This window comes from Felis catus, chromosome C1, assembly GCF_018350175.1.
Source record: "Felis catus isolate Fca126 chromosome C1, F.catus_Fca126_mat1.0, whole genome shotgun sequence".
Taxonomy (NCBI): domain Eukaryota; kingdom Metazoa; phylum Chordata; class Mammalia; order Carnivora; family Felidae; genus Felis; species Felis catus.
The window spans coordinates 30800617-30942298 of record NC_058375.1 but is presented as its reverse complement, the minus strand read 5'-3'; the positions used below and the strand labels follow the sequence as shown (position 1 = coordinate 30942298).

At 46.2% G+C, this 141682-nt stretch overlaps 3 protein-coding genes and 3 long non-coding RNA genes across 18 annotated transcripts in view; 3 read left to right on the top strand and 3 right to left on the bottom strand.

The window, feature by feature from the left end:
- MFSD2A (major facilitator superfamily domain containing 2A) overlaps window positions 1-10920 on the bottom strand; it is a 12346-nt gene extending 1426 nt beyond the window's left edge. The window contains exons 1-13 of one of the 2 annotated variants that reach the window (XM_023258518.2): window positions 10665-10920; window positions 8971-9102; window positions 7389-7513; window positions 3226-3349; window positions 3013-3091; window positions 2499-2656; window positions 2013-2103; window positions 1772-1893; window positions 1454-1537; window positions 943-1026; window positions 732-844; window positions 181-324; window positions 1-89 (exon numbers count right to left, since the gene is read on the bottom strand). The exon at window positions 1-89 is cut by the window's left edge and continues 88 nt beyond it. In XM_023258518.2, the coding sequence (XP_023114286.1) occupies window positions 1-89; window positions 181-324; window positions 732-844; window positions 943-1026; window positions 1454-1537; window positions 1772-1893; window positions 2013-2103; window positions 2499-2656; window positions 3013-3091; window positions 3226-3349; window positions 7389-7513; window positions 8971-9102; window positions 10665-10757 (1438 nt within the window). In that variant the 5' untranslated portion in view covers window positions 10758-10920. The remainder of the gene's footprint in view (window positions 90-180; window positions 325-731; window positions 845-942; window positions 1027-1453; window positions 1538-1771; window positions 1894-2012; window positions 2104-2498; window positions 2657-3012; window positions 3092-3225; window positions 3350-7388; window positions 7514-8970; window positions 9103-10664) is intronic. The other variant, XM_023258519.2, reaches the window with a different exon arrangement.
- The window catches only part of MYCL (MYCL proto-oncogene, bHLH transcription factor), a 102334-nt gene extending 50788 nt beyond the window's left edge, over window positions 1-51546 (top strand). The window contains exons 2-5 of one of the 2 annotated variants that reach the window (XM_023258521.2): window positions 33814-33957; window positions 44305-44485; window positions 45476-45980; window positions 48922-51546. In XM_023258521.2, the coding sequence (XP_023114289.2) occupies window positions 45485-45980; window positions 48922-49520 (1095 nt within the window). In that variant the 5' untranslated portion in view covers window positions 33814-33957; window positions 44305-44485; window positions 45476-45484 and the 3' untranslated portion in view covers window positions 49521-51546. Of the gene's footprint in view, window positions 1-33813; window positions 33958-44304; window positions 44486-44914; window positions 45139-45475; window positions 45981-48921 lie in introns of those variants that run through there. The other variant, XM_023258520.2, reaches the window with a different exon arrangement.
- On the bottom strand, window positions 21062-24650 carry LOC123379576. The gene is made up of 2 exons (XR_006584203.1): window positions 24153-24650; window positions 21062-21715 (listed from the first exon to the last, which is right to left on the bottom strand). It is a non-coding gene; the product is annotated as an uncharacterized LOC123379576 (long non-coding RNA).
- A 10020-nt stretch (window positions 51547-61566) lies between the features above and the next one.
- On the bottom strand, window positions 61567-62501 carry LOC123379573. The gene is made up of 2 exons (XR_006584200.1): window positions 62426-62501; window positions 61567-62324 (listed from the first exon to the last, which is right to left on the bottom strand). It is a non-coding gene; the product is annotated as an uncharacterized LOC123379573 (long non-coding RNA).
- On the top strand, window positions 61787-120199 carry TRIT1 (tRNA isopentenyltransferase 1). 11 transcript variants are annotated; one of them, XR_002160750.3, is made up of 14 exons: window positions 61788-61984; window positions 86758-86898; window positions 90823-90921; window positions 91639-91784; window positions 94434-94576; window positions 95161-95295; window positions 96312-96423; window positions 96794-96906; window positions 97154-97231; window positions 100027-100136; window positions 100473-100590; window positions 103066-103262; window positions 119012-119098; window positions 119945-120199. XR_002160750.3 is itself a non-coding variant. In XM_019836731.3 (13 exons), exons 1-12 carry the CDS (start codon window positions 61811-61813, stop codon window positions 103233-103235), a joined length of 1539 nt encoding a protein of 512 aa, XP_019692290.1. In that variant the 5' UTR covers window positions 61788-61810; the 3' UTR covers window positions 103236-103262; window positions 103423-103480. The 11 variants fall into 11 exon arrangements, 9 of the variants coding, with proteins under 9 accessions (XP_019692292.1, XP_019692290.1, XP_006934659.1 ...); XM_019836731.3 differs by lacking the exons at window positions 119012-119098; window positions 119945-120199 and adding an exon at window positions 103423-103480; XM_006934595.5 differs by lacking the exons at window positions 119012-119098; window positions 119945-120199 and adding an exon at window positions 103868-104156 and having other exon boundaries at window positions 61789-61984.
- Window positions 120200-120582: 383 nt separating this feature from the next.
- On the top strand, window positions 120583-123584 carry LOC123379574. Its single transcript, XR_006584201.1, has 3 exons — window positions 120583-120923; window positions 121215-121376; window positions 123229-123584. It is a non-coding gene; the product is annotated as an uncharacterized LOC123379574 (long non-coding RNA).
- Window positions 123585-141682: the final 18098 nt, after the last annotated feature.

Sequence of the window (141682 nt, the reverse complement as noted above, 5' to 3'; positions counted from 1 at the left end):
GGACTATGGGGGCTATGGTCACCAGCATCTTCAGTGTGAACTTGACACGTGCCGGCTGCGAGCAGCCACGGGTCTGGTACCCGGCAAAGCTGTGGGACCCAGTGGTCAGGGGAGTGGTGAGGGCAGGGCACCTGGGGCCCAGCCCTGCCCAGCACTGCTCCAAGACCCCACCCCACTCACTCAAGACTGAGGGTGGAGATGCCCAATGAGACTCCAGAGGCGAACTTGGTGAAGAAGACATAGAAGGAGAAGAAGATGGGCTCGGTTCCATGAGACTGGGGCTGCTTCAAGTGGAAGTCGTCAATGACATCAGGCAGCATGGACCTGCGGAGTGGTGGCAGCCATGAGGACCCACCCACCCAGCACTCCAGGGCCCCCGCTAGCCCATGTGGCGCCTCTGTGTCAGTAAGAAGAGGTGGCCCTCTGAGACTTTGTAAGCCCAGGGCACACAGCTCCGTGAAGTTCACAACTTCGTGGATGCTGCCCCGGTCTAGGCGTGCAGCTTGGTAAGTAGAGTGCAAACCAGATTTAAGCCCCCATGTCCCATCCTGATTAGGTGTTTTTGCACAGTTCACAACCAGTGCAACTGTACAGGGAAGACTTGTTCTACCCCCAACCTGGACCCACAGAATGGTCTGCAGGAGAAGTTCCTGCGGAATTGTCCCCAAGGAGTTTCAGAATAGGGGCTAGGGGGCTGGGAAACATAGCCAGGTGGGCCTATATACACTCACCAGGGTAGTAAGAAGGCCGCTGCTACACTGATGCCGGCTGCCACGGCTACCACGTATGTGATAATCAGATTACTCTTCATGAAGGCCACCAAGATGAGAAATGGCACTGCTGACTAGGAGAAGGGGTGAGTACAGGAAGATGGGTCAGCCTGGAGACTCCCACCAGCAATCCCCAACCCAGTCCGGCCCCTACCCCTTCAGCCCCACTCACTGAAATCCCAATGTATACTGCTGTCTTCTTGCCAAATCGGGTTAGGAACCACTGCCAGATGGGAATGGTGAATGTGGCCGAGAGCTGGGGATGCACAGTGGGGGGTGAGGGAAGTGGGTTAGTCATGAACCCCTGTTGCCCTTCCCAGGACCTCAAAGAAACTCCTAGCAGCCAGATGACACCATCTGGGCAGTAAGAAAGCTGACAGGCACCATTGACGGCTCTCCAGGGGAGCCAAGAGCTAGTCCCAATCTTATCTCCTGCCTTCTCTGAGCTCAGCTGAGCATAGCTTCTCAAAGTTCTTGGTTTCTGCTATGTTCTCTACCGGAATATCTTGCCCCACATCTTTCACAGTCCTATCTAAGCAACTGTAGGTCAGATCCAACTGACGATTCTGAGATTCCTCCCTCAGCCCTCCTAACCTTAGTCGGTCCGAGAAATATCCTCTGACTATCCAAAGAACCATCTAGAAGTCCAGGCTGCCTACCCACCCTCGGGGCCCCACACACACCATGATGGCCAGGAGCAGATTCTGGAATTCATTTCGGAAGCCCAAGGTGTAGGTGCAAAACAAGGCGAAGTTCCCCTCCACCAGCTGGGGGATGGGCAGAGTATAGGAAAGGAAATGTAAGGAAAGACGTGAGGTCAAGGCCAAGGCTTCCCCATGTTCCAGAGACCTCTGCTCACCCCACCCCCAATCCATCTGTCCCTCAGGCTTCGTCACTGAGTCCTTGTTTTACCCCACCCCTATTGCACTCCCCTCAACCCCCACTCATCCACTCCCCACCACTGCCTGCTCTCAGGCTGAGCATGTCAGGCCCCCACTCACCATGAAAGCCAGGGAGGTGAAGAGGAAGCCAGCAATAAGTTTGACATATGGGCCATGGCTCATGACCAGTCGGAGGCCCCGAAAAAAGGACATCGGCTCAGCCTGCTGAGTCTCATAGGGTTCTGGGGGCCAGAGGGGACAGTGAGGAAGGAGCAGAGACACCTCCCAAAGCCTGAGGCCCAGGCAGAGGGACAAAGCCCTGCAGCGCCGGGGCCTGCACCGCTCCCCAGGGATCCCTCACCTCTCTGCTCCCGCACGCCCAGGGTAAGGATGACAGCACAGATGACATAAATGGAGGCAATAACTCCTGCCGCCAGCAGGTATGCATTTTGCTGCAAAGGGGATAAAGGCAACATAGAGACCATCAGTCTGATCTCATCCCAACTCTCAGCAGCTCCACTCCGTGGGCCAGTCCCTTCTCTGGGGCCTGTCTCCACTGGTGAAGTGGGAGAACTATCCTGGGCTGGCTGCTGCTTCCCATGGCTAGGCAAAGTCCAGAGGAACAGAATGTTAAGAAGCCAGGCTATGGAGTGTGAGAGCTCCCCCAGATCTAGTTTCTGTAAATCACTAGTTCTATGACCCTGGCCAAATTATTTAGAATTATCAGAAAAGTGGGCATATTAACAGTTTGTAGAGCAAATGCCCAATATTCACTGTGCTGAGGATGACTGCAAACCACCCCATTGTGCCTCATCTCCCCAGATCCCTGTGCCGCCAAGGGCCTCACCGTTTCTTTGAGTGAGGTGGCGCTCTGTGTGTGATTGGTACCTTCCGAAGCCAGTGCAGAACCATTGGGGTCCTGGAGGCAAGGCGTATCCGCTTGGCCCACGATTTGCCCCTGGATCGCTGTGCCCAGCACGGTGCCCAGTACCTCCACGGTCATTCCTGAATGGTAAAAGGGTCCTTTGGAGGGGCCTTGTGGCTTGTAGGCCCCCAGGGAAGAAGGTCAGGTGGACAGATGCCCAGTTCTAGCCCCAGGTGATGGTAGCAGCTCCAGGAGGGTAGATACAGGGTGGTGAGGCAGATGACGCCTTGGCCTAACCTTATGGCCTTGCTTTGTATGACCTCTGGCTGGCTAGTCCCTGCACCTCTCTGTTCTCACCAAAGCAATAAAAGGATTAAGTTATTTTTGAGATGGTTTTACACCCACTCCCAGCAAGGGAAGAAATGTGGCGGGAGGGTCAGGAACAATAGACCCACGGTCCCCGGTGGATGGATCAGTGGGCTGGAGAGAGACTTACGATACGCAGTGGCAGAATCCCGCTCACTCTGCTCTGTGCTGATGAACATCGTGAGAGCTGAGTAGGGAACGTGGAAACACTGGCATGGAAGAGAGGCCCTTGACCAGTCAGATGATGGACAGGCAGATGTGGCTTTGGGCACCAACCCTGGAGGCCCCAGGGACTGCCCTCATTCCTCCCCACCAGACACCCAGGGGAGGTGCCCACACTCACCGTGACCAGCGTCTCAAACAGGCAATAGAAAAGCAGGTACCACAGGGCCTGGCCCTGTGGGAAGTCAGGCACGAACCAGATGAGGAAGTAAGCAATGATGGCCAGGGGTGTGGAGAAGATGATCCTGAGGAAGGGGAAGGTCTGAGTGGGGGCTGGATGCCAAAACTCCAGGATCCGGGCCCCAGCCTGGACTGCTCTGTAGTCCCACAGGGTGCCTGCCGGGAAGGAAATTCCTCCCCCTGAATCTACCCACCCCAGGGTCTCTGGGAAGAGGCTAATGGCCAAGCCCGGAAGGGCTGACTTCAACAGTGCCCCTGGACTGAAATCCTGAGCACGGAGCAGGAGGCCAGACCCTGAATCTTGCCTACATCTCCCCAGTGGAGAGGGCTCCCGAGGCAGGGGCTTCCTATGGGCTGGGGGAACTCAGAATGGCAGCTAACCCTCGGGTAGTAGGGTGGCAGGGAGCAACCCCAATACCAGTGTTCTTACGCGCGCACACATACAGTCAGCACACATACACACACACTGTGGGCACACACACAGCGGTAGGGGAGGCTGACTCCAGGCGGAAGGACTGGGCTTAGTGAGATAACTATAACGGGGCGTAAACGTGTGCCTTCCCACTTGTGCATTCTACACCGTCGCAAAAGCGGTTAGACCTCAGGAGGGACCGACTGCATGTCATTAGTACACACACACAGGCAGCAAAGAGCAGCGGCTAAAAGAAACCCCTCTGGAACCATACTTCAGGAACCCAATTCTGGCTCTACCAGTGACTATAAATACCTTACAAGTTATTTAACTTCTCTGAGGCTCATTTTCTCATCTGTAAAATGACACTAGTAACAGCACCTACCTTACATTCCACATTTACTCAAAAGGTATTCAAGTGCCAGCAACGTGCTAAGCACTATTCTTATTACTTAGGATGTTACCAGTGAAGGAAACAGACGAAAGCTATGGCCCTGGTGGATCTTACATTCTAGTTGGCACACGAAGAATAAGCATCATTTAAAAGTTATATATATTATTCAGCCTTAAAAAGACATGAAAGTCTGACACAGGCTACAACCCAGATGGACCCTGAGGACATTGTGGCAAATGAAACGGGCCAGACACAAAAGGATAAATATTGCATGATCCTGTTCTCAAGACACCTAGAGTAGGTGTTCAGGGACAGGGAGTACAGTGGTGGTTGCCAGGTGCTGTGGGGAAGGAGGTACGGGAATTATCTTTTTCATGGGGACAGAGCTTCAGTTTGGGAAGATGCAAAAGTTCTGGAGATGGATGGTGGTGATGGTTGCACAGCAATGAGAATGTACTTGATGATACTGAAGTGTACATTTAAAAATGGTTACAATGGCGGGGGGGGGGGTGGTGGTGCCTGGGTGGCTCGGTTGGTTGAGCGTCCGACCTCGGCTCAGGTCATGATCTCGCGGTTTGTGAGTTCGAGCCCCGCGTCGGGCTCCGTGCTGACAGCTCAGAGCCTGGAGCCTGCTTCGGATTCTGTGTCTCCCTCTCTCTCTAACCCCCCCCCCCCCACTTGTGCTCTGTCTCTCTCTCTCTCTCTATCAAAAATAAATAAAATGCAAAAAAAAAATTTTTTTTAATGGTTAAAATGGCAAAAGTTTATGTTATGTGTACATTTTACCACAGTTTTCAAAAGGTTATGTATTAGAAGGTGATTAAGTGCCATGGAGAAAAGAAAGCAGTCTAAAGGGGATTAGGAGTTTGGGGGTAGAGGTGACAAGAGCAGACAGGGTGGCCCTCACGGAGGTGCTGATATCTGTGCCAAGACTCGGCTGAGAGGAGGGAGTTGGCCTTGAACAGTTGTCTGAGGCAAATGTGTGTCTGGCAGGAACAGTCAGTGCAGAGGTGCTCCAGCAAGTTTGAGGAGAAGCAAGGAGGCTACTGGGGCTGGAGTGGAGTGAGCACAGGAGGTGGGATTAGGAGATGGGGTTGGAGGACATGGAGTATCAGGTCATGTCCTTACAGGCCACCATAAGGACTTTGGTTCTATCTCACAGAGCTGAAGTAGTTTTGAGACTTTAATAAGTTGATACTAAAATGTAGAACAGTGCTTGGGACGTAGTAAGTGCTCGCTGTGACTACCACACCAGAAAGCCCAGCGGGAGAGTACAGGTCCACGGCCAGGGAATCAGACCTCAGGCCCAGCCCTGCTGCATCCCAGCCTGCCCTTGTGACCCTGTGGATACTCTGCCTCTCACCACGTGCGTGGCCTTGGGAACTCCAGGGAGAGCGTCTGTCAAAGTCTTCCTGGCCGGAGGGGTGGATGTAAGTGCCGGCTAAGGGCAGGGGCTGCTCTGAGGCCTGAGAAGATAGTGGGCCACAGGGCTGATGAACCCGGAAAGGCGCGGCCTCTACCCGCACCACAAAAAGGGGCTGGGTCCCGGGCCTGAGGGACCTAGGTCCTGGCTGTGGTATGGACCAGGAGGAGGTCCCGTAGCCTACACAAAAGCCCCTCAGCCCCCCACTGATCCAACGTGCGCTCAGACACAGGGGTGGAGGTACCATTCAAGAAGTATCACCCAGAATTACCACCCGAACAGGTGAGGACATGTACGCAGACACCGTGCTAAGTCAGAAACCTGCCTGAAGGCCCCTCAGCAACTTCACCAGGCTGGCTGCCACACCTGCCCAGCTCCAGGCCCTCAGATCCTGCTTCCCACAGGGAGGGCCTCCTCTTTTCTCCCTCTCTGCCCTCCCCCCTCCTTCCCGAATCCACGCGTCTCCTCGGAGAACAAGGGCTCCTTCCGTCAGCCTTCGTCAAACACTCCTTCCTCTCCTTTCGCTGAGAAGCTGAGAAACCGAATGTGACTGGAAGTAACCCAGCTGCTGCCGCCGGCCACCGCAAGGGGCTGTCCAGGGTAGCTCTCTCCCATTGGCTGTGCCTCATGAGGAGATGTGGCAGCAGAGCCCCACCTCCCACAGGCTGCCAGGGACTCTCGGGTCTGGGGCCCAGCCTTGTAGGCTGGCTCCTACCTGGGCGGCCTGTCCAGGTGAGGCGGATGGTCCTGCCTTGCAGCCACCCCCATCCCATCGCCATCTCCCTCCCCCTCCCCCTCCCCACAAATCCACCCCCCCCACCCCCCCACCCCCGCAGCCCTGCAGCCTGGATCAAAGGCCCCAATCTGGGCCTTAGCCAGGGGCTGGTGCGATTGTGGTGGGAGGGGGGCCTCGTGGGAAAGGAAGTTGTGGGGGTGGAGTGGGAGCTGTGGGAAGAGCTTTGAAGGCCGGAGACCAGGTATGGGCACCCCTGGGGCAGGAAGGCGCCCATTTGAGCCTGGATGGGCTGGAGATGAAAGGGGTATGTCCACCCCCCTCCCCCCACCAAGCAGGATGTCCTGGAGAGAACCAGAGCTCCAGACTGTCAGCTGGTCCCGTGTGTCTCCCTTGGCTGTGTGATCTGTGGTACTACCTCCCCCCACTTTGCCCTATAGCCTGAGGCTGAGTAGTGTAGGCTTTGTATCAAGGGAAAAGGTAGTTTACATCATCCAAGGGGCCAGAGGTTATGGTTCTGCAAATCCCATTCTTGGTATTACCCTCCACCCTTGACCACCAGGAGCTACTCTGAAGGGGTGCCAAATTATACATTACTTAGTATGTGCCAAGCACCGTTCTAAGTACTTTACATATAAAAAAAATTTAATCCTCACCATAAACGCACAAGATAGGCATAAGTATTATCTCCATTTTGCAGATGAAAAACTTGAGGCTCAGAGATGTTAAGTGATTTGCCCAAGGTTGCATAGCTGTGAGTGGTGAAACACAGGCAGGCTGGCTTCCGAGTATAACCTCTCAACCACTATGCAGCACTATCTCTGCCGCTATAATGACTGAGGGGGAGGAGTTAGAATTCCAGCTTCGCAGGAGGGAATGGACCTTGGGGAGCAATGGGGCCTGGTGTAGGGGAAGCTGCTCAGTCTGGCAATTTAGCCAGCCTGGGAAATGAATTGGCAGAGCATCCATCCCAGTGCCCATGCCTGGGGCAGCTGAGGCCTCAGCTGGGTTTCAACACTCGGTTTTCTGCGTCATTTCTTCTCACCCCCCAGCCTGTGACAAGTCAGATGGAAGGATCAAGAGTTAGTGGGCATGCCTGAAGCCCTGCCTTCTGCCACCTCAGAGGAGCCTCTTTTACTCACCAGGGCATGAGGCGGCCCAGGCGGGTCCAGGAAGATTTGCTAATGCAGAAGCCCACGAGGGGGTCTGTGAAGGCATCCCAAGCTCGGCCCACAAATAGGATGATGGAGGCAGAGAAAGGGTCCACCTGGAATGGGGAACAGGTAAAAGGTGACCCCTTCATCCTTCTACTCATCTCAACCCTCGATGGTAGGCAAAAGCAGGGCCTCCCTCCCCATCTCAGCCAGGCCCTTGGGACTCTGGGCTGCTCTCACTCAGGCCTTCATCATCTTCTCTTGCCTTGTTCATAATGATAACAGCTCCCTGATAGCAGCCACTGCAGAGTGCCTTAGAAGTTTTCCCAGATCTGCTCCCTTATGTACTCCCTTCCACTGCCCTTGAAAACACTCCCCATCGACTAGAATGAATCCAGAATCACTTCCTTGCTTCCCTCTCACAGCCCTGAGCGCCAAGCACCAGGTATCAAAATGAGCATTTGCTCATTTGACTACAGTGGGCCTCAACTTCCCCATCTGTATAATGGGAGTTATGATCCCTATCTTATAGGACTGGAGTTAAGATCCCTGTCTTACAGGTCAAGCTCTATCTTGGATGTGGAAAGGAATCTTTAGATGCTTTTAAAAAGTGACCTGCGACTATCCACTGAAGCCATCCCCCTCCCTGCAAACCTTTTAGGCCTAAATAGTTTCTCTGGACTCTTCCTTACATCCATCAAGGCTCTACTATATTCCTTTTGCTCCAGGAAATAGGGAAACTGGTGGCCTCTCTCACACTGTAGTTTCCCCAAACTGACTCTCCCTAACCTCACACTCATGAAGACAATTCTATACTTTGATTGCAGGTTCCTCATATTTGTACCCCACTCAGGACCCAGCCCATGGGAAAACTAGCAGCTTGAAAGAAGTTATTTGTCCTTTCTGGGGCTCAGTGTTCCCCACCTAGAAATGGATACAATGAAGATGCTTTGCCTGCAGTGGCTGTTGAGCCTCCCACTCTCCCATCCAGACAAGGTGAATTCTCAGGATGCCAGGCTGCTGGCCAAAGCTTCTCAGAACAGAGAAGAACCCTGCTTTACCCTAAGTACCTCTCTCAGTCAAAGACCCTGTGCACTGGGCACCTTAACCTAGCTCAGCACTTGGGGGCCTCTCTGCCCACTGACATGCCTCGGCCTCTCAGGTGAAGGTGGGAAACAGCGTATGTACAAGCCTGGCAACATCTACCAGCCCCTGAGCTGGGCCAGCTGACTGTTGTCCAGCTGGGGACATGGTGTGCCAGTCTCTTCTAAGAACAGGGTCACCAACAGGCTCCATTCTTTCTCACACCACCGTCTGCCCCTCCAGGCTCTGTTGCTCTTGCCAGGCAAGGAGAAGTTGCCTGACCTTGCCAACTAAGACTCCTGGGGCAGATAGACTCCCCTGCTGAATACTTTCCAAAGCAAGCCTTCTTATTTCTTATCTACGGCTGACTCTGAGAGGCAGCAAAGTAGGGATTCCCAGTCCCATTTCACAGATGGGGAAAACTGAACGTATCTACCCTCCCACCTCAGGATGCTGGAGGAGCCCTGGTGGGCTCAGCCCCACTTACCTGAGCCACATCCAACAGGTAGATCTGCAGGAAGAACCCCAGGGCACAGCCCGTCACCTGGTAGGGGGCCCCCCCAACTGCATAGCAAAGCTTGTTGCAAATGGACAACTGTTGTTTCTTCTTTGGTTCCTTCTGGGAAGAAGAGGAAAGGATGAAAAGAGACCCAGGATCCTGGCCTCCATCCTAGAAGGTTCCAGAGGCAGGACCATTCTTCTGATCCACTCTGCCAGGAGGAACAAGTCTACCTTGCCCTGTTCCCACCCAGGGTGATCTCACTTCCTACAAGAAAAGAAAGGTATTCTCTATCTTAGGAAGCTGGAAAAGGGGATTCCATACCAAGGAAGTGGCCCCTAAGCCACCCTACCCCCAGATTCTGAGTTAATTTAGCAGTCCACCGTCCCTAAAAACAAAACAAACAACAACAACAACTTCCCGTAGGTTTCCAACCATGCTCTGTTCTAGTTGGAGGGGGAGCATGCTCCAGCAGCAGACCTGTGGACCTGTCCCCACCAGGCACCACCAACCGTCACAACCTGAAAATCCTCCGGCTGCCAAGAGCCGCCTAAACCCAGCCCCTGCTCCCGCCCTAGTTCAGAGGCCAGGACCCACCTGCCTACTGGGTGAGGGGCCCAGCCCAGCTGGCTGGGGGCACAGCTGTTCCTTCCATCTGTCCCAGAGCGACCCTGGCCCCTGTAGTCAGCCAGAGCTTGAGGCAAACCCGGGAGCTGTCCTACCCTCCCTCTTGCTATTCCCCATCCCCAGTTCCTAGGGAACCTTGGAGAGGGGAGGAAAGGCCTCTAGGTACAGGGCTGGGCCCTATCTGGGTGGGGCACTAGAGAGATTGAGTTTGCCCAGGAAAGTGAAGATTACTCATATTAGAGCATAATTGCTCCCCCCCACCCCCACCCCCCACACACACTCCGCTCCTTGCAAGGATCACTTAATAAAACTAAAAGGAAACGGCAGTCACCTCCCAGGCAGGTACCTATTGCCTGGGATCTCCCCCTGGAGTCGCCTGATTCAAATGGGTCCTTCCTTCACTAGGTCCAGAGAGCTGGGGATGGGGTCGAAGGTCAGGACACGCAAAGCAAGGCGCGCTCATCAACACCCACACTCACACAAGGGCCTCTCTCTCTCTCTCTCTCTCTCTCCCTCTCTCTCTCTCTCTCTCTCTCTCTCTCTCTCTCTCTCTCTCGGAAGTGCTGCTCTTTTAAGAGCAGAGAGCCCTTGTTCTTATGAATGAACTTGAGCGGCCCTCACCGCAGAGTTGAGGTGCCAGCGCGGGCATGTGGGGGTGGGGAGTAGGGGCTGAGAGATGGGGAATTGAGGGGAGTTTCCCGGATTTCTGGGGTCTCTGGCTTCCAGGGCGGCAATCCTAAACCGCTCGTCACAGAAGAACGGAAACCGGCTGAACACAGCCAGGCACCACGTGAAGCTGCCGGCGCGGCCGCTCGGCGGAGAGGCGGGGTGGGGATGAGCAAAAGGGGGCGTCTACAAATCCTCTCCATCACCCCCTGTCCCCAAGGCCGGTACCCCCCGGCCCTCCCCTGCCACTGGGCTAGCCTGTCCCCGGCTAGCCCGAGGCGTCCGGAACCAAACCTCTTCCTCGACGTCCCCATCTCAGCTTGCTCTCACCCCTAGCCCTCCGCCCGGGGTGGGGGGGGGGGGGTGCGGTGAGGGGGGGGGGTCCTCACCTTCACCTGGGCCGGCCGTTCAGCGGCTTGGAGGATGCCGGTGGGCAGCAGCCCCGCCGCGGAGCCGCTCTCGGAGCCCTCTCCCTTGGCCATGACCCGCGGGCCACGCCGCCTGGGACCGGAAAGCCGGGATGCGCCTCTGCTCCGCGGGACTCCGCTCTGCTGGGACTCCCGTCGTGGCCGCCGCCGCCACCGCCGCCGCCACGGCCGCCTCTCGCTAGTAAACCCGGCGGGCGGGCGAGGCGCACACTCCCCTGCACGCCCCCTCACGCCTCTTAAAGGCCCGGCCCTGCCCACTCTGATCCAATCGCGGAGCCGGCTGCCCTGCCTGCAGCCAATCTCCTCGCCCGCCTGGCGGCTCTCCCGCCTGCCTAAGCCTCCCAGCCTCTCTGCCACTGAGCCACGTTCTCAAAAGCCGGCATCCGGCTGCGCGTGCTCCTCGCAAACCCCGGAGAAGACCGGGAGACCCACCTGACACGCACGAGGAAACTGAGGCCTAAGGCTGGAAGGGACCTGCCCGAGGTGCCCCAGAGTGAGTTCTCCCTGAGTCGGGCCCACGGCCGGTGACTTCTGACCTCCACGGCTAGGAAAGGTAGGGGCTGGGAAGCCCACTGCCCCCCCCCCCCAAAATCAGGCGTCAGGTCGTGCCTCCCTCTCCTCCAAACCTGGATGGAGGATGTAGCGCTGGCACTTCCAGTATCGATGTCCCTCTTGCATCTCCCAAGACTGACCATTCCCTCTTCCCAACACTGGCTTCTCTGGGGCCCAGGGCAATGGGGGACAACGATGACGTATCGCAGTCACTGCCCCTGCTGGCAGGGAGCTCCCAAGGTGTGCAGAGGAGACAGGACCAGCCCCCCAGTACCCCATGATAGTAACAGTGGCCTTTCATGGAGAGTTTCCTCCGTGCTTAAAATGATGTCATCCAGTCCTCACGGCAACGACGTGAGCACGGTATTATCATCCCCATTTTATAGCTGAGGAAATGGAAACTCAGAGAAGTGAAACAGCTGTTGTGTGGCAAAGCCAGGCCTGGCAGGTTTGTCCCTTTCCAGAGCCTTCTCTCTTAACGGCCCTGCTCTCTCTCAGCAAAAATTACCAGGACGCTAAATGGGGTATATGTGTTTCTCCAACAAAAAGCCCTAGGAGATGTTACAAAACTGCAGTGGCACTCTGGGTTGAAACAATCAAGGAAGGATTTGAAAAAGAGAGGACTGAGTAATCTGGTCCTTGAAAGAAGATATCTAGAAGGACATTAGTCTGGAACAGACGCCAAACACAGATCCAGAAAACATGCTTATTCTACCACCTCTGGGTCATCACCCCCAGGCTTCCCAGACACTCAAGAGGCTGGGGAGGGGGCGTGGGGGCCGGTTGCTCTAATTAGTGAAGGGGATGCTGGGATCTCAAAGGCCACTTTCTCCCGTTCCTGTGATTGCTGAGCTGCCACTCCTGTTTTCTTTCTTAGGCTCTCTGATTGATTGCAGGGAGGAGAGATGAGGTCTGGCTACCCCAGGATGGCCACACCAAGCTTCCTCATATGCCCCAGCAGCTCCCACCTTGGCACACAGCTCCTGGTCACTGCTGAGCAGACAGAGCCAAAGTGAGACAGTTGGATGCTGTGAAAAGGGCACGGGCTGACCTCCCATGGCTCCACCAGGAGCTGTGTGACACTGTTCTTTCTGTCTCTTCCCTTCCCCAGGCTTGAGTTGGCTGTGGTGGATTCTGATCCCTCCCAGCCCTAAAATCTTCACTCCTGTAGCATCACGCCATATCACAAGTGATTTAGACCCCCCACCCCCAGACCATGAGCTCCAGGAAGACCGGAACCACATCTTTTTCCACTGCTGTGTCCCCACAAACTAGCTGGGATCTGACTCATAGAAGGAAACTAATAAATATGTGTTCAGTGATGCATGCTCAGTCTTCCTCCGGTACAAGCACAGGAAGAGCCCATCTGGGAAAGCCTCAGGCTCCTCCGTTTACTAGCTGCATGGCTGGTCCTGAGCAACTCAGTTACCCTCCCTGTATGTAAAGTGGAGATAGTAATAGTGACTCCCTGGTAGGGTAGCTTTGGGTATGAAACAAGAAAATGCCCAGGAAGTGCTTAGCACAAGTACCTGGGAGCTGAAGCCGGACTGGTCCCCCTCCTGGCCTGATTCCAGCCTGTCAGTGTAGCAGTGCAAGATTCCAGATATGGCCTGACCATGCCAGCAACAATAGACCTATTATTTCCCCCAGTCTGGACGCGACACACTGTTAATGCAGCCTAAGACTGCTGGGCTCCAGAGCCTTTCTCTCCCATGATTAGTTCCCATCAGGTTGTGATCAACTAAATCATTCAGATCCTTTTCAGCAGAGCTGGGGTCAAGTCAGGTCTCTCCCCCACCCTCTGCTTTGTGTGAATGTCTTCGAGCTCACAGAAGGACAATGTCATCTTGCTTATTCCAGCCTGTGGAAATTGTTTTGAATGCCGGTTCTGTTGCCCACTGTTTTCTCTCCCTAAGTTTAGATCCAGGCTGCTCCTTGCAGCTTCACTCCACCCACCATCCATAGTGTTGCTGAGGACAGAGCCCCCGTAACATACCTCCAGGGACACTCATTGACCAGCAATGGAAACAGAGCACAGCTAATACAGAAGCTCCCAGTTATTGAGCACTCTCTGTATGCCAGGCAAGCACTGTGCTAAGTGCTTTGTGTATATCATCTCATTTACTCCTCACAACACCCCTGGAGAGGGTAGTTTTTATTACTCCATTTAATAGATGATGAACCTGAGGCTAATAGAGGAGAAGCAGGGACTAGTTTTATAAACCCAGGGTCAGGCCCCTTTTTCTGGTGATGGTTTGGTTGTAGACTTGTCACTTAGAGATGCCTTCCAGTCCTGACCACATGTCTCCGCTGGCCTTCTTGCCAACTGTCCTTCCTACTCCCCCTTTACCCCCACACCACCAGGCCTGGAGTCCAAGGGGCTGTCCTGAGCTTCCAGTCCACAGTAGGCAGAGGGCTCTATTAGCTTCCGGAGCCTGGAGCAGGGGCCTGGGCCCATTTTTCATAGTAACATTCTTTTCATCTAGGGCAGCAGTGAGGACAAGGGTTTCTCCTTGACGGGCAGACAGACAGCTCCCCACTCTGTGCTTGGACCACCCTCCTAGCCATCCTTGACCTTTTCTGGGTCTAGGCCGACCTCACGACCTAGGGCAAATGAGCTTCAGAGCCCTCTCCCTGCCCCCTTGTTGCTCTCCACCTGTCTATGCCCTCATGAAGCACCATGCCTAGCCTGGTGGGCTTCTTCTTATGCCCTAGCATAGTCCCCTGAGAGCCCTTGGGGGAGGCCAACAGGTCCCCAGAGCTTCTTGGGAGGCAGAGCAGCAGAGTTAAGTGCAAAGATCTCAGAGACAGGTTACCTGGCTGCATAGCCTATCTCTACCATTACAGTTTACTCTTGGGCAAATTGCCAAATCTCTTTGAGCCTCACTTTCCCCACTTGTCGAATGGGGATAATAATTGTACCTGTCTTTGGGGTTGGCATGAGGATTAAGTGGGGTGCTTAAAACAGTGCTTGGCACAGAGTGAGCACTTTAAAAGGATTATTAGGAGCACCTGGGTGGCTCAGTTGGTTAAGCATCTGACTCTTGATCTCACCGTTCATGAGATCAAGCCCCTTGTTGGGCTCTGCGTTGGCAGCATGGATCTGCTTGGGATTCTCTCTCTCTCTCTGTCTCTCTCTCTCTCTCTCTGTTTCAGTCTCTCCCCATCCCTCCCCTGCTCTCTCTCTCTCAGAATAAACATTAAAAAATAAAAGGATTATTATTATTATTATTACTATTATCTTTATTAGCACCCTGGGCAAAACCTCTCCAAGTAAGGCCGCTTAAGTCAGAGGGGAGGAAATTTGATGTAAATAGCTAGAGGCTAGATTTATGTCTGGTTCCACAATGTGGTATTTCAAGCACAATTGGATGCTGTTGGGTCGGGGCACGATTATCAGGTGGAGCTGTTGAGGTTTCAGCTAAGTGAAAGAGTTGCCGGGGCGCCTGGGTGGCGCAGTCGGTTAAGCGTCCGACTTCAGCCAGGTCACGATCTCGCGGTCCGGGAGTTCGAGCCCCGCGTCAGGCTCTGGGCTGATGGCTCAGAGCCTGGAGCCTGTTTCCGATTCTGTGTCTCCCTCTCTCTCTGCCCCTCCCCCGTTCATGCTCTGTATCTCTCTGTCCCAAAAATAAATAAACGTTGAAAAAAAAAAAAAAAAAGAGTTGCCAAGTGTGATAGCTTATAGTTTGTTATCCAGTGGAAGATTTCTTCAGTGCCTAACTGGCAGACTCACCACCCTGACTTCTGAAAAAAAGGAACCAGCCCATTCCTTAAAGTATACTTAGCTCAAGAGTCACTAGTAAGTTTACATTCTGGGTGGTGGTGCTCTGAGGCCAGGGAATGGCCAGAGTTAAGGCCTGGGCAGGCCCTGGAGCAAGGGTTTCCTGGAATGGCTGCTACGATAGGGATGCCCCAGCCTACTCTCCCTGGAGCCCCTATTATTTGTCCTGTAGGCAGGAGGCAGGGCAGAAAGTAGGAAGAAGGGACTCTTGAGGGTCCCAAAGAGAGGCTCTTTGGGGAGGAAGTATCTGAGGGCCCTTGAAGTCACCAGGAGGCTGCTAGTTCCTGCCTGTATGTCGGCTGGGCAATTGTAGGATAGGAGAGTCTCCGAGGCTGATCCATCTGACCACGAGAGGCTGTAGACCACTTCGGAGGGAGGCCCCCTATTATGGGCTTCAGGACTAGGCTAGGTGATAGGTCTGACTTCTGAGCCTCAGGTGTCAGGGGACTGAGGGGCATGGAGAGTGCCCAGAGATTCCCTGGGATACCTGGTGCCTCCCCCAGCCAACCAGCCAGTATCCCTGTATCTTCTCATCCTGGGTTCCCCCAAGTTCAAGTTTCTTCCCAGAAAAGAGAGACTTCCCTACCCCCCCAGGAAGACTCTGCAGAGGAGTTGTAAGAATGATGGAGGAGAAGGAGCTGAGTAGACCAGCCTTGGCTCAGAGAACCACACCATCTGAGACAGCCCCAGGGATTGGGCCAACCTGCCAGGTAGCCTCAGGATCCAGGAGATCAGGTGAGGCTTTCTGGGCAGGAGCTTAGAGCCTGGCCTCAGAAGAAGGGGGAGGGGGGCCTGGGTGGCTCAATGGGGCGCCTCAGTGGCTCAGTCGGTTAAGCATCTGACTCTTGGTTTCAGCTCAGATCATGATCTCACAGGTCGTGAGTTCCAGCCCCAAATCGGGCTCTCTGCTGATGGTGCGGAGCCTGCTTGGGATTCTCTCTCCCTCTCTCTCTGCCCCTCCTGCATCTCTCTTTCTCTCTCTCTCTCTCTCAAAATAAATAGTAAACTTTAAAAAAAAGAAGAAGAAGGGGTGGGGTGGAGGCTGAAACCTGAGCAATACTCCTCCCTTCCTGGCCAGCCAGGACTCTGCCCTCGCTCTCCTTATGCTCACACCACGTTCCTGCCTGGAGGCCCTGCCTTGGCTTGCTGGCCTTGACCCTCTCAGAGTAAGATCTTCAGCATAAGTGACTTGCTGGACTAAGGCCAGCGTGGCAGAAGCGGAGCCTGCCTTGGGAAGCCCAAAGTTCCACCCCACTTCTGGGCCTCCTTTTACCCATCTGCTCAGAAAAGCAGGTCGGACAGCCTAGCACCAAGTAACGGCTGCTTCCACTTTCACTACTGCACGTGGAGACCTGGCCTTTGGTGGCCTTCAGGCTTGTGGTAACCCTGTGGTCTCATGCTGATAAGGAATAAGAGAACAGCATAGTTGGGGCCCTTAAAGAGTGTGGCCTGGAGTCAATCTTGTCAGGTTTTGAATATAGTTCTGTTTCTAGCTAGGTCTGTGACTTTAGGCAGGTCATTTACTTCTCTGAACTTCGTTTATTTGGTCAATAATAACAGCTCATAGTGTTATCCTGAGGATCAGCTGAGACAAAATATGTATGTGCAAAACAAAACTTATAGTTGGCTGTTAACATATGTTAATTTATGCCCTTTGTCCATTTCTTCTGACTGGCCGGATGTCTTTGATGAAGAGGCAGTGGGGAGGGGGGGCACCTGGGTGGCTCAGTTGGTTAAGGGTCTGACTCTCGATCTGGCTTAGGGCACGATCTCATAGTCAGGCTCTGTGCCAACAGTGTCTAGTCTACCTGGGATTCTCTCTCTCTCAAAATAAGTAAACTTAAAAAAAAAAAAAAAAGGCATTGGAAAAACATTTCTGTTCTGGGTTTAAAAACAAAATAGGAGGTAAAAAAATTTTTTAGACATTAATTATACTGGAATTAAAAATATTTTATTTACAATAAATTTTTTATTTTTATTTATTTATTTTTTTAACATTTATTTATTTTTGAGACAGAGAGAGAGAGAGCATGAACAGGGGAGGGTCAGAGAAAGAGGGAGACACAGAATCCGAAACAGGCTCCAGGCTCTGAGCTGTCAGCCCAGAGCCCGACGCGGGGCTCGAATCCACGGACTGTGAGATCATGACCTGAGCTGAAGTTGGACGCTTAACCGACTGAGCCACCCAGGTGCCCCTAAAATAAATTTAAAAAAAAAAAAACCTTAAAGGGGAACCTGGCTGGCTCAGTTGGAGTGTGCAACTCTTGGTCTCGGAGTTATGAGTTTGAGCCCCACATTGGGCATAGAGGTTGCTTAAAAATAAAATCTTTAAAATTAAAAAAAATAATAAAATGAATAGAATAAACTTAAAACATGGGGGCCTTAAATTTTTTTTTAAATTTAGGGATACCTGGCTAGCTCAGTTGGTAAAGCATGCAAATCTTGATCTCAGGGTTGTGAGTTCAAGCCCCATATGTGTCATTGAGTTTACTTAAAAAAAATTTTTTTTTTGTTCTTTTAATAAAATGTACTTGGAAGAGGTAGAAAGGTGGCCTTGTCCGTGGTTTACTGAGCTACTCTGGACCCACCCAGCAACACAAAGGTGAAGAAGGTATGGATGATCCTGTCCTTTGAGGGAGTCACATTTTTTAAAAAGTTTTATTTAATTATTTTGAGAGTGTGAATGTGTGTGTGCACACTCACCTGAGAGAAAAAAGAGAGACAGAGAGAGGAGGAGGGGGAGGAGGAGAGGGAGGGGCAGAGAGAGAGGAAAGAGAGAATCTCAAGCAGGCTCTGCAATGTCGGCCTGGAGCCCGAAGCAGGGCTTGAGATCATGACCTGTGCCAAAATCAAGAGTCGGATGCTTAATTGACTGAGCCACCCAGGCACCTCTGAGGGAGTCACATCTAATCACGGAGACAAACATAAGCAGACTAAGCTACAAAATGTAGCGAAGTCCTAATGGAGATCTGTCTGAGTGCACAGACTTGAGAACACTAGATTCTGTTTGAGAGATAGAGGTCTGGGAAGGCTTCACAGAGGAGGTGATGATGGAGCCAAACCCTGAGTAAGAGTTCCTGAGATAGGGAAGGGCATGTGAAGCGAAAGGAACACCACAGATGGAAGAGTAATGGAACATGGTGGGTATAGAAACAATGAGTATCTTGGTGGGGACTGGGCATTTGCTAGATGGGAAATTGATAAGCCCTGAGGCTGAGAAGATGGGAAGAGGCCTTGCATCCTCACCCTGAAGATAGTGGAGAGCCATTATAAGGATTCTAAGCAGAAGAGTAAAATGACCATATCTGTACTTTATTTTTTTTATTAGTATTCTTTTAAATCATTACCTCCCACTCTTTTTTTTTTTTTTTTGGTTTATTTTTAGAGAGAAAGAATGAGTGAGAGAGAGGCACAGAGGGGGGGGGGGGACAGAAGATCCAAAGTGGGCTCTGTGCCGACAGCAGAGAGCCCAGTGTGGGGCTCGAACGCACAGACCATGAGATCCTGACCTGAGCCGAAGTCGGACACTTAACGGACTGCGCAACCTGAGCGCCATGACCACGTCTGTACTTTATAAATATGACATGACACTTGCAATCCTTAGACTCTCGTTCTATCTCTCCTGAACAATGCCCTAATGGGCCTCCTCTAATCCAATCTTCAACAACAGATGAATTAAAAAAAAAAAATCTGGCCATTTCATCGTCCTGTTTAAAGTCTACCTATAGTATGTGTTCAACAAATATTTGATGAATGAAAGATTAAATGAATGAAGGGGCTATCTGTAATAGGCCCTTCTGTGTTTCTGGGTCTATGAGTCTAAATAAAACACTTTCTGATTTCCTTTTTGGGAAAAGTAAGACCAGAGAAGGGAAGGGACTTTCTCAAAGTCACACAGCAAGTCAGCAGCATTGGGATTGCTTCCCATCCCATTGAGATTCCAAGGGGTAGTCCTTGCAGAGAAAGCCCCAGGCCATGTTTTGCCTGATGTCTGAGTCTCCAGTATGGACCCTCCAGACCAGGGCTAGGAGAACCACAGAACACTCCCCTAGCCACCACACAAACACCAGCTCCTTGTCCCCCTCCTGCCAGAAGTAGGGTTGAAATCTGGAATTCCTCCTCCTCATCTTGCAGCCTTGGTCTATCCCTAACTGCTGCTAGGAGGAACATCCGGGGTCTGCTAGCCTGTGGGCTGGGTGTGGAGTTCTATGCACCCCCATAACTATTAGGCTGGAACTATTAGGCTGTCCTGGAACTAAGATGGGTCTGTGTTGTATTCTAGGCTTTTGAGTAGCTTCTGGGTTGCTTTGGGCTCTGGACTTTGGGCTTAGCTTTAGTCTGAATTCTGGCTCTGAGCTTCTGGCCCTCTGGCTCTGGGTTCTAAGCTGTGAACTGGATTATATGCCCAGGACTCGGTTCTAAGTCCTGAGCTCTGGTCTTTGGGTCTGGTGAGGGGGGCAGAGGGAGAGAGAAAGAGAATCCTAAGCAGGCTCCCTGCTCAGCACAGAGCCCGATGCAGAGCTCGATACCACAACCCTGGGATCATGACCTGAGCCCACATCAAGAGTCAGACATTCAACCAACTGAGCCACCCAGGCACCCCTGGGTTCTGGGGCTTTAGTGCTAGCTTCTGAGCTGGACTTTTGACCCATCTGGGCTTGTTTGGGCTCTGCGTTCCAAGCTTTGGGCTGGACTTTGGGGCTGGGCTGGGCTGGATTCTAAACCTTAGGTGGTAAATTATGATCTCTCCTCTGAATTCCAGACTCTGGGCTTATGTTGGGTGGGAACAGGAGGCCAAAGAAGGGAAAATAGCAAATTCTTGAGCCTCTCCCCTCACCCCACTTCTTTTTGGAGACTTTTGGCTTTGCTTACTCCTTCTGAGTGACAGGGCTAAAGTGAAGGTAGTAGCAGCCTTCCTTGAGCTGCCCAAAGACTTCCTGGCCATCAGGAAAAAACGAAAGGTGAAGGGTAGGGCCGGTGGCACGTGGAAGTGTCCTCCGGTGGCCACGATCCATTCTGCTTGCTATCAGGACCTTCCCACAGAGCAAAGGGCAGTGAGGACACACAGGCACAGGCCACGACCTGGCTCCCTGTGGGAAGGCAAGCCACAACCAGGGGCTGGGACTGAGACTGAGAGGTTCTCAGCCCCCCCTTTCCCACCTCATTCCTGAAACTTCACCCCACCCTCTGTTCCAGCCAGGAGTTGGACTTGAAGCTCTCAGTCCCCAGAAAAGGTAGTTCCCATGGCTCACCCTAAGCTTTACTTGCACCCTTACCCTTAACCTGACTGTCTTGTCCCTTAAAATGGACTGCTCCGCATTTTATTCCTCTTCAGGTAAGGTTGTCTTCCTCCCATGCCTGCTCAGGAGCCTTGCACCCAGAAGGACTCCTCCCCAGCCCCAGTGCTGCATATGCTCACTCCATGAGCTACCACGAAGGCAAGGCCCACATGCCTGTGACAGACTTCACTGAAGGGGCAGAAATTCCTGTAGGGAAATACAACTAGAAGAAATCATTTTAAATTGTGCATGTCATGTGACTGCCCAAGGGAAAAACAACCAAAACCTGTTAACAGGATGTCTCCTTGTGAGTACACTCAGTTCCTAACTTTATTCTCCCATCTCAGATCTTCCTTCCCTTACACCCACTGAAAGAGACCACCTTTTCAGTTCTCCCCTGGGCAAAATCTACATCAGGCTCTGTTCAGGAAGCCTCACCCCCTAAGCCACATGGGATAGGATCAACAGGATAAGAAACACTTAGCAGAACACTTCCCAAAGTCTGAGTTATTCAGTCTAAAAGACTATCCTAGCAGGAGCATGGAGGGGTACAGGCAAATAGCCTTCACCAAACAGCCCAGGATGGGCTTGGAAATTTTGGCTCTCAGTGTCCTGTCTCTTTAAAGTCTTTCCACCAATGAGAAATGACGAGCTATGCCTCCTCCTCATTGTTCAGATTTGGCCTTTTGGGGTGAGTGGGAATGGCAGGAGAGTGGTTAAATGCAGATCAAATACACATACACACATGCACACAAAACACAACTATTTTTTCTCAGCAACAATATAGTCTAAATCCATGTTGAGGAGGAGAAACACTTTCCTAAGAGCTCCATAATCTGGTCCTAAGCCCGGGGGTAACTCGAATTAAGTTTTAGAGCAATGTCAGATCCTCTGGGTACCTCCTCTTGCTTCAGGCTGTGGCCCAGCGTAACAATTGGCCTGGCAAAGACCTCAATCTATGCTGGTTCCTCTTGGATATACATTGTCCTTGTAAGAGCTTTGAAAAGATGATGTTCTTATTTTTGGACCAAATGAAAGTCAGGGGCGGTGGAAGGTGAGAATTCTTCCCACATCTGAGAAGAACAATCCAGAAGTGTGGGGCATTGGGTTTTCTAGTACGTACTCATTCTTTACATCTCCGCTCCAGTTCCCCGCTCTGACCACCGCATCCTCTCTTAGAGCTCTCTTTGTCCATCGTGGGAACGCCTCTGTCTGGAACACACAGGGCTGTGAACCTCCTGGTCATACTCAGTTCTTGATATGTTTTGTTTGTTCATTCTGTCTCCCCAGCCAGACTGGGAACCCCAGGATGCAGGGATGAGGCTAGGATCCCTTCATTCAGATGAACATTCTCTGAGCCCTGCCTCAGTGTCAGGCAGAGTCCTTAAGGAGTTCAGAGTCTAGAGAGAGAGATCAACAGGTAAATAAATCATTACAGTAAAAGGCTGATAAAAATTACGATAAAGGTAAACAGAGGAGTGATACAGGCAAGATTGCCACGTTGCACAGCCAAAAGGGTCTATATGACTGGTCCCCCACTGGAGTTGTGCAATGAGACGGCCATGGTCATGTGCAAGCCCAGAGGCTTCCAACCTAGCCTAGGAGGTCTCAGCAAGTCCTTAAGGATATGAGATATTAGCTGAGGCTCAAAGGGCAAGTGTGCCAGGCAGATGAGGAGAGTGAAGGGCACGCCAGGCGGAGCAAACAGCATGTGCAAAGCCAAAGGGGGTGAGGGAGAATGGTAAGTGTTAGGAAATCTCAGGAAATACATTTTGGCTGAAGCACTGGGCACATGTGGAAGAATGCCTAGAGCTTGTTTGTTAAGTGAGTTAATGAATGCAAGAAAGACCATAGTAACAAGAATCATAATGGCCAACATTTGTTAACCACTCACTCTATGCCAAGCACCGTGCTATGTGATTTACGTGAATTCTCTAATTTTAACTTCACAACAACCCCATGAGGTAAGTTCTTTATTATTCTCTCCTCTGCAGATAAAGAGACTGAGGCTGAGTAGTTAACCTGCTCAAGGTCAGAGAGCTAGTGAGTGGCAGAGCCAGGATGGAAACCCAGATGTCCTGGACTCTAGAACCCTGAACCCTTGACCACTGCTTCCCTCAACGCTAGTCCCTTAACTTTGGGCAGAGGTGGCCTCAGCACAGACCCAGGAGGGCTTTTCCTCCTCAACCTTAGATGTCAGAGCTCTGAGGACCTCTTCCTTCAACCCTCTTTCCTCTTTACCCCGTCCTCTCCCACCCCGTCAGTGACCATATTACACCAATAACTCCCTGAACTACGGCTTCACCCCACCTGGATGCCTGAATGTGTATTTCACACAGTTGTTAATACAACTAACGTTTTTGGGTCTGTTAGGCACCGTGCTTGGTAGATGACACAGACCCCGGCCTTGTGAGATCACAGCCGGATGGACAAATAGAACCAGGCAATTGGAATGGAGTGTGTCGTCAGAGAGAGCTGAGGGACAAGAGAAGAGACGGCTGGTACCAGGGAAATGTATCAGCTAGGCTTGAGTTTGGCTGTAGGCGACAAAATTCCCCAATCACAGCCACGTCACAAGCTAGTATGGCGGCTCCATGATCATCACAGCTCAGTGCTTTCTGTTCTATTGCCCCATCATCCTCTGACATCCTTAACACAATGTTTCTATCTCACTGGCCAACGTGGCTTCCATGTGAGTTGGAAGGAGGAAGATGTGAAAAACAGCACACACTCCCTTTAGAAAACAGTTCCTGGGGTGCCTGGGTGGCTCAGTGGGTGAAGCCTCTGACTCTTGATTTCAGCTCAGGTCATGATCTCGTGGTTTGTGAGTTTGAGCCCCGCATCGGGCTCCGCGCTGACGGCCCAGAGCCTGCTTGGGATTCTGTCTCCCGCTCTCTCTGTCCCTCCCCTGTTTGCTCTCTATCTGTCTCAAAAAATAAGTGAAAACAAAACTTAAAAAAAACTTTTTTTTAAATAAAAAATAAGATAAAAAACAGTTCCTGAAAGTTGCACAGAATAGTCGCGCCCACAAGCTGTTGACCCACATTCAGTCCCAGAATCACACCTAGCTGCAAGGAATTCTAGGAAATAGGGTTTTTACTCCAGGCCAGCCAGGTGCCCCGCTAAAAATCAGAGTTTTATGACTAAGGGCAAGCAGAATAATTGGGTATTAGGGGACAGCTAGCAGTTTCAGCCTCAGAAATTTCCCTGAGGACCTGACACTTAGCTGAATTTTGAGGGATGAATCAGAGTCAGCCAGGCGGAGTAACCCATTTTAGGCAGTCATTCTTGGAAATGCAAGTGGTTCAAGGCGTCTCCAGCATGGAGTGCATCTTAGGGAGCAATGGAAAATACAGACAAGATCACATTATCTGAGGAGTCATTTCGAGAGGGGGAGTCCTGGTGCATTCTGAGGAAAGAGACACACCAAGGGGTGGGGCAGGGAGGAGCCAACCTGTGTTAAAATTAGGTTTCTCTAGAGATCAACAGCCTAGGTGATGCGGCTTTAGAAGTCCCTTAGGGGCGCCTGGGTGGCTCAGTCAGTTAAGCGTTTGACTTCGGCCCAGGTCAGGATCTCACAGTTTGTGAGTTTGAGCCCCACGTCAGGCTCTGTGCTGACATCTCGGAGCCTGGAGCCTGCTTCGGATTCTGTGTCTCCCTCTCTCTCTGCCCCTCCCCAGCTCGTGCTCGAACTCTGTCTCTGTCAAAAATAAACAAACTTAAAAAAAAAAAAAAGTCCCTTAACTTTCCTTCTGGGGCCTGGGTCCCAAGAGATGCCAATTTGCAATTGAGACACGACCATGCCACAAATAAATCCACACCTACGCATTCACTCACCTATGTGTCACCCCCAGACCCTCCCATTGATGTTGGTTCCTGTGTTTGGGGGCCAGGGTTCCCCAGTTCTCTTAACCGTAGGAACCTGTGCGTTATGAGCTTTGATGAACAGAGATTCAGCAGGAATACTGTGGAAATTCCGGAATGGGGCTGCAGTACTTAGGTAATCATCTAGGAGCAGTTAATGGCAGCAAGGCCATTGGCCTCACAAGCCTTAGCGGCCGGTCAAAGGCAGGGCATTGCCCACATGAGCTACCTGCTGTAGCAGCCTCCCCAGACACATCACCAGGACTTCCAAAGGTTGTGTTTATTTCCCTGGTGTTTTTTTTTTTTTTTTCCCCAGACATCAGGGCAAGATAGTCAGCTGAGTGTGAAGCATCTGGCTCTTTGGAGAATAGACCCAACCCCCTTGACTCTGCCCCTACTGCCCTTCTTTGCTCTTGCAGCAAGTAGACCATGACCTTGGCCGGGCCACCTCAGAGAGTTCAGCAGGGAATCCTAAATACACCAACACTTGCCCACTGCCTAAAAGAACTCTCCAGTTCATGCTCTCCCCCTGATCTAGCTCACACAAGACACACACATCATATACAGACACACCAACGCACATTGCTTAGACCACGTACCCAGATCTACATCTGTCGCCCCACGTACAGGTATTCACACGCAAAAGTCACCTACACACACTACATATGTGCTACATGTAGACATGGCCCTCCAACTACCCACATCACTTCGAGACGCGTGTACATTGCACACAGACATATACGTGTTACATGTGATATTCTAACATGCCTGTATTTACCATACACCATGGACAAATACATCCATACCTCCATATTCACTTACCTATGTACACATCACACCCAGTCCCCCATTGATGTTGGGTCCTGTGTTTAAGGTACAGGGGCCCCCAAGTTCCCTTATGCATAGGAACCCTTGCCTTCCGAGCTTTGATGGACAGAACTCAGGAGGTAGTCAGAGGGGAGAAGGAAGCACCCCTACCTCCGCAACCCAAATACATACACTCAGCCCACAGCAAAGAAGGAAGACCAGCCTTTTCCCCAGTACCCTGTGGAGCCATGTTTGCCCCTGACGTCAGGGACATGGAGTTCTAGGCAGGGGCTCCAGTGTGGTGCCTTGGCTCTGACCCCACTGCCCAAGATGCCCTAGGGACAACAGTCCCAGCCAGAAGCCTGGAAGCAAGGCTGTGCCAGGGCCACTAATGTCATAGTGGCAGGACAACCCTTATGCAATGAGCACTGTGGAATGTGCAGGGCACCTACAGGAGCTGACCCGGTGGATCTGGAAAAACAGTGAGGGGGAAAGGCCCTGGCGGTTATTGACATCTACTGTGTGCCAGGCGCCATGTCCAGACCGCCACAGCATTGTCTCCTATCATTCTCATGTCATCTGTTTTCCTGTTTTATAGACAAGAGAATCGGGGCCCAAGGAGGTGCTCAAAGCCTCACAGCCAGTAAGTGGTAGGGTCTTGCTTTGAACCTGGGACTAGTTGTCCCTACAGCACCAGGGCCCTGAGGTTGGGCTGGGATGCTGCATGCAGCAAGGCAGCTCCAGGGCAGGCGTAATCCCAGAAGCAGACCGGCCACATGGGGCCCTGTTTTGGTCTTTTCCCAGTCTCTCTCCTTCCTTCTAACTGGAGAGTACAGACACCACATGCTTTTCAAACGTTTGCATGAAACGCCACTTTGCTTTTACAAAAGACCTACATCAGTACCTGTTTTTTTTTTTTTTTACTAACCAAAGAAATTCAAGGGGGATTTTCACTTTTATAAAAGATGAAAAAACAAACAAAAAACCCCCAAAACAAAAAACGGGACACCTGGGTGGCTCAGTCAGTTGAGCCTCTGACTCTTGATATCAGCTCAGGTCATGGGGCCAAAGGTCCTGGGATGGAGTCCCACGCTGGGCTCCATGCTGAGCGTGGAGCCTGCTTGAGATCCTCTCTCTCCCTCTGCCCCTCTCCCCCATTTGCACGCTCTCTCACTCTAAAAGAAAAGAACAAAAACGGTAAATAGCCAAAATAGTGCTCAGTGTTTGGCATCAAGCTGTCACAGAAGCAGCGTGAACCCCTGACAGCCAGAGTGGCCCCACCTAGCTCCTTCCCCAGGAAGTACACTCAGCATCTCAGCATCCAGCCACCAGAGATCTGAACTGTGTCTATAAGCATCTATGCTTTAATCTCGGATTTATTTTGCACATACACTAGCAAGATGTGTCCTAAAGTATCAGAAAAGCCTAACAGAAGCTTTTGGGTGTGGGAATGCTAAAGAATTTTTCCATATAAGTTCATGGCCATTGCTTCTTTACGCCATTTTAGCTTACAAAAGGCTTCATAGGAATGCAGGGGAAACGAGGAACTGAGGTGGGAAACTTCAGCCCAGGAAAGTGGAGCTGGGGATTGGGAGGGGGTAGGAAACACAGGGCGCCTGGCTGGCTCGCTCGTTAGAGCATGCAATTCTTGATCTCGAGGTAGCGAGCTTAAGCTCCATGTTGAGAGTAGAGTTTACTTTAAAAAAAAAAAAAAAAAAAAGAAGAAGAAGAAGAAGAAGAAGAAAAATAAAAAGGAGGGTAGGAAACAGATGAATGGGTTGTGAGTTTGGACCCAATGCCATGGACTAAGCCCATATTAGTCCTGGATATTAAGCCAAAGCTGGTGCTAGGCCTGGAGCTGGATCTCCAGCTTGAAGCAGGTCAGAGCTGGAATCAGAGATGGGTCTGAGCCAGGAGCTAGACCTGCAGCTGCTGCTGGCTCTGAAGTGACTCCAGGCCATGCCAGAGCCGGAACAGACGGAAGGGAGATCGAGACTAAGTTGCTCCCATCCCACGTTTTCAGATCCTCCCCACAATGTCACGTAACATGCTGGGCACCAAGGGAGGGATGCACAGAAGCTCACGCCACTCCATAGGAAAGAGAGACAGGGACACAAAGAACTTTAATCCAAGGCACATTAGGCTCCAGCAAAAGGACCCTCTGTACAGCAAGGCTTTCAAGGGTAGCCAGAACTTCAGTCACCAGAGATGGACAAGGGAGATTACGGTAAGCCAGGTTGGCACTGGGAACAGAGGCCCCGAGGCCAGGAAGCCTAGCCCAGGGTCTGTTCAGAGGAGGGGGAGTTAACATCCCATTTGGCTGGAACAGTCCAGGGATCAGTGAGCACGAGGCTGGCAAGGCTGGTGACCAGAGTCCACAGGGCCTGATGACCCACTTGGGAATTTGGGCTTTATTCAGAGGGCAACAGGACATCATGGACAGGTGTTAAGGACAATGACTGGGTCAGACTTGTGTTTGAGAAGAGCCCTCTGGCTGCTGGTGTGGATGAGGGCCTGGGGGAGGGAAAGGGAGAGCTGGAAGGCAGGGGGACCGAGGAGGAGGCTGATAGCCAGGGCAGGAGATCATGAGGCCCAAGCTGGGGCAGTCACTCTGGGACTGGAGGGAAGGGCACAGATGCAAGGTCTGCAGAGGGGGTATGATTGACAGGATTTGGTGATCACTTTTTGATTATGAGGGAGAAGGTGAGCCTAGGAGGACCCTCAGGGCAGAGCTCAAATGTCGGGGAGGCTGGGAGGACTATTGCAGAAGTGGGGTCACCCCAGGAGAAACTGCAGGGACAGAGCCCAAGCTCCAGCCTTGTCCTCCCAACTAGGCCTCTCACCAGCTGCATGTCCTTGCATGTTATTTATGCCTTATGAGCCTCAGTTTTTTCTTCTGTAGAACGGGGAAATTTTTATTTCCTTCGTAGAGTTTTTATAAACATGTATGATGATATTTGGCACATGGTAAGGGCCAATTAATTTTTCAAAGCTCAGCCATGCCCCAGCCCAGATCTCTGGCTCCCAAGAAAGATCACTGGCCTCTATCAGTGACAATCTCAATACTTCCTGGCCATAAGGGGTGACCTAGCCTGACCTGCCAAGTATCCTATCATGTGATAGGTAGCTCCAGGTACCTCCAGCCTTCCAATTTCCCTGCAGCTGAGAAAAATGTCCTGGATGCCCTCTTTGCTTATTCTCCAGCCAGTGGGCCCAGATGGGCTTCTCCTCTGAACTCCCCTTCCCGGTAGTGTCCCAGAGGCCCACCAAGTGACCCTGGAGGAAGGAAGGAACTTCTGAAGGATGCTTAGATGTCCTGAACCAGCCTGGGGTCTTGTCCCACCTCACCCTTTATCGGGCTACAGGAGGCTCCAGTCAGAAACCCTCCTCTCCACCTATCCCTCAGTCTATCTGTGCAGGGAGGTCTTGAGGAGGGGTCCAGTCCTACAGGATGGAGGCAAAGGCCACCTAGGGAGGCACCTGGACCCCGCAGAGCTTGTAGACTCCTCTCCTTCCCCTTGTAATCCCTTAAATGTCCTTAATTCCTTAATGTTAACAGGTCCTCGGGGTCCATCCTGGGCCTCCTGCTCTCCTCCACATGCCCACAGGACTTCCTTGTCACCAACAATACATCCTAAGGCCAGCTCTTTCTCCTGAGCACCAGACCCCCTCTATCCCACTGGTCTCATAACTAGCCCGGACTTTTAGACCCCGCGTGGCTAAATGAACTCAGTCGCCTCCTCTGGACCCTTGGGTCAGTGAATGGTCTTCCTTCCCCCCCCCCCCCCCCCCCGTGCTCCCAGGCTTTGTCTCCTCTCTCTCCTCTGCACACCGCACCTTATCAGTTCTGCTTTCTAAATGCCTACAGCCTCTGTCTGTTCCTTCTCTCCATCTCTGCTCCACTTTCTGCTAATGTCTCCACATCTTCCACCCTGTCACTTCTGACCTCCAGCCCAGCTGGGAAAGCTCAAAGGCCTGCAGATCCTTTCCTTGATTCGGGGGACTCGAATGGCATAAACTGCCTCATTCTGAAATGTTTGAGACATCTTTTAGAAGAAGAACGTGTTCCAGAAGGCAACATTTTAAAATCTGACAATCAATAATCACAACTTAAATACAGTATCTGCCTTTCAAAATAAACTTGTCTTGCAGACCTTTGCAATAGGGGAGTTGCCTAAGAGGTTTTTGATTTTGGTTTTGGTTTTTTGTTTTTTTCTGGTCCGAAAGTTAACACCACGTTGCAAGAGACATACAAAAATACACTCTGGGGGCGCCTGGGTGGCTCAGTTGGTTAAGCATCCTACTTCAGCTCAGGTCATGATCTCACAGTCTGTGAGTTCCAGCCCCATGTCAGGCTCAGTGCCGATAGCTCAGAGCCTGGAGCCTGCTTCAGATTCTGTGTCTCCCTCTCTCTCTGCCCCTCCCCCACTCACACTCTCTCTGTCTCTCTTAAAAATAAATATTTAAAAACTTTTAAATAAATAAATAAACACTATATGTAAAAAAAAAACCTACTTCTAGCAAAATACAATAATACAATAACAGCTTAGGAAATACAAGCTTCCCAGACCTTTAGCCTTTTTAAAAGAAGCCAAAATCTGAGTTTTAGGTAAGATCTCACAATTTTAAATGTTAGCAATTAGTTTTTAAAAATCTTTGAGGGGTACTTGTGTGGCTCAGTCGGTTAAACGTCCGACATCGGCTCAGGTCATGATCTCACAGTTTGTGAGTTCGAGCCCTGCGTCGGGCTCTGTGCTGACAGCTCAGAGCCTGGAGCCTGCTTCGGATTCCATGTCTCCTTCTCTCTCCGCCCCTCCCCCACTTACGCTCTGTCTCTGTCTCTCAAAAAATGAATAAACGTTAAAAAAGTTTTTTTTTAGTCTTCAAAACCAGTGTTCAGCCCCCAGTATGCAACTTTGGGGCCCTCTAAGTGCGCCCTCCATTCTGCTCTCGAAATGGTCTTTTGCAATAATAAAAATTATTAAAAAAAAAAAAATCCTACATCTGGCTACAGATGGCTACATCTGCCCTACATCTGGGGCATCTGGCTGGATCAGTCGGAAGAGCGTCGGACTCTTGATCTCCCCGTTATGAGTTCAAGTCCCACGTTGGGTGTGGAGATTACTTAAAAATAAAATCTAAAAAATAAATAAATAAATAAATAAAATTTTAAAAAATCCTACACTTAATGAATGCTTACCAGTTCCAGACTGGTTCCAAATGCTTCACATGCAATTCATTTAATCCAACACTCCACCTGATGAGGCCCAGAGGGACCAAGTAATTTGCCCAAGTTACACAGCTAGTGAGGGAAAGGAGCAAGGATTCCAACCCAGCCATCTGGCCACAGAGCCACGAAGTGGGAGCGTCCTTGGGTCATGGACTGGTTTTGCCCTCCTACTCCTGCCATAGCTCAAAAATTGATGAATGCACCAATAAACGAATGAAAGTGCAGCTCTAGCCTTCTCTGCCCAGTTATTACTACCTGCCTGACTGCCGCCGTCCTGCCCCAGCAGCGGATGCCAGGAACGCGTCCTGGGGAGTCCCTGGCGGCCCAGCAGGGAGCGGGGCTCGCACAATGCAGGTGCCGGCCGCTCCCACCCTTCCGCCGCTTTGAGGCTCCAGGACAGGCCTGCCGCCGCTTCCTGCGCCCAGCCCCGGCCTTTGGACGTCCGGCTGCCGGCCCTCCCGCCCCCAAGTCCCAGCCCTGGAGGCGGGGGAGGGGTAAGGGGGTACGGAGGCGGCGCCCTTGCCGGTTGCCCAGTGTTTGGCCGAGTCCTGGCCTGAGGGCCGGTTTCCAGTTCGAGTCCACTTCCTGGCTGTGGGCTTGGGGCAAGAAGGCCAGCGGTACCACCACGGATTTGTTGCCTCCTGGCCCTGCCCCTCCTGCCCTCCCTCCTGAACCACAGAGCGTCAAGGTGGTCCGGCACTTGGAGCCAACTTAAATTCACACCCTCCTCCCCACCCCACACCCTGCCTTTAAGTATGACAATAGCTTCTACATCATGGAACACCTTCTAGGTGACTGAATCACCGGCTGAGAGCTTTGCATGGATAATCGCGTTTAATGGACACCACGGTCATGCAAGGCAAGATGATCATTCTTCTCCTTATTTCACAAGTTAGGAGACCAGAGACCAGACTGGTTAAGTGCCTCTCTCAGGTCATGTGGCAATGGGGTGACCCAGCCCAGATCTGCAGGACTCCCGTATCTTGCCTGGTGCTGCAGTGTTCTGTGTAGCTGCTCCAACACTTCTGGAGCAGGGATTTGCAGCAGGCCTGGGACCCTGGTGGGAGTTTCCCTGGCCCTCAAGAAACCCCCCTTCTGACGGGGAACACTTTCTAGGGTTGGATGATCTAGAAACTCACTTCGTTGCTATGCAGACAGAAAGGCATGCCTGAACACTTAAGCATAAACAGGTTTCAGGTGGAAGGAAGAGCTTGCACAAAGCCCGAGCCTGGGTGAGGACCCCTGGGCCAACTGCCTGCAACAACACAACAGTGCTCTCCACTGCTGTACCCCTCAACAGCCTCTGCCTGCTTCAATTGGGTGCTTCCTTCCATGGGGACATCTGAGTGTGTCTGTGTTGGCAAGACCACTGGAAAAGCTCATCTCCCCCCCGCGACACCTGATGTGGGAGAGGCCGAGGCAGTGATGTCCTGGCAAATATTTAACAACTGGCACGGGATTGGGGGGGGGGGGTGGAGCCCCAATTTGTAGCATTTGCGGGTTTCCATGGAGCAGATATTCCACCATGGCCACTTGCAAGCTACCACAGTTGAAATTGGACAGAGCACACCATTATACAGTACTGCTGACGTAACAGATTCAATAGAGAGCTAACAGTAAAATAAGTAGGGAATGGTGAGTTTGGGGTCTTGACTACCTTTGTTTTTAACATTTAACTTAAGTGTCCATTCACAGAATTTAATTTTTAATGACCGGGCTTAACAACCAGCTCTCACGATTCCTGGAAATGCAAAACTCGGCGCTCACCCAGCTGACACACGCTAACTCCCGTCAACATTGAGCCAGGGTCACTCGGGTCCCCTGGCTGGCAGCTCCCTCCGTGCCTTCTTCCAGCCTCAGGGCTCCTACACACAGGACTCCCCATCTCTAGCCTGGGATTCCCTCTAGTGGACAGAAGAGTCATTCCAGGTGATTCTCTCGCTCCACCTGTGTCCGTGGTTCAACCCAGAGGGCGTGGATGAGGTTGGTCATCCTTCATGAGAAAATGTTCTTAATGAGGGTCCGTATGGTTTCAAAATTGTCCTCAGGCACTTGGCATTCCTTCTCTCTGGAGGGCAGCGCCAGGGGGGCCCTGTGGGCTTCGGCCGTTATCACACTCTCTAGAGCTTCTCAAAAGTCCCATCCCATCCCCCAGGTGGCAGCTCAGGCTGGCTACACCAGCCCTTCATGTTTGGGGAACATCCACGGTCAGGTCTGTCTCTAAGAAGACAAGCTGCTTTCCTGTTTGCCTTAGGGATTAAGCTTTCACACAACTCACAGCCCACTAGGGAAACACTGTTGGAGACCTTTCATATGTGTTGGGCCCATTAGAAAATGGAGTCACTTAGATGTAGAGCTGGGGCTCAGGACTCCCTCTCTTGCATTATGCTTGGACTCTCTTCTTCTGGAAGGGATATTTCCAAAGCATAGATAGATTTGTCACTCTTCCACTCACAAATCTCCTATAATTCCTCATTGCTTACAGCTTCAGTCCAAGCTCCTTAGATAGGCACTCAAGACCTTGGTTGAGATTCCATCCATGTTGTTTACCTTAAATTGCCAAAGAAGGAAACAGAAGAAAACTGACATTTAAAAAATTCTCCTCTGAGGGGCGCCTGGGTGGCTCATTCGGTTAAGCCTCCGACTTCAGCTCAGGTCATAATCTCCTGGTTGGTGAGTTCGAGCCCTGCATCAGGCTCTGTGCTGACAGCTCAGAGCCTGGAGCCTGCTTCAGATTCTGTGTCTCCCTCTCTCTCTGCCCCTGCCTCACTCAGGCTCTGTTTCTCTCTGTCTCTCAAAAAGGAATAAACGTTAAGAAAATTAATTAAAAATAAAAAAATTCTCCTCTGGGCCTCGCACTCTGCTAAACACTGCAAATACAGGTGTTCCCCTGCCCCCCGCCCCCCGCCATCTGAAAGTAGAGGGTTCCTATGCAATCTTTCATAAGTCCAACTGGCCATTTCACTTTTATGAAAGACTTATTATTAGTAGAGGCGTTTTTTTTTTTTTTTTTTGGAAAAAAAAAAAGAAATCCTCTTCTTATTTCTTTCAGTTAGCAAAAACAGATACTAACGTACTTTCAGAAAGTGAGGGATGCCTTGTATCTTAATTCTCCAATAACGCTGCTAGATAGAACATTTTACAGATGAGAAAACTGAGTCAGCACCAGCTGACTTGGTGTGGCACAACTTGCAAATAGATAAATTTTATATCCAGCATACACCTCTTTGTTCTTGAAAGCTGCTCTTGTCTCTTCAGGCCGGGCACCTTCCCAGGTTAGTTGCAGAGGGAGGTCCAAAATTCCCAGAACCTTTTTCTCACTGCGTTCAAGGCCAGGTCACATTCCTTAGGGTTCTAAGAAAAGGGCTGCTTTTCAGTGAAACTCAAGCAGAGGTAATAGATCTACAGGCAAGGGATAAGACACCAGATTTTTATCTAATTAAATTCTTCTAGTGCTAGCACCAGAGTCCTTCCTCTCGCTTCCTTCCCCTTCCTTCTCCCCAACTCTCCCTTCTCATTCTTTCTCTCCTTTATCTCCTTAACTTCCACTGGAATTGTAGACATCTTTAAGGCTCAGATCAAATTTCCTTTCTCCAGAAAGCCCTCTCAGAGCGCCTGGCCCCGGAATCTGCCTAATGAAAGTGAGAGTTGTCGCACTTTGAAACGAAGAAGAGATTTCTGGCTAAATGAGGATGGATCACATGTGTTTATCTCTACTTCTGCAACTTCACTAAAATGGCAGTAAGTGGATTGGGGGCGGGGGGAAGGTATAAACTCACAAAGGAAAGGAATGAATGACGGTTTAGTGGTCACAGAGTTTCCTTTGGGGATGATGAAAATGTTCTAGCATTAGTAGTGATGGTTGCACATACAAAAAAAAGAAAGAAAGAAACGGGAGAACCTGGACCCCTGCCTCACACCATATACAAAAATTAACTCACAGGCACCTGGTTGGCTTAGTCAGTAGAACATGTGACTCTTGATCTTAGTCAGGGTTGTGAGTTTAAGCCCCACATTGGGCATGGAGGCAACTTAACAACAACAACAACAACAACAACAAAAAATTAGGGGCACCTGGGTGGCTCAGTCAGTTAAGCAACCAACTTCAGCTCAGGTCATGATCTCTCTGCCCCTCCTCCACTCACACTCTCTCTCTTTCAAAATAAGTAAATAAACTTTAAAAATATTTTTTAAACATTAAATGGATCAAAGACCTAAATGTAAGAGCTAAAACTATAAAACTCTTGGAAGAAAGCATAGGAGTAAGTCTGTATGACCTTGGATTTAGCAATGGGTTCTCAGATATGAGACCAAAAAAGCACAGCAACCAAAGAGAAAATAGATTAATTTCATCAAATTAAAAACTTTTATGTATTAAAGGACACTATGAAGAAAGTGAAAAGACAATTCACAAAATGGGAGAAAATATTTGCAAATCATGTGTCTGATAAGGGTCTAGAATCTGAGACTATACAAAGACCTCTTACAACACAAACAATCTGATTAAAGACAAACAATCTGATTAAAAAATGGGTACAAGATTTGAATAGACATTCTGGAAAGAAGATATATTAATGGCCAATAAACACACAAAAAGATGCTCAATATCATTAGTTGTTAGAGAAAATGCAAATCAAAACCACAATGAAATACCATTTCACACCCACTTCACATGCAGTAATAATAATAATAACTGAAAATAACAAGTGTCGGTATGGATGTGGAAAAATTGTCACCCTTATACATTATGGGTGGGAATGTAAAATGGGGCAGCCACTGTGGAAAACAGTTTGGCAGTTCCTCAAAAAGTTAAATGCAAAGTTGCCAGATGACCCAGCAATTCCACTACTCAGAATATACCCAGGAGAACGGAAGACATATATTCAAACAAAAACTTATACTCGAATGTTGATAGCAACATTGACCGTAATAGCCAAAAAGGGGAAACAACCAAAATGTCCATCAACTAACGAATGGATACACAAAATGTGGCCTAGCCATACAATGAAGTCTTACTCAGCTATAGAAAGGAATGAAGCAAAGGGGCACCCGGGTGGCTCAGTTGGTTAAATGTCCAATTTTGGCTCAGGTCATGATCTCACGGTCTGTGAGTTCAAGCCCCACATTGGGCTCTCTGTGCTGACAGCTCAGAGCCTGGAGCCTGTTTCCGATTCTGTGTCTCCCTTTCTCTCTGCCCCTCCCCTGCTCATGCTCTGTCTCTGTCTCTGTCTCTGTCTCTCTCTCTCTCTCAAAAACAAAAATCAACATTAAAAATAAATAAATAAATGCATGTTACAACACGGGTGAACCTTGAAAACACTATACATGGGGAAAGAAGCCAGACGCAAAAAGCCCCCTATTGTATAATCCCATTTATCTGAAATATTCAGAATAGGCAAATCCATATTTGGAGTGACTACTTAACGCATATGGGGTTTCTTTTGGGGGGTGATGAAAATGCTCTGGAAATAGATGGTGGTGACGGCCTATTGGCACATCAGAACCCAAGAACAGGTCAGGAGACACGGGATGCCTCTGAGAGCAGGTTGTAGGATGGGGCTGAAAAGAGGAGGTTTGGGTGAAAGTAGAAGGAGTTAGACTCCTGTCTCCTCCCTAAACCTCTATAGCCAGGTGATTGCCCTTTTCCAACTTGGCAGGAGGTTGAACTGTGAGGCTCTAGATTTGGGAGCACCGGCACAGCTGAGACGAGGGGTTGCCAGACTGTACTGTAATCAGGGGGGATTTGTTAAACTGTAAGACCCTCTCATCCCCTTTTCCCTGTTCGTTCCCAGAACGCTGGCAACCAGGCTTCTAACTTTGTCCCTGGAAGAAGATTGGAAAACTTCTCTGTATGAAAATTAAAAGACCCACGGGTACTGACAGTGGAGGAGTCCCCAGCAAAACAGCCACGTACCTGTCTCATAACGCTTCAGCGAAGCTTAGTAGTCAACACACACACATACAGAGATTTCAACTCTTGTTTTTATTCATTCTTAAGATTTTATTTTTAAGTAATCTCTATACCCAATGCGGGACTCAAACTCACGACCCTGAGATCAAGCGTTGCATGTTTTACAGACTGAGCCAGCCAGGTGCCCCCAATCAGCTATTAAACCTCACTCTTTAATATTTAAAAAAAAAAAAAAAAAACAACTTACAGCAAGGATCACCAGATACTTGCTTTCATCGAAACAACAACAACAAAACCCACAAAGCAAAGCAAACTGAGGGATGGAGGGGGTTTCAGAGGAAACAGGGGAAACAGGGAGCAGAAGAAATTTCCCAAATTTATAATTAGTACAAAAACTATTATTTAAAAAAAAAATTTTTTTTTCAACATTTATTTATTTATTTGGGACAGAGAGAGACAGAGCATGAACGGGGGAGGGGCAGAGAGAGAGAGAGGGACGCAGAATCGGAAACAGGCTCCAGGCTCCGAGCCATCAGCCCAGAGCCTGACGCGGGGCTCGAACTCACGGACCGCGAGATCGTGACCTGGCTAAAGTCGGACGCTTAACCGACTGCGCCACCCAGGCGCCCCTAAAAACTATTATTAATAACCTCAGAGGAAAAAAGAGGGAAACAATTGTGTCCGTGGAAAAAGAACAGGAAAGTACAGAAAAATGAACATTTATGAAACAACAGAAAAAAAAAGTGCTCTTAGAAATTAAAAAATATGCAATAGTCAAAAACATTTTTGTAATCAATAGAAGAATTAGAAGTTGAGGAAATCTGGGGCACCTGGGTGGCTCAGTTGGTTAAGCAACCGACTTTGGCTCAGGTTATGATCTCGCACTTTGGGAGTTCGAGCCCAGCATCAGGCTCTGTGCTGACAGCTCAGAACCTGGAGCCTGCTTTGGATTCTGTGTCTCCCTCTCTTTCTGCTCCTCCCCCACTCATACTCTGTCTCTCTTTCTCAAAAATAAACATTAAAAAAACAATAAAAAAAAAGCACTTGGGGGGCACCTTCAAGTGGCTCAGTTGGTTAAGTGTCTGACTTCAGCTCAGATCTCATGGTTTGTGGGTTCAAGCCCCACATCAGGCTCTGTGCTGACAGCTCAGAGCCTGGAGCCTGCTTCTGATTCTGTGTCTCCCTCTCTCTCTGCCCCTCCCCCTCTTGCACTCTGCCTCTTGCCCTCTCAAAAATAAACATTAAAAAAAATTTTTTTTAATTAAAAAAGTAAAAATAAAAAGAAGTTGAGGAAATCTTCCAAAAAGTCAAATGAAACACACAGAGACAGAAATGAAAGAAGAGATAAGAAAAGGCTAACAGGAGTCTTAGAAAGAGAGAAGAAAAAAAACAGAGGGGGGAAATTTTTCAAAAATATAATTATAAAAAAATATATATATATATGCATATATATATATATATATATATATATATATATATATAATTATAGGGGCACCTAGGTAGCTCAGTCAGTTGGGTGTCTGACTTCGGCTCAGGTCATGATCTCCCAGTTTGTGGGTTCGAGCCCCACGTCGGGCTCTGTGCTGACAGCTCGGAGCCTGGAGCCTGCTTCAGATTCTGTGTCTCCTTCTCTCTCTGCCCCTCCCCCGCTTGTGCTCTGTCTCTCTGTCTACCAAAAATAAATAAATGTAAAATATATATATATATATATATATTTTTTTTTTTTTAATATAATTACAGAGTGAATGGGTTTCCAGATTTAAAAACTTAGGGCAAAGAATGCAAAAAGATGCATTTCTGACACTAACTGTTTAGAGTTACTTCAAACTGCACAGGTTAAGGGCACAGTCCTCCATAAGACTATCTTAACTTCAGACACCAGCTGCAATCTCAGGGCTTCCCAGGCCACCAACGCTAGTGACCAACTGCTACAAGTTCAGGAGTTCTCACCACCCCTTCAGGTTTGATAATTCACTAGAACAACTCACAGATCTCAAGAAAATGCTACACTAATGGTTACAGATTTATTATGGCAAAAAGGATACAAATCGGGATCAGCAAAAAGAAGAGACACATAAGCAAGGTCTTGGAGGGTCCCAAACATGAAACTTCCAATGTCTTCTTCCTGTGGAGTCAGAATGCATCATCCTGTCAATACACGTATGTGTAATAACATACACATAGCATTGCTCACCAGGAAAGCTCACCTGAACTTCAGTGTCTAGTTTCTTTCTTTCTTTCTTTCTTTCTTTCTTTCTTTCTTTCTTTCTTTCTTTCTTTCTTTCTTTCTTTCTTTTTAACACTTATTTATTTTTTGAGAGACAGAGACAGAGTGTGAGCAGGGGAGGAGCAGAGAGAGAGGGAGTCACAGATTCTGAAACAGGCTCCAGGCCCTGAGCTGTCAGTAAAGAATGCTATGTGGGGCTTGAACTCACAAACCATGAGATCATGACCGGAACCGAAGTCAGTTGTTCAACCAACTGAGCCACCCAGGTGCCCTTCTTTTTTTTCTAATTAAAAATTTTTTAAGTTTATTTAATTACTTAGAGAGAGAGAGAGAGAGAGAGAGAGAGAGAGAGAGAGAGAACATGAACCGAGGAGGAGCAGAGAGAGAGAGAGAGGGAGAGAGAGAGAATCCCAAGCAGGCTCCAGAGAGCACAGAGCCTGATGCAAGGGTTGATCTAAGGAACCATAAGATCATGACCTAAGCCAAAACTGAGAGTTGGACACTTAATCAGCTGAGCCACCTAGGAGCCCCTAAAATTTATTTATTTATTTTTATTTTTATTTTTATTTTAGAGAGACAGAGATCATGGGTACAGGAGAGGTGCAGTGGGAGAGAGAGAATCTTAAGCAGGCTCCATGCTCAGTGTAGAGCCTGACTTGGGGCTTAATCCCACGACCCCGGGTCATGACCTGAGGTGAAATCAAGTTGGATGCTCAACTGACTGAGCCATCCAGGCGCCCCTTCGGGGTCCAGTCTCTACTGGGCTTTCATTAGGTGGGCAGGACTAATTGAATCATTGTTCATGTGACTGAACTCAATCTCCAGCCCCCTTTTCCTTTGCCAGAGGTCCCACTGATATCACATGACCCAAATCCCCAACCCTCTAATCACATGGTTGGCCTTTCTTACTTGGTCAACCTCTGTCTTAACTATCTGGCTATCCAACTTATCTTAACATATCTTAAACTATCTAGAGGGCCACCATGAGTTATCCATTAGCATAAACTATCAGGGCCCATTATGAATAACAAAGAAAGTCCTATTGCTTGGGAATTTCCAAGGATTTATTTCCCCTCCAGGGACAGGGACAAGGGCCAATCAAACTCTTTATTATTATACAACAGACCCATACCAAGGCATATCAATGAAAAAAATTCAGAATGTTAGAGACAAAGAGCACAGCCTAAAAGCTTCCAAAGAGGGGCGCCTGGGTGGCGCAGTCGGTTAAGCGTCCGACTTCAGCCAGGTCACGATCTCGCGGTCCGTGAGTTTGAGCCCCGCATCGGGCTCTGGGCTGATGGCTCAGAGCCTAGAGCCTGTTTCCGATTCTGTGTCTCCCTGTCTCTCTGCCCCTCCCCCGTTCATGCTCTGTCTCTCTCTGTCCCAAAAATAAATAAATGTTGAAAAAAAAAAATTTAAAAGCTTCCAAAGAAACAGGTCATCTACAAAGGTTTGTAGTTCAAACATCAGCCTCAGGGCACCTAGCTGGCTCAGTCAGAAAAGCATGAGACTCTTGATCTTGGGGTCATAAGTTCAAGTCCTACGTTAGGTATAGAAATTACTTAAAAATAAATAAATAAATAAACTTCAAATGATACAACCTCAATGGCAACATTGGTTTCTAAGAAACAGGAAAGCAATACCTTTACATTTTTGAAGGAAAATTATTTCTAATTTGGTATTCTATACCCAACCATACTATCAACCAAAGATGAAGGTATAATAAACACAGTTTGAGAAAGGCAAGGTCTCAAAATTTTACTTCCCAAGGACACTTTCCCAGACAGCTGCAGAAGGATGGCTCCAACAATGTGAGGAAGTAAATTAAGAAAGAAAAAGCAATGAGTTCCAGAAAACAGGGGAGCCAACACAGGAGAGAAGCAAAGGGAATGTCCAGGATGATGGTGAAGGGAACTTGCTTGATGACAGTTGTGAAGTAGGCCTAGACACCAATAAATTCAGATTAGAATAGGAAGATAAAAGGTTCCAGGAGGTATGTTTCCAAGAAAAACATGGAACTGATAGATTGACTACCTGATGTGTTTGACCATATGAAGTGATCTTTGTACCTCCAGGTGGGAATGTGTAGGGTTAAATTATATATGTATAATATATAATATATATATATGATATATATAATGAATAAATAAATATAAATCTAAACAAAAGATAAAAAATGAAAGAATTTAACTCTGAAAAAAGTATACAAGAAAAGAAATATAGTCAGAGTGTTCCATAGTCACATAGTCAAAATATTGTAACTAATATTTTAAAATCTAGGGGCACCTGGATGGCTCAGTCAGTTAAGCCTCCAATTTTGGCTCAGGTCATGACCTCGTGGTCTGTGAGTTCAAGCCTCACGTTAGGCTCTGTGCTGACAGCTCCGAGCCTGAAGCCTCCTTCAGATTCTGTGTCTCCCTCTCGCTCTGCCCCTCACCTGCTCACACTCTGTCTCTCTCTCTCAAAAATAAATAAACATTAAAAAACATCTAACTATAATTTTAAACTGGGAGAATAAGGGAAGACTAAGTATGTGGGAAGGGAAATATAAGAGCTACATCATCTTCTATTGTAGAATCTATTTTAAATCAGGATAAATAGGGGTGCCTGGATGGCTCAGTCGGTTAAGTGTCTGGCTCTTGGTTTTGGCTCAGGTCATGATTTCACATTTTGGGGATTGAGCCCCGTGTTGGGCTCTGTGTTGACAGCGCGGAGCCTGCTTGGGATCCTCTCTCTGCTCCTCCCCTGCTCACTCACTCTCTCTCTCTCTCTCAAAATAAGTAAATAAACTTTTTAAAAAATCAAGAAAAATAGACTATATTTGTCAAAATATGGAAGTAAATATTAGGGACCAAAAAAAAAAAATCTAAAAAAGTAGTTGCTTTTGGGGAGTGAGAATCAGGGGTGGTGAGGGCAGGGCAGAAGACTGCTTTTTTTGTTTTTTTAACCTTGTCATACACTTTGTTGATTTTTAAAAACCATGTGTATGTATTATTTTGATTTAAAATGTTTTAAGAAAAATAAAGGAAGGGGTGCCTGGGTGGCTCAGTCAGTTAAGTGTCTGACTCTAGGTTTCAGCTCAGGTCATGACCTCAGGGTTTTTGGGATCGGGCCCCACATTGGGCTCTGTGCTGACAGCACGGAGCCTGCTTGGGATTCTCTGCCTCTCTCACTCTCTCTCTCAAAATAAATAAACATTAGGGGAAAAAAAGAAAGAAAAAGAAAGGAAGTGAAAAGTTGAGTGTCCCTAGGGTAGCATTTGTTATGCTGGAGAATTTATCACCATCCTGCGTGCTGATATCACCTCGAAAACCAAAGCTGTTAGCCTTAAAAGCAGCAGCAACTCTGTGGAACAGACACACATTAACCAGGCTCATGAGACTGATATTTCCTATCAGATGCCAGTTCATTAATTTATAAGGGGAAGTGGGGCTTTGAAGCAGACGTTTTTCTTGTTTGCCGATGAGTGCATTATCTCCCTAAGGGTGGATCTACATAAGAAATAGAGTGGTTTTCAGCAGGTTGCTTGCTAATCCAAAGAACTAGTGAGGTGGGGGGTGAATTGGGTGATTTCAAACCATGAGGCCTCTATCTCCCTTGTTCCTGGACCAGCATATTTGTGTCCAGACAGCGCTAGGATAGACACTCTGATGGTTGTTTTGACAACTCTTACTGCTCTCTGCTTCACTGGCAATGCAGACTCCTAACTGGAACCTTCGTTCTGCAGCTACTTTAATACCTTTATTCAGTCTAGACTAGGCCTGACAGTTATTCTGTCTCCATCAGATATGTTGGCACATCTCTGTAGCATCAGAGACTTATATCCACTCAAACAGGCAACACATATACAAAGCACCCATGATGTGCCAGGCTCTGTTCTAAGCTCTAGAGTTACAGTGGCCAACAAGACTGACAGTTGTCCCTGCCCTGATTAAGTTTACAGCCTGGTAAGGAAGACATATATTAAACAAAGTGGGCAAAGTGAAGGAGCAGCCCAACTCACAGAGACAACTTCATTTCCTTTATCCTAGTTCTGTTTTTTTAAAATATATAAATCATACTTTTACCTTTTTTAAGTTTATTTATTTATTTTGAGAGAATGAGTTGGGAAGGGGCAGAGAGAGAGAGAGAGAGAGAGAGAATCCGAAGCAGGTTCCACACTGTCAGTACAGAACCGTGAGATTGGGACCTGAGCCGAAACCAAGAGTCAGATGCTTAACCCGCTAAGCCACTCAGGCACCCCTTTATCCTGGTTCTTGAGGTGGGGTCATCTCGTGGGTATCACCTACTGCAATGAACCATCTAGATAAAGAAGGCTCATTTTCCAAGCCTTCTGTGGATTCTGTATCCCAAATCCTTCCAATAAAGTTATTTTATGCGGAAATTTATCTAGGGTTGGTTTCTGCAATTTATAACCAAGAATCCTGACTGGTATAGCAACCATCTCAGACATCTGTGGACCAGAGAGCAAGTTACCAAAAGACGGTTCCAAACCTTCTGCCTTAGGACTACAACCAAAACTGGAGCCTTTCAGATCTGTGCCTTCATTCAGCACAAAGCAGGGCACACAGGCTGTCTCAATAAATATGGTTGGCTGAGTCACTCAGTAAGTCCACAAACATCTGCCAGAAGTTATTCTAGGTACTAAGGTTACAAAGCTAGTACAAACTGGGGTGCCTGGGTGGCTCAGTTGGTTAAGCGTCCGACTGCAGCTCAGGTCATGATCTCACACTCTGTGAGTTCAAGCCCCGCGTCAGCCTCTGTGCCGACAGCTCAGAGCCTGGAGCCTGCTCTGGATTCTGTGTCTCCCTCTCTCTCTGCCCCTCCCCAGCTCATGCTCTGTTTCTCTCTGTCTCAAAAATAAATTTTAAAAAATTAAAAATTTTAAAAAATTTTTAAAAATTAAAAAAATTTAAAAAAATTTTTTAAAAATTAAAAACAAAAACAAAAACAAAGCTAGTACAAACTAGTTGCTGCCGTCAACAGTGTCCCACATGCATTTTAGATCCAATATATTCCAAACTGAGGGTGTCATCTTCCCTGCCTTTTCTCCCAACCCATATGTCAACTCACACTTTGTGTATGCTCCAAACACAGTGAACTGCTTGCACTTCTCACTTCCCTCTGCTTCGATGCCAATAGTTTGGTGTTCTTAGACCATAGGAGTGGGAGGGAAAGAGACAGCAGGCGATCTGGTTGCTGACTATAGACAGTGACCAGACCTTGAATGCCACATAGAACATTCTAGATGTGTTGGCTGCTATCCCAAATTATTTGGCCTAAATGGAATGACCATACAGTTTGGCTTTTCTTCTTCCACTGAGAGTAGTCTGCATAGAAGATGACACAAAGGGCTTATATGTCCATCGTCTTGGCCAGAGATGCAACTGCAGGCAATGGTCCCATTTTACAGATAAGCAAACAGAGACTTCAAATGACTTGGCCCCACAGCTAGCAAATAGCAAAGCAAGGGCTTGAATGAGGTTTCCAGACTCCAAATTCTCATTTTCTTTCCTCTAGTACTGCAGCTCTTACAGAGCTGTTTTGGGTGTGGTGTGAGGAAAGGGAGACAGCTCTGACCTAGACCAGGGGAGGGGGGGAGGAATTCTCTTTACCACCAGTGCACTCACTAGGGGCTAAGTCTGTTTAACTTGCCTCTTTTCTTGGCCTAGTTCCCTTCTCTAATTAATCTTTTTTTTTTTAATGTTTATTTATTTGTGAGAGAAAGAGAGACAGTGCAGAGAGAGAGGGAGACACAGAATCTGAAGAAGGCTCCAGGTTCTGAGCTGTCACCACAGAGCCCAACCCAGGGCTTGAACTCAGGAACAGTGAGATCCCAAGTCAGACGCTTAACCCACTGAGTCACCCAGGAGCCCTCTCTACTCTATCTTCTTAAAGAAATCCTTACAACAACCCTGTAAAGTAACTGTTCCATCCCTTTATTTTATAGATGGAACTGAAGCTCAGAAAGGTTAAGTTTCACGCCCCAAAGTCCGGAATCTTCCTACCTCGCTTGTCTGAGGTACCGGCTTGGAACACCGCGGTAAAGAAATCTGCCAACGGGTGATGAAGAGGATACCCGGGACCAGCCCCCAGTTCAGGGCTGAGGGCCGCCAGGTGGCGCGGTGGAGGTGTGCCTGTCCCCTCCCCAACCTCCACCGGACTGCGGGGCAGAAGCACCTGAACTAAACCCGCGAAGCTGCCTCGAGGGGCGGGGCAGGGAGTAGCTCCACTGCCTAACCCAGGGTGGGCAAGGAGGGAGACTTTAGTTTGCGCGGTGCGGACCGCCCGGGCCTAGCTGGAGAGTCACGCCTCCACTTGTCGACCGCCAAGCCGTGTCAGCTCGCTCCTTGCCCTGCACTCCCCAGCGTGCAATTCATTTTTGGTGGGGGGGCGGGGGGTCCAGAAAATAGACTGGAGCGGGAGAGAGCAGCCAAGAGCGGTGGGGCGGAGACTCCACCGCCCCCACCTGTCGGCGGCGGGTCGGGGGCGGGTCGGGGGCGGGGCCTGTCCCGTAGGGTCCGCCCCCGATCCCAGAGCTCAGGGAACGCGACGAGATATAAGGCAGCCGGAAACAATGCGCCTGCATCTCGCGCTCCCGCGCGGATCCCGGGAGCGTCCGGGCCGCCGTGCGCGAGCGAGGGCGGGGGCGCGCGCGCGGGGGGCGCGTTCTTGAGTGCGGGCCGCGCGCTCGGTGGCGCGCATGTGCCTGTGTGCGGGCTGCCGGGCTGCCCCGAGCCGGCGGGGAGCCGGTCCGCTCCAGGTGGCGGGCGGCCGGAGCGAGGTGAGGCTACAGGCGGCCGAGGGGGGGCGGGCTGCAGGCTGCCTCCTGGGCACAGCGCGCCCCCGCCCGGCCCGGCCGGGCCCTGGGAGCTGCGCTCCGGGCGGCGCTGGCAAAGTTTGCTTTGAACTCGCTCCCCGCAGCCCAGTCCGCGCGCTGTGAGCCTCTTCCTTGGGCACGCCGACCCGGGGCTGGGCTTCCCGGGACGCGAGGGAAGGGCGCGGGCTGCCAGCCGGGGGGTTGGGGAGGGACGAGAGCCTGGCAACCGGCTGTGCTGGCGGACCCGGGGACGCCTCCCTCGGCCCGCACCCCAGCCAGCCGGTCCCCTTCCCTCCCGCAGGGAGCGGACATGGACTTCGACTCGTACCAGCACTATTTCTACGACTATGACTGCGGGGAAGATTTCTACCGCTCCACGGCGCCCAGTGAGGACATCTGGAAGAAATTCGAGCTGGTGCCGTCGCCCCCCACGTCGCCGCCTTGGGGCTCGGGTCCCGGCGCCGGGGACTCAGCCCCTGGAATCGGTCCCCCGGAGCCGTGGCCCGGAGGGGGCGCCGGGGACGAGGCGGAATCCCGGGGCCATTCGAAAGCTTGGGGCAGGAACTACGCCTCCATCATCCGCCGTGACTGCATGTGGAGCGGCTTCTCCGCCCGGGAACGGCTAGAGAGAGCGGTGAGCGACCGGCTCGCCGCCGGCGCACCCCGGGGGAACCCGCCCAAGGCGCCCGCCGCCCCAGACTGCGCTCCCAGCCTCGAGGCCGGCAACCCGGCTCCCGCTGCCCCCTGTCCGCTGGGCGAGCCCAAGACCCAGGCCTGCTCGGGGTCCGAGAGCCCAAGCGACTCGGGTAAGGACCGCCCCGGGCCATCTAAGAGGGGGGCACCCCAAGGGTGGCCAATACTCTGTCGCTGTCTGAGGTCAGGCATTGGGTCTTCGCAAGCCCCGCGGCCACCTCCCCCTTTCTGTGGCTGAAGCCGCCGGTGTAGCCCTCAGCAGTGTCTGTCTGGCACGTGGGTGTGTTAGTAAACAGTTTGAAGAAGTGGCGTGGGAGCCAGCGTCCTTTCGATGATGATTGGAGCCCCAGGGGACAAGGGAGACAGGGTGAGGCTTAGCGCTTAGGGAGGACAATACTAGGATTGGACTGTAGGGGATTTCTTTCCTCCGGAGGCTAGAAGGGTCTCTTAAGGGTTACTCCAGGCTTGAAGTTTTTTGTTGCTGCCACTTTCCCTGGGAAACTCACACTCCCTTAGGGAGAGGAAGCTGAGGAGCCTTTTGTGCAAAGCCAAAGCCTTCACCCTTTAAAAAATCTAGTCTCCTGTCTGCTTTACTAACCCTCCCATTGCACCTCCCACCCCTTACCATTTGTACACCACACAATCACCCACAGATAGGTAGCAGAGCGATGAATGCTCCCCATTAACAGATGGAAAAACCGAGGCTTGGAAATAGGAAGTCACTAGAAGTGAGCCCCATCTTTTGCCCAATCCTCCATTGCATCCAGGCACTGCTTCCTTGATGTTTCGAGGGTCTTCATGGTAGCATATCCTAGAGGGGCTACACTTTGCTTTGTTGCTTTGGCCTGAGTTGGAAAGGTGTTCCTCTAGCCCCTCCTAATTTTACCTGTGGGCTCTCTGTAGCTACTTCCTTGCATTCAACAAATGTTCCCTGGCCGCTGAGTGGTGCCAAGCTCTGACTAGGTGCTGGGGTCACAGATATGGAGCTCCAGCCTCTTCCCCCATCCTTGGATGCAAATTTAAACCTCACTAAGTGCAGACTTCAGCATCCTGTTCTTAGCCTCGCCTTTTAGACCTCTACCCAGGAGAAAGACTGGAGAGGGTGCTTTTATAGGGTGCCAACTGACTAGTGTCAGGTAAATCAGTATCTAGAAAATTTGCCATAGCTTTTAAGAATAACTTTTACATGACCTTTTGAGAGGGAAGTGGGAAGTGGGTATATACTTGCGGGGGGGGGGGGGGATAAGGATAACAAGAAATTAAAAGTCAATTTTCTTTTTTTTTTTGGTCCACTGTGTTAAGGTCATTTTTAACCTGCTTGCTTTCAACACCAAGAGCTTGTGTTTGTTTGATGGCTGGAATGGGAGTTTGAGATCAAGAAACCAATAAAGATATATCTCTACAAAAGCTGATGGAGTGGTAGAGTGGAAAGAGCATTGTTTGGGGACTTTGGAGATCTTAGTTTGAGATTCAGAACATTACAGAGGTGATGTGTGGACTTGGCTGGTCTGGATCTCAGTTTCTCCCTCTGCACATAAGAGGGTTGGACTTGATTGTCCAGCGGAGGGCATTTTCTTGTCTGGGTAGAGTTAGATCATCTCTGGAAAGAATGGTGCCCTACATTATTTCTTCCTTAAGAAGAACCTTACCAGCCATGAGGTTTAACACTGAAATATTAAAAGTTTGGGATGTGGGAAAGCTTCCTAAATCCTTTTCTGACTTGCCCTTTAACCTGAACCTGTTTGCAAGCCACTGGTTCACTCACAGGCCACATGGCCCAGAACAAAATGCAACAGATTGCAAACAATGAGGGGGGGGCGGTGGGGAGAGTGACTGACGGCAATGCTCAGCCAATAGGGGTTAGGGGCTGGGTAAAACAGCATTCCAAACACAGCTTATCCAGCCAATCACAGGCCTTGTGGCCAGGAGGGCTGAATGGTCAGGTTTTATTAATGGAGAAATAATGCGATTGTCCACACAATGGAAGCCTTCCTGACAAAGGGGCTCAAGGATCCTGATATGCAAAAGAGGCCGAGAGAACTGAGCTCTTCTGTTGTCAGGCTGAAATGCATGAAGGTGGCCTTCTGTGTGGGGGCTGCAAAACGTGAGGCAGGAAGACTTTCCCCTAATTGCACTCTCCTGGTTGGGTAGCCTAAGAGACCTTTGAGCCAGGGAATGACGGGGGCATGTCCAGGCATCTCCAGGTCTCTTGGTGTTTTGGCCCTTGTACTGGGACATTCTGTTGCTGCTCAGTTCCCTGCCCCCGGCACAGGTCGCTTAGAAATGGTCGCTTGTACCTTTGTGAAGTTCCTGCAGCTTTTTCCGACCTGCTATTACAAATCCAACCCTCTTCTGGTCCAGGGAAGGGGGTGGGGCAGGCGACCTATAAATGATGGATGACTAGAAACCCATTGAAACCAGGAGCAAAATGCTCCTGAGAGAAACCCTTTCCCTCCCCTCTGTGGGTGAGGAGGGATGGGTTATATGTAGCCCTCCCTTCTCCAAATCTTCAGCTGAAAGGGATGGCAGAATAGAGAGGTGGGGGAATAATAGGATTTATAACTTGTGAAAAGTAACAATTCCCCAAGTGCAGACTGTGCTGGGCAGGAACAAAGGGCAGCTCGGCCCACAGACCCCTCATTTACAATTCTGATGGGGCATGAAAGAGCCCGACTGGGGAAGATCTTTATAGCTAAACTTTGTCCCAGGCCGATAGCTCTTTCTCTCCATCCCCTCGGTGGGGGAGGGGAGCGCCTGTGCAGACTGGGGGCTGTTGGCTTGGGTCTGCCTTTTGTTCTTATCTAAGCCTTGCTGTGCAAAAGGAAATTGGAGAATATTTTCCTTCTTGCTTATTTCCCCTCCTTTCCTTCATGCTGCCCTTACTCCACTACAAATGAATCAGTTGTCTTTCTCCCCATTTCAATTTGTTTATATCTAAATGGGGGAAATGTCCCCTCTTTTCCTGAGCCTCAGCATAGGGTCTGTGTGTGTGTGTGTGTGTGTGTGGGTTTCTCATGGGATGTGTTTCTTCTCTGGATCTCTCTTCTTGGACAGAGGGTGAAGAAATCGATGTTGTGACAGTGGAGAAGAGACAGTCCCTGGGTGTACGGAAGCCAGTCACCATCACGGTGCGGGCAGACCCGTTGGACCCCTGCATGAAACACTTCCACATCTCCATCCATCAGCAGCAGCACAACTATGCCGCCCGTTTTCCTCCAGAAAGCTGTTCCCAAGGAGGGGCTCCCGAGAGAGGTCCCCAAGAAGAGGCTCTGGAGAAAGATGCCCCAGAAGAAAAGGAAGAGGAGGTAGATGAAGAGATTGTGAGTCCCCCACTTGTAGAAAGCGAGGCTCCCCAGTCCTGCCACCCCAAACCTGTCAGTTCTGACACCGAGGACGTGACCAAGAGGAAGAATCACAACTTCCTGGAGCGCAAACGACGGAATGACCTCCGTTCTAGGTTCTTGGCCCTGAGGGACCAGGTACCCACCCTGGCCAGCTGCTCCAAGGCCCCCAAAGTGGTGATCCTGAGTAAGGCCTTGGAATACTTACAAGCCCTGGTGGGGGCCGAGAAGAGGATGGCCACGGAGAAAAGGCAGCTCCGATGTCGGCAGCAGCAACTGCAGAAGAGAATTGCGTACCTCAGTGGCTACTAAGTGACCAAAAAGCCTGACTGCTCTGTCTTACAAAGACCCGAGTTTATTTTTTAACCTGCCCTCTCCCCTTAGTAATTTGCACATTTTGGTTACGGTGGGACAGTCTGAACGGTAGATTCCAGAATGCAGAGCAGCCGGTGCACACACTCTTAAGGGCTTGCATTCTTGGAAACCTGGGAACCCAGCTCTCCCGCTTCCCTGACTCAGGGGAGCACTGGGTGCTCTCTGGCGCCTTTGGCTTCTCAGGCAGGCAGCTGACTGAGGAGCCTGGGGTGCCTAGCTCACTAGCTCGGAAGAAAAGCCTGACAGATGCTATGCAACAGGTGGTGGACGTTGAGGGGGGTGGGTTCCAGCCTGCATGAAATCTCACACTCCGGATGAGCTTTAGGCTGGGAAAGGATGCTCCCACTGGTGTCTCTGGGGTGATGCTAGGACAGCTGGGCCCGGACGCTCTCCCTGAGGCTCTTTTTTCCAGGAGACACACGAGCTGTCTTGGGTGAAGACAAGCTCACAGACTTGATCAACATGGACCATTACCTCACTGTCAGACACTTTACAGTAGCTGAGGAGTTGGAAACATTTAATATATATGTGTATATACATATATATATATATGTGTGTGTATATATATATATATACACATATATACATATATATATTGTGATGTTAGCTGACACCCCTCCTCCCACTCTAAATGCTGCGACCTTGAGAACATTTAAAGAGCTTGGCCTCTAGATTCTTTGTCTCAAAGCCCTCTGGGCCCTTTCCTCTGAGGGAGAAACCATTCTGTCCTCACAAGGGACTTTTTTGTTTTCTTCTGCCTTTGTTATGCAATGGGCTCTCCAGCACCCCTTTCCCACAGGTCAGAAATATTTCCCTAAGACACTGGGAAATGGGTCCTAGCCTGCGGCCTGAGGAAGGCTTGGAGTCCTGGCTGTGAACTTGTGATCTGCCCAGGTGTTTTCCGTCTTGGAATCTTTTCTCAAGGCAGATGTCAGGCACATCCAGAGGGAGAACTATACCACTTCCTCTTTCCTACTTCCCTCTCCTCAGTCTCTGACTGGTAAGTCTGAAGTTCTACTAGAACCCTGCAAACTGTCCTAGCGCAACTCCCAAAGAGCTTGCTGGCCCTGCACCCACCTTGGGCCCCTTGCCAGCCTGATATGAGTCAGATCTGTTTCCCAGAGTCCGGGCCTTACTGCAGTTCTTGCTGGGAGAGCTGCTGGGACTCATCCAGTGCTCCAGAAGGTGGACTAGTTTCCTGCTGGGTTCTAAAGGAGCTTCCAGGAGCTCTGCTTCGCTGACCATGACGGATTTTGCCCCAGGTGAACAGCCCATCTCCAAGTGGACTCCAGGTGCAGCCTCCAGTTTGGAAAGACCTCTAACCCAACAGGTGTCATGTGGGCAACTCAGGAGCCCCAAAGCTTGGCCTGGAAGAAAGATCAACCCCTCCAGAACTCTGCCCAGGGCAGCAGGTGCCTACTGGCTGTGGTTTTGAAAGGGGGAGGGGGGGCGGGTAGAGCACTGTCTGTGGCTCTGGAAAGCCAGCTGCTACTTCCAAACTTATTATGCACAGTGGTCTGTTTCTGAGGTCGTTTTCTGGCCTCAGAGAACCCCAGTGGAAATTTGGAAAAAAATCTCTCTACCTTCTGGAGTATGGTTTTCGGGAGCCAACTGTCTTCTGGAACTGTCTTTGGAGAACAGGTGGGACGTAGGTTACTGATGTATCACCTGAATAGCTTGTGTATAAGCTGCTGTTGGGTATTAGGCTGGGAGCAGTGGTTTGTTTTATTGTTTTGTTTTTTTTTTAATACTGTATTTTTGTATGCCTTTTGCAAAGTGGTGTTAACTGTTTTGTACAAGAAAAAAAACACAAAAAACTCTTGGGCAATTCTCCTGTTGCAAGAGTCTGGTTTATTTTGAAAGGCAAGTTTACCTGAAATTTTGTATTTAGTTGTGGTTATCAATTGCCTGATTTTAAAATGTTGCCTTCTGAGACCTCTGCTAATAAAAGATTTCTCAAACATGTCAGAGTGGGGGCACCTTATGCCAACCAAGTCCCCCTGAGCCAAGGAAAACAGTTTCGGGGTAACCACCAGCGATCCAGAGGGTTGCATTTCTCTAACCATGTTGCTAACCAGGTCATTCCACTTCGGGTTCCTGAAATGCCATTTCAGACATGTCTAAACAATGTAGGTTTGGTCCGTGGTGTAGTCCGTGAACGTGGCATTCTCTTGTGAATTGCAAAGAGGGTTGAAAATGAGCTTCAGAAGGTTTGAAATCCCAGCCCCACCACTTGCTCTGTGCCTTTCAGCTTTACCTTTCTGAGCCCTAGTTTCCTTATCTGTAAAATGGGGACAAATGCTCCTGCCCAGGGGGGTGACAGGTATTCATGAAGTAGTAGATTTTAAACCCCTTTCTTTCTTTTTTTTCTTTTTAATGTTTTTTAACATTTATTCATTTTTGAAAGGCAGAGAGAGACAGAGCGCGAACGGGGGAGGGGCAGAGAGACAGGGAGACACAGAATCTGAAACACGCTCCAAGCTCTGAGCTGTCAGCACAGAGCCCGATGCAGGGCTCAAACTCACGGACCGCGAGATCACGCCCTGAGCCGAAGTTCGCCGCTTAACCAACTGAGCCACCCAGGCGCCCCTAAACCCCTTTCTTAAAGTGTGAAGCCTTATTTTCTTTTGGGTGGTACCGGGTTCTTACCTTGGTGGTATGATGACCATGCAGGATATCTTAAAAATTCGCTAAGATTTTGTGATGTGATACGATTTTTTTTTCTTTCTCCCTCAATTAATGAAAGCAAATGAAGGCTCCTCTTCCCTCCCATAGTCTTCCTAAACTTGCCCTACACGCAGGAGGGGAGAATTGAATAACAGCTGTTCCTGATAGAACACTGCCTATGTCAAAGCACTCTGCCCCCTCCTTCATGTGACACCACGACCAACTGTGTGACAGGGTTACAGAAGACGAAACTGAGGTTCTTTTTTTTTTCCGTAATAAATATTTATTCATTTTTGAGAGCGAGAGCATAAACGAGGGAGGGGTGGGGACAGAGGACCCAAAGCAGGCTCTGTACTGACAGCAGCGAGCCTGATGCGGGGCTCAAACTCATGAACCATGAGACCATGACCTGAGCCAAAGTCGGACATTCAACCGACCAAGCCCCGCAGGCACCTTGGAACCTGAGGTTCTAAAAGCAAAATAAAACTCGGGCGCCTGGGGGGCTCCGTCGGTTGAGCATCCAGCTTCAGCTCAGGTCATGATTTCGCAGTCTGTGAGTTCGAGCCCCGCATCCAGAGCCTGGAGCCTGCTTTGGATTCTGTGTTTCCCTCTCTCTCTGCCCCTGCCCCCCCTCTCATGTTCTGCCTCTCTCTCTGTCAAAAATAAATAAACATTAAAAAAAAAACAAAAGGGGGGGCGCCTGGGTGGCGCAGTCGGTTAAGCGTCCGACTTCAGCCAGGTCACGATCTCGCGGTCGGGAGTTCGAGCCCCGCGTCAGGCTCTGGGCTGATGGCTCAGAGCCTGGAGCCTGTTTCCGATTCTGTGTCTCCCTCTCCCTCTGCCTCTCCCCCGTTCATGCTCTGTCTCTCTCTGTCCCAAAAATAAATAAACGTTGGGAAAAAAAAATTAAAAAAAAAAAAACCCTCTGTAAAAGTAAAACCTGCCCAAATTTACTCAGTTACTTGGCTAGTAAGTCAATGAGTTGGGATCTAAACTCACTTTTGCCTATCTCCACAGCCAGAGGTCTCAACCACTACATAATAATGACAGCTGGTTTTGTTAGCATGGGGTGTGTGGAGGAGGGAAACATGGAATTTCATCACTTAACTGCTTGTTGGAATTGTCTCTCCGTGGGGCCATTGCGCCTGCCATTTATTGGGATGGAGTGGAGCAAATGTTCCATGACCAGTCACTCTGCCACATTTGTGGGCTGGGTGGGTTAATCTTGCCCCAACGAGGCCCCTTCTGGGACTGTGAAAGCAAACAGTTGCTGTTCAGAAAGGCCGAGCACATCATGGTGGAAGAAGGCCACTTTGCCTCGGCTAATCCTTTACAGCTGAGACCTGGTTGCTCTCCCTCTCTCTTACGGAGCCTGAGTAGAGTCAAAAACTTCCTATAGATTCCTCACGTTTACAAAGTGACCCTCATCACAAGTATGCAACCTCTGCCACATAGTACTGGAGCCTAGGGCAGTTTCTTGCTCAAGGTCACATAACAAAACCAGAGTCCCAAACCCAGTCTCTTGTCAGGTAAACTTTCCACTCAACCCCCCACTGTCTCTCAGCCAGGGAACCTAGTTTGTAAGTAGCTGTTTGATAAACATAGACTTGCGTTCTTGGGACAGTTTTCTTGAAACTTCAGTTCCCTCTTTCAGTTCTTGTCACTCTGCTCCCAGTATATTCATCCTTCTTTTTTGATGCCATTTGTCAAAAGACTAATTTGTAGGATTCCTCTCCCTTTCCTAGGCCTCGAAAGAAATCATGGGCCCTCTGTAAAACAGCAGGGACCCCCAGTGTTAGTTGTTTTAAGTATCTTAATTCTCGCAACAACCTGGAGAACAGGGTGGCGTCAGTTCCATTTCACAGATGAACAAACTGAAGACTCGAGACATTGAAATCCTTTGTCTAAGCCCACACAGCTAGTGCCAGCTGCCTGACTCCAAACTTCAGCTCTTTTGAGTGTAACTCTGCTGAGAAAGGAGAGGGAATAAAGCCATCTCCTGGGGGGAAGGGAGGGTGTTTCTGGAATGTGAAGTATTTTAAGCTCCTTCCTAACTCATTTCTACAGACTCCTACCTCTATCTTTGTCTGAAAATAGCTGGGAGTTTATTCCTGGATTTTGGAGGACAATTTCTACAAATTAGGTTTGACTGGGAATAGTATACCTCAGGGACTCTGCACATAGACAATAAGGGGCAGCTGAGAAGCCACACTTAGTATAGAAAAGAAAGGCCGTCTTCTGTGTTAGACAATAAAAAGCTAAAGCGTGTGCTAATTCTTGCCTCTGTTGGCAGGGAGTATTGGGGGGGGGGGAATGAGACAGGTTGAATTATCTTAGATGTGCTGAATTTGTCTAAAGGACTCCCAGGGTTAGGATATTCCAGAATATTCACTTTAGAAGGAGAAGGGGAGGATGGGGATGGCTTTGTTGATCTAGAAGGTGATAAGAGGGACTGAGAAAGAGGTTCTTTTCTAAGGAGAAGATAACCCGTTGGCAGATGATTGATGAGTGGGTGACTGGGCAGGGGTGAACGAGAGGTGTCTAAATGTGTCAGCTAAAGTTCCGTTGGGGTGTGAGCATTTCTACTTTAAGCCCAGTGGGCAGCCCTTGTTAATGTCTTTATTTGGAACTGTTGCCAAAGAGATCAACTGTCTTAACATTACCCATTCTTCGGACCAGGAAATGTAAATATGTTCTTAAAGTCTCTAATCAGGTGAGTTATTAAATAATTACACTCTGTGCCAGGGGCCTAGGAGGTGCCTAGGAAGTGTTGGATTGCCTTTCAACTTGTGGGAAACAGTATGGTTGAGTGGTCTCCCTCACCCAACAGATCTTAGTTCCAAGTCTGGCCCTGCATTTTCCAGCTACACCTGTGCTACCACCTTGGGCAAATTACTACCTTCTCCCAGCCCCAGTTTCCTCCTCTGTAAAACAGGTATAAATAATAGCACCCACATCATTGAGTTGTGGTGAGCAATAGTAAGTGCTCAGTAAATGATTAGCGTTATTCAAACCATTTAGCAAGGCACACCTAGAATACAGATTAGTCATATTTAAAAAGTGACAGAAGAGAGTGGTAAAATAAAGAGCCTTCCCACAAGGAGTACTTAAAGTAATCTGGAGTGCACATATTGATGCCTCAAGAGGCAATAAGTCATCAGGAAAAGAGTAGCGAGGGTTTGGGGAGACTGAGCTAGGCAGAGGAGAAAAGGCAGGCACAGACCTGAGCTTCTGTCTGGTCCGTAGCATCCCATGACCCACAGCAGGCAGGAGCTGTGAGCCTGCGATGCTGTTGCACATATGGGCCCTCCATTTGTCCTCCTGGGCACTGACTGTGGTGTCTTCAAACTGAGCAGGAGTCAATGGACTCCATTTAGCCAGTTAAACCCTCAAATGCCTATTTTGTTCAGGCAGTGACTCTCAAACTTGAGTATGTGTTAAGAATCTACCCACCCCACCTGATGCAGTAGGTCAGAGCTGGGAATCTACACTGCTGACAAACAAGCAGGAAGGCGGAATCCTGAGGTCACACTTAGAAGAATATTGGAATAAAGAGTTGGAGCCAGATCCTATGGAGATTTAAAAAAAAAATTACTGGAGGTGGTATAGATGGCATAATATAATGGTTTAAAAACAGGGATTTGGATCCCTAGTACCTGTGTGATGTTGGGCAAATCACTTAATATCCCCGAGTTCTAGAAGTTTCCTTCTTCTCTGAAATGTATATAATAGTGAGAACAATGATATATGAAGCTATGGTTCCTTGTGGAAGTTTATGAGCGTGCAAACACTGTCACAAAAGAAGGCAGTGTGTGGCTCAGTCAAGGGCTACAAGTCTCAGAAGGGGAAGAGAGCACTTGGGAGTCATCAAGAAAGTTCTTGTTGGAGATACGGTGACTATAACTGGAACCAGAAGTCCCAGAAGCATTTGGCTAAGTGAAGAAGAGGAAGGTGTTCTAGGCCGAGGGACTAGTGTTGGGGAAGAGGGGATTGTGGGAAGGCTGTATGGAATCTGGGGAATGGGGAACAATCTGGTCTGATGTGCTGGTTGGGTGGTCTCATTCTTACAAAACAAGAGGGGTTGCACTGGATTTCTAAGAGGTTCCTTTCAATAGCAAACATTCTCTGTGATTCTTTGAAATAGGGAAGTCAGGGAAAGAAACTGATTGTGGTTTGAGATTTGAGGAGATGGGGTCATACAAAATAGAGCACCCAACAGGAAGTTGAGGATGTGATACTAAAGCTTTAAGAAGGGGTTTGAAATGAAGGTACAGGTTTGAGACTCATCAGAATATAAAGATGATGAGGGCCCAACATGCCAAGCCTTGAGAAAGAGAGGGGGCCAGAGACATAGGCCTTGAAAGAGCCATGAGATTAGGATTGGCAAGGAGCTCTTATGGCTCTGTATCTTCTTCTTTTTTGCACTTCCCCCACTCTGATTTTGCAGCCTTCAGGGATCTGCTGTGGGTGTGCAGGCCCTCTTAGGGAGCTGAGAAGACTGGAAGTGAGCCCCCTTTGAGAACATTCTGGTATGCTCTGGAGAAAGCCCAATAACTCAACCTTAGCTGGAACATAAACTATATGACATGGTGAGCTCTACTCTCTTGTGAGGGGAACCTTAATTGTTGTGAGCAATTCTGGCCTCCCAAATTTGAATCAGCCAATTGCTAATGGAAAGAGCAACCAATGGAAAATATTGTGATTACTCAGGTACTGTACTGGGTTGTGTTTTGTCCCTCACCAAATACATGTCTATCCAGAACCTATGAATGTGACCTGAAATAGGGTATTTGCAGATGTCATCAAGTTAAGATGATGTCATACTGGATTAAGGTGGGCTCTAATCCAATGACTGGGGTCCTAGGGAGGGAAATTTTTGGAAGAGACACACACAGAGAAGATGGCCATAGGAAGACAGAGGAAGATTGGAGTCACACTGCCACAAACCAAGGAATGCCAGCAACCACTAGAACCTACAAGAGGCAAAGAGGGATTCTTCCCTAGAGGGAAGCTTGGGAGCATGGCCCTGCTAACCCCTTGATTTTGGGCTTTTGGGGTCCAGAACTGCTAGAGAATAAATTTCTGTTGGTTTAAGCCACACGGTTTGTGGTAATTTGTTATGGCAGCCCTAGGAACCTAAAACAGGCACCAAATTTATTGTGAAATAATCCTACAGGAAATATTTTTTATTTGGGATACCTAATTAGTATGGGGGTCAGGCTGCTAGGGCTCCTCGGGTTGAATAAAAAGCTAGTGTTTGTCTTCAACTCGACCTTCTTCTCTTACCTTGGAAACAGATGCTTCAGTCCTCCCATGGCATGTTCCTCCTTCTGTCCCATCACAACATCCCTAGCTTTCCATGTTGAACATTTGAACTTTCTGGATGCTTCACTTTGAATGGCTTCACCTTTAACCATCTCCCTATGCTTCTTCTTTTTTCTAAAAAAAAATGTTTTTAAGGGGCGCCTGAGTGGCTCAGTCAGTTAAGCACTAACTTTGGCTCAGGTCATGATCTCGCAGTTTGTGAGTTCAAGCCCTGAGACGGGCTCTGTGCTGACAGTTCAGAGCCTGGAGCTTGCTTTGGATTCTGTGTCTCAATCTCTCTCTGCCCCTCCCCCACTTGTACTCTGTCTCTCTGTCTCTTTGTCTCTCTCGAAAATAAATAAACATTACATTTTTTAAGAAAAATGTTTTTAAGAAGGTATTTTTTAAAGTTTATTTTCATTTATTTTAAGAGAGAGAGAGTGAGCAAGGTAGAGGCAGAGAGAGAGAGGAAGAGACAGAATCCCAAGCAGGCTTCACATTGTCAGCATGGAACTTGATGCAGGGCTTGAACTCATGAACCGGGAGATCATACCCTGAGCCGAAGTCAAGAGTCAGACGCTTAACTGACTGAGCCACCCAAGAGCCCCTCTAAAAATTTTTTTTCAAATATTTAAAATATACAATACAAAGGGCAGGAAATAATATAATGAACACTATTGGGTCATCACTCCAATATCCCCTCTACCTCTCTGCATTACTCCCTTTCTCCTTTTTTGCCATGTTCCCATGCCTATCCCACCCCATGCTCTCAATTTCCTGAAGAAGGTGAGGCAGGTGCATAGGTTGCCCAGCCTGACTATACATCGGTCCTACAGACACCATACAACACGCACACACTAAGGATAATAATTAGGTGACTGGTTGTGGACTTTCAGAAGGGGAAGCAAAGAATTATTATCTTCTAAGTAATTTGAGCATCCCTAGTCTTAAATTTTAGTTGTGCTTTTCTGGACCGAACCTATCCCAGAAATTTTGCCTTTTCCAGCAGAAATTCTTTACCCCCAATAATCTGTAAGCAGCGGAGTATGTTGGAAATGGGCTTCTGCCTCCTCCACCTCTAGATATACACAGAGACCTTAAATGAAAGACCCTCTTACCTCTTGGGTTATCTTTCAGAATAGATTGAACTACTTCCCATCTGGCATCACAGAAGGCAAAGAGGGGGTCAGGGCTAATACCTGGGCATGACTACAAATAGCTTTCTTGACTCTCTTTTGTACCTTTTGTGCAAAGCTTCCCATTAGAGGATTTTCTATTATTTTTGTTGTTGTTTTTGTTGTTGTTTGTTTTTAGAAATTCTTATTAACTCTTGGTCATAGACTTCAATTTCCTAATTTTCCCTTGAACTTAAACTCTCCAATTAGGATTTCACGTTACAGCTATCTTGAAGGAACTATTCTTAATATAATTTAGAGTTCAGAAGATCATTAGGGAGACAAATAGAGGTACAAATGGAATAGCCTAAAGATACTTACAGAATATGTTCCTATTCTCTTTTGGTAAGACTGGTAGAATAAAAATAAATAGAAATGGTATGTTTTTTTTTCACTTCTCCTGATTTGTTTTGAATCATGGGCTCCATTCTGATTTAGGAGTCTTTCCTGCTCACCACTTCAGTGATAATTCTCCCCATGGTCTATAGGATCCCTGTTCTCTTTGTTTCTATAGCAACAGTCCCGTGTTGCTTGGCTAGAAGCAATTTTCTGCTGCTGTGGTGAAGCCTCATTTTTTCATTCCTTTCTCCCCAGTTGCCTTGGTAACCAGCCTCTCCCTCTTTGGGTCTCTCAGTGGTAAATTCCACTCCTCTCTTTTTTCTCTCTCTCATAACAGTCACCTGGTCATGACTTGGACAGTGCTTTCCCATCTGTGAGTGAGCACTCTGTCATGGTCAGCTTGTCATCATGAAATTAGCCTCTCTTTTGCTTTATTTGCATCGTTTCTCCTGCCTGCCGTCTTTCTAGGGGTTGTCATGGTAACCGTACCCTCTGAAAGTCTCCAGGCAAAGGCTCTACAGTTAACAACCATCATGTGAGAGTGTCTGCCAATCTATGGCCACACATCTCGATTTTAAAACCAGCCCCAGGCAGGTACCACAAATTGGAGAGAACAGGCTTTTGATCAAAGCAGACTGGACTGAGAAAAGGAGGAATAGGGGACCCTGGATTCTGATGTTCTCCAAACAATAAATGTGGCTACAGGGTTCAGGCTGGGCCCGCAAGAGTGCCCATTATGCCAGCAGTGATCCAAGTGATTGAGAAATGTATTGGCAGTTATTCCAGGCAGGCCTATCATATAATCTAAATTTCCAAGGGTAATTCCTCTGGCCCAAGGGATCCTGGTGATATGACCTGAGAGCTAGGTGGAGCCAAGTAATCTCAGGGAAAAAAAAGTTAACCCTTAAATTGGCTAACAAGGGGTTAGTAAAATACATATTTAGGTATTTTTACACAGTACTGAAAATTTCTCTGCCCTTAGGCTTCTGCTCTTACCTCTTTAGTGAGGCAGATGGGGTGTTACCATTAAAGTAACACCAAGTGTTCAGCAAATGGTGGTGGTTATGTGTTAGAGTATTGTGGCAGACACATTTTGGATATAACTTCATTTTATCCTTATGACAATCCTGAGAGGTAGTTAATGATAAGAAGACTGAGGCTAAGGGGCGTCTGGGTGCCTCAGTTGGTTAAGCATCTGACTCTTGGATTTTGGCCCGGGTCATGATCTCACGATTCGTGAGTCTGAGCCTTGTGTCAGGCTCTGTGCTGACAGTGCAAAACCTGCTTTGGGATTCTCTCTCTCTGTTCCCCACCCCGCCCCCCAGCCCTCCCCTGCTGATGCTGTTCTCTCTCTAAAAATAAATACATAAACAAACATTAAGGGGTACTTGGGCGGCTCAGTTGGTTAAGTGTCTGATCTCACAGTTCTGTGAGTTCGAGCCCCACATCAGGCTCTGTGCTGACAGTGTGGAGCCTGCTTGGGATTCTGACTCCCTCTCTTTCTGCCCCTCCCCTGCGCTCTCTCTCTGTCTCTCAAAAATAAATAAATAAACTTAAAAAAATAAACATTAAACAAAAGAAAACTGAGGCTAAGAGGTAAAGTGAGGCCATGCAGCAGCTGGTAAGTAGCAGAGTTGGGATTTGAACCCAGCTCTATCATTTCGAAGCCCTTTCTTAAAGGTTGTGGTTCTTGAATTTCAGTCTTCTGGTCTCTGCTTTTTTTTTTTTTTTTTTAATGTTTATTCATTTTTGAGAGAGAGAGAGAGAGAGAAAGCAGGAGAGGGGCAGAGTGAGGGAGACAGAGAACCCGAAGCAGGCTCCAGGCTCAGCTCCCAGCTGTCAGCACAGACTGCCCCAACATGGGGCCCGATCCAATAAACTGTGAGATCCTGACCTGAGCTGAAGTCAGACACTGAATACCCAGGTGCCCCTGGTCTTCACTTTCATCTGAGGGTTCCTACTTTATCCTTTCTGCCTTTCTTATTCTTCTTGTTCATCTTCCTGTTCATATTCTTCCTGTTGTTTACTTGCTTTTCTCTGTTTGCAATCCATCGTTTGCATCCTTTTGCTAAAGAGATGGAAGATTTTGTCCTTCCTTCTGTGTCTGGGTTTGTTTTGTGGGATAAAAACATTAGAGCAGCTGCCCTTGCCTAAGAACTAGGCAGATCTGATTCTGGAGAACACCACACTTCTAGTTCAGTGGCTCCAGCACTAGGTAGGCAAACCGTTCTCTTCTCCATTTAACAATGCCTGTTCTGCATCAGGCACTGTGCTAGGCACTGGAGATATTAGCAATGACCTAGACCTAGGCAGAATCTGTTCCTTGCCTTTATGGAACTAACAGCCTGGGGTGGAAGTCAGACAATACATAGGAGTCAGTATATAATTTTATACTGTAATTAGTGGTATGAAGAAAAGAACTAGCTGCCCTGAAAGGAAGAAATAACAGGGATAGATTTGAGATAGGATTGCCATCCCCCATTTAAGAGAGGAGAGAGTTAAAAAAATCTTTTTAATAAATTGATTACCAGTTGTTAAAACAACAAAGAGGGGAGAAGAGAGAGTTGAGGCGCTGGCACCAGCTAGTTGAGGGCAGTCAGGTCGAGAGCCTCTCAAGCTCAGAAGCCTTGGTCGCGCCGCTCCCACCTCTCCACTCATCCTAACGGAGTCCTAGGTCTGCGCAGGCGCACTGACGGTTGCCATGGGGACAGCTGCTCCTGCACAAGCGCAGATAGCTTCAAGATGGCGGCGGTAGCGGTTGCACGAGCAGTTTCTGTGGGTTCCGGGCTACGGGGTCTGCAACGGACACTGCCTCTTGTAGTGATTCTTGGGGCGACCGGCACCGGCAAATCCACCCTGGCGTTGCAGCTAGGCCAGCGGCTCGGTGGCGAAATCGTCAGCGCTGACTCCATGCAGGTATGACAGTGCGGCTGTCCACGGGCCTGTGAAACCCAGAGGCCGCGTGCGGGCCTCTGGCGGAGTGGATACCCTGTCGCATGGGTGTAGTGGGTGAACCCTGAGGCTTGTGGGACCGAGTGGGCAGGTGAAGGGAACCCATAATTACTAGGTGCTCACCCACCATGTGCCAGACGTAGTGCCAGGCGATTGATTGGCTTTCCTCATCTCATTTACTTCTCACGACGTTGCTGTTGGTAGATTCTGTTCTCTCATTTGCGCGTGAGAAAATTCACTTAGGGAGATGGAACGGCTTTCTCTGTGTCACACAGCGAATAAGGGGAGGAGATAGCATTTGAACCTACAAGGTTGACAGGCGTCCAATAAATACCTTTTGAATGAAAATTATCGCAGAGCCTTTGCTACTTAGAGTATTCAGCGACACCGGTATAAGTTGGTTACCATCTATGAGTGCCTCCTGAGGGTATGGAACAGGATGGATATTCATCGAGACCTGGATTCTAGTTCCGGATCTGCCGTGGCCACGTGAGCTTAACGTATCTATCTGTAAAGTGGGAAAAATGCCACCTGCCCTCAGGGCTGTGGTGCTTAATAGGTGAGATCATGAGTTTTATTTTTTATTATTTTGTTTTTAATTTTTTTTAACGTTTATTTATTTTTGAGACAGAGAGAGACAGAGCATGAACGGGGGAGGGGCAGAGAGAGAGGGAGACACAGAATCGGAAGCGGGCTCCAGCCTCTGAGCCATCAGCCCAGAGCCCGACGCGGGGCTCGAACTCACGGACCTCGAGATCGTGACCTGAGCTGAAGTCGGACGCCCAACCGACTGAGCCACCCAGGCGCCCCGAGATCATGAGTTTTAGAATGAAGAGCAGGGTCCTGAAGAAGGCGGGGGCCATGCACTTGGCAGATATTTGTGTAAGTTGAGGTTAGAGGTTTTTTTTAACCTACTCTGGCTGATGGGAGTCGGCAGGCTTTGTCCTCTTCCCCAAGTTAGAGGAAAAGCCCAGAAGGAGTGTGTACTACACACAGCACCTGGGTGCATTTGGCCTCGGGTTGAAAGTGGGTGACATTTGGGGTAGATCTGTGATGGAGGAATTACACACGCTATTTATTGAGGATAATTTACAGTTAATGAGGTTTTGGAGTAAATGAGGCGCTTGAGTGTGAAACGGCCTGGCACTGAGTCTAGCCCCTACCTGATGGGTACTCAGCAAGGAAGGGCAGTCCTTTCCACTGCACCCCGTAACCCTCGAGGCATGGTTTCATTTGGAGGGACATGACCCATCAACACACATGAAATGATTAGTGTAATTCAACAAATGTTTGTTTGCAACCTCTACGATGTGTCAGCTTCAAGAGACAGACTTTACCTCAAATCCCAGGCCTGTCTTTTCTAAGGTATGTGATTTCAGCCTGAACTCTTTGCGCCTTTGTTTCTTCTGTAAAATAGGAAGAAGAATATCAGCGCAACATAATTGTGATGATTAACATGATAAAGTGTGTAAAGCACTTAATAGTACGGCACAGAGTGCTAAAAACATGACAGGTGCTATTTTCCGCAAGGCCCTTTTGGAGAGAAAAACCATAATGCCTCTCCTCAGCGAGTTTTAGTCCAGCTAAACATGAAATAAAGCAGAAGTAGTGTTTGAACTGTGATACTAATGATGCTCTGCAAGGTGGATGGGGCAGGGAGGAGAGAGACTGCAAATGTTAGATTTTATGCTAAAGCATACAGTTTCTGAGAAGGGAGAAGAAGTCAACAAAGACTGGTGTGGTTAGTCATGGAAAGCTCTCTGAAAAGGGACTTGAAAGGTCAAGTTTGGATAGATAAGAAAGAAGAAAGGCATTATGTCAAAGGAGAGAACATGAAGGAAGATTTAGAAGGTGAAATGGGCATGTGTGTATGTAGGATGGTGAAAGGAGTCTGTTCGTTAGGTTTTGCAGATGTTGTGGAATGGGGGATGAGTAATATGATGAAGGAAGGCAGTGTGTAAGAAGCATTCATCTGTGAATAGTGTGCCTGATGAATTGGATTTGGGGGTGGGTGTTAGGAATGCAGGGGAAAAGAAAGATGTCATCATGTCAAAGTGAGTTGACCACTGATCGCTGAAAGAATAATGCACACCATGTGATTCAGGATTCAGGTTTGTGGGCCTGGGAGAGTATGGTGAGCAGGGCAGAAAGTCAGGAAGGTTTGGCACCGCACAGGGGGAGTGGCAACAGGACTTCCAAGGGGAAAGTCTGTTGGGGGGTGGAGAGCGTAACAGGTATGAGCCGTTTCAGGACTCTTGCACTGACTGCCTCTGCCTGGTGGAACTTCTTCGTCTGTTTAACCACGTGGCTTGCTTTCTGTCTTCAGTCACATCTTTACTCAGATGTCACCTTATGAGGCCTTCTCTGATCCTCCTATTTAAAATAACACACCACTGCTCCCTGTTCCCATCTTCCTCAGACACCACACGTAGCCCAGTCGAGAGTGTTCTCAGTAAGTCGTCTTAATTTTACATTTATTTAAAATAATTTTTTTTAATGTTTGTTTATTTTTGAAAGAGGGAGAGAGACAGAATGCAAGCGGGGGAAGGGCAGAGAGAGAGGGAGACACAGAATCTGAAGCAGGTTCCAGCTCTCAGCACAGAGCTGGCTGGACGCGAGGCTCAAACTCAAAAACCGTGAGATATCATGACCTGAACCAAAGTCAGACGCTTAACTGACTGAGCCACCCAGGCGCCCCTTAATTTTACATTTATTTTTAAGTAAGTTAGTGGGTTCTGGCAATGAGTGTTGTATGTAGCTCTTTAATAGTTATTACCCATTTCTCAGAAATCTTTCTCTACTCATAGCTGTGTGCCGTAAGGTTGAGGTTGCTAGAGGTTTTGTTGACTGTAAAACAGGTCATGTGTATGGGACAATGAGCCTCATATAGTGCTGATGATACGGTAGACCCTTAATATTTGATGAAGTATTTGTTGACTTGCCGTATTAAAATGGCACATCTTGATCCATTCAGATTTTTCGTGTGGTTATATAAGTAGCTAGAGCATGGGAATTACATTTCTTTTGTCCTAGGGACACCACAAGGATTAATTAATGTATGAAAACACTTTGAAGATTATTGAGCCTCCTGAACTGGCTATAGGTTGTGTTTAGTTTTGATTGTACTGTGGATATTTGTATCATTTCCTCTTGATTCCCATTGGAGAACTTTGACCTTTGATTTTACTTTTCAGTCCAAATAATGATATAAAGTATCTCTGCCCCATTTATGGGGTTATATGCAGTTCTTCATTCTACCTTTGCTTACCATGCCCCTGTTACGTGTTTCACTTGCTTTTTTATCCAGTGGAGGGAGATGGTGCTTTTTAGTGACTTGAGGTTGACTGAGAATTTTTATAAGTGTGTGAACAAAAATGACATTTAAAGAAAGAATTGAAGTATAGTTGATACGCAATGGCACATTAGTTTCAGGTGTACAAAAGGACGTTCTTAATGTTGGATTACCAGCTCCTTGAAAGAGCATTTTCAATTTCAAATAAGTACACAGGCAGAATGATAATAACAACTTAAATTTGCATAGCAGATTTGTTTATAAAATACTTACATATGCTTTTTATTCTACCTTACCTCGTAAGGTAAATATCATTGTCATTTCACAGGTAAGACAACAGGCCTTGCAGTAAGGTCTGGCAGTAAGTAGCAAACCTGGAGTTGAACATAGGTGTTTACTTTCCACGTCTACTGCCTTATCCACACAAAGCCATCCCCTTTAGATGAGGCAGGAGCTGTGGTGTTCAGTCATTAGAGAGTATTTCTTAACTTGTACGCCACTCTTCTTTCACAGGAGTGTGCTACATTTTGATCAGGATATAAAATGTATTTGAGGATTCATATTGTGAATCATAGTGTGAATTCATAGTGATGTCTGTCAAATGGAGTGTTGAGCCGAGTGGTGGCCACATGAGGCATTGCCTATGGGGATAAAACTTGCTGCAACTAAGAGGTATAATTTAATGTCAATAATTTAATGATACTAAAGGCAGAGAATGTTTACTGAAACAAAGGAGAAACTTGGCCTTGTGGAGAGCCTAGTCGGAGCTGTAAACTTTGTTGTACAGCCACACAGACCAAAGGATGACCAAATGGAAAGTGTGATAACTAGAAAGTTCTTTCAGGCTTCCAAGTTGATCTTTTAAAAAACAAATATTTGCTTTTTAATAATCACTTTTGGAATGATGTCCAGAATTTCATATTTCACAAGTATACTAATAATTCAAAAAGGATTGTAAAACACTGTCTTAAATCTTAACTTGTCTAGCACCTCATACTTGTTTCGTTATCCTTTTGTTCTGCCTTAACTGTAGGGTGATCCCAAGGCAACCCCTATTGGGGCATTTCCCATCCAGGGAAAGTGATTGTTTTTTTGTGAACATTGAGTAAGTATATCGAGGTAGCTTCTTCAAGGGAAAACCACAATGGAATGTTTAGGGTAGTATATCTAGGGTGATAATATTGTCCTGGAGCCCAACAGATAATGACTTGCTTCTGTAGCCATGTAGCATGTGAAGGTCCTGCCTGGCTTCTTGCTTCCCATTCTCATGCACTCGATTTGTTGAGTGGGAAGTCAGAAACCCTCTCTGAGGGATTACTTGCTTAGGGACTCCTGCTGGGCTCTACTTTGGATTTCTGCCTGGCAGGTGTGATTATAGTGAGAAACAACATTTGTGCTTAATTTCCTGAGTTTTCCAAGTGCCGGTTTCACAAATCATAGAAACATAAATATTGTTAGTCAGCAGTAAGAGTCTAAATTTAAGGAGGGTCAGGTAATACAATCCCTGCTTTCCAGGATGGAAAAACTGAGGCACAGAAGATTAAAGAACACACTAGAGATCACGCTGCAAGACACTGGTACACCTGGGAATTGGATCTGGGTCTTCTAACTCCTCTGTAGTGTCTAATATATTGCAGGAAGATGATACTGAAGGTCTTCTTTTCAGACTGAGTCTTTTTCTTGGCATGTAAATTCAAGGTACAATGCATTGCCTTCAGTGACTGGATGAAACATTGTACTGAGAAACATGAAGGCACTTGCCAAAAGATGTACAATGACTGCCTGGAAATACAGACTGCCAACTATATGCCACGAGATAAATACACAAAGTGTTCTATTTGGGTTTATAGAGAGGAAGTATCCCTAATGCCTTAGTTCTTCAAGTCCTGTGGAGAAGCAGTAGTCATACATAGGAGCACTGTTCCCTTTATGTTTGTCTAAACCTACAAGAGCAGAAGCAAATGATTTTTGGCAGTCTGACTAGTGAGCAGCCTATGTGTCATCTAATAGATGTGGAGTCTGGGTTCTTTTTGTCTGCTTCGGGACATAATTTAGGAGCAGTATTTTTTTTTTTTTTTTTTTTAAACCAAAGGACTGTTTGTCTGATAGTGCTCAAGGGAGATCAGGGATGCATGGGAGAGGGATATGAAAGGAGAGAAGGGAGTGTGAATCACGGTGGCTTAGTAGGACACGATATAAAAGCCACAAAAACCTGTTAACCAGGAGAGATGGGGGCTGTCTGGAGGCTGCTTGCCACAACTGAACAGAGGCAATCTTTTAAGAAAAAAAAAAAAAAAAAAAAAAAAAAAGACTGAGGCTGGGGGTGCCTGGGTGGCTCAGTTGGTTGAGCATCTGACTCTTGATTTCAGCTCCGGCCATGATCTCACAGTCTGTGGGATCAAACCCCATGTCGTGCTCTGTGCTGAGCCTGCTTGGGATTCTCTCTCCCTCTCCCTTTGCCCCTCCCCCACTTGTACGCTCCTTCTTGCTCTCAAAATAAATAAGCATTAAAAAAAAAAACAACTGAGCATGACAAGAAGCTAAGAAGGAAGTCTCAAAAGTTTTGCCTCCTCCCAAAAATCTGTCTGCGTCTCTAGATTCCTTGATTCACCTCCACTGTGACTGAATGTAGTTTTCCTTTGGCTAAAGTATTCAGCTTGGTGGGTTGTTCATATACTGTATGTTCACCTTTTTGCAGCGATGGGAAGAACTTTGGAATCAAACCTTCGATGTTTTGTAAGGAAAGAGAAGTCACACTACTGGCCAAATGAGAAATCGTGGGAGGGCACAAATGGGACTTGCAGGTTCAGATTTGTGAGGGTGAGGTGCTGCCCTGAGGCTTCAGGGCCTGGGGCAGGGTGTTGAAATAGCTCTTCTTCAAAAGGAATGTAGTATGTTCTAGGGGTAAAAGTTACTTGGGGTATGTAAGAATTCACGTATGTGATTCGTATCTACTTGTATGTGTCTTAACTAAATTGGTTTTGGTTTCTTGTGTAGTTTGAATTCTTTAGATAAACTTGAATCAGACTGGGGTCCTCTTTGCCGCCTTGCTTACCTTTGGAGCCCTGGTTCGGAGCTACAGGTTCACCACTGCTGCTTCCTCATTGTGGCATCCAGAGTTCAGGCTCATACCACTACACCATGAACAGTCATAATAATAATAGCAGCAATGTAGTAAGCAATAATAGTCTGTATGCCAGGTACTGTTCTAAAAGTTTGACATGTATTATCTCACTTAGTCTCATCACAGCCTTATCAGGTAGGCACTATCATTATCTCACCCATCCAGAAAATTCCTTTCTTGAACTCTGTCTCTGTGCTATTCTATATTTTTCCCCCACGTCTTCTTACTTATTTGTCCATTCATCCTGCATTCCATTCTTTTCCCCTGTACCCACTGTATACGTTTTATCAGACAGAGGAGGAAGACTATTCCTGACAAAAGAACAGCATGAGCAAAGTAAAGGAAGAATAAAAGTGTATGGTATGTTTTCAAGGAATGACCAGGAATTATCTGGCATGGAGGATACTTGAGGAACAGTAGTAAGAGGTAAAACTAAAAATACAGGAGCCTGTGAACAAGTTGCAGAGGCCCTTGAAAGGAATGCCAGGAGGCGTGGCGTTTTAAATTCGGAAGTGATAGCGAATCTGTTACATAGGGTAACTCTGATGGAGAGTGGGTTAGAGAGTGATAAACAGCTTAGGATTTGGTTGCATTAGCCTGGGTGAGAGGGGCTGGAGTTGGTCTGTGGCTGGGGAGAAGTAACCATTTCGACATTTTAGAGACAATCAATAGGATTTGGTTTTTGAAAAAAAAATCCAAATAACAGAAAAGTACAAAGGAAGTGTCACCATAGTCTTGGCATCAAAGGTTCAACATTTTAAAATGCTGGTGCACATCCTTTAGACATTTGTGTATTTTTGCAAATGTGCTTATGTGTTTTTTTGTTTTTATTCCCAATTTTACTGTGGTAACATACACATAAAATTTACCACCTTAACCTTTTTTTTTTTTTTTTTTTTAAACTAAAAGAACTTCTACGGCCAACATTGATTGGGCTTTTGAACTCACGACCTGGAGATTAAAAGTCACATTCTCGGCCAACTGACCCAGCCAGATACCTTCATCTTAACCATTTTTAACTGTACAGCTTAATGGTATTAAGTACGGTCATAATGCTGTGTCACCATAATCACACCATCTATCTCCATAACTTTTTGTCTTGTAAAACTGAAACTCTGTACTCGTTAAACAATACCTCTCCATTCCTCTTTCCTCCTAGCCCTTGGTAACCACCATTTCACGTTCTATGTCTATGATTTTGACTGCTCTTACATACCTCATATAAATGGAATCATATAATATTTGTCTCTTTTGTGACTGGCTTGTTTCATTTAGCATAATGTCCTGAAGGTTCCATTTATGTGTGTATGTTTCTACATAAATTGACTCATACATTTGCTATTCTTCTGTGTCCTGCTCTCCCCCCAGTCTTAGCAGTATGTTATGGATAACTTTATGTGTTAATGTTACACAACTGTACATCAGTGGTCTCAATATGGGATCATTTTGCCCCCCCCCCCAGGGGACATTTGCAATTTCTGGAAACATTTTTGGTTGTAACAACTGGGGAGGTTGGTCCCTGACATATATTGGGTAGAGACCAGGAATGCTGCCAAACATCCTACTTTGCATAAAACAGCTCCTCACAACAAAGATTTATTTGGCCCAAAATAGTAATATATTGTACTGAGGTTAAGAAACCCTGTTTACTTTATTGGTTGTTAAATTTTGAAGTAATTATAGATTTACACAAGAGTTTCAAAGATAGTAGAGAGAGTTCTTGTATACCCTTTACCTATCTTCTCCTAAAATTAACATCTTGCATCATCATGGTACATTTGCCAACACTAAGAAATTGACATAGGTACGGTACTGTTAACTGTAGACCTTACTTGGTTCTCACTAGGTATCTACTAATGTCCTTATTCTGTTTCAGGATCCCATCTAGGGTCCCACATTGCATTTAGTTTTCGTGTCTGTTTAGGTTCCTCCAATCTGTGACAGTTTCTCAGACTCTTCCAGTCTATGACTTCAAAACTGTTGAAGGGTACTTATCAGCTATTTTGTAGAATGTTTCTTAATTTGGGTTTCTCATGATTACACTGGCATTACAGATTTGGGGAAAGCATACCCTTCTCATTACATCATATCAGGGTATGATGTCAACATGACTTATTTCTGGTGCTGTTAACGTTAACCTTGATTGTTTGGTTTGGGTTGCACCTGCCAGGTTTTGCCACTATGAAGCCCCATTTGTTAGAAATGACTTGCTAAGTCCGGCCCACATTGAAGGGGAGGGGATTTAAGCTCTACCTCCTGAAGGGAGGAATATCCAAGAATGTGTGGATGTATGTTAAAAGCACCACAATAATCAATAAATATTTTAGAGGAGATACTTTGAGACAATTCAGATGTCCTGTTTTTCCTTAAAGTTTCACTCACTAATTTAAGGATTTGTCAGTGGATCATTCCTGCTGCAGTTACTATGATAATTTACTTCATTCCTTCTACTTTTATGAATTGTAATTTTTGTGGAATGATTTGTCCTTTTTCCTCACTTATTTACATCATTTACTTGTATAGTATGGATATTTATTTTATTCTTTGGGTTATAATCCAATACAGTGTTGTTTTGTTGCTCAGATTATTCCAACTTTGGTTATTGAGCGCTCTTTCGTATGACTCTGTGTCCTTTGGCACGCCTCCATGTTTGTTTAGTACTTCCTTTCTGGCACCGCAAGACGCTCCCAGCCTATGTTTGTCTTGCCCCAGCCCTAGAATCAGCCATTTTCCCAAGGAGCCCTGATTCCTTTTATTGGTGAATGTTTTTCTTTTGTTTTGTTTGTTTTTTTGTGTAAATGGTATTTAGAAACCAAAATCTGGGGCTCCTGGGTGGTTCAGTTGGTTAGGCGTCCAACTTCGGCTCAGGTCATGATCTCACGGGTTCGTGAGTTCAAGCCTTTCGGTCAGGCTCTGTGCTGACAGCTCAGAGCCTGGAGTTTGCTTCAGATCCTGTGTGTGTGTATGTGTGTCTCTCTCTCTGCCCCTCTCCCACTGTCTCTCTCTCTCTTAAAAATAAACATTAAAAATTTTTTTAATAAAAAAAAAATGTGTTTGTTGCTATTGGGATATCATTGTTTCTTGTCTCTTTGGTGGAAAAAGCTAGGAAACATGCTTATGTACACTAATCCTTGTATACACAAATATCTATGTTTATGTCTGTATCTATCTACATATATATGAAAATAAACATGTGTTTATACAAATATCTCTGACTCTACCCTGGCACCACAGGATCCATTCCAATGTTCTCTATTTGTGTTCTCTTTCTCAGAGAGTAAGAAATTTGGCTTCTCATTGGCTATAATATATTTATTTATTTATGCAACCTGTAAAGTAGTTTCAGTAGTTACTTATGTAAGAAACAAACTTACCAATTAAAAAAATTTTTAATGTTTATTTATTTTTGAGAGAGAGAGATAGAGCATGACTGGGGGAGGGGCAGAGAGAGAGAGGGAGACACAGAATCTGAAGCAGGCTCCAGGCTCGAGCTTTCAGGACAAAGTCCCACAGGACAGAGCCCCATGCGGGGCTCGAACTCACAAACTGTGAGATCACGACCTGAGCCAAAGTCAGATGCCCCAACCGACTGAGCCACCCAGCCGCCCCAACAATTTACCAATTAGGTATAATGTTTGTGTACAGTTCTTTTTGTTCATTTTAGCCTATAGTATCTAGTCATAATGTTATACACAGTTTTTTAGGTAAGCTCCTTTTTTTCCCCCTCCACTGCCCTTCAGTGAGGTAATGCTGTGCATTTGTAACACAGGTAGATTCATTTATTGCAGTCTGCATTCTATCCTGGGTTCCCCAGAAGTTGTTTTCTTGTTTTGTTTTTTTAAATTGCATACAGTAAAGTGCATTCTTTGTTGAGTACAGTTTTATGGGTTTTGACAAATGCAGAGTCAGGTTTCCACCATCACAGTACCGTACTAAACAGTTCCATCACTCTAAAAATTTTCTTGTATGGTCTCTTTGTAGTCAGCTCTTCTACCTACCCCACCTTCCAACAACCACTGGTCTGTTTTCCATCCCCTTGTTTTTTGCCTTTTCTGGAATGTAATGTACATGGAATCATACAATATGCAGCCTTTGGGGTCTGGCTTTTTCACCTAGCAAAAAGTACCTTTTAAATCTCCCAAGTCCATTACTCTTTATTGCTAAGTGTCATTCCATTGTATGGATGTACCATAGTATGCCCATTCACCTAAGAGAGGACATCTGAATTTCCAGTTTTTAGCACTTATAAAGAAAGCTGTTATAAACATTCATGTGCCGATGGTTTAACTTTATAGGAAACCCTTAAAGGATTTTCCAAAATGGCTGTGCCATTTTGCATTCCTACCAGCAGTGAATGAGAATTTCTGTTCCTCTGTATCCTCCCCAGGATTTGGTATTGTCTTTTTTTTTTTTTTTTTTTTTTTTAATTTTAGCAATTCTAATAGGTATGTACTGGTATCTCAGGGTGGTCAATTTACATTTCCCTAAAGGCTAATGATGTTGAGCATCTTTTCATATGCTTATTTGCCATCTGTGTGTCTTTGAAGTGTTTGTCAGATTTTTTGGTGGATGTGTTTGTCTTATTCTTGACTTTTAAGAGTTCTTTGTATATCCTGGGTACAAATTCTTTATTAGATTTGTTATTTGCCAGTATTTTCTCCTGCTCTGTGGCTTATTTGTTTTTCATTTTCTTCACAGTGTCTTTGACAGAACAAAGGTTTTAAATTTTCACGAAGTCCAATGTTTTTTTCTTTTATGGATTGTGTCTTTGGTTTCCTGCCCTAAACACTCATTGGCAACCCCAAGGTCATGCAGACTTTCTTGCCATTTTTAAAAAAAGCTTTAAATGTTTCATTTATTTTTGAGAGAGCGAGAGCTAGTGAAAGAGCGTGGGGAAGGGGCAGAGAGAGAGGGATACACAGAATCTGAAGCAGGCTCTGGCATGGCTGGAGCTGTCAGCACAGAGCCGGACGCAGGACTTGAACTCACGAACCGCGAGATCGTGGCCTGAGCCAAAGTCAGAAGCTTTACCAACTGAGCCACCCAGGCGCCCCTCACCATTTATTAAGAGAAGTATTATTTAAAGAAAAATTGTATAGTTTTGCATTTTACATGTAGGTTTGTGAGCTGTTCTGAATAAATTTTTGTATAAGGTATGATATTATGGACATCCAGTTGTGCCAGCACTGATTTTGAAAGGCTATCCTTTCTCCATTAAATTGCCTTTGTACTTCTGTCAAAAGCCAGTTTATATTTGTGCGGGCCTATTTCTGGGCTGTGTTCTGTTCCATTCATCTATGTGTCTCTTCTTTTGCCAATATTGCATTGTCTTGATTACAGTGGCTTTATAATAAGTCTTGAAATTGGATAGCGTAAGCCTTCCAACTTCCTACTTGGTTGTTTTTAATCTCCGGGTAGTCTATTTTTTTTTAAATTAATTAATTAATTTATTTATTTTATTTTGAGAGAGAGAGAGAGCACAAGCACAGGAGGGGCAGAGAGAGAGGGAGAGAGAGAATCTCAAGCAGGCTTCACGCTTTCAGCTCGGAGCCCAATGCGGGGCTCGATCTCATAAACCATGAGATCATGACCTAAACCGAAATCAAGAGTCAGGTGCTTAAGCGACTGAGCCACCGAGGCACCCCATCTGTGTAAGTCTGTTTTATAGATGTATCATAATTAATGAGGTTTCTACTGAAGGACATTTAAAGGGTTGTTTTTTGCTATAATAAATGATGCTGAGATGAACATCTTCACACATACATCTTTTTGGACTGTGTGATTCCTTTTTCAGGATAATTCCTAGAATGGGAATACTGGGTAAGATGTAAACATTACCTCTTTTTTCCTCCCAATTTTCTGAGGTTATTAGAGGTTATATTATTTTTCTCATTGAGGTAAAATTCATATGATGTCAGACATTTTAAATTGTTTTTTGTTTTTTAAAGTTTATTTATTTTGCGGGAGAGAGCACACACATGGGAGAGGGGCAGAGAGAGTGGGAGAAAGAGAATCTCAAGTAGGCTCTGCTCTGTCAGTGCAGAGCCGGATGTGGGGCTCGATCTCATGAACCGTGAAATCATGACCTGGGCCAAAATCAAGAGTCAGACGTTTAAACATCTGAACCACACAGGTGCCCAGCATCAGCCATTTTAAAGTGAATGATTCTGGGGCATCTGGCTGGCTCAGTCAGTAGAGCATGTGACTCTTGATCTCAGGGTTGTGAGTTCGAGCCCCATGTTGGGTGTATAGATTACTTAAAAAATCATATCTTTAAAGTGAACGATTCAGTGTCATTTGGTATATTCACAGTGGTGTACAACCATACCCTCTGTCTAGTTCCAAAATATTTCCACCACCCCAAAAGAAAACCCCATACCCATTAAGCAGTTACTTGCCCATTTTCCCTTCCCTCCCAGCTCCTGGCAAATACTTGTCTGCTTTCTGTCCCTATAGATTTTACCTATTCCGGATATTTCATATAAATGCAATCATATAATCTGTTAGCATGTATTGGTAATTTGTTCCTTTTTATGGTTGAATAATTTTCCTTTGTATGTATAGATCACAATTTGTCCCATCTATTGATGGGCATTAGTACCTTAGGCTATTATGAATAGTGCTACTGTGAACTTGTATGTATATGTACATGTATTTGTTTGATTATCTGTTCTTAGTTATTTTTGGGTAATACCTAGGAGTAGAATTGCTGGGTCATGGTAATTCTATGTCTACCTTTTTGAGGAATTGCCAAACTGTTTTACACAATGGCAATATTATTTTACATTCCCACCAGCAGTGTGTAAGGGTATCAATTTCTCTACCTTGTCTCCAATACTTGTTATTTTTCCTTTTAAAAATTATTTTTAACTTTTATTATTTTTTTAGTTTTGTTTATTTTAAGACAGAAAGGGCACAAGCCGGGGAGAGGCAGAGAGAGAATCCTAAGCAGGCTTTGCACTCCATGCTGAGCTCAACATGGGGCTTAGTCTCATGACGGTGAAATCATGACCTAGCCAAAATCAGGAGTTGGACGCTCAAACGATTGAGCCATCCAGGCACCCTTTTCCTTTTTAATAAAATTTTCCTTAAAAAAAAAAAAAATTATAGCATCCTAGTGGGTGTGAAAGTGGTATCACTTTAAGAGTTTTGATTTACATTTTCTTAGTGGCCATTTGTGTAATATCTTCTTTGGAAAAAATATCTATTTAGGTCTTGTGTTCTTTTTTTTTTTTTTTTTAATGTTTATTTTTGAGATGAGAGAGACAGAGTATGAGTGGGGGAGGGGCAGAGAGAGAGAGACACAGAATCCCAAGCAGGCTCTAGGCTCTGAGCTGTCAGCACAGAGCCGGATGTGGGGCTTGAACCCACGAACCCTGAGATCGTGAGCTGAGCTGAAGTAGGACACTCAGCTGACTGAGCCACCCACGCACCCCTTGTGTTCATTTTTAAATTGGGTTGGTTGTCTTTTTGTTGCTGGTTGGCACACATTACATTTTGATACATATTGCCAGACTTTTGGTTTGAAGAAAGTTTGTATCAGTGGTATGTCTATTTTTGTTCACCCTTGCAATTCTGTGTATTACCTATCTTTTCATTATTATAGTTTGGTAAACAAATGAATTTCATTTTGATTTCATTTCTTTGGTTAATTGTCTTTTCAAGGGTGCATTGGTCATTTGTGTATTGCTTGTTTTAATTCCTTGCTCATACTTGTTATGCCCACTTCTATATAATGGTTTTCATTTATGTGTTTATTGCTTTGTAAGAGTTTTTTGTGTATTGTAAGTTTGAATCCTTTACGCAGTCTCATGTATTGGAAGTATTTCTTTCAGTTGGTCATTTGTCTTTTGACTTGTATGATTTTTTGGGGGTCATAATAAATGTTTTAGGTTTGTATGTTCTCATACTTTTTGTGAGTACATGTTACTTTTAACATTCTTTTAGAAAAAGAATGTTATAGGGGCATCCGGCTAGCTCAGTCAGTAGAACATGGACTCTTGCTCTCTGGGTCATGAGTTCAAGTCCCATGTTGCGCATAGAGCCTACTTTATTATTTTTTCTTAAAGATTTAAAAACTTTTAAAAATGTTTATTTATTTTTGAGAGAGAGAGAGAGAGAGAGAGAGAGAGGCAGAGCGTGAACCAGGGAGGGGCAGAGAGAGAGAGAGGGAGACACAGAATCCGAAGCAGGCTCCAGACTCTGAGCTGTCAGCACAGAGCCCAGTACGGGGCTCCAACTCATGAACAGTGAGACCATGACCTGAGCTGAAGTCACACGCTTAACTGATTGAGCCACCCAGGTGCCCCGAGTCTACTTTAAAAAAAAAAATGAGAATGTTATAATAGATTTATAATGTATTGAACTGTTGGAACTTACAGATGTGAACAAAAAGTATTGTTGATGCTCTGGTATAAATGAAGGTATACTCAGGCCTCCTTGCCTTCAGCATGCCTGTTGCTCTTTGCTTGCACTCCCCTACATGCATAATTACAGATGGAATATGGGATTCTGTGTTGTCCAGGTGGGTACTTTTGGTTAGCTACCCCACTACCCAGTTTCCTTACTTTCCTTTTTTTTTTTTTTTTTTTTTGGTTTACATCTTGCTAGTGCCTAGCATCATAACTTGTAACGGTGGTTCTCACTCCCAGGTGCACATTGTAATCACCTGGGTAGCATTAAAAAACATTGATGCTCAGGCTTATAGTATTCAGAAAGTGTGTATTGATTAGAATTAGATTTAGATGATTTGCCTAATAGGCAAATGTTTCCTAATTTATAGTCTGTCTTTACTCTGAGGTCTTCATTTAGCTTGTTTAGCCTAGCAGGCAGTTTTATTTACTGAGAAAACTGGGTTTTAGTCTCAGCTTTGCCACTAACTTGCTGTACTTATAACCTGGGACAAGATACTGCCCTCTCTGGGCTTTAGTTTCCTCTTTGGCTATATTAGTGAGGGGGGACTGATTAGATCAGATCAGGAGTGGGCAGACTTTCTGTTAAGGTCCAGTTAGTAAATATTTTAGGCTTTGTGGGTCATACAGTGTCTGTCAGTGTCTATTTTATTTATTTTTTATTTGTTTTGAGAGAAAGAGTGGGCATGCTTGTGTGTAGGAGGGGCAGAGAGAGAGAGAGAGAGAGAGAGAGAGGGAGGGAGGGAGGGAGGGAGGGAGGGAGAGAATCCCAAGCAGGCTTTGCACCGTCAGCACAGACCCTGAAGCCAGGCTTGATCCCCATGAATCCCAAGATCATGACCTGAGCTGAAATAGAGTTGGACACTTAACCAGCTGAGCCACACAGGCTCCCCTGTCTGTCATGGTGTCTAAAGCTCCTTTTAGCTCTGGTATTTTGTGGTTCTCTTCTTTCAAACCCTAGCCAGGGGTCTCACCTCGAAACACCAAGAAAAATCTTGTTTAATCACCATCAATTAAATATAGATAATGCCAAGCACTTCTATAGTGCTTATTACCATTTGCCTGCCATTATTCTAAATATTTCATCTATATTAACTCTAATCTCCAGAATAACATAGTGAGGACTGTAGGTACTATTATTATTATTACTCCCATTTTATACACTAGGATACTTGAGGCAGGGAAAACTAAGATACTTAAATATCCTGCGAAATGAAGTTGGGTAGTGGAGTCAGACTTTGAACCCATGCTTCTGGCTCCATCATACACTGTTGGCTTTCCCTAACTTAGATACAGACCTCCAAATAATATATGCTCTATCTCAGGTATCTTAAAATAAAATCTCACTGAAACCGTCAAAAGTGGGCCAATCTGGAGGCTGTAAAATTGGCCACAAGAAGAGCTTTATTATTGATTTTATTTTCTCAAAAGAGCCCTTTTGTTTCTGTCCCAGCATTATGGTCACATGGCATCGTCTTTGTTTATATTTTCAGCTTTCTATCATATTTACTCTTCAAAACCTTGAAGGGGTTCAGTGTATGGAAGCTGTCTTCTCAGTTTCTGGAATTTAATTTTACCTTGGTAGGAATTCATTACTTCAGTCAAGCAAACAGACTAGAGTCAAATGGGAATAAAAACTCCTCATGAGAGGCAGCAGAAACAGCTTGTGTTATGGGCAGAGCATCTAGGCTTTAGTCGTCTCTATTGCCAGCCAATTATATATGCAGGGGAGCTCCCTGAGCCTCTGTATTCTCAAGTATAAAATTTCAGGTGATCGGACCGGGTAGATGATCTCGGAATTTCCTTACATCCGTGCTTTGCCAGGGCTTGCAGGTGGACTTCTAAGCAGCCACTGCAGAGGCTCTCCGTTGCAGAGTTTCTCATACTTCAACTTTAAAGTATGCCAGTTTTGCATTCTCTGCCCTGATCTGTCTGCATTTATTTATCTATTTACTTATTTAAACGTTTGTTTATTTATTTATTGAGAGGGACGAGTGGGGAAGAGCAGAGAGAGAGAGAAAGAGAGAGAGAGAGAGAGAAAGAAAGAATCCCAAGCAGGCTTCGCACTGTCAGCACGGAGCCCGATGTGGGGCTTGAAGTCACGAACCACGAGATCATGACCTGAGGCAAAGAAATCAAGACTCCGATGCCCAATCTACTGAGCCACCCAGGTGCCCCTGTCTGCATTTATTTAGATGTAAAAATTCATGTTTTACATTCTTTTTACCAATTAGGAAGATCCGGTGCTTAAGAAGAATGCATAGTGTACTTATTATGTACGCACCTCTCAGTTTGAGAAGCATGGCCTTGTATTATGATTGTAGTTCCTTTTCCCTTAAATAGAGATAGCCATGGGAGGACCAAAAGTCTCTATCTGCACTACAAATTCCAAACCACTCCTCTCACTAGACTGAACATATCAGGTACAGGTTCTCCCACTTTCTGAGCATCTTATTAATCTGTCTGATTTAGTCAGCATGTCTGCAGTTGAACTTCTGCCAAGCAAAGCTAAAAGGAGTAGTTGCCTGCCATGTTCCTGCAGCTAATTCATTCTTTCTTAATAAAGTGTACGTTTTTTTTTTTTTTTTTTTTTTTTTTTGGGACAGAGAGAGACAGAGCATGAACGGGGGAGGGGCAGAGAGAGAGGGAGACACAGAATCGGAAGCAGGCTCCAGGCTCCGAGCCATCAGCCCAGAGCCTGATGCGGGGCTCGAACTCACGGACTGCGAGATCGTGACCTGGCTGAAGTCGGACGCTCAACCGACTGCGCCACCCAGGCGCCCCTAAAGTGTACGTTTTTTAAGAAGTTATCCTTTTATTAAGAAAGAAAAATTAAATAGGGTGCCTGGGTGGCTCAGTCAGTGGTTAAGCGTCTGACTTTTGATTTCAGCTCATGTCTTGATCTCAGGGTTGTGAGTTCAAGCCCTACATTGGGCTCCGTGCTGGGTGTGAAGCTTACTAAGAAAGAGAGAAAGAGAGAGGGAGGGAGGGAAGGAAGTTAGGCAAGAGATTTGACCTTTTCTCTACTTTTCCACATCTCTTCATTTGAATAATCAAATTCAAAATCTTAAAAATTTTTTTAAATGTTTTCTTTATTTTTGAGACAGAAAGAGGCAGAGCATGAGCAGGGGAGGGGCAGAGAGAGAGCGAGACACAGAATCTGAAGCAGGCTCCAGGCTCTGAGCGGTCAGCACACAGCCCAAAGCGGGGCTCGAACTCACAAACTGCGAGATCATGACCTAAGCCGAAGTCGGATGCTCAACCGACTGAGCCACCCAGGTGCCCCAAATTCAAATTCTTTTAATCAAAAAGGAAAATCAACTTTTGGTGATAGAGGCAGGAAAGGGATTGAAGGATTTCAGGATCTAATTTGGATTGGGAAGGAAATGAAGTTAAAAGGGGGAAGATAACTTATGAGGAAGAAACCAAACAAGGAGGGCAGCTTTTCATTTTGCTTATAAACAGCTATGTTGGGGCATCATAGCCAACCTGAACTCAGACAGAGCTCCACGATCTGCCCAGTGTCCAGGATCTTGCTGATTAACACACTTATTAGGGCCACCCTACAGCATAAAAACCCTAAAGGGTTGGAGCCATGTTGCCTGGATTTTAAGTCCTAGCCCCACTACTTACTAGCTATGCAACCTCTCTGTGCTTCAGATTTTTTTTTTATGTTTATTATTTATTTTGAGAGAGACAAAGATAACACAAGGGTGGGAGGGGCAGAGAGAGAGAGACAGAGAGAGAGAATCCCAAGCAGACTCCACGCTGTCAGCACAGAGCCTGATGAGGGGCTCAAACCCATGAAACCGTGATATCCTGACCTAAACCAAAACCACCCAGGGATTTTGGGGAGTTTCTCCATGGTGAAATTTCTTTGGACCAGGGTTTCTCAACTTCAGGACTGTTGACATTTTGGGTTGGGATAATTTTTTGCTGTGTGAGCTCTTATTTCCTTGTAGTATCCAGTTAAATACCTAGAACAGTAAATGTTTGGTGGTTATGATATTTAAAGAAGATGGTACAGTCACACTTTAATGTCTCTTAGAAACTTTAAATCACGTATGTCTTTATAGTACAGTTATCTGTATCTCTGTTTCTGCTAGCCTGGACTCCTTGAGGACAGGGACCCTTTCTTAATCTTCTTTGCATGCCTAACATCTTGCAGATTACCTGGCACATAATAGACTCAGTAAATGTTTGCAGAGATAAGTCAGTTATGTTGATAATTGGCTAAGTAGGTTAAACCTGGGATTTTTCAGAATATTTCAGCTATCAGACCTCACAAAGAGGCCAGAGCCTCCTTAGTATTGACAGAATCTGATTTGTGCAGAGAGAAGCATTTTATCCAGTCATTTCTGTGTACACAGATCACAGGTGTCTTCTGGGAGAGTAGGAGATGGAACCGAGTGGCATACTGCCTTTAAAAGATAACACAAACCCTTTAAGCTCTTCTTAGCACCCAGGGCTGCCTGTTCTATAGGCGAAGTCACACTGAAACTATAATTGAAGCTGGAAAATAGGTGGAATGTAAAGCAATCAGCTACAAACCTGACTTACCCTGGTAGAATGTTGTTTTGTGGGCAGGTAATAAGCCCAGTTGGGGCATTTGCAATATAAATATCTGTATGGACCAAATGTGACGTTTACAAAATTGATTGGTTTCTAAATTTGTTTAGATATTTATCCTTAGTGCATATGTGTAAAATGTTGCTGTGTTTTTGCTTTTTGGCTGGGTGGTATGATTTTAATTGATAAGCAATGTATGCCCTAAAATGCATCATTCATGGGGCACCTGGCTGGCTCAGTTGGTGGAGCATGTGACTCTTTATCTCAGGATTATGCGTTCAAGCCCCCTGTTGGGTGTAGAGATTACTTAAAAGTAAAATCTTAAATGCATAATTCGTAGGTGTACAAAAAGTGAAAATACCTGTGTAGGGGTGCCTGGGTGGCTCAGTCAGTTAAGTGTCGACTCTTGGTTTCAGCTCAGGTCACGATCTCACAGTTCGTGAGTTTGCTGCCTTGCTCCCTGTTGCCCCAGCTTGCTCTCTCTTTCTCTCTCTCTCTCAAAAAAATGAAACATAAAAAAATTTAAAAAGTGAAAATACCTGTGTAACCACAACTCAGTTCAAGAAATAGAATGCTACCAGTCCTCTCAATAGTTTTGAAAATTGTGATTTGATCCAGCAATTCCACTTCTGGGTGTATATTTAAAAGAATTGAAGAATTCAGCAAATGTTTGAAAATTTCATTTCATTGCAGATATTCACTGTTTTCTCATTGTGCTGAAAATCTGTCATCCAAGTCTTTCGTTGTTATTGTGGTAAAGTATACATGACATAAAATGTACCATTTTACCATGCATTAAGCACATTCACATTGTTCTGCAACCTTCACACTCTATCTCCAGATCTTTTTCATCTTCCCAATGAAATTCTGTACCCATTTTTTTTAAGTAAAAAAATTTTTTAAAAAACATTTATTTATTTTTGAGAGAGAGAGAGAGAGAGAGAGAGAGAGAGCGAGCATGAGTGGGGGAGGGACAGAGAGAGAGAGAGACACAGAATCGGAAGCAAGCTTCAGGCTCTGAGCTGTCAGCACAGAGCCCGATGCAAGGCTCGAACCCGTGAACCCTGAGACACTCAACTGACTGAGCCACCCAGGTGCCCCTGTACCCGTTTTATATGGACTCTTCATTCTTCTCTGCCCCAGCACCTGGCAACCACCATTCTACTTTTTGCCTCTGAATTTTTACTAGTTTAGTTACATCATGTAAGTAGAATCATACAATATTTGGCTTTTTGTTACTGAGTTTTTTTACTTATCATAAGATCTTTAAGGTTCATCCATGTTATAGTATGTGTCAGAATTTCCTTCCCTTTTAGGGCTGAATAATAATGGAATAACACATTTTATTTATCCATTCATTCATGGTGGACTGTTGGGTTGCTTCTACCTTTTGGCCTCAGTGAGTGATGCTGCTATTATAGACATGGGTGTATAAATACCTGTTCAGCTCCCTGCTTTCAGTTCTTTGGGGTACATACCCAGAAGTGGAGTTGCTAGATAATATGGTAATTCTATTTTTTTATGTGTTGTTTTTAAGATTTTATTTTTAAGTAATCTACACTCACTGTGAGGCTTGAACTCACAACCTTGAGATCAAGTGTCACATGCTCTACAGACTGAGTCAGCCAGTGTCCCTCTATTTTTTATGTTTTGATGAATCACCGTACTGTTTTCCATCCATAGCTATGCCATTTTACATTCCCACCAACAGTACACAGGGGTTCTAATATCTCTACATCTTCACCAACATTTGTTATTTTTTGTTTTTTGACAATAGCTATCTCTGTGTATGAAGTGCATCCAGATTTTTTTATAGGAACTTTTTGTTATGGAAGTTTTCCAACATATAAAAAAAATAGAATGAGTACCAGTTGAACTTCTGTGTGTCTGTCACCTAGCTTCAGTAAGTTAGGAACACTTGGCCAATCTTGTTTCATTTAGTCTATCCCTTTTCCACCATTATTGGGATGTAGATCCCAGTTGTCATATACTTTCTTTTTTTTGTCCTATGGTTAAAAACAGAAAATAAAATTTTAATGTTATGAATGTTACTGCAAATTTTACTTGCATCATTGTTCTCCCTTTCATTTAGTGATCATAATTCTTTTCTAAAGTAATCTCTATCCAATATGGGGCTCGAACTCACGACCCCGAGATCAAGAATCAGATGCTGTAATGACTGAGCCAGCCAGGCACCCCAGTGATCGTAATTCTTGTGTCATTATTAACAAATGTCTTTTCAGCGTCATTCTTGCTCTCGTGCAGTGCAGCTATAGATGTACGTTACATATGCCCTTCATCTACCCTTGCCTTCTTGCTTATTAAAAATTTATTCAGGGGTAAAATGAAAAAAATACACAGTAGCTGTGATCACAAGTTGCACAATCATTTGTAAGCTCAACTTTAACAGCACATCGCTAACTGTCAAAAGAAGTCATATTAGAATGGAAGAGTGAAGCAACATCATTATAGATATAACCTTGGATCAGCTTTCATGTCTTTAAAATATATATATATTTCCATTCATAAGTACTTCAGTATACTGTATACCTCAAAGTTAAAGACTTCTTTTTTTTTTTTTTTTAAGTTTATTTATTTATTTATTTATTTATTTTTTGAGAGAGGGAGTAAGCTGGGGAGGGGCCTAGAGACAGGAGAGATAGAGAATCCCAAACTGGCTCTGTTCTTTCCTGATGTGGGTTCAAACCCACAAACTGCGAGATTATGATCTGAGCCCAAACTGAGAGTCGCACACTTAACCAACTGAGCCACCCAGGCGCCCCAGTGACTCCTTTTTTATTTTCTCCTTTTTAACAAAACAAAACAAAACAACAAAACCATAAAGCCATATGATACCTAAACATTAACAATCCTTTTATTATCAGATACCTGTTTAGTACCACCATATCTTTATGCCCAGTTTCTTTCAGTCTGATGGTATGGGAAACAAAAGTTGACAAATCACTCAAAGATGACAATTCACATTGGTAACCAAGATGTAGTACTTTTGTATGAATTACAGTTTTTAGTTTAACTCTGTGAGCAAGAAGTCTTTCCTTAAACCATGAGTACTTCTTTCTGATATTTGTTGGCATTTGCATATACCATAAATAGTGTAGTAGTCTACTTCCTTTAAAATAAGGTGAGCCTCATTCTGGGGTTACCTTCTGTTTGATTTATGTTGATGTGTTTATTTGTTTAAGCTTACTATTTTAAGGAGTTCTAGAAGATACACTTAAAGACGAGACTCAAAGTGACAATTTACCGGGTATCTAGGTGGCTCAGTCAGTTGAGTGGCTGCCTCTTGATTTTGTCTCAGGTCACGATCCCAGGGTTGTGGGATTGAGCCCCGTGTCAGGCTCTGCGCTGAGCGTGGAGCCTGCTTAAAGATTCTCTCTCCCTCTGCCCCTCTCCCCTCTTGTGCTCGGTTTCTCTTTAAAATTTAAAGAAAAGTGTGGGGGGGGGGATGAAAATTTATCTACAAATTTATCTATATGTCGGATAGAACATGCTGGTAGGGATATTTACATTTTGGTTTTTTTGTAAGTTGGGGATGGTAATTTTGCATTTGCAGCGATAATTTCCTTAACATTAATCTCAATGTTAAAAACGAGAATCCACTTACAGGGTTCAGAAATCTTCCACTGGCAAAATCAAGTTGTTGCTGTTTGAGTTCTTTCACGTTGATTGGGTCATTTGGAATGCAACAGAGCCAGCTAAAGTTTGTGGGAAAAGAGGGAGAGGAACACGCAATTGTTAACTCCTTTTCTCCTGTAGTCTTCTTAATTTGTGCAGAAGACTGCGGTGTAGGGTATATCCTATAGCACTTTGTAACATCAGAAGGAAGTCTTGCTCAAGATACACAGAGAGAACACCCTGTGATCTAAGATTCCACCAGTACTCAGGTGTAAGAATGCAAGTTTGTTGTCGGGCACAGATTAAGTGAGTTAAAGGCAGAGCTGATTCTTTCCTGGTGGCTCTTTATATGTCTTATGTGCGCTATTTTACTAATTATTTATTTTATTTTATCTGAAGATAGCTTCTGTCCCTGTTGGGTAAAAAACCTCAGTAGCTACCAGCAAAGAGGCTTCAGAGTGATAAATGATAACACTAAATTTATTTCCCATTATCCTTCTGTTGTGATAGTTGTTGTAATACAGGTAGTAATATAATAACCCTTCATAGCATCTGCAGCGTTAGGCAAAAACTAAGTGCTTTGCATGTATTAACTCACTTAATCCATGCAACAACCCCACGAGATAGACATTATTATCCTCATTTTACTGATGAGGGATTGAGGCACAGAGAAGTTAGTAACTGACTACTCCACTGGTACAAATAGCTGGTAAGTGGCAGAGCTAGGAATTGATCTGAGGCAGCCTGGCGCCAGCGTCCTTCCTCCTAACCATTATACTGTGCTGTACTTAATCGACACCCATGTAAGTAAAGGGAAATGTGAGATAAAAAATGCTTTTAACATCTTTGTGGGCTCTATGGAACTTATTATTTGTTCATTCAATGCTCCCTGTAGAATCAGTGATTACAGAGAGAACATTTAATCTCAAAGCATTCATCCCTATTTTCAAACTAGTATTTTCAGATCTGCTCTCCGAGACCTTGCATTTAGAAAAAGTACATTTGAACTTTTTAGTTGAATTGGCAGATCAAGAGCTTACAGGCAGGATATTGCCTTTGAGTATTTAGACTGTATATGCTGGCCCCCTGAAGCAGTAATTTGGTTAGATCACAATGTTTCCACTAGAGTGTAGCAGTATTAGGGGTTCTGACTTCAAAGTGTGTATGTGTGTGTTTTATATGTATCTTTGTAAATAGGCCACTTCTTCACAAATGGAGCCAATGCTATACAAATCCTAAAAATTATGTTTCAGAGCATTTTAATCCAAGAAATATCTAAGCATTTGAAGTAGAACTATGAGCAATGCAAAATGTTACCTTTCTGGAGACTTATGATAAGTAAAATAAATAAAACAGCCTGCCCATTTTTAAATGCTTAAAGTTCAGGCCTAAAGAACTTCCAGTTAATCTTGCAGAATTAGTTCTCACTTGAGCACTGATTTACATACACTTGTTATCTTTAAGTTTAAACTAATTGCAACTATTTGATAAGAAAGCCAGTGTTTTGTTTTCTCCTGCTACCTTTGTCCTGGGTTTCTTGGGTGGGTCCCCTATGCCCTGAACACAAATGCTTAGAGTACATCTATTCCGGTGCTTTGCATCAGTCACGTGTTTGGCTGGAGGGAGGTACGGATCACCATTCCTACCTCAAATGTGCCTTTTATGGAAGCAGGTGACTATCTCATGCTAATTTTCTTTCCCCTAGGTTTATGAAGGCTTAGACATCATCACCAACAAGGTTTCTGCCCAAGAGCAGAGAATGTGCCAGCACCACATGATCAGCTTTGTGGATCCTCTTGTGACAAATTACACAGTTGTGGACTTCAGGAACAAGGCAACTGCTCTGATATCCTTAGGAAAGACAGCAGCTAGGCTTGTGGGTGCAAGGCAGCCCAAGCCAGAAAGTTTTCTTTTCAGTGACAGTTTCTTCTAAGCAGGGGCACCCAAGACCTAACAACCCATAGGTAGCATCACCATCTGAACTATATGGATTGAAAGATACAATGCCCTTGCTACTCAGAACCTTGTCTTCAGACTGCAACATTTAGCATCCCTTGGGCACTTACTGGAAATGCTGAATTTGGTCCTCACTCCAGACCTGTTGAATCAGAATCTGCATTTAACAAGAATCCCAGGTGATTCATAGGATGTTAAAATTTGAGAAGCTGTTTTAGTGGCAAGAACACTGATTTAGGAACCAGAAAATCTGTGTTGTAGTCCCAGAACTACCTCTTTGGACCAAGTGGATTTTATTGGGTAGAGAGCATTTACTCCACGGAGCTTCAGTTTCCCACCCTTTAAATGAGGTTACAAAATCAGTTTATAAATATAATGGAGTTACAGTTAGAATTTAATAGGGATTGTTGGGTGAGGGAGGACTGCAAAACACCAATAAATTTTTTTTTTCTAAAAATAATTTTTTTTCTGTGATCAGTGATCTTTTACTTTTTTAATTTTAATTCCAATATAGTTAACATTAGTTAACATTAGTAACAGTGTTACATTAGTTTTAACACCAATACATTTTTGAAAAGACTAGTATAAGGGAACTGCCCTTGTATTTTAACTGTTCAGACTGCCTTTAATATTTGGACTGCCAGATGGGGCTCCTGGCAGGCTCAGCCGGTAGAGCATGAGACTCTTGATCTCGGGGGTCACAAGTTCAATCAAGCCCTATGCTGGGCATAGAGATTACTTTAAAAAATATATTTGGACTGCTAGATATTAAAATGTAATGAAAATTCATAATAATTATAATAGCATGGAACTTACACTAGACAGACTTATGGCACAGAATAGAGAAAACTCAGAATACAAATTCAAATCAATGTACATACTTAGCTTATGATCAAGGTGGTATTTTAGAACAGTGGAAAAATAAAGCAGCAGTTAATAATTATTCCCAGGACTTGGGGTGCCTAGGTGACCTAGTTGGTTAAGCGTCTGACTTTGGTTTAGGTCACGATCTCACAGTTCTTGAGTTGGAGCCCCGCATCTGGCTCTCTGCTGTTCAGATCCTCTGTCCCCCTCTCTCTCTGCCCTTCCCCTGCTTGTGCACATGCACTCTCTCTCGCTCTCTCTCTCTCTCAAAAATAAACATCAAAAAAATAATTATTTCTAGGACAGCTAATTATTTTGGAAAAAAATAAAATCACAACCTCATTATATATGACATAAATTGCAGATGGATTTCAGAGTTAAATATGTGTATTCTTAATGAAACTTTAAAACAAATGGGGTAATATATAATTGAGTACTTATGTGATTTTAACTACACACAGTAGGGAAGGACTTTGTAGATATCTAGTCTTTAAAAAACATTTTTTTAATGGATTTTTTAAAAAGTTTATTTATTTTGAGAGAGCGTAAGAGTACAAGTTGGGAAGAAGGAGAAAGAGACAATCCCAAGCAGGTACTGATGGTGCAGATCCTGTTGCGGAGCTCAAAATTGTGAGATCATGACCCAAGCGAAGTCAGCTGCTTAACCAACTGAGCCACCCAGGTGCCCCTAATGGACTTTTTAACTTAATTTTTTCCCTTGTTGTGTTAAAGTACACACAAAACTTACCACTTAGCCATTTTTTTTTAAGTTTATTTTTTGAGAGAGACAGAATCCCAAGCAGAGAGAGGGAGAGAGGATCCCCAGCAGGTTCTGCATTGTCAGCACAGAGCCCGACACATGAGATCATGACCTGAGCCAAGAAACCAAGAGTTGGACGCTCAACTGACTGAGCCGCCCAGACACCCCTATAAAGAACGCCTATGGATCAATACGAAAAATACTTAAAGGGCCTTAGTAGTAATTCACAAAGGAAGAAACATAAATAATGGTAAACATGAAAAAGGGCTTACCCTTGCTGTTAAGGCCATGCAAATCAAAATAATAAAATCATATTTTTTTGCCTATCAAATAGGCAGAGATTAAAATGCAGATAATAATTCTTGCTCTACCTGCTTTACAAGGCAATTGTATCAGATGAGATAATGTATATGAAAGCCCTTGGCAAATTAAAACATATCACCAAATGTCCATTGTTGCTTTAAGACAGTTTGGTTGTTCAGAAAGAACTGATAGAAAATGGAGTTTTCATAGGGCAGCATGGGATGACTTAATCACATCACTTACAGGAATGGAGATTTCTGAGTTAAGGTAAGAACTTAGAAACAGAATGTCAGAACTGAAAGTACTTTAAGAAGTATTCTTAGTTAGCTTTCTTTTTTTTTTTTTTTTAATGTTTTTATTTATTTATTTTTGAGAGAGAGAGAGAGAGAGAGAGAGAGAGACTGAGCATAAGTGGAGGGGTGGGGGGCAGAGAGAGAGGGAGACACAGAATCTGAAGCAGGCTCCAGACTCTGACCTGTCCGCCCAAAGCCAGACGCAGGGCTCGAACCCACAAACCATGAGATCAGTACCTGAGCTGAAGTCGGATGCCCAACGTACTGAGCCACCCAGGTGCCCCCTTAGTTAGCTTTCTTAATTGGGCAGGTGAAGATATTAGATACTGAGGCCCAGAGAGAAGGGTTTTGCCCAGAATCACAATTGTTTCATGGCTTGGGCAAACAAGTCAAACCTTTTCCCACCAAATGTCACCTATCCCATGTCCCTCCCTCTTTTCCACTCTTTTTTTGGCATCTCACCATTTTACCCTTCTCTTTTTACTTCCCTTGCTCCCTTTCCCTTTGTTAATCATGTTATATATTTGAATTTTTATTACAGTTACTATGTAATTGTGTGCTCCCTATGCTTAAAGGGGGAATATAGAATTTCTCTTTTAAAAAACAAATAGACAGTGTTTCTTCTTTATGATCCTTGATCGGTAACAGCTTTCTTCCCACCCCACCCCAGCCTCTTCGGGGTTAGTGGGCCTCTGATAGAAAAGAGGTCATCTATCTCTGTGCCCACAGACAGGCTGGCAGGGGGAAGAAGCATGTAAATGAGTCTTTGTCTAGGTTGAAAGTCTCTTTATCAATTATCCTTAGAAGCAAAGCCCTTCATAAAGCAGATAATTATCTGCTCAACAGAGATTCTAAAGAATTCAAAGTAGCAGGGATATAAAAACAATAGAGGCTCAAGTAAATTCAGTACTTACTCAATTGAAAGCAAATATTTCAGGCATTGTGGTAGGGGATTTACATGCCTTGTCACATTTAATGCTCTGAAGAATTCTGGAGAATTTTACAGGTGAGAAAACTGAGTAACTTGCCAGAGAGTTGGAGCTGGTCATTGAAATCTATTTATCTTTGGAACCCATGCTTTTCAGTTTATCTGGTGGAATCTCAAGTGGCCAAAATGTGCATTACTACCACATAATGGTGGGGACTGAGTCCAAGAACCATGGCTTAGAGAAACCAGCTTGTATTTTGCCTTAGAAGGTAAAGTCACACCATGGGCGTCACCTTGGTGGCTTCCTGAGCAGCTGACACTTGGTTCTCTGAGAGCCCTTGGGCTTGTGTTCATTAAACTGATTTGGAATACCAAGCAAGCTTTGAATTTTAGCAGCAAGGCCTAAACATTTTTAGCACTGGAAGGAATTACCATCATGCATTTGTCTCTGGTTTATGCAAGACCCTCCAGAACTAATAGGAAATGCTTCTGAGAACTCATGGGAAACAGTGAAGACTGATATCCATTCATCTTGGTTTCCACCCTTTCCCCTCTGTTCTCCAGACGAATAAATGAGTGTGGTTTCTTGCTAATACCCTCCTTCTCAGGTGAGTCAGGATGCTCTTCTTGATATTAAATATTGTGATAATCTTTCTTAACGTTCACATTGAAGATATATTTGCCCGAGACAAAATTCCTATTGTCGTGGGAGGAACGAATTATTACATTGAGGCTCTGCTCTGGAAAGTTCTTGTCAGTACTAAGGTATGTTTAGTTCACTTGTAAGTCACTGAAGAAATGGGTTCCTCTTTCTTGCCAGCTAATTTTAGTGGGAAGAAGGTTGACTTTTGCTTATTTCTTATACTCAGCAACTCAATTTTCTTACTTAATATTCTGAAGCAAGTGCAACCTCCATATGTGAAGTGTGCTCCTCCGGGGTGTGGCCTGAGGGTAAGGGCTGTGTGTGGGAAAAATGCTTCTCTGTGGATTAATTAGCATCTCCATGTAAGTTAACAGTACATCAGTCTGACTCAGCATTTCTTGGCTGTAACAATCTATATGTCAGAGAGATGTCCAACACTAACCTTTCTAATGGAGATGCTATTGCATAGGGTGGGACTTTGCAAACTGTAATGTGCGGGCAATTCTGGTCCACTCTGGTCATTTGCTGAGAAGACTAGACTCATGGATATGTTAATACAGATGCATTAGCCCTGGTTCCTGTTTATGCTTCTGACGAGGAAGCGGGTACCTGAATACTTCCCTAGGCAGTAAGTCCTCTTTTGTTTTCTGTAGCCTCACAACACTACCACAGTGTATTGGAATTTTCTGTTATATGGTCTTTGTCTCACTATATGCCAGGACCTTCTGATTTCTCTCTATTCTGTATTCTCAACTCCCAGCAAGGTGCCTGACACACACACTGTCTCAGTGCTTGTTGAACTGTTAAATTAAATTTACTTGTAGATCTTCTTTTAATAGCCCCAGGAGATGGACACTGAGAAAGTGACTGACCGGAAGGGAGAGCTTGAAAAGGAGGATGGCCATGCACTCCACAAACGCTTAAGCCAGGTGGACCCAGAAATGGCTGCCAAGCTGCACCCACATGACAAGCGCAAAGTGGCCCGGTAAGAAAGCCTGGGCCCACTGACTTTGAGTCCCTCTGGAGTTGGGCAGTGAGTCGTTCCTTGTGCCTGGGTAATGAGATGGCTTTGGCAACAGCAGTTAGTGGAGATTGGTGTGTTCCAGCTCACAGTTTGTGAGGCCCTCAGTTACTGCCTCAGTTCCCCTCCCTCAATAAATAATTGCACCCAACTTTGTTGTTAAAGTGTATAGTACAATAGAGTTTTCCCTGGGGCCTATGTAATCGTGCTTCATTTTCTATTTGATCTCCCCTTGTATAGCAGTTTTCATGTAAATTTTTTCTGGCATGCAATTGGTTTACATTGTGATTTGAGTTTCATAATTAATTGTGCAATGCTGAGTTTTGCCCCAGCAGCTTTCCCAGTGGGAGGTGGATTTTATAAACCATCTCCTGGACCAGCTCACCTTTACATATGGAGGCTTTCTTGAAGGAAAGAGAGAGGTGGTGAATGAACTCATAAGGTCATGTTTTCTTAGGTTGTTTTGAAATTGCAGCTTCATGTGTTAGGTTTATTTTTTTTGCAGTGTTGGAAATGATACCACATCTGACAGGGTAGAGGATCTAACGAAGGACCTACTATATGGATGATTGGTTATACAGATTAAATATAACAACATATGGTATTGATAGGGATTTTTTTTAAATGTTTTTTAATTAAAAAAAAAATTTTTTTTTTTACATTTATTTATTTCTAAGAGACAGAGATAGAGCGTGAATGGGAAGGGGCAGAGAGAGAGGGAGACACAGAATCTGAAGCAGGCTCCAGGCTCTGAGCTGTCAGCACAGAGCCCGATGCAGGACTCGAACTCACAAACCGCGAGATCATGACCTGAGCCGAAGTCGGACGCTTAACCGACTGAGCCACCCAGGTGCCCCAAAAATGTTTTTTAATTTAATTTGAGAGAGCGTGCCTGCACACGTGTGCACGTGCAAGCAGGGGAGCGGCAGAGAGAGAGGGAGAGGGAGAGAGAGAATCCTAAGCAGGCTTTGCACTGTCAGCATAGAGCCCAACATGGGGCTTGATCTCACAAACTGAGGTCTTTACCTGAGCCGAAATCAAGAGTCAGATGCTTGACCGGCTGAGCCACCCAGGCACCCCTAGATCAGTGTTAATCCTTTTTTCATTATCTCCCACCACTCCCAACACATCCAGAGCTTTTTTAGAAATTTTTTTCTAATTGTGCCTCCCTGCCCTCCATGAAATTCAATACTAAAGAATAATATTTCTTCAGGTATGGTACCCCTTGAAGTGTCACACATCATTGTAATATCTAAGGTTTTTTGCTCCCTTGGTAATGCACATTCTAGATAAATGAAGTTTATGGAAGTTTATGGAAGTTTATGGAACTTTCAGTATCCAAACATTTTATTTTAAAGCATTTTAATAGAAATCTTTCAAACATTTTTGGAAAACGGAAATATTATGATGAACATTCATTTTTATATTATTTTATGACATAATCCTAGAGGTTGGTCTTTATTATCCTCTCCTTTTATTAATGAGTTTTCTTAACACGTCTCCTCATTTTGCTACTTCTAAACTAGTAATGAGTTGAGAATTGTGTCTTAGTAGGAGTCAATAGGTTCTAATCAAGAGCTCTAGAGTCTCTTCTTTAGAGAGGACTGGAAGACTTTTCATCTTTTAGTTTGAGACTATATTCTAACCTCCAGCTAAGTGAGATTATCTGTTGCTACATATTTTCCCTCATAAGTCCTCTTTGAGTGACCATGGTATGGAAAGGCAAGGGGTCTCTATTCCTGTGTTAGAATTTCACACAAGTAGAATTGGGTCAGGAAGGGAAGGATCACTTTCAAGCTAATATGTTGCAATCACCCAGAGTGGTAGAGTATAAATTTGAGAGTTAAATTACTTAGTGCTGCATAACATAATAGATACGGACAGGCTGGATGGTAGCTTAAGAATAAGCATGTGAGTTCTTTCTTCAATGATCTTTGTGCCAGTAGAGTACTAAATTAGTTAGACGTGTTCTTCATTAACTTTAGACATATTTAAAAAGAAAGTTGATGAGCTGGATATACAACATACTTTTGTAACTGTGGGAAAGGCATCCCAGCGAGACTGGGCTTGTTGGCTTGTAACAGTCTCCCAAATAAGCTCTTTTACTGCTTACCTGAGGGTGAGTGAGTCCCATTCTATCTGTGTAGAAGAAGCCTGTTGTTTCTGAACCTAACTGATTTCAGAAAAGTTAATTTAGTATGTTTAGAAGAATAGTATTATTCTTACTTTATCCTAAGTTTTCTTTAGCATTGTTTCTTTTTTTTTTTAATATTTTTAATGTTTATTTATTTTTGAGAGAGAGAGACAGAGCATGAGCGGGGGGAGGGGCAGAAAGAGGGAGACACAGAATCTGAAGCAGGCTCCAGGCTCTGAGCTGTCAGCACAGAGCCAGACTCGGGGCTCAGACTCATCAACCGCAAGATCATGACCTGAGCCGAAGTTGGACGCTTAACCGACTGAGCCACCCAGGAGTCCCAGGATTCCTGCATGGCTTTGGGAGCTTATGCAATGAAAGTGTTCTATAATAAATAGCCTCTTTCCTTGTTTCACTTGAGAATCAGTATTTTCTAATGGTTTTTATGGGTGTGCCCTCCCCCCTTTTAAATGACTTAGGAGCTTGCAAGTGTTTGAAGAAACGGGAATCTCTCATAGTGAATTTCTTCATCGTCAACACTCAGAGGAAGGTGGTGGTCCCCTTGGAGGCCCTCTGAAGTTCCCTAACCTTTGCATCCTCTGGCTTCATGCTGACCAGACAGGTAAAAGCCCTTTGATGCCTTAGAGTCCATCTGAGATAGAGCTTATTATATTACTATGTATAAAATACTTAGAACCATGAGTGGCTCGTAATAAGCACTAAACAAGTGTTAGCTATTAATTTAATTACCATTATTCATTGACTTAATGAGGTACTTTGTTCCCTTCCCCTGGGTGTCTGTCTGGAATGGAAAGAAGGATAGCGCTGGCAGTAGGCTAAGATAGCGAGGCTGGATAAGATGAGATGGTGGCGTGAGTACGAGACTGCCATCCAGGGAAGGTCTGAAGAGAAAGAGAAGGAAGGCTCTGTAGTAGGAGGTCTGACTCCCTGGATTGGCTGGATAGAGGTTGTATCACTGATTATTCTAGAAGCAGCAGGCCTGAGAAATGGGTATGATAGTCAGTTAGCTAGTCTGATTATGGGGTTTCTTTTGTTTGTTTTCTTTTCTTTTGCTAAAGATGATCATGCCCTGTGATAGTACTAGCTTCATCCAGCTAGCATTCAGTAAGCTTTCAATGAAATGTCAAGTACACTGCAGAGTACTTGGATTTCAGAGATGAATATGAGACAGTGCCTGTTTTTTAGGAGCTCCCAGTCCAGCGGGGTGCAAACAAGATAGATCCTACATTGTGATAAATGCTGGGCTAGAAAGTGCTGTGAGGCCACAGACAAGGGATGATGAGCACTCTTCTGGGGGCATCCAGGGACCCATTTTTAAAGGTAACCTATGAGCTAGGTCTAGTATATGTGAACAGTATAGTGTAGCGATTAAAAGCACAGTCTCTGAGCCAGACTGGATTCAGATCCCTGCTCCACCATCTTCCGGCTATGTGAATTTTAAGGCAAGTTAGTGTACCTTCCTGTGCCTCAGTTTTCTATTCTGTAAAGTAGAAATAATGATAATAAAATAATAGTAGTAATACATACATCTTCACTGAAGATTAGATGAAATAATACACACAAAGTGCTCAGAATGTGCTTAACATGCGATAAGTCCTTAATAAATGCAAACTTTTTAGGAAGATAGGAAAAAAGGTTACTGTTACTGCAGGCTGAGAAGTAGCAATGGCAGATAATGTAGAGCATGATGGAAATGATGAAAATTTGGGTTAAATTAATCTCAGGTGCAAGTTTATAGAAAAAGATAATATTTAATGGATTTTTTAAAATTAAAACATGTATTGCAGTTCAGCATAAAATAATGGAATCGGACTCATAGTGAAGCTGTCTTTGACCTCCACATCTGAATGATTATGACCCCTTACTCTTTGCTCCTTTGTCTGGCTCAGTCACAGTGTACCTCAGATGGGCTTGAATTAAAGTTTTTGTTCCTATCCAAGGTGTTATCTGAAAGTTCTTAAATGTGAAATAACACCAAGTTAGAGTAACAAATATAATGGAAAAAAGTAAGAAGAGTAAACCAGGGGTCTCACAGCTGCCTCTAAAGTAAACAATGAATATACATTCCATAATAAAATATTTATCCTTCCTAATAGCTATAATTGTATGCTTCTCTTTATATAATAAGACACGTGCTTCATTCTGGCTGTTTTATTGAAGTGCAGAGTCTTAAGTATGATAAAAATAATATGAATTATTCTATAATCTTTGGAGTGTGAACCCTTTCTTCCACTTGAACAAATGTTCTTCTTCGTGGCAGCCCGTCCATTCATCGTGTAAGTGTCTAGTGGGCACCTGTGACAGACTTGCTGGTTGATGGGCTAATTTGATTGAAGTTCTAGATGAGCGCTTGGATAAGAGAGTGGATGACATGCTTGCTGCTGGGCTCTTGGATGAACTAAGAGACTTTCACAGGCGCTATAATCAGAAGAAAGTTGCAGAAAATAGGTGAGGATTTGGCTATTACTTTGACCTACTCTCCATCCCTTGCTTATGGTCAAAAGACCATAAATGTACTGGCTTTGGATCTACTTGTTTATTATTAGCCTTTGTCCTTGGCATTGGCAAGGTTTGTTGGAAGGAGGTTTGGTGTACTTGTTAACAGTTGCACTTTCTAATCTGTCAGACATTCTCGGGAGTTAATTTTCAAGGGAATTAACCAGGGAGCTGGTGCGGGTCGGGGTGGGGTGGAGGAAGGTGGTTTAGAGAGGCAGGATCTCGGTTTCTCATCTATGAGATGAAATGGCTAGATCCTCTCCAAGGCCCCTGCTAGCTCTCAGATGCAGTGGCTCATCTACTGATGCTCTCCTATTCCCAGCCAGGACTATCAACATGGTATCTTCCAATCCATTGGCTTCAAGGAATTTCATGAGTACCTGGTCACTGAGGGAAAATGCACACCAGAGACCAGTAACCAGCTCCTAAAGAAAGGTGTGAATTCCTCCATTAAACCTAGCCTTGGACATCCTTGGGTGCCACAGTAGCCTGCTGGTATGGTCTGAGAAAGAGCTGAGGCCAGAAGAGTCCCAAATGGCCTTCAGCTCAGAATGGAGATTCTTGTCTACCAGGTGTCTTCCAGTGTGCTGCTATGGTTAATTTTCTCTTCTTCTGGGCTGGGAGGGCTTGCCTTTCATCTGGGTGAGAACTTACAGGTTCTTAGATCTACTTTGCCTTTCAGGTATTGAGTCTCTGAAACAGGTGACCAAGAGATATGCCCGGAAGCAAAACCGATGGGTTAAAAACCGCTTTTTGAATAGTAAGTCTCATGTTTTTCCTTATCCCCTGGGTCTGTTTCCAATAGATGTCCTCACCTCGCCCGAAAAAGGAACTTTAGTTTCTGGACCTGTTCTAAGACTTGGGGACCTGATCTGGGGGAAGGTCCACTGCATAAATGACTGTCTAGGGATACTTTTTTTGTAATGTCTCAGAGAACAAATTAAATCTTTCCAGTGAGGAAAGATGTGTTTCCCATGTGTTCCGCCTTACACCTGAACACGTGGGTGTTGACTGCAAAACAGGCAAGAGCATAATAGCAACATCTTAGCAGAGTCAGTGCTCAGGGTTGATTTTAGCTTCACATTTTGTACCTGAAGTGCAGTCAGCTTTCTATAGGAACACTCTCCTAATTAAAATGGTTCTGGGGCACCCAGCTGGCTCAGAAGAGCATGTGACTCTTGATCTCGGGGTCGTGAGTTTGGGCCCCATGTTGGGTGTAGAGATTACAAGAAATAAATAAACTTTAAAAAAAAGAAAAAGAAAAATGGTTCTTAGGCCAGACGAGCAGTGTAGAGTCAGACCGTCACCAGCTCTCCCTGCATCGCCTTCATTTTCAGGTACGTGGTGCTTTAGAATGCTGCAGCCTTAGCTTCAGTTGAACAGCACTTTTAAGGAACAGGGAAGGAAATTCTTGTTTATTTGACCCTATTCTGTGTCCTTGACGCTAAATTTGGTGCTATACATATATTCCTGACCCTGCGGGATAGGTGTTATTCTTTTATTTTTGCAGATAAGGAAATGGAGGCTTCGAGAAGTTAAATATCTTGCCAAAAACCTGCCAGCTGAATAAGCTGTATTGAATGCCGGCCTGACCCCCCCCCCGCCCCCCCTGCCCCCCCCCCCCCCCACACACTGTACTTCATAGCACTCTTCTTGTTTCCTGTAGCTATAACTTTAGCTAGACAGCATTGGTATTGGGCCTCAGGTAAGAAATGGTGTGGTTATGAGCCAAATGGAGATTGATTTAAAAGAGATTGAATACCAGTGAAACACCAACTCTATCTTATAGGCACTTTTTAAATATGCTTCCAAATCATCCCGTTTACCTTTTGCCATTAGACTTCTGCTTTCAGTTATAGATAAGAACAGCTGAGGCCTCCGCTCTGCTCTTTGGTGTCTCTGAACACAAGCACCTTGGTCCATGTTGTTGACCACCGATCGCTACAGTTCTTTCTCCTGCTCTTGCTCTCTGCCAGACCTCTCTAGCATAGTTCTGGCACCATCAAGCTCTATACACTTCCTTCTCCTTACCCTGTTTTCTCTGCAAGCCCTTTTAGATAGGTGAATTCTTTGCTTCAGCTAAAATTGAAATTGAATTGCGTCAACGGAAACTCACTACTACAGATTTCTAATGCAGCTTCTCTTCTCCCCAGGGCTAACAATTAATCTGTAACAAAAGATGTTTTTTTGTAATGATTTGAAACTTCCTCCTGTGGTAAAGCCACAGTAACTCCCCCATCTCTGAGTCCGGAGGGATTGATGGCCCAGAGCATCATCTGCCCATTCCTCATTCATGTGTATGTCGGCACAGTCCTGGTGCTAGAGTGAAAGGCGCAGCTGCCTTGTAAACCAGGAGCTGAGTGTGATTGGCCGGGGCTAGTCTGCGGGGATATGGTTCTGGCAAGAAGCCAGAGGGACTTCCCCGCCCCAACTTGGCCTTGGACCCAAGCCAGAAATAGCAGCTGGGAGCCGAGAACTTGTTGAAAGGTGCTTAGACAGGGCACAGAAGCCCAACAAAGGACTCAGAGGGGAAAGGAAAATATAGAGTGGCCTGAAAACAGGTGCAGAGCTTAGCCAAGGCCAGGTGTGCTGTGGATGCTGCCTGCACCCTCCTGGTCTCACCTTTCCGTGTGGTGGCAGGTGCAGCCCAGGCCATTTTATGAAGAATCTTATTTGTGGTTGGCACAATCAAAAGGCCAGCACCTGCCAGCCGTTGGCATCCTAAGGACTTTGATGTTTTTGTCCATGGGGAGATGCTCTTTGCCTTTAGGCAAACTGACTTAACCTAGCGGTGGAAGGCAATGTAGTGTGTCTATAGATGGGGGAGACTACCAGCGGAGACCTAACATGGTTGGCTCCAGTGGATGAAACGCCTGTAGCTGTACCCTAGGCGGTCTCCAGTCTCCTCTCCATTCAGAAGTGTTTACCAAAGGGTGTTTTCTTGAATACTCCTGTAGATCTGTTTCCTAAAAGAAAGGGGCTCAACTAGTTCAATTTCAAGGCTTTCTAGTTCTCAGATTTAGTGGCTCATTGGCTGATAATTCTTCTGTTCCCAGTCCCCGATTATCGGTATGGTGTCAATGAGTTTCATGAATGCCGTACTGCTGAGGGAATATATACAAACCCGAGACTAGTGCCTGTTCCTCAAGAAAGCTTTGAACTCTCTTGCCACAAGAGCAACATCACTGTAAGATGATAGGGAACTTAGAACAGGCATTTACTTCAAGCTGTTAGTTTATTTACTCCTGTGATGTGTTGTCTTTATATCACTAGAGCTATTACTCCATTCTGTTTTTCTGACTGATCTGGAAGGTCCTGTCTCTGGAAGTCTGGATTATACAGCTAGACTTGTTGACTACAGATCAGTGAGCCTTCTAGGTCATTTTTGAATTGCATGTAGTTGTTTGTTCATATTTCTGGTTAGAATGAATGGCATGGTTAGCATGTTTATTCCTTTGGCTCCATATATTTCTCTTGAGGATTCTGGAGTCCTGGGCACAGAATGGATTGGGTGTCAGAGGCTGACCTGTCACGTCTTCTCTTTGTCATTATTAGGACCTGGTCCCAGTGTCCCCCCAGTCTATGGCTTAGAAGTATCTGATGTCTCGAAGTGGGAGGAATCTGTTCTTGAACCTGCTCTTGAAATCGTGCAGAGTTTCATCCAGGTGATTATTAATCACAGTACTGCCTTTTGTCTGGCTTTCAGAGGGCTTTCCTCAGCTGGCACCTTTGTTGGTATGTCAGGGAACCAAGTTTTCTTTTCCATGGAATAGAGCAGAAGCGCTAGCTGCTTTTAGATCCCTGGAGGCTGTGTTTCTGCTTTCACATTTAGAAAGGTTGTTGCTAAAAATCTGTCCATCATATCTACCTGCTTTCCGGAATGAGAAAAAGGAATCTTGGGAAAATCCCACTCCCCTTAATATCAGAGATAACATCCAAATCTCTTTGATTCAGTTGCTTTCCCCCCCATCTCCCCCACTCCCCCAACCCCGTTCTTTCAGGGCCACAAGCCTGTAGCTGCTCCAGTAAAGATGCCATGCAATGAAATGGAGAACAAGAGAAGTTATCACATGTGTGACCTCTGTGATCGAATCATCATTGGGGACCGTGAATGGGCAGGTAGAGTCTGGGGAAGGGCATGGAGACATCTGTTAAGGGTGGTTCACAGTGACTTCATGCAATTTAAGGTCTTTGGTAGATTGAATGCTGGGGTCTGCTTATTAATAAAGGGATGGGCAGATTTCTCTAAGAGCCTAAGTACTCAAATTTCATGGACACTTTCCCATATCTGTGGGAGAGTTGTCTGTGTATTCTGAATTTTAAAGGAAGGTCGTATGCCCTCCAACTTCAGCTAGAGTAGATATTTTATACTGAGAGGACTGCAGTTAACTTTCCAGAGCTCCTTTGACCTTCCTGATCCTACCTCCTAGGTAGGATCCTAGGAGGATCCTAGTTTCTGGGCCCTTCATGTTTAGACCTCAGTGTGGGTGAGGTAGGAGTATAAGGGAAGCCAGCCAACTCACCCAGGAGACCCAGACGCAGAGCCAGCTGTGGGGAGGCGGGAGGACGTGCTCCTCCTGAGTACACCCTTTGCAAGCAGGGTCTCTTTGGTAACTGTTAGGGTATTGTGTTGAAGTTGTGGTGATGCTGAGACTGTGATGGAGAGTGTTGAGAGGAGCGGTGGCAGCTGACTGTCCCACACGGATAAAGATGGTGATCGGTGATCAAAGGGTGCTGTCTTCTTTCAAGGCACTCATGACCACCCAGCAGCGGCCCTGCCCTAAAGCTCTCTTTCCCTCTTGGAGCCTGGATCCACCTCTGCCACAGATTCACACCCGCACTCCCCTGTCCGATTCCTCTGGTCCTCTGGTCAGAGCCCACAAAGGCCCGGGGCCTCCAAGCCTTCAGCTCACACTGTATTTGGAAACTGGTTTAAAGCTCACTCCTTTTGAGCACAGTAGGGCTTGTACTATACCCGGTGGCTGGAATCCTTCTGTTCCGAGTACTGCCTTGCATGGGATTCTCATAGAAATGGGGTTTTCTCCTCATTCCAACCAATAGAATGATTACTTCTATTAACTGGTAACGCTGGCAAAATGAACGCCATTGTCAGAGACTGGGGATGGCTGTGATTTGCTCAAGCAGCAGAAGAAGCCTCGATTGTCGTTGGTTTATAATGATGAAAGGGGAAGAGAAAGAGAGTGTCTGATTGTTTTTTCTAAAGGAAACTTAGTGGTTCGATTTGTCGAATGTCCTTCAGGGATAGCCTTAAAGAAGCAACATTTGTGAGCCTTTTGTGAGCTTAGCTTGTGTGAGCCCTTCTATAGTGCCATCTGTCAAGTCCTTGCTCCCATCCCCTGCTGCCGTGGAGAGCCAGGCCAGAAGCCCGCCTCCCCCCACTTTTTTTTGCCTTAGGCTCTAGCTGGAGAATAAAGCTGACTTTTTCCCCCACATAAACTTTTCTTTGACTTCTAACCTCTCCTTTACTTTTTTTTTTTTTTTGCTCCAAAACCTTTAAAATGATGTTTTTAATATATATCAAAGAGCATTTAATCTAGTCATCTTCTTTTCAAATGCTTCCAAATAAGATTTCCTTGAAAAAGAAAAAATAAAAAGAAGGTTGTATGAGTTAGTTAGAGGGTGGGAACAGTCTTTGGGGTGAGAGGTCAGAAATTGATACCAGGAAGCAGTGGCCTTTCAGCTTTACTGCTTCTGTGGACTCTCCAAAGGGATCGTCAGAGAAGAATGCTTCCCGTTATCTCTCTGGAGCATTGTGTGCTTGGAGAATGTGAGGCTTGTGAGTTAGTCATTCGAATGGCTTATCTGACCCAGGCATGGGGATGTCAGACCAGGAGGGCAACGTGTGTGAGCAGGGAAGAAGTGGAAAGGACAGCTCTGGGTGCTCGGGGGCTGATGCAGACAAGGACCTGGATTTGGCATTTTTAGCTGAGTGAGTGGAAAGGTAATGTATCTGTAACAGGAAGCCCCATGCTGGAAAAGTGCATCTACAGCCCCGATTCTGGAAAATTGGGGCTCTTTTTGAGCTATAGATGAGCCGGAGAACTTACCTGCTATGTGTCCTTGGACAAAATGTAAGTCCTCTGTGAACTTCAGTTTCGTCCTGTATCAAATGAGCTGAATAATACTGTCCTGCAAGATTGCTGTGAGGATTAGTGATGTAAATAAAGCACCCAGCAGGGTATGCTTGATGCTTCCCTTAAAAATGCTAAGCAGCTATACCAGCACATGTGTTGATCCTGTTATTGTTAAAGCAAAGGATTGTATAGTTAATTCTTATGCTTCTAGGATTGATTCTAGAAAGTTCTAAGGAGGGGCACCTGGGTGGCTCAGTTGGTTAAGCATCCAGCTTCGGCTCCGGTCATGAGGTCATGATCTTGGGGTTCACAGGTTCGAGCCCCGTACTGGGCTCTGTGCTGACAGCTCAGAGCCTGGAGCCTGCTTCAGATTCTGTTGTCTCCCTCACTCTCTGCCCCTCCCCCATGCCTGCTCTGTCTCCCAAAAATAAATAAACCTTAAAAAAAAATTTAGAAAGTTCTAATGAATTGTTTTGTTGTTGTTATTGTTTTGTCTCAGCACATATAAAATCCAAATCCCACTTGCACCAGCTGAAGAAAAGAAGAAGATTGGACTCAGATGCTGCCACTGCAATAGAAAATCAGAGTATTTCTCCAGACTGTGACAAAGAGCTTAAAGAGAAAGGGTCCCCGGAGCAGAACGAGAAAGAGCTGAAACCCAGTGTTTAAGAGACATGTCCCGGAGCCTTTGCACAGGTAGGGATCCAGTTCAGGAGGGAGGGTTATGTCTGTGTTCCCGTCTGGGCTGAGGAGTGCTATGCAGAAAGCCCCCACCATTTTTTTTCTTCTGTGGTGTAGTTTTTGTTTTTGTTTTTTTATTTTTTATTTTTTTAACGTTTATTTATTTTTGAGACAGAGAGAGACAGAGCATGAACGGGGGAGGGTCAGAGAGAGGGAGACGCAGAATCTGAAACAGGCTCCGGGCTCTGAACTGTCAGCACAGAACCCGACGCGGGGCTCAAACTCACGGACCTCGAGATCATGACCTGAGCCGAAGTCGTTCGCTCAACCGACTGAGCCACCCAGGCGCCCCTGTGGTGTAGTTTTAAAGTCTCACGTTCTCTGTCATGGAAACAGCAGGTCTTGTTAGCTTCTTGTTTGGCTGGTGTGTCTGGTAATGATGATTTGGGGAAGGGATTTTTTTTCCCCTTTTAACCTTAAAGGTTCTATTTTTAAAAGAGGTGCAGATTGTACTTTTTTATACTTGAGGATCTTTCTGGTAATGAACACTGAATTCCCTATATCCCTTTAGAAAGAAGTTTTTATGTCCCTGACTCTGGCTAAAAATATCTCCTTTCCAGATACTTTTATAGATGACGGAAGTCTTGTGAGCCACAGATCAGGAGTTCTGGATTTGAGTGAATGGCAGGAAAGGACCAGCCCCAATGAGAAGATTAAGTGAACTCGACCAGTTCTTGGAATTCCACAGAGAAGGAGAGAAGGAGGTGGTCGTGATGTGGTGCTTGAAAACTAAAGACTTCAACATTTGTTGCAGTCTTCCTGTGTGATAATTACTGTCACTACTGTCTTTCTATTGGCTTAGGAGTCTATATATTTTTTGAAAGTTAAATAAAGAAAAAGTTCCCAAGAGTCTCTTTAGTGCTTAAAAAATGTATATTCCATGTCTAGTTTATACACAGTAGGCTGTGGTATCAACACGATAGCCTTTTCTCAGTCTTGACATTCTTCATATGTTCGTGCTGTCTATTCATTATTTAGCAAATGTTTATTGAGCACTTAGTATATTCCTGGAAGACCTCTGGAGAGGGTCTTTTATTGAAGATTTGTGATTTCCAGCAACGTTGAGTATATGTATGTATTTAGTATAAAATTAAGTATTTTTGTGTTTACAGTTCAGCAACATTGATTATGTTCACAAAGCTATAAAACAGTCACCTCTGTTTCTAAAACTTTTTTATCACCCCAAACAAGGCGTTATCCATTAAGCAGTAACTCCACTCAAGTAATATTTTATTTGTTAAGAATCTACCATATGTGAGGCTAGAGGGAATACAGAGATAAAATGAGACGTCATTCTTGCTTTCAGGGAGCTTTGTTCATACTGTACAAACAGCCAGTCTAGGGAAGAGAATATCTAAAGGCCCTAAGAGGCGTGTAGAATTGCACTTAGGAGGGGAAGGCGTGGTGTAAGAAGGAGCATTTCTGCTGGACCTTAAAAGCAGTTCTTGGGGTGGCTGTGTGGCTCAGTCGGTTAAGTGTCCAACTCTCGATCTCAGCTCAGGTCATGATCTCATAGTTTGTGAGTTTTGAGCCCCGTGTCTGGCTCTGCACTGACAATGTGGAGCCTGCTTGGGATTCTCTCTCTCCCTCTCTCTGCCCTTCCCTCTCTCCCCCACCGCCCCCCCCCCCAACATAAATAAAGTTAAAAAAAAAAAAAAAGCAATTCTTGGTTAGCCATGCACAGGAGGAGAAGATAAAGAACTATTGAACTTGATTGACTTTTTTAAACAGTGCTGAACTCCATAGCCTCACCTACCTTTTCCCCCCTTCTAACAATTTTTAAAATTTTAACTTTTTCACTAAATTTGTTTACGTAGTTCCAAAATTAAAATGGTATAAAAAAACATTCATTGAGAAATCTCACTCCCGTCTCTATCCCCTTCTCCCCCAATCCATAATTACTTTATTAGTTTCTTATAGCTCTCGAGTTTTTTTAATGCAAAAATGAATAAATACAAATATATATTCTTTTCTTCCTCCCCTTACCCAAAAAGATAGCATTTAGCACATACTGTCTTCATGTGTCACCTTACCTGTTGGCAATATCTGGGTGTGCGTGGATTTCTCCTGCTGCTGCCGGCAGGTCTCTTGTTTGGGGCCGTAACCACCTAGCCTAGAGTTCCCCAGTTAACCCCCAGCAGGGTTCACCTACCTTGTATACTGAACTTCATTCAGATGCCAGTGTTTAGGCCCAGACCAGCCTCTGAGGAATTCTTGAGGTATGGCCAGCCCATTCCTTCAGCCAGCAGGTTCCCTGGGACTTACTATGTGCTTGGTGCTTTGCTAGACTCAGAAGGTACAGGGGTGATCCAGGTCCACACTGATTAAATAATTACAGAATTACAGCGGGTGTACAGAAAGGACACTTGCTGAAGAGCAAGTAATCTAATCTGAGGACCTCCCTGCCGGCCCCTGCCTTGGTGCGGGGGAGTGTGTGCCTGTGTTGGGGGAAGGCATGTGCTGAGGCACGTGGTGTGGCACAGCAGGACACTAGGGCAGGAGTCAGCCCAGGCCTGCAGATATGGTAGCACGTGACCTGGAAAAGCTGGGCTTCTCCACGTGACTTGGGCAGCTTCTCTTCTCCCTCCTTGCCCACTCTGTGGGATATCCTTGGGCCCCTTGAGTTTTATTGAGCTTTACCCATTTTTAACTGCTTTGAATTTCAATAGTTTTTTATAGTCAAAGAAATTATCTTTGTATCCACCCCATGTTCTTTTTTTTTTTTTTTTTTTTTTTTTGAATTTTTAAAAATGGTTTTGGGAGAGACAGAGCGTAAACGGGGGGAGGGGCAGAGAGAGAGGGAGACACAGAATCCGAAGAGGCTCCAGGCTGTTAGCACAGAGCCCGACGCGGGGCTTGAACTCACAGACTGCAAGATCATGACCTGAGCCACCCCGGCGCCCCACCCCATGTTGTTCTTTACATTAAATTAACAGAGTATAATTTTCCCAGTTTTTTATTAGCTACTTCAGGAGCTAACAAGGCAGGAAGCCACATGTCCCCACTGGAAGTGGTGATGAATACTTGACTGTGGGTCAAGAAAGACCAAGCTTTATATACTTTCTCTTCTCACACAGCCCTGGGGTGGGGTGGGGTGGGGGATGCTGTTTCTCTTCCCATTACCTGTGGGGGAAGGGGCTCAGCACGGGAGCACAGCTAGCCAGCCCCGGAGCTGGAATCCAGGTGAGGCCTTCTCAGCACTGTTAAGCTAGCTGTTTTTAGGAGGAGACTTAGTCACTGAAATGCAGTTCACTCAAGTCGCTAAATATATTTTAAAGCTTTAAAAAAGTTTCAGTGGAGAAGCAGGAAAAACTAGTTTTCATAATCCTACCTCAAAAAGCCTTTAATCCTTTCATCTGAATGAAGTACCTGGAGGAACTCATTGCTATCTCTATGGCAATCGGAAATAAGGAATTTCTTGAAAGAAAACATCCAAGTGCCTAATATTTATGAAGTACCTACGACGTTTAAGGCGCTGAGGTTGTGCCCACTGTCCCTATTCTTAGAAACTATAAATTCAGCCGGACGGAACTCCTTCCCCATCAGGAGAGAGCTTAGGGAAGAGGAACACTCCCGGGAAATCAGCCTGGTGCCCTGGTCTGAAGCACGGCACTCCGGTAGATTTCCCCTTCTCCGCCTGCTACCTTCTGAATGACTTTGCTGTTGGGTGTAGGGAAGGAAAGTAGTTCCTCCTAGTGATTGTCCTAAGTGTACAGATGAAAGGATCCTTGGCACCTTCTTGTGCACATGGGGAAACTGAGACCCCAAACATGGATGTTCCATTGTCACAGCAGGACAAACTTCAGCTTCCCTCTCCTCTCTCACTACTACCAGGTCTCATTCCAGATCTCATCTGAGAGCTGGAAGGAACCATGGAGACTAGCCCTGGGCTATTTGTTCAGCCTGGAGGGAGGATGAGGCATGACATTTTGTACCATCTGGCCTCAGCTGATCCCCAGACAAGCAGAGCCATTTAGTTCAGGTGCTCAAGAGTCCCCAGTCCACAGCAGTGCTATCTAAATGGCTTTGATAATTAATTCCAACACTCAGCAAGCTATCAGGTCCATCTACCTCTGTTGGTAAAAAGTTTTTCCCTGGTTTTATTGAGATAAAATTGACGCATAAAGTAAAAATCTTGGCAAGGATTCACACTTCTTGTAGTTTAGGCGATGCTGCTTTGAAGCGGCAGGAAATACTCTGAAAAGGGAGCTGGATTCTTAGTCTTTACAATATTTTGCTTGATGGGGCGCCTGGGTGGCTCGGTCCGTTAAGCGTCTGACTTCGGCTCAGGTCATTGATCTTGTGGTATGTGATTTCAAGCCCCACGTCGGGCTCTGTGCTGACAGCTCGGAGCCTGGAGCCTGCTTCGGATTCTGTGTCTCCCTCTCTCTCTGCCCCTCCCTCACTCACACTCTGTCTCTCTCTCAAAAATAAACATTAAAAAAAATTTAAAAGGTTTTGCTCGGTTTTCAGGACTAAGCAAGGAAACAGTTCCGTCTACACGGTTTGATCCTTTGTAACCCTCAGTAACTCTTTGTATTCTTAGCCTCAGTTCCCACAAAGAGGATTTTTCCGCTTAAAACACAGTACAACATTAGAAACAAAACAAAAAACACTAGAAGGCAAGCTTTTATGAATGTAGTAACCTGTCTATATTCCCAACATCTAAAACGTCAAATATTGGTTGACTTAAGTGCATGAACGGATAAAAGCTAAGTGGTTCTCTACATAAATGATCTGCTTTAATCATTAAATAGCCTTTAACCAGGATGAAGAAAACTTGAGTTGGTAGCCACAGGAAAGAATTTTCATTATTTGATTATCACCTGCTTGGGCGGTTAGGGCTGTTTTCTAAAAAGATGGCTAACTGGTCACTTGTAAAACTACCGTGAATACGTACAAAGGAAGCTGCATGATTGTACTGGTTAGAATAAAAGGCTAAGCTGCTCTAACAAAGAGACTCAACAATGCGGCGGCTTAAAGAACAGAGAAGTTTGTTTCTTTTTCACATGAACAACTCTCGCGTAACATTTCTGAAGTGCACCATCCAGGTCAGTGGGGCAGCCGTGCTCCCAGCAGTCATTCAAGGACACGGGTTCCTTATATCGTGTTGCTTTTCCATCCTCAGGGGGGCCATTGTCATCACCTGCGTGATTGAAACTGGGTCATCACTGGTTGCAGGCAGTGAGAAGGGGAAAAAGAGCGTAGAGGAGACACCCGAAACCCTAAGGCCTACACCCTGCGGTGGCACGCAGGCTTCACACTTTTCGCTGGCAAGAACTTAGTCATATGGCCGTCTACACTACCTGCAAAGGCCGCTGAGACATGTAGTCAAGCCGTATGCCAAGAAAAAAATGGGAGAGCAGATTTGGGTGGGCAAGTTGCAGTCTCCACTAAACGCATACTTGTTATCGTGGAAAGAGCACCGGACTCCAGGCTGGTGTAACTAATTAGCTCTGATATCTTGCTGGGGGCAAATCTCTCTCTTTCCCCATCTGTGAGATCAATGAGCTGTATGAGCTGACTGCTGAACTATTTCAAAAAAAGTAAAGCTTGACAAAAATCTTGGCTGGTGAGATTTTTAAAGACAGGTTGAAAACAAGTGTAAGGAGAGAGACTGAGCCGTGGAGGGCCAATGGCCAACACTAAAGATGGTGGGGAGGAATGATAGGGTTTGGGCGGCATTGTGAAATAAGTCAACTACGGGCTGTTGCTACTTCTAGACTTCTTTTTATGTGGAAGAAAAGAAACTGCTATTTGTACCTGCAGCTGAGCTCTTTGCTATCTAATATATTGTCTCTGTGACCTTTGGAAAATGGCTCAAGCAGCCTGGGTTTCCTCATATATAAAATGGAGTTATTAGCTCCATTCCAGAAGACATCGTGAGGTTTAAATGAAGTCCTTTTGAAAACAGCATAGTTGTTGCCATTTCCTGGGCAATACAGTGTCCGGTAAATGGTAGGCATAAATTGGATTTCTTTGCTTCACTGTGGAAAAATTGTGAATGCTACTCAAGTGTTGGTTCCCGGAAGTTGTCAGGTCAAGCTCTGACTTAAAACTGATTAGTTTAGTGGCCCATAATGCTAATGGCCAAAAACAGTGCCTCAGGCATTATCTGTCACCCAACCAGCGATTAGTTGTTGTTTGCCTGTTTTTTTAATAAAAAAAAAAATTGTTTTAAGTAAACTCTACAGCCAATGTGGGGCTCAATCTCACGACCTCGAGATCAAGAGTCAAACGCTGTGTGGACTGAGCCAGCCAGGTGCCCCTATTGTTTTTTAACGCATATGATTTCTTCATGGGTTAGCTCATTTACTTGAACTGTGTTCTTCATCTGAAATGCTCTTTTCTGCTGCTTTTTACTTGCAGCTGAACACTTTCCTATCTGACATATTGTGTCTGTGATCTTGGGAAAATGAGCTCCTATACATCTTTGAAGACCCAAATACGATATCCTCTCCTTAGACAAAGATTCACTGGCAACTCTCAGGAGGCTTAGTTTTTCCTTCTTCTGGCTTTTCATAGCAGGTTTGTCTTTCTTTCTTTCTTTCTTTCTTTCTTTCTTTCTTTCTTTCTTTCTTTCTTTTTCTTTCTCTCTCTTCTTTCTTTCTTTCTTTCTTTCTTCTTCTTTCTTTCTTTCTTTTTCTTTCTCTCTCTTCTTTCTTTCTTTCTTCTTTCTTTTTCTTTCTCTCTCTTCTTTCTTTCTTTCTTTCTTTATTCTTCTTTCTTTCTTTTTCTTTCTCTTCTTTCTTTCTTCTTTCTTTCTTTTTCTTTCTCTCTCTTCTTTCTTTCTTTCTTCTTTCTTTCTTTCTTTCTTTCCTTTCTTTCTTCTTTCTCTCTTTCTTTCTGTAATCTCTGGCCAATGTAGGCCTCAAACTCATGACCCCAAGGGCCAGACAGGCTTTAAGTACTTTACAAAGAACTCATTTAGCCCTCACAGCAGCTCTGTGACGGAATAGGGTCACTGTTGTTATTAGCCCTATTTTGCAATTGAGGAAACTGAATGAAAGAGTTAAGTGATTTTCCTGAGGGCCAGCTGGGGTTTGAAACTAGGTGGGTGGCTCCAAAGTCTGTATTCTTACCCACCATAGTCTTTTTTAAATTTATTTTTATTTTTTAAGTTTATTTTTGAGAGAGAGAGAGAGAGAATGAGTGGGGGAGGGGTCGGGGGTGAGGGGAGAGAGAGAATCCCAAGCAGGCTCCACGCTACTAGTGTGGAGCTGATGTGGGGCTGGAACCCATGAACTGTGAGATGAAGGCCTGGGCCTAAATCAAGGGTCGGATGCTTCACCCGAGGCCACCCAGGCACCTCTATACCCACCACATTCTTTCACTACCTTACTCTGCCACAGCACATTCCATCTCTGGCTCCAATTGGAGAGTCAATTCTGGCAAGATGTCAGTCCTATTTTGAGACAGATGTGGGACATACGTTGGGTTCCCGGTGGATATTGAGGCTAGTTCCTGCAAGGCATGACTTCGTGTCCGATCATAAACATGGCTGCTTTTCATTGCGTTCTTGCTGTGTGTCAGGCATTGTGTGTTAAGCACACGCATACCTTATCGTGAGTCCTTAAAACAAATGGACAAGCAGGGCGCCTGGGTGGCTCGGTCAGCTGAGCTCCCGACGCTTGACTTTGGCTCAGGTCATGATCTCACGATTCGTGGGATTGAGTCCCATGTCAGGCACTGTGCTGACAGTGCAGAGCCTGCTTGGGATTCTCTGTCTCTCTCTCTCTCCCTCTGCCCTTCCCCCGCATGTGCCCTCTCACACACACACACACACTCTCTCTCTCTCTCAATAAATAAATAAACATTAAGAAAACATTTTTTATTTTTTTTTTATTTTTATTTATTTCTTTATTTTTTCAACGTTTATTTATTTTTGGGACAGAGAGAGACAGAGCATGAACGGGGGAGGGGCAGAGAGAGAGGGAGACACAGAATCGGAAACAGGCTCCAGGCTCCGAGCCATCAGCCCAGAGCCCGACGCGGGGCTCGAACTCACGGACCGTGAGATTGTGACCTGGCTGAAGTCGGACGCTTAACCGACTGCGCCACCCAGGCGCCCCCAAGAAAACATTTTTTTAATACAATTAAAGATGGACAAGGTAATTATCCCCATTTTATAAACAGGCATATATATTAATTGTGCTCACTGGTGGCTGGCACATAGTGGACACACGGTTATCTGCTGAGTTCTAGAAAGAAAGCTCTGTGAAGGCAGGGGTTTTGTCCATTGTTCACTGCCTTATCCCTGGTATTTACAAGAGGGCCTGCTGCTGGCAACATTTGTTAGGCCACGATTTGAAGCCAGTTTGGGCTGACTCCAAACCCGTGCTCTAACCACTGCGCTCCTTCTCTAAGGGCATTCCTTTAGGGCTATTTATGTTAAGATTTTATTATTATTATTTTTTAAATAATCTCTACACCCGACATGGGGCTTGAACTCACAACCCCGAGATCAAGAGTCACATGCTCCCCTGACTGAGCCAGCCAGGCATCCCTAGGGCTTTTTAAATGCACAAATTATTTATATCCCAACGAGTTCTAAGAAGGAATCAAGAAAAGAAAAAGCAGACAGGATTCCTGCAGAAGCAACTCTTCTGCTAAGCTGCTTATTTTAGTGAAGACTCGTGGTCACAAATGAAATCAGCCAGACTCTAACTGAAGCAAAAAAGGTGACTCGGTGATAAATTTACTTAGGTGTCTTCTCAGATGCGAAGACAGAAAAGCCCCAGGCGTTACCAGTGCTGCCTAATCTGATGCTGTGGAGACTCCTGTCTCCCTGCACACAGGCCTTCTCTACATGGCGGGAGAGAAATCAAGGTTGCCAGGAGCACTTGAGCTTTACCGCTTAGGGCTTTTACATCAGAGATGGTGCCCACTCTTTCTCTAAGTTCAAAATTGCCAGGACATCTTACACCCATTAGGATGGCTTCTAATTTATTCATTCATTCATTTATTTGGGGGTGTGGGGGTGGTGGGGCAGAGAGAGAGAGAGGGAGAGAGACAGAGAGAGAATCCTAAGCAGGCTCCTCCCTGTCAGCAGAGAACCCAACCCCGGACTCGATCTCACGAACTGTGAGATCAGGACCTGAGCTGAAATCAAGAGTCGATCAACCAGCTGAGCCACCCAGGTGCCCCCCACAAGGAACAAACAGTTTATGATTCCACTTATCTGAGGTATCTAAAGTAGTCAAATTCACAGAAGTAGAGAGGAGAATGGTGGTTGTCAGGGCCTGGAGAGAGGAGGAAATGTGGAGTTGTTTAATGGGTACAGGGTTGCAAGTTTGTAAGATGGGAAAGTTCTAGAAATTGGTTGTGCAAGAGTGTGACATGTTCAGCACTGCTGAACTAAATGTTGGAAAATGGCTTACGATCAAGGGCGCCTGGGTGGCTCAGTCAGTTAAGTGTCCGGCTTCAGCTTAGGTCATGATCTCACAGTTTGTGAGTTTGAGCCCCTCATCAGGCTCTACGCTGACAACACAGAGCCTGCTTCGGATTCTCTGTCTCTTTCTGTCCCTTCCCTGCTCACACTCTCTCTTTCGAGAATAAGTAAACATTAAAAAAAAAAGAAGAAGAAGAAAATGGTTTAAGATCATAGATTTTATGTTACCACAATTAAAAAAAAGAAGGGTGCCTCAGTCGGAACTGAGCATGCAACTCTTGATCTTGGGGTTGTGAGTTTGAGCCCTACGTTGGATGTGGAGATTACTTAAATCAATAAATACCCATTTTTAAAGACATTTATTTTGACAGGGAGAGCCCACGAGGGGGAGGGTCAGAGAGAAAGAGAGAATCCTAAGCAGGCTCCCTGCTGTCAGCATAGAGCCCAGTGCAGGGCTCGAACCCATGAACCGTGAGATCATGACCTGAGCCAAAATCAAGAGTCAGATGCCTAGTGAACTAAGACACTCAAGCACCCCAAATAAATGTCTTAAAAAAAAAAAAAGAGTCCCAGGAAAGGGATTCATTAGCCTAGATTGGGTCTGGTGCTTATCCTGAGGTCCATCAACTAGGCTAGGGATGCAGTTTTGAAAGAATAGGGCAGTTCCCATGGAAACTGAATGGATGGAGTGGTGGTGGAGTGATTCCAAGAAGCAGGGTGTGTGGGGTGGGAGGGGAGCGCAACTAGAGAGACAAGCAGTGAGTATCCACTACTGAGTTATTGCCTTCTAGTCTAGTCAGGCAGACACGTTTTTCCTAGCAGCAAGGGTGATTATCATCAGACATGTCCTAGTCACTTCTTACAGATTCATAGCTCAGTACAGTGTTATGTATGTGTTTTTTTTTTTAATATTTGAGAGAGAGAGACAGAGCGCGAGCAGGGGAGGGGCAGAGAGACGAAGACAGAATCCGAAGCAGGTTCCAGGTTCCAAGCTGTCAGCACAGAGCCCCACATGGGGCTCGAACTCTCGAGCAGTGAGATCATGGCCTGAGCCAAAGTCAGACGCTCAGCCGACTGAGCCACCCAGGCGCCCCAGGTTTTAACAAAGTTACGTACCTCCTTAGTCCTTGCTAAAAATCTTTGAAGTAGGTTCTGCAAGGAGGTAACAGACTCATGCTATTTAAGTGACTTAATGTAGAATCGGGGTCAGTTCAGTCATAAGGGACTAAAAGCCAATTTGAATTAATTTAGATATAAAGGAAGATTTATTGGCTCATGGAAGGACAAGTCGAACAAGGAGCCCCCTTTGAAGTGCACCTCAGATACAGCCGGGCTTCAGGAGCCGCTGCCGTCAGGGACCCCACACCGTCAGCCCTGACTCTACCCCTTTCTCTTCTCTGCGTGTTGACTTCATTTTTTTCTCCATGCAAACAAGTTTTCTTCAGATGGTCACTGGAGGCTGCCACCCGTCGCATCTTAAAGCTTTTCCCCCCAGCAAAGAAGTGGAGCTGACTCTCAAGCTTAAAATTCCTAGGGAGAGGGCACCTGGGTGGCTCGGTCCGATTTCAGCTCAGGTCGTGATCTCACAGCCTGCTTCAGATTCTGTGTCTCCCTCTCTCTCTGCCCTGCCCCCACTCTCTCTCTCTCTCTCTCTCCCTCAAAAAGAAATAAACATTAGGGGCGCCTGGGTGGCTTAGTCGGTTGAGCGTCCGACTTCGGCTCAGGTCATGATCTTGCTGTCCATGAGTTCGAGCCCCGCGTCAGGCTCTGCGCTGACAGCTCGGGAGCCTGGAGCCCGCTTCGGATTCTGTGTCTCCCTCTCTCTGTCCCTCCCCCGCTCATGCTCTGTCTGTCTCTCTCTGTCAAAAATAAATAAACATTAAAAAAAGATAAAATAAAATAAATAAACATTAAAAAAAAATCCCAAGGGAAGACTCCCAGCAGAACTGAATTCTGCTGTTCCCCCAGATTTCAGCAGGAGAGCCGGTCACCTAAGAACGTGGCAACTCCCTGTAGAACGCTATGGCGCCTGGCTGGTTCAGTCGGCAGAGCGTGTGACTCTTGATCTCAGGGTTGTAACTTTGAGCCCATGTTGGGTGTAGAGGTCACTTAAAATCTCGGGGCGCCTGGGGGGCTCAGGTAAGCGTCTGACTCTTGGTTTCGGCTCAGGTCATGATCTCACAGTTTCATGAGTTCGAGCCCTGCATCGGGCTCTGTGCTGGCAGTGCGGAGCCTTGCCTGGATCCTCTCTCTCTCAAAATACATAAACAAACTTAAAAAAATGAAATAAATTCTTAAAAAAAAAAAAAAACAAAAGCAGAAAAAACTATGTGACTAGAAAGAATGGGGCTGCAGGAAAGACAGTTTTTAAGAAGGGGGCGGGGTGGGAGATTGATGCCGAGTGGACCCAACAACAGGTGTCCGTCATTGCGACCCAGAGCCAACAAGTGGCATATTAGGGGACACCCTGAATCTAGTATAGCCCTCAGTGGCACATGCTGATAGCTGAGTACTTGCCACACAAAAGGAAGGCCCAGTCTCTGCAAGGCCCGGGGACAGTGCATTCTCGGGTGTGCAGCTGGACCAGCCCCTGAGTCACCAGACGTGGGGTGATGAGCCATCTGAAGCGAGATTTAAAGGAAATCATTTAGGCCCTATGCCTTCTGCCTGAGCTTCCTGGTTAATGTTTGGGGATTGAGGGATAAAGACCTTTGTATAACTGTTACTGGTGGCTTCGTAGATGCCTCTGTGTCCTACTCGATGTGCCTAATGAGGTAGAGCTGCGTGAAAACCAGTGGTCTCCTGACAGCAGGTGGAAAGGCCAGCCCACCCTCCCCAAACTTTCACGGAATCTTCATATGAACTACCTTCTTGATAATAACACTCCTGGCTTTCTGTTGTTTCAAATGTCAGCACGTAAAGGGTGCATGGAATTCAGGGATCATCTGGTTCTATTGTTGTCAAACCCCCCAACCAAGTAGCAACCTTACCCAATCTCCTAATACCTAACATAGATTGAAGCAGAGTGGCTTGGGGTCTTGGCGGGTCACAGGGACCTCTGGACCCTCTGACTCAAGTCTCTTCTTCTGTAGAACACACTTTTGAAAACCACTGATCTAGATTAGCCATTTGATTTCGCAGATGGGGAAATCGAGGCCCAGGGAGTTAAGCGGGTCACCCACAGGAGCACCAACAGTAGCAGAGCTGACTGGAACCCCGGTCTCTGGCTTAGGGGTCGTGCCCTTTCTCGAATCAGGCCGCTTCTGGCTGTTTTGAAGGAGCACTCCAACAAAGTAGTTGTGTTTTTCTTCACAGTAGGTGCACAACACTTTCTTCAGGCGGACGAGCTGAACTAACAGGAAGGCAAGTAAGGGTCATTGGGAGCCTCGTCTAATAAATAAATAAGAGCTTCAGAATCAGGAACATCTGTTTGTTGATTTATTCAACAGACAACGATTGCTTGCTGTTCACCATTCTAGGTGCTAGAGATTATCAGCAAACAAGACAGTTCCTGTCTTCAGAGAGTTCTAGTCTTCCATGCCATTTCCATGGGTGTGACAAATACTATTAGAGCAATGTTCAGGAAACACACGTGATTGTACCTGACCCCGGTCAGAGGCCTAGGAAGGCTTTCTGGGGAAATGGCATCTAAGAAAACAGCAGAAAAAGTAGTGGGAGTGAGCCAGGCAGGGGAGTGTTAGGGGGAAAAGGCTGGAGAGTTCTGTAGGAACCAGGTCATAGAGGGCCCTGTAAACCCTTAACCCTGAGATAGCAACATCAGATGTGTTTACTAGAGAGGTGAGTCTGGGGCCATTCAGAGACTGAATTGGCTGGAGACAGCCAAGAGGCAGACAGATGGTAAAGTATAGCAGGTAGAATTTATGGGACTTGATGATTGGTTAAATATTGGTGGTGAGGGAGAGGTTAGGGGTCAGGAGTAAGGCCCGCTCGGGTTTCTCACCCAAGCAGTTGATTGATGGTGGTTCCTTTGGCCAAGATGGAGGGCACCGGAGGCAGGGCAGGATTTGGCCTCGGGGCAGAGGATGAGTTCACTTTGGGACTTGTTGAGATTGAAGTGTCTGCGGAGAAGCCTAATGGAAAGTAGTAAGGAACTGGATATTCAGGTTGAGCCCAGTGAGAATTCTGGGCTGGAGATAAAGATCTCTAAGTCATCAGCATTGATGGTATTTGAAGCTGTGGAAGATGAAGTCACTGGGTGTGTAGGGAGAAGAGAAAAGTCTAGAACAGAGTTTGTGGAACATCGACAAGCGTGGAAGAGAGCTTGTATCAGAAACGGAGGCATAGTGAGAGCAGGGAGAAGCCAGGAGGCTGGGATCACGGAGGCCGTGGAAAGAGCTTTGAGAGGGGAGGAGTCAGGAGGGAAGAATGTGTAGAGAAGCCATGTCTGATAAGGAATGAGAAGCATTCGGTGGATTTTAGTGATGAGGATGTCATCGTGTTAATGTTGGTAAGAGAGGGCTCAGCTGATGGTTGGAAAATGGAAGCCATATCTAAGTGGTTTGAGGAGTAAGAGGAAACGGCCATCGTGAGGGTGTTCTCCTCAAGTAATGAACGGAAGGAAGGAGACGGGGTGGCTGCTGGAGGAAGTTTAGGGTTGAATGAGGTTCTTTTCCTTTATTGCTGACAGACTTTCCCAGACTTAAATGCTACTTGGAAGGGATTAGCAGTTGCAAGTACTAGAAAATGGTTTCCTCCCTTTGTGAAAGATTTGGAGGTGGGGTGCCTGACTGGCTCAGTTGGTAGAGTGTGAGACTTGATCTCGAGGTCGTGAGTTTGAGCCCCATGCTGGGTCTAGAGGTTACTTAAAAAGATATGAAAATAGGGGCGCCTGGGTGGCGCAGTCGGTTAAGCGTCCGACTTCAGCCAGGTCACGATCTCGCGGTCCATGAGTTCGAGCCCCGCGTCGGGCTCTGGGCTGATGGCTCGGAGCCTGGAGCCTGTTTCCGATTCTGTGTCTCCCTCTCTCTCTGCCCCTCCCCCGTTCATGCTCTGTCTCTCTCTGTCCCAAAAATAAATAAACGTTGAAAAAAAAAAAGATATGAAAATAAATAAAAAAGAAAGAGTTGAAGGAATGTCTGTACCAATACGACAGAGCAGCCTTCTTGATACTTTCTACAGCTGGAGGTAGGGTGACCCACTCGGCCAGTTTGTTTGGGACTTTTGTGGTGTTACCACCGAAAGCCCGTGTCCCGGGAAACCCCTCACTCTGGGCAAACCAGGATGCTCCATAAGGACAAATCAGAAATATTCTGCAGTTGCAGAGAGTGTGATCTATCATTTCTCTGAAGATTTAGAGGAGCTACCTACCTTAGAAAAAGACCTACTCAAGGAACAGAAGAAAATGTAGGCATACCTGATGGATATTTCAGTAAGCTTCAGAGAGAGAGTACATCATTAACTTCGAAACAGCGAACCTGCAAATGGAGTAATCTGAGATAAGGAAGGATGAGGGAGAGATTGAAAGTGTGGCTCCAGGCGCCTGGATGGCTCAGTCGGTTCAGCGTCGGACTTGTGATTTCAGTCCAGGTCCTGATCTCAAGGTCATAGGAACGAGTCCCGCATTGAGCTCTGTGCTGACAGCAAGGAGCCAGTTGGGATTCTCTCTCTCCCTCTCTCCCTGCCCCTCCGCAGTATGTGCTTTCTCTCTTTCCCCTCTCCCTCTCTCTCTCTCTCTCTCTCTCTCTCAAAATAAATAAATAGACATAAAAAAAGTGTGTCTCTTGAACTAAAAACTGAATGTCAGGATGAACACAGTGGGTTTACTAAATACAGAAAACAGACTTCAGATGATCTCCCAGAGCACAGGGGAAATTGAGAAAGGTATGAAAATAGAAGAGGAGATACGGAGGGGGGAGCAATGAAAGATGAGTTTTAAGAATTCAAACTAACGATTAATAATGAATAAAATAAATGAAAACGCGTCGGGTGCTTATTCTGTGGCAAGCATTCTGTAAGCCCTTTACACGTGTGAGCTCATCTACTCCTCAATACCGTGGGTGCTGTGATCCTCCCCATTTGCACACAGGGACACTGGTGCACAAGTAAGTTCAACCACTTGTGCAAGTTTATGCAGGTAGGAGGTGAGGGAGCTGGTGAACCCAGGTGGTCCGGCTTCAAGGCCTTTGCTCTGAAATGCTGAGCCGCAGACCTCTGAGGCAGAACGTTGAAACCAAATGATTCACTTTTTTTGGGGGCATCTCTTGAGTGCCAGGGCCAGTTCTGCTGCTGGGAAAATATTAAAGAGCAAGACAGAGTAGAGCCCTGCTCACGCAGAGCTTACGTTCTACTACAGAGAGAAGAAAATGTGCCTGCCAGTAAGCAAACAACTAAGAGAGTTTCCACAAGTGTGAAGTCCCACGAAGCAAAAACGGAGAAGAAGGTAGGGAGTCACTAGTTATGTGTGTGTTGATGTAGGCGTTGCTACTCTAGGTGGGACCATTGGGGAAGACTCTCTACAGAGATGACATCACCGGAGTCTAGAATGTTGTGGAGTTAGCTTTGGAAAAATATGGGACAGAGGGAACAACAAGTGCAAAGGTCCTGAGGTGGGAGCGAATTTGGCATATTGGAAGACTAGCAAGAAGGCCATTGTAGCTATAGCAGAGTGAACGAGGGAGACATGTGTAAAAGATAGAGAATTAGCCAGGGGTTAGATCAGGTAAGGCCTGGTAGGCCAGAATAAGGAATTGGGAGTTAAAAAAAAATTTTTTTTTTAATGTTTATTTATTTTTGAGAGACACAGAAGCAGAGTGTGAACAGGGGAGGGGCAGAGAGAGGGAGACCCAGAATCTGACAGGCTCCAGGCTCCAAGCTGTCAGCCCAGAGCCCGACTTGGGGCTCAAACTCACAAGCCGTGAGATCATGACCTGAGCCAAATTCCAATGCTCAACCGACTGAGCCACCCGGGCGCCCCAAGGAATTGGGATTTTATTCTAATTGCAACTGGAAGGAATTGAAGAGGGTTTTGTGGTGGTGGTGGGGGGGAGGTGTTTTAGGCTTTGTGTTGTGTGTGTATGTGCCTGTTTTTAGCAGGGTAAGAATATAGTGGGATCTACATGCTAAAAGAAAAGTACGGCTGCTATGCAGAGAATAGACTGTAAGGTGATAAGGATGTGGAATGAGGAAGCAGGAAAAAGTTTAAACGGATGTTCTGGCTGGAAGCAAGGCCTGGAGCTCAGAAGTTTGGGGTAGGTTAATGGTCAATGCAAGCTGTCTCTCTACACAGGGGCATCCCTTCCCCAGTTTACCTAATCACATTCGCTAATCTACATGGAGATGAAGGATCCTCTTGTGGGAAAAAAAAAGATCAGAGACTCCAACACCCTTTGTGGTAAGAAAGAGCCCAGTGGGGGGACCCGAGGCTGGGCCAATCAGACTCCTCCCGAGAATTGCAAACAGCAACTCAAGTCTTTGCTGGGTACCCTTGAACACGAAAATGTAATGTTTGGGCACGTCCACAAAATAAATATTTGTCGTATGATTGGGTGCATGACCAGGAAGATGTGCACGAGAAGCAGAAAAGGTGCAGGTGCAGGAGGGAAACCCAGCCGGAGAAAGAGAAAGAATGTTCCTGCTGACTTGCGGGTTCCTGGCTTGGTTCCTGGTTTTCTGATCCTCCCGAGGCCTAAGGTGCCTGCTGGGGTTCCTGGGGATCTCCGTCGCCTTCATAACACAGGGGTTTTATTTTTGCTTGCGTGGATTTCTTTTATGTGCAACTCAAGGACCCTCCGTTCCAGGGTGAGCGCGATGATAAAACTCCTGCCTGTCTTTTACTCTATTTGTGACTTGGGGCGCCCTCGCGTCTCACTGCCTCACCAGCTCAGGGCTTTTTTTTTTTTTTTTTTTTTGCCTGCTTCTGTTTTTTCTAGTGTTTTGGGCCTATAACGTTATCTTAAGGTAACTGAATTTGCTTTTATTTTATTCACTGGTAAGATCCACTTTCCTGAGATATTTCCTAAGATATTTCCTAAGGTAACATTTTCCTGAGATAACTTCATACATTGTTTACAATATATGCTTCTGACTGGACTCTAGTTTTCCACTTAACTCAGTTATTCAGATACTAAACATGTATCTGGCTGTTTGTTTTGGTATACACATTTTCCCACGTTCTTTCTTTCCTTTTGTATAGCCTGTAGAGGATAAAATCCAAAGTAACCCATTCATCAAGCGTCCTCTGAGTTGCCGCTCTGGGGGCATATAAGGTAAGTACGTCAGGGTTCCCCCTGCCCTTCTCCAGTCCATTCTCTGGAAGTTGGTGCCCCTGGCCCTCCTCTCTCAGGCCACAAGCCCTCCCTGAATGATCTCACCTGCTCAGAGGCCTTAGCTCATGCCTGTTCTGCAGGATGAACAGGCTTTTTTTTTTTTTTTTTAATGGATATGTGATTTCTACCCCGTGTACTTTGTGCTCAGGGTTTGCATGTTTAGTTTGACCCATGGGAAACGCCACTGAGATATTTCTGTCACTGTCAGAAACGCATTGGTGCTGTCCACAGGTGTACCTCGAGTGAAACTGGCTGAGACACTACACTGCATCTTCAAATGGACAGTGGGACGGGGGTCGGAGGCCCATCAGGAGCCAACAGAACTCACCCAGAAGCAACTCAGGGCACGTCAGGCACTCCCTGGAAGAGTCGATTTGGCTTTTCCTATCTGGAGTAAGTCTGCCACCCAGTCCAAATTGGGGTGTGAGGAGGATGTGAGGACAGGAGCAGGAAGGACTTTCATCCCCCCCCCCCCACACAGACGATGAACTGGGAAAATAAGCCCACGTCTCAGACCAGAGCGTGTGCACACAGATGGCTCTCCGCTCTGTCTGAGGCTCTGGGCCTTCCCCCTGCACATCGCACCAGGGTGTCCCATGGGCACTTTAAAACTCAGCACGTGCGAGGCTGAACTAGGCTTCTTCCTTCTTCCTTCTCCCGCCACTCCCCAAACTGCCCTTCCCTCTCTGTTCTCGGTGCTGATTGTAACGGTCTCGCCACCAGCCCCATTCCCCAAGCCAAGATCCTGGCCAACATCCTCCACCCTTTCTGTGACCCTTCCCTTTCCTTCTTTTCAAACTGTAGAGCCAGGCAAAAGGGCCCACAGCCACCAGGCTGAATGCAAAGAGTCTCATTAAGTGATCCGACTAGAAATAGCCATAGGCCCTAACTAACCGGTTATAACCAGGCACAGTTCCTAAGATTACTGGAAAAAGAGAAAAATCCCATAGTGCTTCACTTGGCCCTATAACTGTGGCCCTTCAACACCACCTCATTGTAGACCGTCTCTCCTTTGCTGTCCTGCCCGCTGCCTCCTTGTGGTGTATTCTAAACTTTGATCTCTTTTGTTCTGCCTTGGGTGAATTCTTTTTTTTTTTTTTTTTTAATGTTTATTTATTTTCAAGACAGAGAGAAAGCACAAGCAGAGGAGGGGCAGAGAGAGAGGGAGACACAGAATCCGAAGCAAGCTCTGGGCTCAGAGCTGTCGGCACACGGCCCTATGCAGGGCTCGAACTCACGAGCCCTGAGATCATGACCTGAGCTGAAGTCAGACGCTTAACTGACTGCGCTACCCAAGGCCCCCTTGCCTTGGGTGAATTCTTAAAGCACGTAGGCCCTGGCCTCCACCCGATCAGGGTGCCCCACATTTGGTGGCCTCCCCATCCGATTGGGACACCCCACAGTAATCACCTGGTCACCAGGTTTTATTATCTGTATTTATTTCCTACTGCTGATATGATAAATAACTACACATTTAGTGGCTTAAAACAACACACATTTACCATCTGACAATTGTGGAGGTCGGAAGTTTGAAATGAGTTTTTTTCTTTAAAGTTTATTTATTTGAGAGGGAGGGGGAAAGAGGGGGAGGGAAAGAGAAAATCCCAAGCAGGCTCTGTGCCGTCAGGGCAGAACCCAACGCAGGGCTCAAACTCAAAACCCTGAGATCATGACCTGACCGAAACCAAGAGTCAAACGCTTAATGTAGACTGAACCACCCGGGCACCCTGAGTTTTGTGAGGCTAAAATCAAGATGTCAGCAGGGCTGGTTCCTTCTGGAAGTTCTAAGGGAAAATCTGTCCCGTCTCAGCCTCCAGAGGCCGATCTCATTCCTCGGTGCATAGCTGCACCATTTCGGTGCACAACGCTTTCCTCTCACCTTGCTTTCCTCCTGTGACCTTGATCTACCCTCCTCTAAAAAGGACCCTTGTGATCTACATAGGGCCCGCCCAGATAACCCAAGATCGTCCAAATAAGGTGACATTCACAGACTCCAGTCATTAGCGTGTGGATGTCTTACACACCATCCTAAGCACCCAACATTCCTGGGACCCAACTGTTCTAATTGCCACTCTTCAGATCACTTTGTCTCTCAGCCAAGGGGGCTGTTAAAATGACCTCTGAGTTGATTTGCTCTTGGTGCATGACCCAGATTGGGGGCAGTGGGTTCTCTGCCTCTGGTCCTGTCCCCTTCCAATCCATTATGCTTCTAATTGCATCTTCTTTGTCCCTTCCTGGTTAAAAGTTTCTACAGACTCCCCTGTTACTCTCAGGATAAAGTCTCAGCTCCTGAGATGGATACAAGGTCTTCTGTGGTCTTTCTTCTGCCCACACTTTCAGCCAAATCTCCCACGAGCCATGACAAAGCAACTGTGAATTTCTCAAGACAGAACGATGTGAGTTGTCGACCTTCTGAAGTCATACTTCTCAGCCTTGAATCCCAGCCCTACCCGTTGCCAAATATGGATTCTTGGGCCAGTAACTTAACCGTTCCGTGCCTCAGTTTTATCTTTTTTGAAACTTTGGCCCTCAAAGGGGCACCTGGGGGACTCAATCAGTTAAGCGTCCGACTTCAGCTCAGGTCATGATCTCATGGTTCGTGAGTTGGAGCCCCGCATCAGGCTGTCTACTGTCAGCACAGACCCTGGATCCTCTGTCCCCCTCTCTCCGCCCCTCCTCCTCCCTTCTCTCTCAAAAATGAAACATTAAATAAAAACATAAAAAAAAAAAACAAAAAAACTTTGGCTCTCAAAGATTGTTGTGATGATCGCATTGATTAAATTAATTAAAGTACTTAAAGTACTTACTAGAGAGCACCTGACTGGTTCAGTCAGTAGAGCATGCGACTCTTGATCTGGGGGTCATGAGTTCGAGCCCCATGTTGGGTGTAGAGATTGGTTAAAGACAAAATGTTTAAAAATAGATAAATAAAGTACTTATTAGAACAGTGCTTGGCACAAAGCGAGTCCTCCACCGTTCTATGTTCTCAGTCCTATCGATGCTGTGTGGAACACTCTCCCCACAATACTGTTTCCCTGGAACTTCTTCCCCATCTCTTCAAGGTTCACCTCAGTATCACCTCCTGTGCACAGGCCTCCCTGCTGTCTCCTCCCACCTCATGCTGGGATTCTGGGAACTCTGTGACCTGAACAAGAGGCCCTATCACATATTTACAATCATTTCATGATGTGTGTAGAAGGAAACATCCTGAAATACTAATATTTGTGTTTTTCTTTTCCACACTCCCTTGTATGTGACCCTCCCCCTAGTCAGGCAGAGGCATTCACATCGTCTTAAGTATTAGTCCTTATAGGGGCACCTGGTGGCTCAGTCAGTTAAGCAGCTGACTCGATTTCAGCTCAGGTCATGATCTCATGGTGCGTGAGTTCGAGCCCCACATCGGGCTCTGCGCTGACAGTGCAGAGCCTGCTTGGGGTTCTTTGTCTCCCTCTCTCTCTGCTTCCCTCCCTTTCAAAAGTAAATAAATAAACATAAAAAAAAAAGGATTAGTCCTTATAACATGAATGCAAGGAGAAAGGAAAAGACTATGTTTCATTTTTCAACTTCCAAAGTAGGCTTCAATGTGGATACCCACACGAGTAGTTTTTTTATGTATTTTTTAAAAATATTTATTTATTTATTTTTGAGAGAGAGAGAGAATGAGTGGAGGAGGGGCAGAGAGAGAGAGAGGGAGACAAGATCCCAAGCAGGCTCCTTGCTCTCAAGAGCCCAGTGAGGGTCTCAAACTCACGAACCGTGAGATCATGACCTGAGCTGAAATCAAGAGCCCTATGCTTCACTGACTGAGCCACCCAGGTGCCCCGCACATGAATAGTTGTGAAAGCCGAGCATTGGGCTTGATGGAGAGAAACGAGTTTGAGAAGCCCATAGAGGTGGTCCTAAAGGAAGCAGGTATAAAATGCATGCCTTGGCAGTGGACTAAAAGAGTGAAGAGGGGTGTCTGGCCCATCCAGCTCATGGGAAGGCTGGTTAAGGGTTGCCCACGGAGGGAGCGGAGACAGGAGTTGAACTTGGAGACCAAAGACGAGCAGAGTCAGCATCAACAGACTGCCCAACAGCAGAGCTGGGTGGCGTTGTGGCAGCCAAGCCAGCATGGTGTCCATCCATGGCCCCCCCGCGTCAGCACAGCCATCACCTGTGCTGAGGGGCCACAGTCACTGTTCTGCTCCTCACTTGCTGGTGAGGTCCTTTCTGTGTCAGCTGCCTGCTGTTGCCCCTGAATCACCCAGCAGAAATGGTGCCCACCCGTGCCACGTTCCAAACGAGCCATTTCTTGGGGACACCTGCTTTTCATAAGAGCTCAGGAACCTTGCAAGCTTCATACAATGAAAAGCAGAATCTCTCTCTCTCTCTCTCTCTCTCTCTCTCTCTCTCTCTCTTTAGTAAGCTCTAGGTCCAACGTGAGCCTCAAACTCACAACTGCAAGATCTAGAGTTGCAAAGTCTACCCACTGAGCCAGCCGGGCGCCCTGAAGGGTAGGATCTTGACACTGGGTATCAATAGTGTGGGAAAGAAAGTCCCCAGAACCTGAACTTGGGAGGAACTGGACAATGAGGCTGACCTGTTTTGTGGGACTATAGGTCTCTGGGGCATAGACGAGCCTCTGGGAGGGCAGCAAACATTGTTGGATTTGTCTCTGTGTCCCTAACACGTGGCTGGTGCTTGGTAGATATCTATTACACCGAAAGAATGAATGAAAATCATAATCTAGTAAAAAGAGACAGATTCATAAACAAATAATCATAACACATCCTCAGTGCTGTGATGCAGGCCTGTATCTGTATCACTGTGATGCAGTGCTGTGATGCAGTGCTTCACCTGTGAAGCACTCGGTGAACAGAAGAGAGAAAAGGTACAGAGATGTAGATGATTTTCTGAGGCAACGGCAGGCCTGGTGCACACGTGTTGTGACTCTCACCCCCACTCCAGAGCGCCTTTGGAGTAGACAGATGTTCTGTCTGGCCCATGCTGCTGTCTCTGGGCACTGGAATGCCCATAGGACTGGGTCCCTGACATTGCCCTCAGCCATAGCTGATGGACTCTTGGTACATGACCCAAAGAGAGCAATGGGATCAGAGATGCCAGTCCCTTGCTGCTGATCACCTGACCTGGAGACTGACTCCTAGCCATGTTTGGCCATGTGTTCGGAGAAGTGGGTCATGGTGAGGCTAAGAGAGGCAAGAGAAGCTTCTGGCTGCTCAATGACTTTTAAGATCGTTGGTTTTCATTGCCGTTGAGGCCTGGTTGCCCCCTACCGTTTGGTTCCAGGTGATGCCTCTGAAGACTCGCATTCAACTCTTTTCTTGCTTAAGCTTGCCTGAGTGGTTTCTGTTCTGTGCAGCCAAGAGCCTTGACTAACATTATGCTCATCGATGTCACTGCCGCGATCACAGCACATACGTGAACAGTGCTTACAATGGCCCGGACTCTATTCTGAGAGCCTAACGTGTAATCGCTTGTTAAATCCTCATAACATTCCTATGAGGTAGGTACAACCATCGTCCTTAGTTTTCAGATGAAGAAACAGGCACAGAGAGGTTCAGCAACTTAGTTCACAGAGCTAGTGAGTGACGGGGCTCTGGGATTCAAACCCAGACAGGGCCTATGTGCAGCCGTGCAGTTTTGTCTTATTCTGTTGAGCGAAAGTTTGTATCTTTATGTTTTGAACCTGTTGTCCCGGAAGAACGTAGTTCTAAATTCCAAGCACACGAGGAGGCCTGGGCCAGTCCCTTCTCCTGCAGCGAGGCTGGGTGGGCCGCGAGGCCTCTCACTTGCCGGGCCTGGCAGAGGAAGCGCGGGAAGGAGCCTCTGAGCCAGGTACAGGGCTTGGCGGCAAATCTACCGGCGGGGCGGGAGGCCAGAGCCGCGCCCTGGCACCTGGCAGGCAGCCCAGCCCCACCGTTGAGAAAATGCCTGGAACAAAGGAGTCCTCCCGCCGCGACTGGCCGCCTCTCCTTGCGCCTGCAGCTCCTCAGCGAGGAATCTGACCTCCGGGCCAGGCCAGGCCAGGTCAGGTCCTTACACGGCCTCAGGTGGCTGTGGAGAGGCCTCAGTGCCCAACCCTGGCTGCCCCGGCGTTGGGAAGTGGGCGTCCCAGAAGGTTCCAGTCTGATATCCACCCAGGGGCTCTGCTGGGCTGCCTGAACTTCTCCTTCCTGCCGCCTTCCCCCTTGGTGTCCAGGGCAGGTGACTTCCCAGCACTAGGGCCTGGAATCACCCCCCACCCCCCACCTTCCCCCGCCGCCAGCCAGAGGTCAGTCTCAGCAATGGCTTGCCAGGTGCGGATCGGCAGATGTGTGTCTGGTGAACCAATGGCCCTGAGAGGGAATTTGGGCATAATCGACAGCGGGCATCTGGGGGGATAAGTCTGGACCTGGGAGAGGTCTGGGAGAATGAAAAGTGAAAACGGAGACCCCAGAGGGTAGTGGTATTGTTCTCCCTGGATACTTCTTCTTTTTTTTTTTTTAATGTTTATTTATTTATTTTGAGAGAGAGTGTGAGAGGGAGACAGAGCATGAGTGGGGGGAGGGGCAAAGGGAGAGAAGGAGAAAGAGAATCCCAAGAAGGCTCTGCGCTATCAGCGAGGAGCCCTATGTGGGGTTCGAGCCCACGCTCTGCAAGATCATGACCTGAGCCAAAACCAAGATCAACACCTCTTTTTTTTCTTAGGTAAACTCTACACCCGACTTAGGGCTCAGACTCACAACCCTGAGATCGAGAGTCCCATGCTCTACCGACGGAACCAGCCGGGCGCCCTCCTCCCCAGCTCTGTTGACACCTCTTGAGCAAAGCACTAGAAGCCCCTCAGAGTCGAGAGGGCCAGCCTCTCAAAGGGGTGGCCAGCCTATGACCAGCTCTGTCTTCTTCCTTCCCCGATTCTCGTGGGCAAGACCAGAGGGGTGTGGCTCTGGACAAGAGACCACCTCACTTCAGCTCTTTTGTTCAAAGAGGGACAGGCCCCGGAGCCCCAGGCCTAACTCCCAGCCCCAGGCCAGCTTTAAACCTCCCCCGAAGCCTAGCCTTTCGTGATTGCTGTCATCAGGGCCACTGCCGGCCCATATGGTGCTCTATGATGTTTCAGAAAAAGAGTTTGTTTCCTGTAGGTGGACACCACCCTCCTCCAGGGCCCCCAGCAGTGCTAATTGGAGCTGGACTTCAGCCCCACTTGCCTGGCAACGCTATGAGCTGGTGTAGACCCAACCTGTGCTGTCATACGCAGGGGCAGTGCCTTTTAGGATAATCCCCAAACCATGACCCTGGGTCCCTGATTCCCGGGCTAAATCCTATCCCCTGGCCTGGATCTTCCTTGGGCTGGACAACAGGAGGTCATTCCAGAGGTGGCTTCTCTTCACTGGCACAGACCAACTTCAGACAACAGGGCAAGGACCAGAAGGGGTTTCCTAGAAGCAGCTCTCAACAGCCATCGGCAGGAGCTGTCCTCCCAGGCACAGCCTCTAGCCTGGGAGTAGTCCCCGGATGAGGGAGCCGTGGGTATAGCCCTGAATGCTGTCCAGCTCATGGTCTGACCCCCAGTGTACGATTCTGGATGCACTCTGAGCCTGGCTTTCTGTCCCCAGGGCCCACACTCAGTGCCCAGACCCGGGGAGCCCAGGGCATGGCACCCCGGGCCCACTACAGGACCAGGCTCAGAGTGCATACTACACAAATAGTCAGATGACTAAGTAAAAGAATAGTCCAAAGGAAGAGGCCCCCCCTGAGGCAAGTGTGGGCGCCAGGCCTGGAGGCCCAGGATCCCCAGCTTCACCACTCATGGGCCGTGGGACTCTCTCAGCCTCACTTCCTCTTTTGGAGAACAGGCTTCAGAGACACCTGCTTCCCCCGGTTGCCCGGCAACTTGCTATTAATAATAAAAGAGCAACAACAGTAACAGAGCCACCACTCCTGGAGAACTTCCTCTGTGCTGAGTGCTTGGCGTGAATCCTCCCAACAGCCCTGGGAGGGAGGCGCTCTCCCCATTTTACAGGGACCTTAGGAATGACTTAGTGGTGATGGGTCTTGCTCAGGAAGCGGCAGCTGCGTCCTCTCTGTGAGCAGGGCAGCGTGGGCGGTGTGGGGCCACGGCACGTGTGGGGTTCGCAGCTGGGGTCGGAGTCCAGAATCCATGCCCAGCATGTCTCCCCCCAGGTGCTGAGGGTCACCTGAGTCTAGGGCAGGGCTCAGAGCTGCTGGGAGGCTGGAGTCTTGGGCTCTGTTGCCACTTCTGCTCCTGATCACGTCTGCCTCCGGGGTCGGTCCCTATCCTTCCACGGCCTCCGTTTAGCCTACTGTCGAGTGAGAAATAGGGGTCGGGTCCTTTGATCCCCAAGGTCCCTGACCACAAAGAAAGGCAAAGGGAAGTTCGGCAAAGCAGGGAGCCTGTTGGCTGGATTCCTGGCTTATCTCTGCCCCCTGGTGGACACCAGCAGCCTGGCACCCAGGGGAAAAACTGGCTTTGTGACCTCTGCCCAGGAGCCCACCTCTCCTAGCCCCGGTGCCCAGCTGTTAAACGGGGATAATAATAGCACCTACATCATCAGGATGTTGTAACGATTAACAGGATGTTGTAACAGCAAGTATGAAACACTCGCTACTGAGCTGCATACCCAGGATGTGCCCAATACATGTAATCATTATCTTCTCCCTCCTGCTCCACTTCCTCGTGCAATCAGTCACCAGGACTTGCTGATTCTTGCCCCTCTCGCTCCCTGTCACCCCCAGACCAGGCCTCACCATCTCTCTCCTAGATTCCTCCCCACCCACCCTCCAGGCCTCCAGTACCGTGTCGGCCCCCGCCTCAATGCCAGACCTGTGCCTGCCCCATCTAGGACAGCTGTCCGAGACCCTCAGACAAGCCCTCAGAGATCCCAGCCTCCTGTGCAGCCCCAATCACCCTGTGCCCTTCTACTCCCCGTATTGTGACCACCCAGCTCCCGGCGTCCCTCTGCTCATACCCAGAGGTCCTGCCTCCCAGGTGAGTTCCCTGAAAGGTTATTTCAGCTGTCTTTGCTTCCCCGTCCCCCACCTCTGCTGCAGCCCCAAGCCCTTTTTAGGTCTCAGCTTCCTTATCTCCAAATTGGACTGTTATGAGGATGAAAGAGAGAAAATAGCAAAGGATGTGGCCCGCAGTAGCCACTGGGCGGAAGTCAGGTATCTACAGTAGGGAAGGAGGCTTCTGTCACCAGTGCCAGGCAGTCACATCTGTTTGGAGGGGAGGCGCTCCAAGGTCCCGCCACACTTCCAAGATCCCATAGGGGCACAGGCTGAGCCGTGAGCGCAGACCTCTGGGTAGAGTAGAGCTTGGGTGGCCCCTCGGCTCGACCCTGCTTCCCCCCATCCCGCTGCAGGGGCCAGGTGCAGAACGGGCCCTCTGGCTCGGTGGCTCCAGCCAGCAGCATTGGGACTGAGGAAGAGGAGGGAGGCACCTGAGATGAGGCAGATCCGGCTGTCAGAGCTGGAGCGGGAGTGGTGGACCAGGGTCCAGGAGTCTGTATGGAAAGCCAGGGAGCCCATGGGGGGCAGGTCCTCAGCAGTCCTCCAGGCCACTTGGGGAAACTGAGATTGGGATTAGGGAAAATAAATTCCTGAGGGTTCTACTGAGCATTCAAGAATTCAATACATTTTTTTTTCCTTTTTGTTTTAAAGTAGCCTTCATGCCCAGCATGGAGCCCAACCTGGGGCCTGAACTCACTACCCTGAGATCAAGCCCTGAGATGAGATCAAGAGTTGAATGCTTAACCGACTGAGCCACCCAGGTACCCCGACACATTTCTATTCTATTTAATATTTTGGCTAAGTAATATAGTCACAACACCCAAGAAACCATATGTGGAATGATAAGTATTCAATTTGATTAGTTTCTTACTCTTTTCATGTGACTAAATATAACCAAACATGGATATGCATTCTTACTCATTCACACCCCCTTTTTACTCAAAGGAGGGCGTGCAGGGTTTCACATCTTACCTTTTGTACTTAACAATGTGTTCTGCAGCTTAATCAATCCATCGAGAGCTTCCTTGTTCCTTTTTTCCCCAGCTGTGTAGTATTCCATAGTGGGGACATATCATCATTTACTTATTTAGCCAGTTCCTTCCTGGTTAAGGAGCACTTGGGTTGTTGCCAGACTTTTGCTATCACCAGCAATATGTAATGAATAATCTTGCCTTCTCCGAGCCAAGATTAGACAAGAGTATCAAGGCCAATGGCTGTATCAGTGGTTAAAATATTGAAATAGTACAATTACAACTGTAACAATCAATAAACTTAATTAATGATATGAGTTCTATAAACTTTTGAGTCAAGCTGTAGCTTTGGGATATCAGGACTTGTTCAGTGGGCCTCCTGCCATACCTACACGTATCTGGACTGTTAGAAACATGAGGGCAGCTGGGACTTCAGCCTAAGCTAGATGAGCCATATGACCATGTGACCATACTGAGCATTCTTTACAGAACACTCTGTATCTTAGAAGAATCACTGGTTTATCATTGTCCTCTACTTATCTAATTACTGCTGCCCATAAATATTTTAGTTTCCACTGGGCTGTTTATTGGCTCATTTCCATTCTTGTTAAGTAGGATAAATGCAGTGCTTTCCTATTTGAAAATTTAAGATTTATAGTAAAATATTAGAAACAAACAGAGATGAGAACATTTTGGATGTTCTTAAGGTTTCTTTTAACTATCATTTAAAAATTTTTTTTAAATACTTTTATTTATTTTTGAGACAGAGAGAGACAGACCACAAGCAGGGGAGGGGCAGAGAGGGAGACACAAATCCAAAGCAGGCTCCAGGCTCTGAGCTGTCAGCACAGAGCCTGATGTGGGGCTCAAACTCACAGACTGTGAGATCATGACCTGAGCTGAAGTCGGATGCTCAACTGACTGAGCCACCCAAGTGCCCCTCTTTTAACTATCTTAAACATGAATCTTCCTTTTCTGGAGGAAGAAGAAAGAAAAAAACAACAATAATAATCACAGCCTTGAATATTCTTTTATTACTGAATGAAAGCCTGAAGACAGTAGAATATTTACTGGCATGCAAGAATGAGTAAAAATTAGACAAATAATCCATATTTCTAGAATAAAAAACACATTTATAGACTTGTACTTCAGGTTATGATAAACTGGGTAATTTCATTTTATTTTAAATTTTTTTTAAATAATGACTCTTTTTTTAGAGAGAGAGAGAGACAGAGACAGAGAGTGTGCAAGCTAGGGAGGGGGACAGAGGGAGAGAGAGAGAATCTTAAGCAGGCTCCACACTGACATGGGGCTCAATCCCATGACCCTGACATCATGATCTGAGCCAAAATCAAGAGTCGGATGCTCAACCAACTGAGCCACAAAGGCACCCTGAACTGGGTAATTTAATTAACCATATTCCCAAGGACAACTAGGAAACCAGAACAAAATCATTTAAAAATCCTATTTAACAGCTTTGACAGGTTTTGAATGTGTCCATTTATTCATCAATACTTTATTTACTTATTTATTTATGAGAGAGAGAGAGAGAGAGAGCATGAGTGAACAAGAGGCAGAGAGAGAAGGAGAGAGAAGGAGAGAGAGAAAATCCCACAAGGGGCAGAGAAAGAGGGAGAGAGAGAGGGAGAGACACAATCCCTCACTGTCAGCGTGGAGCCTGATGTGGGGCTCAAACTCGCCTGAAGGGGGCTGGAATTCATGAACTATGAGATCATGACCTGAGCGTAGTCAGATGCTTAACCAACTGAGCCACCCACGTGCCTGTCAATACTCCTTTTCAAGAGGTAGAGCCCAATTCCCATTCCCTTGCGTGTGGATTGGACCTCATGACTCATTTCTGATGAATAGAACAAGGTGAAAATGAGAGGGAGGGGCTGGATCATTAAAGAGATCATGGTTTCCACCCTTGCTCTCTCTCTCCTGGATTACTCACTCTGGGAGAAGCCAACTGTCACATCATGAGGACACTCAAGCATCCATATGGACATGTCAACAAGGTGAAGAAGCTGAGGGCTTCTGCCAACAAGCAGCACTATCTTGCCAGGTATGAGTGCACCATCTTGGAAGTGGGTCCTCCAGCCCCATTCAGGCTTTCAGATGAATGCAGTTCCAGCTGACAGCTTTACTGCAACCTTGTGAGAAACTCTGAGCCAGCGAAACCACTCCTGAATCCTGACTCTCAGAAACTGTGTAAGATAATGAATGGTTGTAGTATTTGTTATTCAGCAATAGATAACTAACATAAAGGCAGTGGAGTGCTCACAGGTTGGCGAAGAATTACCAAGTGGGCCAAGACCCTTGGGAGTGCAAAGGCTCAGGGAGGTGAGCCTTACGTTTGGGGTGAGAGCGGGCAGCTGAGAGGCTCAGTAGTACTTCCACACATTTGTGGCACAAGTGGGACAGGATTTAGAGTGAAGGACCATCAAGGAGGGTTCCTTGTGAACTCTCTTGGTTTTGAGTTAGGACCCTGAGAGGCTAAACTGTAGGAGCAAGTAAGGATGAATGGGGAGTAGATAGACCTTCACAAAGAATGCTCCTCAGCTCTGTACCAGTACAATCCTTGTAATTGTATCAAGGAGGTCCCAGACTCCAAGTCCCTCCGGTGCTGGGCAGAGGCTAAAGTGATCCCTCTCTGGACTTACTTTCTGAAGGAAGATAATACCACTCTCAGCCTGAAACTGTTCCTACAAGGAATTTTGCAAATACAGTGCCCAGCACATTCATGAAACAAGCACATGAAGAGTTAACATGAACAAAACCAAGAGAATCAAGAGACAAGAAAAATGGACCTTCAGAGGCTTTAGATATTGGAGTTATAGACACAGACCTTTAAATAACTTTCTACATTAAAAAATATAAAAGAAGGGGTGCCTGGGTGGCTCAGTTGATTAAGAGTCTGACTTCGGCCCAGGTCATGATCTCGCAGTTCGTGAGTTTGAGCCCCACGTCGGGCTCTGTGCTGACAACTCAGAGCCTGGAACCTGCTTCAGATTCTGTGCTCCAGGCTGGACTACCCTCTCTACCTGGGGACCCAACAAGAAAAACATGACCCAAGGGGCAGTATAATTGTCAATAATTACCGAGGACGATAGTAAGCCAGAAAGCATTCCCCATCTCTAATGGAAATTCCATGGCCCGCCCTCCCCATCCCCACAAACATATGTCCCTTGAGGTGACACAGCGGGCCCCTCTAGAAGCTACACGGCCAGCAGTTGCACCATAACTCATCTACAGGACTAGCTACAGTAACTGCTCAATGTCAGGAAATGCTGAACCTTGAAGTTTGATACCATTGGCAAGGACATCCAGATGCTGAGGGCCCATGGCAGACTGCCTTTCCAACAGAGAGAGATTCTATGAGAAGGTGTAGCCCACACATGCTTGTATCCCCCTGGGGTGGAGAGCAGGAATGGGGCAGATGCCATATTTTGGAGAGAACAGTCGATCATTTTCCAAAACTGCTAAAAACTATCAGGACGCAGTTAAACATCAAGCCACGTTCAAGAAGCCTTACAAACTCTGTATTACTTTGCTGCCATAATAGCAATATCACAGACTGGGTGACTTAGACAACAGAAATTTATTTTCTCACAGTTCTGGAGGCTGAACATCCAAGACCAAGGTGTTAGCAGCCTTCGTTTCTCCTGAGAGCTCTCGTCTTGGCCACCTTCTCGCCATGTGCTCGCATCACCTTTTCTGTCCGCGTCTGAGCATCCCTGGTGACTCTCCTCTTATAAGGTCATCAGTCATATCGGATGGGAGCCCCACCCTTATGACCTCATTTAAACTTAATTGCCTCCTTAAAGGCCCTATCTTCAAATAGAGTCACATTGGGGGTTAGGGCTTTAACGTAAGGATTTGTTGGAAGGATACAATTCATTCCATAACAAATTTCAAACATTATAAAAAGAAGAGGAAAGGCATACTTATGGACATCGGGGTAAAGCAGATGAAAACTAAAGACAAAATCTTGATTATCCATCTACCTAGTCCTTCCTACGTCCTTGATCTTCCATCTGATAAATATATAAGAAGACAAACCAAAAAAACAAAAGATGTATATATGTATCTTCCAGAGAGAGAGAGAGACTGGGAATGATAAGGCAAATGGGTAATCTGGGTGAAAAGTATTACCCAGTTTCACAACTTTCCTGTGACTTTGAAATTATTTCAGACTAAAATGTTTATACAAAACAAAATGATGGGTGCCTGGGTGGCTCAAGTGGTTGAGTGTCCGACTTCTGCTCAGGTCATGATCTCATAGTTTGTGGGTTCGAGCCCTATGTTGGGCTATGTGCTGACAGCTCATAGCCTGGAGCCTGCTTCCGATTCTGTGTCTCCCTCTCTCTCTGCCCCTCCCCGCTCAGGTTCTGTATCTCTCTCTCAAAAATAAATAAACATTAAATTTTTTTTTAAATGAGGGCTGCCTAGGTGGCTCAGTTGGTTGAGCATCTGACTCTTGATTTCGGCTTGGGTCATGATCTTTTGGTTTGTGAGATTGAGCCCCACGTCAGGCGTGGAGCCTGTGCTAACAGCATGGAGCCTGCTTGGGATTCTCTCTCTTTCTCTCTCTCTTCATCTCCCGGCTTGTGCTCTCTCTCTCTCTCTCTCTTTCTCAAAATAAATAAATAAATAAATAAATATCAAAAAAATGAAAGGTTGAAGAAAGATCTATCACTCAAATATCAAAGAAAGCTGTTATGGCTAATTAATATCAGAAAAAGAATTTAAGGCAAAAAGCAGTAATAAAGAGGGACATTTCATAATAAAAAGTTCAATTCATCAGAAAGATAATTCTAAATTTATATTCTCTTATAACTTCAAAATATTCATAGCAAAAACCGACAGAACACGAACAAGAAATAGACAAATTTAAAATTACAGTGGAAAATTTTGACATACTTCTCAGTAATGGATAGAAGAAAGCAGACAACTGGGATGCCTGGGTGTCTCAGTGGGTTAAGTGTCTGACTTTGGCTCAGGTCATGATCTCGTGGTCTGTGAGTTCAAGCCCTGCGTTGGGCTCTGTGCTGACAGCTCAGAGCCTGGAGCCTGTTTCAGATTCTCTGTCTCCTTCTCTCTCTGACCCTCCCCTGCTCGTGCTCTATCTGTCTCTCTCTGAAAAATAAATAAACATTAAAAAAAGAGAGAAAAATTTTTAAGAAAAGAATAAAGCAGACAAAAAAATAAAAAATTCTGTATTGAGAGTACAAGTAACATACGGGTAATCGATTTAACGGACATGGAATTGGAAGAGGTTAGTGTCAAATCATGACTCAGACAAGGTTAACATTTAGCTAATGATGACTGCACTATACAAATGATATGCCAATAATTTCTAAAAACCAACGTAGGATTTGGAAATCAATAGAATAACTTGGTGAGTAAATTAGCACCTACAATTTCCATCACTTGTTAGACAGTCATAGAAGATATAGCTTAGATAAATTAGAAAATAAAATGGAATATTTAAAATTATTGATATGCATAACTATACATTTTAGTATATGTGCTGCTGAAGCGAGCACTATAACTATACATTTTATTTTATTTTATTTTTTCAATGTTTATTTATTTTTGGGACAGAGAGAGACAGAGCATGAACGGGGGAGGGGCAGAGAGAGAGGGAGACACAGAATCGGAAACAGGCTCCAGGCTCTGAGCCATCAGCCCAGAGCCTGATGCGGGGCTCGAACTCACGGACCGCGAGATCGTGACCTGGCTGAAGTCGGACGCTTAACCGACTGCGCCACCCAGGCGCCCCTATAACTATACATTTTAACAATCATACTACTTGTTAAGTATTTTGATATATTTATTTTTAATGTTTATTTTCTAGAGAGAGAGAATATATAGGGGAGGGGCAGAGAGAGAGGGAGACAGAGGATCCGAAGCAAGCTCCACACTGACAGCAGAGAGCCTGATGGAGGGCTCCAACTCATGAACCACGAGATCACGACCTGAGCCAAAGTCAGACGCTCAATCAACTGAGCCACCCAGGTGCCCCACTTGTTAGGTATTTTGAATATCACTTTTGGACATATGTCATTTCTTAGTACAGAGATATATCAATACAATAAGTTCTCAGGGGGTGCCTGGGTCTCTCAGTCAGTTAAGCATCTGACTCTTGACTTTGGCTCAGGTCATGATCTCCCGGTTCGTGGGATCGAACCCCAAGTCAGGCTCTGCTTGGGATTCTCTCTCCGTCTCTGCCCCACTCCTCAAAAGAAATATATAAACATTAAAAAATATATAAAAATTCTCAGAAGAGGGATTTCTGGATCAAAGTGCAAATGCATTTGAAATTTGGGTAGATATTGCCAAATTGCCCTCCATAGAGACTGTACTATGTTTGTGCTCCCATCAGGAATTTATGAGCACCTGTTTCCTCACACAGCCTCACCATCAGTCTGTGTTGTCACACTTTTTTATTATTTGCTCTTTTGATAGGTGAGAAAATTTAGCTCAGTGTAACTTAAATCTGTACTTTTATTTATTTAAATTTATTTTAAAGATTTTATTTTTAAGTAATCTCTACACCCACCGTGGGGTTCAAACGTACAACCTTGAGATCTAGAGTTGCATGCTCCACCCCCTGAGCCAGCCAGGTGCCCCGCAGATTTGCATTTTAAAACAAACACCTCTGCAACTGCCTTCTGATTTTTCTCCCTCCACCCTGTCTTACTTCCCTGCAGTGAATAGTGGGAGCTCCTGGGAAACCAACAGGGGTAGAATTCGGAGCACCGGAGTGTCCTTGGGTAGGAGGGGAAGACAGGACGATAAGGCAGCTGTATGATAGCTTCTTTTCTCTCTGTCAGGGAGAACATAAGATCATTTGTTGAGAGTGAGGGGCTAAAAGGGAAGACAGAAGTCTGGGAACAGTGTATCTAAACAACCAAGCATAGAAATGTTTAGCAGCATCTCAGTGGGTGACCGGGAATTACTTACACCCCATAGTTTATGCTCTTCAGTGATGCTTGCTGCCTGGATGCAAACATAAAGAAGATGCATAGTCAGGCTAATCCAGAATTTGGGGTTTTGATAGGTAAGCGTTGAGGGGTAGTGGAAGGCAGTGGAGTTCAGGATGTTTGCAAGGAAGTCATCGAAATGACGGAACATAACATTGAAGTTGGCTGAAGAGCAAAATGAAGACAGACGAGAGTTGGTAGATAGGGAGAAATAGGAGGGTTCTGTGGACTGGAGGTCTTGAGGAGGTCCAAGAAGAGGAGGGGCTTGATGAGTGGAGGAAGCAAGTTGGAAAGACATGAGTCGGTGGACCTCCAGTGACATTGGGCTTTGAAAGGGCACACAGGGTTGTCACAGACATCAGGGGTGCAGTGAAGTGCAGAAGGAGGTCATTGGTGATGAGGAGATAAGGAACGAGAAGCCAGGGAGAGCAGAGTCATGGACCATGATCCTGTCCCTTTCTCTGCAGGTGGGAACTACTCAGAGAGTCCTGGTGGCACCTGTGTGGGGAGTGTATAGAAGAACAGATTTTACATTGTGTTGATGTTAGAATCTCTTACAGAAACTATTTGTTTCAAGCAGTTACCATGGAGCACAAATGGAGCATTTACAAAAAAATAGAGTATGTAATTTAAGGTCACAAAGGAAGTCACAATAAATTCTAAAGGATTAGTATCATACATGTATCAACCACGGTTAGTATCAACCATGATTCAGTGAAATGACAAATTATAATAGGATTATAGGTTTGGAAACTATCGTATTGACAGCTTTTGGTAGAAAAGGAAATCATAAAGAAATGTGAGAAATATTTAGCGCTGAATAATAATGACAAAACCACATGGCAAAGCTTGTGAGACACAGCTAAATCATCACTTAGAAGTAAATTTATATCTTTAAACACATTTATTAGGAAACAGTACACATATAAAATTAAACAAGCCCCCAAGAAAGCTGAAAACATACATCCACACAAACACTTGTAAGCAAATGTTGGTAGCAACAACTGTTTAAAATAGCCCCCAGATGGAGGCTACACAAATGCTCATCAACATGTGAATGGATAAACAAAATGTGGTATGTCCATACAGGGGAATATTATTTGGCAATAAAAGAAAAGAACGGGGGTGCCTGGGTGGCTCAGTCAGGTAAGTGTCTGACTCTTGGTTTCAGCTCGGGTCATGATGTCACTTTTAAGGGATCGAGCCCTGAACTCCACTCTGTCAGCTCGGAGCCTGCTTGGGATTCTGACTCTCCCTCTCTCTCTGCCTTTCTCACTCCTCACTCTCTCTCAAAACAAACAAACAAACAAACAAACAAACAAACAAACACAAACACACACATAAACATTAAAAAAAAAACCACAAAGCACTGCTACATGCTACAGCATAGGTGAGTCTCGAAGACATTATGTTGAGTGAGAAAACTAGACACCAAACACTACATTATATGATTGTATTTTTGCAAAGTGTCCAAGAAAGGCAAATCTATAAAGAAAGAAAGTAGATATTGCTTGCCTAGGGCTGGAATGGAATTTGGGATAAACTGCAAATAGGTATATTTCTTTCTTTTGGTGGTGATGGAAATATTCTAAAATTGTATTGTGGTGATGGCTGCACAACTCTGTAACTATACTCAAGATCATTCAAGTGTGTACTTAAAACAGGTGAATTCTATGGTGTGGAAATTATACCTCGATCAAGTGTTAAAAATAAACAAGGCAAGCATTCAATTTAAGACAGTGAAAAAAAGAGGGTGCTTGGGTGGCTCAGATGGTTGAGCCTCCAACTCTTGATTTGGGCTTAGGTCATGATCCCAGGGCGATGACATTGAGCCCAGCATTGGGCTTCACACTGAGGGTGGAGCCTGCTTGGGATTCTCTCTCTCTCTCTCTCTCTCTCTCTCTCTCTGCCTCTGACCCTCTCCCCCACTCTCTCTCTCTCAAGTAGAAAATTAAAGATGGTGAAAAAAGAGCAATGAAAAAACCTCTAAAAAACAGGAAGGAAGGAAACAATAAAAAAACCAGAAACCAAAGCAAGTAAACAAACAAAAGAAGGAAAAATAAAATTGGTATTTTGAAAAAAAATTAATACCGTATATAAGACCAGTGAGTTTATTTATCCAGAGATGGCTTAGTGATCACAGGAACTGTGAATTCACTTACAGATTAAGTAAACGACTTTGGTTTCCAATAATGAACAAGTGTTATAAGCTTGTAGTCATGTGCTTGATGACAGGACTTACCATCTCATCTGTAGGATGTGGCTTCTGTTGACTGACTAGGCTGTACTTGCCTCTGCCCAAGAACTTCTCATGTGCTATCTCTTTGCAGCCTCACAGCAGTCCAAAGAGGTAGGTGCTATTATCCCTGTTTAACAGCTGGGCACCAGGGCTAGGAGAGGTGGGCTCCTGGGCAGAGGTCACAAAGCCAGTTTTTCCCCTGGGTGCCAGGCTGCTGGTGTCCACCAGGGGGCAGAGATAAGCCAGGAATCCAGCCAACAGGCTCCCTGCTTTGCCGAACTTCCCTTTGCCTTTCTTTGTGGTCAGGGACCTTGGGGATCAAAGGACCCGACCCCTATTTCTCACTCGACGGTAGGCTAAACGGAGGCCGTGGAAGGATAGGGACCGACCCCGGAGGCAGACGTGATCAGGGGCAGAAGTGGCAACAGAGCCCAAGACTCCAGCCTCCCAGCAGCTCTGAGCCCTGCCCTAGACTCAGGTGACCCTCAGCACCTGGGGGGAGACATGCTGGGCATGGATTCTGGACTCCGACCCCAGCTGCGAACCCCACACGCGCCGTGGCCCCACACCGCCCACGCTGCCCTGCGCACAGAGAGAACGCAGCTGCCGCTTCCTGAGCAAGACCCATCACCACTAAGTCATTCCTAAGGTCCCTGTAAAATGGGGAGAGCGCCTCCCTCCCAGGGCTGTTGGGAGGATTCACGCCAAGCACTCAGCACAGAAGAAGTTCTCCAGGAGTGGTGGCTCTGTTACTGTTGTTGCCCTTTTATTATTAATAGCAAGTTGCCGGGCAACCGGGGGAAGCAGGTGTCTCTGAAGCCTGTTCTCCAGAAGAGGAAGTGAGGCTCAGAGAGTCCCACGGCCTGTGAGTCGCGGGCCCTCAGGTGGATGAGGGACAGCTGTCGTGCCATTACCACCGTGCTCTCGGTGGGTACAGTAATGATCCCATCTTGCACACGAGAAGTCAGAGGTTAAGAGAGGTTGAGTGTCACGTGGCTGGTGCGGAGCTTTGATAGGAACTCCTGTGTGTCTGATTCCAGAGCCTGTGTTCTTAACTGCTACCTTGGCCTCAAGCACTGCCCTCTACTGTGGGAGAGTATAATCAGCACAGGCTTTTTCGTCACTGGGGCGTGTCTGGGCCCAGTCCTCCGACTATAAGATGCCAAAGTACTCTGTACCTGCCTCCTGCACTCTGCTTAATCCATAAAAATGTCTAGATATTTCTTTTCGTCACTTTTTAAATAGCGGTAAAATACATAGGACGTCAAAATTACCATTTTAATTACTTGCAGGTGTACATACAGTGGCATCAAGCACATTCGCATTGTTGTGTAACCATCACCACTGTCTGTCTCCAGAGCTTTCTCATCACCCCCAAATGGAGCTCTGTGCCTACTAAAAAATAACTCTTCAGGCCCCCCTCTCCCAGCCCCTCGCAACCACGCTTCTACTTTCTGTCTCAGAATTTAACTATGTTAGGTAACTTAT

Excerpts from the sequence above, each read along its gene's own strand:
- TRIT1 (XM_006934595.5), top strand. The coding sequence starts at position 61,811 with ATGGCGGCGGTAGCGGTTGCACGAGCAGTTTCTGTGGGTTCCGGGCTA. Across the intron at positions 94,577-95,160 it reads GCTTCATGCTGACCAGACAG|GAGCTCCCAGTCCAGCGGGG; the intron begins GTAAAAGCCCTT and ends CCTGTTTTTTAG. Across the intron at positions 95,296-96,311 it reads CCAGGGACCCATTTTTAAAG|TTCTAGATGAGCGCTTGGAT; the intron begins GTAACCTATGAG and ends ATTTGATTGAAG.